Here is a 144179-nt window from a genome sequence, read left to right as displayed (position 1 = left end):
TAGTACTACCTGACCAGCAGACTATTACGAAAAGACAAGCTGCAAAAAATGAAAGAAAATTAAATTATAAGTGAAGGAAGACAGCTACATGGACGTCATTTAGGGATCTGCAGAAATGAAAGCAGCTAACCCTGGGTTGTCCCTTGAAACCCCTGGCATCAGAAGTGTCTAAGGCAAGCGATGATGAGCATATGTTAAAAAATTCCTCTCATGAGCCTTGTTTACTTTCTCCAGTGCAAAGAGAGCTGAGGCACAAGGCTGTCTGTATTACAGAAGAACTGCAAACAGCGGTAGAACCTTCTTGCCATCCTTCAGTGTTCTACTGTGCGAGCTGGCCCCTTGCAGGCCAGTCGTCCACAGAAAGCAAAACTTGTCGGTATGTTGGTTGGGGATGTTAAGGCCTCTTCTTAGTGTTGGTGGGACTCATGAGGCAGTTTGAAGACATTTCAACTTTTACCTGCTAAAACCTACAACTCAAAAATGAATCACAGCGAGTAAAAGAACTGGTGTTGCTCTTGTGGTGATGTTAACTTAATATATAGAAAGGTACACTGTTCCAATAAAACAATTAATAAATGCAGGGACAGAGAGTCTACAGGCACGCGGCACATGGGCAGGTTTCCGGTTTTACCAAGGAGAAATACAATATTACCTCCTTGATTGTGGCTAGCGCAGTCCTAGGATGCCCAATCTCGAATGTGGGATGGGCGACTGATTGACCAACTGACATTGACAACTTGTCTGCGGTTTGTAAGTGACACCCTAGTAATTTTTTTATTTAAATAGGAGAAGTAGTTTTCCGGGTCCTGACGAAGCGTCGCAGGATCATTGATTGACCCATAGAAGACGCGAAACATGTTGACCAAAAATTAGCAGGATTAGGCACACTACCTTTTCTTCCCCATAGAGTTCAGTGGGACATTATTCCCACCATCACTCTGGACTATTTTTAATCTTGGCCTGCGCCTTTTCTCTGATTCATTAAAGTGATGTTTGAGGCACAGAGCTAATTTTATTCTCTCACTCTCTCCTACACACTTACACCCTGTCTATTCACTAAGTCAGTATTCGTTTCAGACCTTTTCTGGCAAATTGCCTCTGGTTTAGCACCACCCCCATTGCCGGGGTGGTCCGCCAGACATTGCAGCACCGGTCTGACGAGGAGACAGCCCAGTGATGATACTTGTCACCCTTTGGGTGCTTGAGGGCTCTCCTGATATCATAGACACTCTCTGTCCCTGCATTTATTAATAGTTTTTTTGGAACAGTGTACCTTTCTATATAACAGGTTACTTTGGGAGACCGTACACTGGACCAGTAATCTCCCTGTCCCTCTATTGTATTGAATGGATGTTAACTTAATGACAGCATTGGGACATACATAAAGTCAATGCATAAAAGGAGAGGAAGCTGGGTTCAGTGCCATCTTAAGGAATTGGGGTTCCAAGGCAAGACTTAGGATTGGGGGCTCTGTATGGAACAAATTATGATTGTTATATTTCATTCCTAATGACTCAAGCCCTTGTAATGCCAAACAATACTGAATTATATATTACACTTTAACGGTGTCACACAAAAACAGTTACATTTTTGTCTTACCCGAGTCTCCAAAAATCCTGACAATGTTACGGGGTAGAGAGACAGAGGCTTAGGTAGAGATAGACAGAAAGGATCAGAGGTTTAAATAGAGAAATAGTTTAGACATTGGTCAAAGAGAAAAAACTCATTTTCTGGTGGGGTCCCTTAAATGGTGGGAGCCCTGTACAGTTGCCCACTTTGCACATGCCTTAAAACGTCTCTGGATGGGTTTTAGATGGTTCAGTCAAGTGATGTAGTGTTCTTTAAGGAGCTGAGGCTTCAACTTCTTCTTAAATTGGAGTGGTTTTAGGGCAGTGCTGATGGAACAGAGATGTTGTTCAAGATCCTGGATGTACAGATGGAAAAGGCCTTCTGTCTTGGTTTTTCTGTTTTACACTTCTTAGTCTGTAGTCTTAAAGTGCCAGGCTCTGGTTGTGCGAGGAACCACCAGAAATAGTGAGTCACTTTGCAAGGTAAGTAGTTATGGTGGTTGTGATGGCTTTCTAAATAATGTAGTTGGTTTTGAAGATGGAAAGGACAGGCAAGGGGAGTAAAGTGCGTTTTATCAGGATGGGGGCGATATGATCATATTTCTCCCGCACCTAGATACGACATGCCTTGGCATGTAGAATGCCCTTAAGGTGTGCCAGAATGGAGTCTGGGAGGCCCTGGGGCAAAGCCTTAGCACCATCTAATTGTGAGAGCATGAGGGATTGAGTAGCAGTTCTGAAGTTGCTTTCTGGTAGAAATAGTTTCCCTTACTTTAGAAGACAGAGCTGGAATTAGGCTTCCTTTGTATAGCATTGTGTTCCTTGAGGGTGAGGTTGGAATGCAGAATAATCAAATTGACTTGGCATCACAGTGACGGTATGTATTCAAGCTGTCATGGTTCATATCATAGGCTCAGGTTTATACTTTTACTTGCTAGTTGTTCTTAGTAAATAACAGGAGACAGTATGGAACCCTGTGGGATTCTGCCAAAAGTAAGGAACTTTATGTGATTTGCAGGCTGGATCTACCCTGCCCCAGTGCTGGCATTATTTTGCTCTATAGCAGTGTGCTGCTGATCCTCTGTGGTATGGCACCTCAACCACCCACTGGATCGTTCTAGACACCAAGGGCCATATTTATACTTTTTGACGCAAAATTGCGCTAACGTCAAAACAATTTGCGCCGTCTAATGCCATTTTGATGCGTCATGCGGGCGTCAAATTTATACTTTGACGTACGGCGGCGCAACCAACAGGTAGGAGTCATTATTTCGTGATGCACACAGCGTCCGTCTGTCGTAAAGGAAACCAACGTAAATGCGACGCACATCACTGTGGGTCGATTTACGACAGCGCAATCGTGAAAACGCCGTTTTTTTTCACGCTATTGCGTTTAATTTTTGCGCAAAAACTGCCCTTTCAGCAGAGGAGAGCCAAAATGGATCCTAGATGCCCCAACAGACCCCAGGAGGATGAGAGCAGACCAGGAACCAGCCAGGAGGATCCATACAGGAACCAGGACATTTTTTAAAAAAAAAGAAAGTGTCGCTTAAGTGCAGAGGAACAGGAAATCCTGGTGAAAGAGGTGACGGAACACCAGCACCAACTTTTCATCTCCTCAAAATTGCCACTCAGTAGGAGAGAGGCCATCTGGAAACAAATTGTGGACAAGATTAACAGTGTGGCTGAAGAACGCCGGACAGTCACCGAGTGTAAGAAACGCTGGCATGACTGCAAACGTAGGACCAAAGAGAAAATGGCCAGGAACAGGAAGGCAGCAATGCAGACTAGAGGGGGGAGTCCAGCACAACAGGAGGCCCTGGACCACATGGAGGAGATGGTCGCAGCCGTCATCCCGGAGGAGATCGTCACAGGGATTCAAGGACTGGACAGCGCAGACTACCACGACACAACGCACATGCAGTGTAAGTCGCATGGGGAATTCAAATGCAATAATGGGGACTGTAAGCAGGGGGGGGAAACCTACTACACAATGCATGTAACTTAGCACATACATGAAGTGGCATGGGGAAAGGGGCACGGCAGGGGGGCATGCCCAGTACTGACCGAAGCTGGGGCACGACAAAATACAGCAACAACAACAGTCCCACGGGGACATCCTGTAATTACAACAAGAGAGCCAAGGGAAAGCAGTGACAGGTGGGAAGGACACTACCTCAAATCCACATCCAGGCACTTGTCTTGCAAAATCTATTCTACATCAACTAGGTCCCTACCTGTAATGCAGTAGCAAATACAACAACTGCAACGTAACTGCCACAACAGTTGACAATAACACCTCTCATCTCTGTGCAGCTATAGTACCAAATGGCAGGAACCCCACCCTGGAACATACATACCTAAATTAGGGGGTGAGGATGACATCTGCAACTACTCCTAGAAATAAGACAAAGGTACCAGTACACTCAAATGCCGAATGTCCATAACAGACACATACATAAGCCTAAGGAAACAGCAATAGGAGCCACACAGCACCAACGACACACACATGCTGCATACGTCAGGGTCCCTCATGTGCCTGGCTAACAAGGCTACATCACTAATGTCATACTGCTCAGACAACAACATTGAGGAGGGGACACAGGCAACTGGTCACTGAAACACATCTGCACAGTCTGACAAACAAATAGGACATTCATACGATAAACAGGCCAATCCAGTAAGACACACATGATACCCCATCATATTCAAACCTCAACAATGTTTACATCCATACCACATCCTAACATTGACATGCATAGGTAATGCCACGTAACATGTACAGATCATGCAATGTGAATAAAAAGTGTATGGGGCAGGGCCTGAGAGGCAAGTGTGCTGGCAGGGCAGTCACAACACCCACAGTCAGTCAAAGTGTATTGTGGCAAGTGAAATGTATACTTTGCGCATTAGCCTCAGGCTGGAGGCCTTTGTGCATCTTACCCTGAATGTACTTATACTCATTTGCTCACATCTAAGAGCCTCAGAGCACTTTGCACTAAATGAATCTCATTGCCCTTCCTATCAGTTAATGTATCAAATAGTCAGTCCTAAGGTGTTGTCAATTAGTCAAATCACACTGTTTTGCCTACTTCTGCACTGGAGTTTTCCAGAACATATTCACTCTGTGCCCCAGTCAAGGATACCGTCTGGTACATTGCTGATAGATGTGGTAGGCCTTAAGGTTTGGCATTCCTGCGTAGGGAAACTTTGTCATCACCATGACATATGTCTTTTAAATTCACTTCCTCGTCCCAAGACACGCATGGGGGAGTTTCCAAACAGAAAATCACAACTAGATGCTGCCTGCCTTGCTGCTGATGCACAACCAGATCCCAGCCCATTCCTCTGATATGAGGGATGATGTCTCCCCTGTGATTCAGACAGGCAAGCTCCAAACTTAACATGCTGTGCTATACATAGAACAATCAGAGGGAGAGTAGAAACTGTTAGGCACCATGATAGCTGTGTACTAATGTATTACTCTCCTGCGGACTATTTCAATTCTAACAGTGTGTATTGTTTGGGTTATTGGGGCTCACACCTAAATTTCTACAACTCAGTTGTACAATGAAACTTCATATTAAACAAATACTGTCTTTGTCATTTGTGTATGGGAACATACCGGAAAAGATAGAATTGTGTAGGATCTGAGTGACCACCACTTCCCTGAGAAGTTCCAAAGTTGTCATGCGCTCGGATGTCTAAACATTCCTTTGATGTGGGAGACCAGAGGCACTGCTAGTCTGTCTGAGCTAAATTGAATATCTGGGTGACAGAGTTATTTACAAGTGGGTCAAACTTAGTCCCCCACACCATTAGCTATCCTGCTGCCTAGAAAGCCAAGAATCACATGTAGGATAATGAGAGCCCACCCAACAAAATGTCCCTCCATAACAATAGTGAAACACCGAGGGAGGAGTAGGACAAAAACACGCCTATTCCTAAATAATTACAAAGCAACACCTAGAGGCGACCTGGCAGACATGTCTGATAGCTCCATATCAGACATGTGACACACAGGTGGGCCATAGGCCTACAACAATGCCCTATGACGGACAGCAGATACCAAGACAAACACAGAGTACAAAGTTAAGGCATCCAAAGGCTTGTATCTTAGTGCAAAATTGTCACAACACAGACACACTAATTGTACCCTGTTTCATTGCAGAGGAACACGGATCTCCTGCCGATCTGCCTGTCCATGAGTTCCCTGATGACATGGATGACGAGACCATCAACCTCCCACAAGAGACCATTGACATGGTCCTTGAAAGCCTCCAAATCCCACCTTCAGTCACAAGGAGGAGCACAGAAGAAGCAGCCACCACAGTAGAACCACCCGCCACCCCAATTGTAAGACCTGCCAGCTCCAACACAGCTGAGGACTCTGACGACACTGGCACCAGCTTCGAAAGAACAGTCGTTGGGGTCCAGCGGGAGCTGGCCAAGGAGGTGCGGGTGGGGATGCAAACTATGGCAGCCAGCCTTGAGGGGGTGCGTTCGTGCATGTTGTCAACTGCTGATCAGGCAGCTGCAATGCAAGCCAGAACATCGCTCTTGGAGGAACTTTTAAAAACACAGAAGGAAATCTGCACAGCTGTCATCCAGTTAACACAACAACTCCAACTGCAAGCCAGTCAACGTGTGCACGAATGCAACATAGAACCCCTCAGGTCCGACCTGGCTGCCTACCATCGGGATGTGGCTGCCATTCTGAAAAACCAGCAGGCCCTCCTTGCTGCAGTACTGCCCTTCATTACTCGACAGGGATCAGCCCCCGGGATGTCTGCCTCCATGTCTTCTAACACTGAGGTGTGTGTTGCCCCTTCACAACCAACAACAACAAGGATACACCAGGCAACACACACATCAGAAGAAGAAGACATGGAACAGATAACATTCACACGCAAGAGTACCCGGAAGCCCTAGTCCCTGCACCATGGCCTACTCTGACCAAGGTCCTACGTTTTGACACATGCCAGTCTCACTACAACTACCCTCAATGACTGTTCGGCAATCCACTGTATGACTTGTCCCCATTGGCAGTGAATGTTTCTCTCCTACTATTTGGCAATTCCTGTTCCTCTGCACTGTCTGTGACATCACCCCAGCATGTCAGGAGCATCATCCACACCCCGTCTGTAGGATCACCATGTAAGAATGCACCAGAACGGACTCAGCTAACATTGTGAATGGACATTTTGCACGACACCACCTAAAAATAAATATCACTTGCACACCTATTGTGTCTCTGTGTTATTTCACACTTCAACTGTGCAGTACATAACTCCAAAGTGGCTGTGTGGCAACCATGTCAATTCTCTATACTACTGTCCTGATTTCATGTATACTGAAACATCTGTGCAGTGGCCAGGATTGCATCATAGCTTTACTATACTGAGGAAAATAACTGATGAAGGGACTAAGCACACACAATCATGCTGTGTTGGACAGAATGATGCACCATCTATAGCTATTCTAGACAACCAATGGTGGCTGAGAAATGTAGGCACCATGCAATACTAAAATTAGAAATTATGCTGTAAAATGAAAGGAATGATAAACAAATTACACAGCATCAATCACCCTTACGGCGTATACTTCCATGAAGGAAAGTCATGCTGAACCAGTACACACATGATGTAGGTCAGCAATGACAGCAACAAGACAAGAGTGTGAACAAATCCTCATCTACAAAGATCTCCCTGAACTTCACACTGCTGTCCGACCTATCTATTTACCTACAATAACAAGTCTGGAAGCACTCTTTGTGAAGTAGGATACATACCAACCCCAAACCTTGATGATCAATGCACACTACCAATGGTGGCTCTCCCACATGGTGGATACTTACCAAGTTAGCACCGGTAGCTGGCATGTTAAACCTCAATAGCCTGGGGATAGCGAGCATAGGACACAAATGTCATACTAAAACTTTCTGCTACACTGATGTCAAGGCCATGAAAAGGTAGCACCTAACGCATCATGTAAAGGGTAAACAAATTTTTTATTTCAAAGTAGTAATAAAAGAGGCAACTAAGGGAAAGGTAACCCTACACTAATCTAACCTGACTACTACTAACCCACAACTGTCCCTAACTAACCTAAGTTAAACTTACTCTACACATGTAACGAAACGATCTAAACATCAACCCCCCACCCACCATTATGAGACAAGACACATGCAGGACAACACTTACTAACCTACACACATACTATACTATCCTAAACAAACATATATTTTTTTGAATATTTTTTTATTTTTTTAATTATTTTTTGTTTTTTAATTTTTTTTAAACAGGAATCACAACATTGCCCCCCACCCACCCACACAAAAATATAAGATAGGACCCCCCCACCCTCTTACCTAACACTAACTAAGCTAATTTCCTATACTTATCCTATAACTAACCCCCCAAACCCAACTAACAGTATGAAATAGGAAAGAGGTGAGAGGGGAGGGGTAAAAGTTCAGGAGGGCAAAATGACTACTGATTTGCCCTCTGTAGTGTGCGCCGGATGGAGCGCACCTTCTTCTTGACCTCATTCATGTCCTCCGTCAGGTTGTCACCCTTTTGAATCAACCTGTCCAATTTTCGGGACAATGCCTGGAAGGCCGCAGGGTCGATAGGAGGGTCAGTGCTGGTTTTGCCTGCCAGTGGAGGTGGATGTTGTTGCTGGAGTTGTGTGGCCACGGGACAGCCCTGCTCCCACCACACGGCTGGGTCCAGGTCTGGAGGAAGATGCTTGGTCCATTGCTGGGTCAACTTGGGCAGACCTGGTGGATGTAGTGGCGGTGGTTTTTGGTGGCACCGTTGGGGGAGCCTGTGGTGTGGCATACCACGCCCCGGAGGCCCGATCCGAATGATATCTGCGGCCCATCCTCCGATACCCACACTGCACCTGCAGGATGTGCCTGTACCTCATCGCACGGCGCTCGAAATGGTCGCGATCTGCGGCACTCAGGTTTGCAGCTGTGAAGAGAAAAGGGAAATATTGAGCTTTAAATTTACAGTGGGTTGAATACCACAATGGGTCATTTGTCCATTACTAGAAATGTATTGGTTGCAGCAATTGTTACAACATAGTTCACGGAAAGGCTCAGAGGAAGTACATGTGAATCATGCATACATAAGGGCATATCACACATAGCATATTCATGTCTCTACATGATGGATGACATCAACCTAAACTACTCATCCAAATCATACCTAAGGCATTAGACATTATGGCACCAGCTCTTACGCATACTGACTTCACTACATATGTCATTCTATGTGATAACAATCACACTCCTCACTCAATGGCATTTGGAATTAGTTGTGTGCTAAGATTGAACCCCTGGCCCAGAATCATATGTCCACACTAGGGGCCAGATGTAGGAATTTTGAAAAATCAACTAGCAATTTGCAAAGCAGAACGGTGTCTCTGACACCGTCTGCGAGTCGCTATGGGGTCCCTAAAACCCACCTCATGAACATCAATGATGTGGGTTCCAAGTTGCCCCACCTTAGCAACTATGGGTAGTCACGGGGATGGAGGCCTGCTGGGAACAGCAGAACTCCATAGACGTGACTGCTTTTAAATAAAGCAAGTTTTTTTTCCCCAAGTGTAGGCCGTTTACCTGAAAGGAAAACGAGCTGCAATTAGTTAAAAATCACAACAATTCAACTTGGAAATTTGCACGGTAATTATTGGTCCCTTAGACCACTGGCTGTTATGCGCAGGATTTTTTTGGTCCACTCACAAAGGTGAAGTTTTACAATGAGGACCCCTTCCAGTCAGCAAGTTGGTTACCATCCACTTCAAGTGGATGATAACAGCTACTCACTTTGCAACCACGTACTCGGTTGCAAATGGGATTGCCTACCACTGTGAGTTGCAAGTAGGTCTGGTAAACCCCTTTATTATTTGCATTTTGAAAAGCATTTTGCTAATATGTACATGACCACCAAATACATTTTGGAATAGGAAACAGACGTTTGCAACTCACAAACAGAAATTTATGCCATTTGCAACGTGTAGACATTTTGCTACATCTGGCCCTAGGTACTAACTCAAGTCACAAAAGGTGTTAAATACGTGTAACATACTGGTTGCTACAGTCCTAGGTACCCTGTTTCACAGTAACATCCCAGTCTTTGTGGGTGGTGTGGGAAGAACAACCAACAATCCCATGTTCAATGCACACCCAGGAGTGTACAGAAAGTTCAACAAGTATGTGCCTTCACACACAACACCTATGAAGGGCTAGCAACACGTTGTAGTCAGCCCAACCTTGTCACATCCCAGGTCCACACATGTCAAAATGATATGACTTAGCCCAACATAACATACTACTAGTGAGGCATGTTTTACAACACACACAGAGGAGGTAGAACACCCATTCTCATGATTCGACAGAACACCTAGGCCATTGCACTCAAGTCAAACACACTTCGAGTTCACCTTGTGGAAGTACATGCCCCCGGAAGATCCGACCTACAGTGTACACAGTCCATCCTCAACTAGGAAGAAGCACTTGTCATCAAAGCCATGTGCATAAGCTATCTGGGAGACTGTCAGTCTGATATGCAGACTCAGTTAATGGCAAGTCCCTGACCAAGTCTAACATTGAGCAGTGTATTCCAAATGAGTCATACCATTCCCAATTGCCGCCCTAATTGAATGACTGTAGGCCCCTCAATCGGAGAGATGACTAGGTATTGCTTTACAGAAACATTATTCCTATTTGATATCACACTAAAACAACCAAGCCAATGAACAGCCAGCACATCAAATCATGAATTCTCTTGAACACACAGTAATCCATCATGCTTCATTACCAAACAATGAAAATAGCACTCAGGCGACACTCACTGTAGGTATCGGGGTCGTCAAAATGGGGCACCTCTCCCACGGTGTACGGGGCTGGTCCACCTGTAAAGCAGAAAGGAAGAATATACTCAGACTGGGTGAACGGACAAATAATTTCTGTTACAATGACACTGTGTGAATATGACATGGTAATGATACACTTTCACACATGCTCATCCTGCATGGATGACTTTGTATTCAACATTATCATTGGATGAGTCTCCTGCTCCAGTGACACACCCTACTACACTCATGCAGTGGCCAGGACAGTCATGTGTCGTCCAAGTTAATCCTCCATTAGTATGCCCCAACAATAATGTTATCCATACATCTCAGCATGTGCATCCCAGAGAGACATTCCAAAACTGGTTCCATGAGGACTACATGACCACTCACAATCAAACAGGCTATGTGGACAGGTTCAACACACAGCAACCAGACACACATGTGACATATGTGTGGACAACATGACTAACTTCATGTGACGTGAAGGCAACACACATGTATAGCATCATCATGTGTTTCCAATTTTCTGTCTAGCTATGGCGTCTACATATGTAGGTATGTTGTTTCTACATGACGTACTCACTGGCCATTATGACCAGTAGAGTACAAATAGAGCAGTTCACGTGTTGCTTTTCTGACACAAATGCAACACTACATTACATGCAGCTACAGGCATCTGGTATGTGTTGCAAAAATGAGCCATCGGACTGGTAGCATAGGTCTTCATACACATTCTGCAACAAATACACATTTGGACACATATGTATACCTTTGTATCGCAGCATTTGCATCATTTTGTGACGCAGAGAGGGGGCTACTTAGCAAAATACAAATAGATGTTGGATTTTACTGCTGTTATTGCGTGTACATGTGTTGCAAAAATGGGGATTTATGTGTATGACCATGGGCCTAGGTTTCCCTAGCATTACACACAGTCAGCTACTTATTTTGCAGATTGGCTAACAATCATCACATGTTCACACACAGATTTCTATTATTCCCATGTAATTGATTTGTACTCACCAACATGGCCACCAATCCGGAGTCCCAGGTGGTCCAGCAGGTCCTGTTCCCTGGTGATCAGATCTGCCCAGCGGTGCTTGAGTTGAAGGACATTTCGCAGACTCCCGTAGACCCGGACCAGGTGATGGCGCACCTTCTCCCACCGGATTTTCCTCGCCTCCGTTTGATACCCCTGTATCACACGGCCCCCAGCCTCCAGCATCAGTGGGAGGAAATGGCTTACTAGGCATATGAACCCCCCCAATTCGTCTTCACCCATCCTGGACAGGCGATGCCTACCTGACATATTCAGAGGTCTAAAAATGGACAAATGAAATATGAAAGTAAAAGTGGGAAATGGGGAAAGGTAGAGGTGTGAAAGAAAAAGGAGAAGGAGAAAAATAGCCCAACTAACCCCCCAAACTATGCTACCCACAACAGACTCCCACAGACAATACAAACTATCACAGGTATAGACAAAACAAGACTAAACAGACTGAGACAATGTTATACAACAATAATAGATTGACACTAAGACAAAATACAAGGCACACAGGACACTAAAGCAGTAAAACACAGGACAACACCTTTCACACAACCACACAGTCTAGATAAATCTGAGACTGCAAAGTGAAAGTGAAAGTTAACTCCCAGTACAGATTTGGTACACAGGATATCCTATTACATCACTTCCTGCATAAAATGGCCGCCGTTTTTATTTTCCCGTTATGCGTCATATTTTCACGCATACACAGTTGTGCGTCATTTTTTTATGACGCATTACAGTGCACATGATGCGGAGTGAAAAAATATGATATGAATATTAATAATTTTTAATGTACATGAGATGACCAACATATTGTCCATGTAGCGTCAATTTTACCACGCATACATCATGGGTGTCAATTTTTTTACACGTACAGTAGTGCACATGATGCGGAGTGAAAAAAATATGATATGAATATTAATAATTTTTAATGTACATGAGATGACCAACATATTGTCCATGTAGCGTCAATTTTACCACGCATACATCATGGGCGTCAATTTTTTTACACGTACAGTAGTGCACATGATGCGGAGTGAAAAAATATGATATGAATATTAATCATTTTTAATGTACATGAGATGACCAACATATTGTCCATGTAGCGTCAATTTTACCACGCATACATCATGGGCGTCAATTTTTTTACACGTACAGTAGTGCACATGATGCGGAGTGAAAAAATATGATATGAATATTAATCATTTTTAATGTACATGAGATGACCAACATATTGTCCATGTAGCGTCAATTTTACCACGCATACATCATGGGCGTCAATTTTTTTACACGTACAGTAGTGCACATGTTGCGGAGTGAAAAAATATGATATGAATATTAATTATTTTTAATGTACATGAGATGACCTACATATTGGCCATGTAGCGTCAATTTTACCACGCATACATCATGGGCGTCAATTTTTTTACACGTACAGTAGTGCACATGATGCAGAGTCAAAAATATTGTGGATGTAAAATATACTTTGAAGGCGAAATATTAAGACACTTTTGGATACATTTGTATTTGACTCTGCATTGTGTGCACTCATGTACGTGAACAAATTATGACGGCCATGCTGTATGCGTAGAATATGGAGCAAGTTTGTCCTTATGTCTTCATGTTTTTACCTTTGGAAAGGTGATTTGTCATGGTCAAACGGTGCGATGTGATACACATTTGTGTTTGGATATGACACATGTCCGTTGTTTTATGTGTAGAAGGCATTCACACTGTAATGTTTGGGATACGTTGACTAATGTATTGACCATATTTGACGACATATTTGGTGTAATTGCTGATGGCTATTTTGAAATGATGGATGGGATACCATTATGTATTCCGTCTCCAAAATGTGTCCACATTTATGATGGTGATGCTTTTATCTGTAGTCCTAACAGGGAGTGGAAGAGTCACTTACAGTTTTTATGGGGCTAACCATGTCCCATTATGATTTTGTGTTTCAGATTTGTGTTGGACTTATGACATGGAGGCCACACATGTGCCTTATGCATGTGTTTAGTTCACAAGTACATGATTCTTGTATGTTTTGGGGGCGGTAGAGGTGGACTTAGGCCCCCAGCACCCTAGGATTTGACCATCCAGAATAGCTACTGTATCCATGGAGTATATTTATTATACCATGGCAAACCTGCAGCAGCAGGCTAATGTAAGGCCATATGGTATGAATGACTGTTGACCATTCATTCATCTCATTAGCCCATTTGACATTTGCAGTAATGATGAATTGGAGCTAACTTGCATACCATTTTCCTATGACTATGTTTGCAAGACTCTCAGCGTTCCCGATGTGATAATGAGAATAATTTTTTGGTTGTCTGTGTCCCTTTCTGCATAAACTGGTTTAGTGTCATGTTACAATCTTCCTGCTAGGTTCAAACTGGGACACAACTGTGATGGTCTACTTTCAAATATTAGGTTGATTGTATGACATATGTGTACATGTGTGTGGGAATGTGGATCCACTATCACCTGTCTGGGTGTATGTTGTCACTGTAACTTCAAGGTCTCCGGCTGAGTTAGTGGCAGCTGATGTTGTACCAATTGTGTATTGCTCATATCACACACTTGAGAGAAGCCATTGATGACATGGTCACGTACACATGGATGGTCCCACCCTGTCTCTGAACACGTGTGATGTGACTTTCAAATGATCTCCAATTTTGGGCTGGATGAGAGACTGTTTCAGTTGTTTGGATCCGGCATCTGTAATTGTCACATTTGTACTCTTGTTGGGCTCTGTGTATGGTAATGTATCATGTCACATCCTACCCTCTGTGCATACATTTGTAATGTTTATTTTTGGTGTGATGAATGTTATAGCATTCTTGCTCAATGAGATGACATTCATCTTCAGCAATTTCAAACTAAAGGTGGTCTGAAATGAATAGGCCAAAGCATGATGTGGTGTTTGTTATCTGTGTTTATTTACAAGTGTGGAATACAAGTGATTATAATAACTTAAGTAAAAAAATTGTTCACAATCTGTTGGCGCCTACGCACTCCTGCTGCCGTGTTAGGTTGTTCCCCCTCCTGTTGCAGGCCAGCATCCTCCTCATCGTCATCCTCAGGCATGTCTGGGTCCGGTTCAAGGAGGGGAATGTTCCTTTTCACACAAATATTGTGTAATATGGCACAAGTGAGTATGATCTTACAGACCATCTCTGGGGAGTATAGTAGGCTACCACCAGTGATGTCAAGGCAGCGGAACCTTGACTTTAGGATCCCAAAGGTCCGCTCCACAATGCTGCGTGTCCTCTTGTGGGCGTCATTGTATGCCCACTCAGCAGCAGTATTTGGGTTCCCATATGGTGTCATTATCCAAGGCTGGATGCCATACCCCTGATCAGCTGAAAGAGAAACACAGAATGGTATCAATTAGATGTAGGAGGCACTGTTGTACGTATCTTTGATGGCAGTAGTTGTGTTGTGTTGTCTGTGACTATTTTGTGTACTAATGTGACAACCTATGGTTGTTGGTGAAAACTTTGGCATTGTTTTTTTTCCTTGGCTGAGCAAGTGTTTGTTGGCTAACTGTTTGTCAGCAGGATGTATTGGTTTCTCAAGTACAGTGTGCCCTCCCTTGCATTGTGACTTGTGACACAGGTGTCCGTGTGTCCTCACTGGGGGTGTGATGATAGTTCCATGCAGAGTTGAAACATGAAAGTGCATTAGAAACGTTCATATGAACATACCCAGGCCATCCCATCCCTTAGAACTTATGCATTGTATTACTGTACAGGTTATTGTGAGCCTTCAAATTTGCAAAGTGACATTTAGGCAACCACAGTCATTAATGTCTTCACACTAAGCTGTAGAGTAAATTCCAATGTGTGTGAGGTTCAATGGTGACTTGTGAAACATGGCTAGTGATGTGAGTACCTCAGTGTGTTCCTGTCTAGGTGTTGCTATTGTGGTGTATGGGTTGTTTATCCTAGAGGGTTTCTGTGCAGTGAGTATATAAGTAGATTTTTGTCCTTACCAACAAGTAGTCCATTGCCATACCGTCCATCCTGGAAGTGTTCGTTAATGGTGCAGTGACGGAAGATGAATGCGTCATGTACACTCCCAGGATATTTAGCCACGATGTTGCTGATCAGTCCTTGGTGATCGACTATGGCCTGCACGTTGATGGAATGTGTGTGCTTCGTGTTGCGGTAGAGGTGTTCACTCGCAGCAGGTGGCACAAGGCGTACGTGTGTGCAGTCGATTGCACCAAGGACGTGCGGGAAGCCACTGATGGCGTAGAACCCCTGTTTGGTTTCCTGCTGCTTCTGCAGTGTGTTAGGGAAGCAGATGTGGCGGGGTGTCAGTCCAATGATGGCATCCAGTACTTTAGGCAGGAATGCGGAGAAAGATGGTTGTGATATTCCACCAACCAGGGCACCAGTTGTCTGAAAGGAGCCACTTGCCAGCATGTGAAGTACGGCAAGCAGCTTTGTTTCTGTTGGGATAGTGCGTGGAGTCACTACAGTGGGGGCCAATTGCTGTTCAATATGTGTCAGCAGCTGCTGAATGGCCTGCCAGTTCAACCGGTACCTCTGGATGATGTCTCGTTCCCTGAGGCCATGCAGGGTTGTTCTTGGGCGGAATATCCTCTCCTGCCTTCTGCGCTGTCTTTGGGGTCCCTGCTGTTGTTGTTGTAGCTGCTGTTGTTGCTGCAGGGCTCTGCGTCTACGTGCACGCTGAAGAAAAAGCACCTCCATGTCTCCCTGTTGCTACTCTGCTGCTCTGCTGCTCTGCTGCTCTGCTACTCTGTTGTTTGTTCTGATTAAGTACAGGTGTGTTTGCACCATTTTAACGCCTGCCCTGACCCAGGCGTTAAAATTTCACGATATTCGTGCTTTGCGTGATTTTTTTGCGCCGCCTGCCGCGCGGGAGTGATTTTTGCCCGGAAGCATAAATACGACGCACCTCTGTGTGCGTCTGTTTTTGGACGGGAACGCCTACCCTGCATGTCATTAACGCAGGGCGTGGTGCCGCTTCCATAAACTGGCGCACATAGCGCCATTTTCATTGTGCGCCGGATCGGGTGTCAGGGTTTAAATATGGGGCAACGTTTGCGCTGAAAGTGCGTCAAAAATTTTGACGCAAATTCGGCGCAAACGGAGTATAAATATGGCCCCAAGTTCTCCATTATTCTAGGGGGTGAATGGCCACTGAGGCTTAAGTTAGGCCAACAGAAAAGGTAGGCCATGGACACAAGATTAATGGCCTTATAAGGGATTTTTAATCATATGTTTTTATATAGTGCTTCCTGCAACATCTCTGTTTTCAAGCATTATTGTTAGACCTGTCAGCATTAGGGTGGTCTCCCCCCAACTGTTTGCCTGCTTTCCTTTCATTTGTGTTTTATCTTTCCATTGATCTTAGTTCTCTGAGCACTTTACCACTGCTGACCAATGCTAAAGTGCATGTGCTTCTCCCCTAAACAGGTAAGATTGGAATGTATGCAACTGGCATACTTAGGCCCTCATTACAACCCTGGAGGTCGGTGTTAAAGCTGCAGTAACACCGGCAACAGGCCGGTGAAAAAAAAATTGAATTACGACCACAGCAGAAACGGCCAACATAGACAGCCACTTTAACACTCCGAACTCCACGGCGGTAGAAACAAACATTGCGGCGGTCACCGCCAACAGACAGGCGGAAGGCAATGTACCGCCCACCCTATCACAAGATGCCAATCCGACACCTTTTCCCGGGCGGAACCAACGCAATCAAAAACACGGAAACAGTACACAGAAGGGGAAATCACTCACCTCTCCACACCCCACGAGGAACCAGGACGCCATGGAGCCAGAACTGCAGATCCTTCCAGCGATCGTCTTCCTGCTCCTGTATCAGGAGCTCCAGAGACGGTGGCGATGACCACGGTAAGTACTGCTCCGACAACACAGGGGAGGGGGGATGGAAAAGAGAGTGACACACACACGCAACACGCAACACCCCCACCCCTACCCTCACCCACAACACCATACACACAAATACATGTAGCAACATTACATATACACCCCCCCACCACCCCTTCAATAACGCAAGGGCAAAAGGAATTGATTTGAACGATTGTAATCAATAAAAATCCAGTAGTCAAAACTATAAATACAGTATATACAATTATGTACACCAACTACACAAGTCCGGATAGTGCAAAAATCATTGTCCGTGGACCACTGGGCCCAAAATGCATGGGCGAGGCCCACACTTGATACTTGACTCCAAACGGAGAGAGCACTGGAGGGGCATCAGATGGAAAATAAACAGGCACCTCAGGGGGAGGAGGGCACCTCAGCCTTATGAACGCACTGCTCCACGAGGGGGCTCCATGCCCAATGATGTATCCTGGGGAGTGCAAATTCACAGTCTCTCAAGTCTTTTCAGTGGGTGGTTTGCCCACTGCATTACCCTGGGGAGTGCAAAGCCACAGTCTCTCAAGTCTCTCCAGTGGGTGTTTTGACCACTGCATTATCCTGGGGAGTGCAAAGCCACAGTCTCTCAAGCCTTTTCAGTGGGTGGTTTGCCCATTGCATTATCCTGGGGAGTGCAAAGCCACAGCCTGTCAAGTCTCTCCAGTGGGTGGTTTACCCACTGCATTATCCTGGGGAGTGCAAAGTCACAGTCTCTCAAGTCTTTTCAGTGGGTGGTTTGCGCGCTGCATTATCCTGGGGAGTGCAAAGCCATAGTCTCTCAAGTCTCTCCAGTGGGTGGGTTGCCCACTGCTGCATCCTGGGGAGTGCAAAGCCACAGTCTCACAAGTGGAAGCATTTCTCCACTGGTACTGCAGGTGGCTTTGTGCCCAGAGTGCTTCATCCTGCCAAGGACTGAGGTAGTGGATGCCCTTCTCCACTGGTCCTGGAGGGGGCTTTGTGCTCAGAGTGCATCCTCCTGCCAAGGACTGAGGTAGCGGATGTCTTTCTCCACTGGTTATGGATGGAACTTTGTGCCCACAGTGCTTCATCCTGCCAAGGACTGAGGTAGTTGATGTATCTCTCACCTGGTTCTGGAGTGGGCTTTGTACCCACAGTACTTCATCAGACGAATGACCACTGGGGATGGCAGCCATGTCTGAGGTGGTGCCACTGGCTCAGGATGTCGCGGGGCCGCTGGCGATGCTTGCGGCGCTGTCAGTTGCGGCGGAGCTGGCTGCGGGCTCTGTGGCGGCAGTGCTGGCTGCGGGCTCTGTGGCGGCGGTGCTGGCTGCGGGCTCTGTGGCGGCGGTACTGGCTGTGGGCTCTGTGGCGGCGTTGCTGGCTGGTGGCTGGCTCAATGACAGTGGTGCTGACGGTGGGCTCTGTGGCGGTGCAGATGGCAGTGCAGGTGGCGGTCTTCTCCGCCATACAGGTTGGCGTCGATGTGGACAGAAGGTGTGACACTGGTCCCTCAGTCGGTGCCACCATGCCCTCCTCTGACCTGCCCTTCAGTTTCTGGCCCTTCCCCACCTTGGATGGTGGCGCTGCTGTTTTGCCACTATCCCCTTTCGGTTTCCATGAGCCCTTGGTGGCAGGTGTTTTCTGCTTCTACCTCTGGGATGTGGGCAACTTTTTAAGTTTTGCAAGGGGCGGAATGTCCTTGCCCTCGCTCTGAGGCACACCTGCAGCCCTGATGGTTGGCGCACTCCAATAGCCTGCAGTTGCTGGCACCACTGTGCCTGGTGATGTGGTGGCTGAGGTGCTGGGTTGGGACATAGAAAGCCTGGCCCTAGGGGACGGGTGGGGGAGGTGTGGGGAAGAGGTCAATATTAACCAGGAAATGTTTTTTAGACACACTGGGACGGCTAGATGGAGGGGGTTGGGGAGTGAAGGAAGAGTTAGTGGTTGGAGGAGGTGTACGTCTGCTGAATTTGGGTGAAGGTGCATGGGCTGGAGGCTGTTGTGAGGTGGATGGCTGTTGGGTGGGTGTGTGCCTGGGTTTCTGTACTTTGGGAGGAGGGCTCACAGACACACTGGTAGAGGACACAGGGGATGTGTGAATGGTAGTGGGGGTGGTGAGTGCACGTGAGCGGTGTGTGGTGATGGGCGTGCTGGTGATGGAGGTAGTGGCTGAAGATGTAGTACATGCAGGTGTGAGTGGAGACGAGACTGGGAGGGAGGAGGGAGACGTGGAGGAGGGGGACACAGTGGAGGCAGTGGATGTTGGTATGTCTGCATTTGTGTGTTGAGGTGTGTGCATGCTGGTCTGATGGTGTGCTTGGGATAGGCTGAGGTACAGGGGATTGGGTCTGGGTGGAGGAAGTTGGAGGGGCAGGCTGGACACAGGGACAATGGCTGCCATCAGTGCTGAGGCCAGAGCCTGAACTGCTCTCTATTGGCCTGCCTGGCCAGAATGAATGCCCTCCAGGTATGCATTTTTTTGTTGCAAATGCCTCTCAACACTCTGGATGGCATTCAGAATGGTAGACTGCCCAACAGTGAGGGATCTCAGGAGGTCAATAGCCTGCTCACTGAGGGCAGCAGGGCTGACTGGAGCAGGGCCTGAGGTGCCTGGGGCGAAGCAGATGCCCACCCTCCTGGGTGAGCGGGCACGGGACACACACTGCGGGGCTGCTGGGAGGGCGGTGCTGGTGGGGGGGTCGTGGCTATACCTGTGGATGCGGGGGGCACAGAGGGGCCCGCTATCGCAAGGGAGCTCCCATCAGAGGAGGAGTCGCTGTCACTGCTGTCACCTCCTGTCCCCACCGTGGAGCTCCCCTCGCCCTCCGTCCCACTGGTGGCTTCTCACTCCGTTGTTTCGCCCTCTAGGGCTAAGTGGGATGCAGGTCCCTCCTGCACCGGTACCAATGCTCCTCCGCCAGATGATGCTATTGCACACAAGAACAGGGAGACCACAAAAAGGGAGGGGGAGAGAGAAGAAAGACATGTTCAGTGCATGCAATACCACTACAGTTGGAGGACACTACAGACACAGCAGACCTCAGCACTACGCCATGCACTAACAGTTCCTAGATTATACACAAGGCCATGGGGTACAAGGCCTATGCCCGATTGCTGCACAAATGGAAGTCACAGGAGCCTGACTAGGTGTAGATGGCTCTTATCACTGGTGGGTTTGAGGTGCCACATAGCCTTCCTCACAAGGGACCTTGCCTACCAACTTTGCCCTGGCCTAGGGGAACCCACTGCCCACCTCCCCCACCCAGACACCTCCTAATGCATGCAGAGTCAGATGAATGTGTCTGTACTCACCCTCTTGTGGCTGCTGTGATGCCCTCAAGTGCCCATCCAACTCCGGATACCCCACCACCAGTATCCGGAACATCAGGGGGGTCATGGTGCGACGGGCACCCCTCCCACGTTGGGAGGTCATCCCCAGCTGGGCCTCCGCCGTCTTCTTGCTCCAGCCGCGAATGTCCTCCCATCTATTAAGGCAGTGGGTGCTCCATCTGTGGTGGACCCCAGGGGTCCGGACTTCGTTGGCGAAGGCACGTCAAATATCCTTCTTCTGGTGGGCGCTGACCTAGAGGAATAGTACAGGGGAAAAGGTAAATTTTTCACTGTCCAAACTGTCATAGACATTGGCCCACGTTCTGACCCTTGCCCTGACACACAGACACTCATCGTCCGCTCATGCAGGGCTCTCAGCCCCCCCCCGAGTATCTTCCATCCACACCACTCCAAACAGCCATTGCCCATGCAGCATGCTCACAGTGTACTCACCTGTTTGTCTGGAGGACCGTAGAGTAGCGTGTACTGGAGGAGGACCCCATCCACTAACTTCTCCAACTCCTCCAAAGTGAAGGCAGGGGCCCTTTCCCCAGACACATGAGCCATCGTCGTTTCCAGACTGAGGTCACAGCAGCACTTGCAGTGTAGTTCCTCTCCTGTTGAAGGTCAGGTATCAAGTGAGTGAACAGAGAGAAAATGGCGGTCACGTCCGCGGTGGTGCGTACCATCACTGCCGGCATACATCGTCATTGGCTCCTCGGATCCATAGGGTCCAATGTTAACCAATGCAGGATTGCGCCGCGGTCTTCGACCGCCTACCGCGATGGTTTAGAACGCCAGCGCAGTTACCTCATATCCCCTTGTCCCACCTTACAGGTCAGGCAGCCGCCATTTCAGGGGGCCACGTGGCAATAATAATAACTGCGTCACACCTATGTAGGCCTTCCATACACATAGCAACAGGCACATTGCGGATTAATAAATGTGTGCTAATGACAATTTGTGATACCTCAGTGTTGGCTGACTCTCTGCTCGCTGTTCTCGTCCATAGGGCACGTCCGCTGGGGCAGGTGATGAGTTGGCGGCATCCTCCGGTGTACAGACCGCTGGTGGACCTGTCGACAATGGAAGAGAGACACGTAATAGTCACCTACAGACTTGATCGTGCAACAACCCATGAACTGTGTGCCCAGTGGAGCCAGACCTGATGTCAGCTATCCGCCATCCCACAGGGATACCCCCTCTAGTGAAGGTCCTGTCAGTACTCCATTTCTTGGCAAGTGGGTCTTTTCAAACAACAGTGGTCATTGCATCAGGGATGTCCCAGCCAATGTTCTCTAACGTGCTGTCCAGAGTGTTGTCTGCCCTGCTGAAACACATGCGCAGCTACATCGTTTTCCTTCAGGTGGAGGATTTGCCTACATTGAAAGGGGACTTCTATGCCCTGGGACATATCCCCAACATCGTTGGTGCCATTGATGGGACACATGTGGCCTTGGTACACCCCTGCAGGAGTGAACAGGTTTACAGAAACAGCAGAGCTACCATTCAATGAATGTGCAGATGGTGTCTTTGGCCGACCAGTACATCTCCCATGTGAATGCCAAGATTCCTGGCTCAGTGCATGACGCTTACATTCTGAGGAATAGCAGCATCCCTTATGTGATGGGGCAACTCCAGAGGCACTGTGTGTGGCTAATAGGTGAGGACAAGGACCCTATACCCTGTGAATAGTTGTCTGGGTCTGGGGTTGTCCCTATGGGTTAGTGTGTGTCTAACAATTGTCCCTCGACATTTGCAGGTGACTCTGGGTACCCCAACCTGTCATGGCTACTGACCCCAGTGAGAAATCCCAGGACAAGGGCAGAGGAACGCTACAATGAGGCACATGGGCGTACTAGAAGGATTATAGAAAGAACCTTCGGCCTCCTGAAGGCCAGGTTCCAATGCCTCCATATGACAGGTGGCTCTCTCTACTACTCACCAAAGAAGGTGTGCCAGATCATCGTTGCCTGCTGTATGCTGCACAACCTAGCTTTGCGACGACAGGTGCCTTTTCTGCAGGAGGATGGTCCAGCTGGAGGTCTTGTGGCAGCTGTGGAGCCTGTGGACAGTGAAGAAGAGGAGGCAGAAGAAGAGGATATCGACAACAGAAACAACGTTATCCAGCAATACTTGCAGTGAGACACAGGTGAGAAGATCAGTGAGACACAGGTGAGAAGATATCACTGCCTCACACATCTCATACTATTGTTTGAACTATCATAAGTCAGTCACTTTCACCCAGTGTATGGACCCTGACTTGTCACTTTGCCTTTCCATTTCACAGATGTGGGTCCCACTGTGTGACCTCTGCTATATTTCCTCATGGACTAGAGCTGTGTTACATCGGTATGTTGACAATAATATTGACATTGCTATATTCCATAGTCATTGTAAATACTCATTTGTGAAAGCACAGACTGACTCCAGATTGTTTTGTGATTGAGTGTGTGTTCATTTTTGTGCAAATAAGTGGAGGGGGTTGTAAAATGGTCAGGGTTGAGTCCATGGCAGAGTCCAGTCTATTTGTTTCACAGGTGCATTGTCCATAGGGACATAGGAAGTGGAGCTAGGGCGGTTGAAGGAGGGACAGGGTGACAAAGTGGGACATAAGGATGACATTCATGGGGTCTAATTTCCTGGCGGGGTCTTGGCAATGTTCTCTGTCTTGTTCCTGGATCTCAGGGACCGTTTGCGGGGTAGCTCTCCATCTGCAGGGGGTGGGGTGCTGGTGTTGTGGTGCCTCCTGTCCACTAGCACCGGCGGAGGTGGTGGGCTGTTCTTCATCCAGGCTCGTGTCAGGGGCCCCATGTTGTGCCACAGTGTCCTTCCTGGTGTTGAAAAGGTCCTGCAGCACCCCAACAATGGTGACCAGGGTGGTGTTGATGGACTTGAGTTCCTCCCTGATCCCCAGATAGTGTTCCTCCTGCAGCCGCTGGGTCTCCTGAAAGTTGGCCATTACCGTTTCCATCGTCTCCTGGGAATGATGTTACTCTCCCATGATGTTGGAGAGGGCCTTGTGGAGAGTGGGTTCCCTGGGCCTGTCCTCCCCCTGTCGCACAGCAGTCCTCCCAGTTCCCCTGTTTTCCTGTGCCTCTGTCCCCTGAACAGTGTGCCCACTGCCTCTGCCCCCAGGTACCTGATTTTCTTGGGGTGGTGGGTTTGCCTGGGTTCCCTGTAGTGGTGGATACACTGCTGCTTGACTTGTTCTGGGGACAGAGGGATGGGCCCGCTGGGTGGGTGCTATGGTGGTGTTTCCTGAGAGGGGAGGCTCTGTGGTGGCTTTTGCTAGTGTCAGGGGAACCGACTGTCCCGAGGTCCGAGATGGGCCGGGCTGGTCATCTTGATCCAGTTGCACAGAGCTGCTGTCATCACTGTGGGCCTCTTCTGTGGGGGGAGTGGACATGTCTGGAACCTCCTGTCCTGTGACATTGGGTAGGGGTCCTGCAGAGGTGTAAAGGCATGACTATTCCATCTGTGTGTGCCATCGTGTGGAATGGGTGAGTGACCCTGTACTCCAGTGCTTGCATTCATGTCTAGGTCCTTGTGTGATATTTGGTTTGGGGTCTGTGTGGGTATCTGTAGTGGACATGCTTTGGTGATGGGTGTCCATGCTTTGGTGTTGCATGCAGGGCTTGGGTTTGGGATGGGTGGTTTGTGATAGTGGGACATATGTAAGGTGTTGGAGTGATGAGGGTGAGGGTGGGGGTATGTGAATGCATGCAGGTAGGGTGGGGGATAAAATAGTTAAGAGTTGACTTACCAGAGTCCATTCCTCCTGCTACTCCTGCAATGCCCTCAGGATGCAGTATTGCCAAGACTTGCTCCTCCCATGTTGTTAGTTGTGGGGGAGGAGGTGGGTGTACTGTAATCTGGTGTCTTGAGACCACGGAACGCACCTTCCCCCGTAGGTCGTTCCACCTCTTCCTTTTGCCATCCCGTGTTTTTTGGATGCTGTCCCACTGCATTGACCCTGTCTACGATTCTGCGCCATAGCTCCATCTTCCTTGCAATGGAGGTGTGCTGCACCTGTGATCCGAATAGCTGTGGCTCTACCCGGAGGATTTCCTCCACCATGACCCTGAGCTCCTCCTCAGAGAACCTGGGGTGTCGTTGTGGTGCCATGTTGTGGTGTGGGTGATGTGTGGGGTGGGGTGTGTTTTGATGGGTGAGGGGATGCGTTTGTGTGTGTTGTCTGAGGTACGTGGATTTTGTGTGAGTGATGATGTTGTGTGTCTGTGGATGCTAGTGTTGTTTCTGGTGGTGTCTCTCTCTGGCCTTCTTTCGTAATTTTGGTAGTAAGGGTTTGTGGGTGATGTGGGTGTGTTTTGTATTGTATTGGGTGTGTGGGAGTGGTGTGTGTATGTGTATCAGGTGTGTGTATTTCGAATTGTCCAATGTGGTTGTGTTTTGTATATGTGTGTGTATTTTGAGCGTGGCGGTGTGTACCACCAATAGAATACTGCGGTTAAAAGACTGCCGCATGGATTCGTGGGTCGTGATAGTGTGGGCGTATTCCTGTTGGTGTGACGGTGGAGGTTTTGTTATCGCCAGTTTATCAGTGACCTTTGGTGTGGCGGACTTGTGTGGGTGTCTGGATTTTGGCGGATTCCGAGCTGTGGGTCGTAATAGCAGTAGCGGAATTTCGCCGCCGCAGCAGTGCGTTGGCGGTCTTCTGCACGGCGGTCAGCGGGATTTACCGCCAGGGTTGTAATGAGGGCCTTAATGTACTTGTAAAGTGGTATACCACATACCCAGGACCTGTAGATTAAATGCTGCTAGTGGGCCTGTAGCACTGATTGTGCCACCCTCTGATGTAGCTCTTTAAACATGTCTCAGGCCAGCCACTGCAGAGCCTGTGTGTGCAGTTTCACTTCCACTTTGACTTTGCATTTAGAAACCTTGCCAAACCTTAAACGCCCCTTTTATCACACATACGGCATCCCTAAAGTAGACCCTAGGTAGCCCATTGAGCACAATACTATGTAAGAAAAAGGCAGGACATGTACTTTTAATATTTACATATCCTGGCAGTGAAAAACATCCAGAATCATTTTCACTACTGTGAGGCCTACTCCTCTTACAGGCCAGCATTGAGATGTCCTTAATATACTTTTAAGCTGTAATTCCCAAACGGAAAGCAGTAGCTGCATCATGTTTCATAATATTGGAATGGTAATGATAAATCCTCTTTACTGGTAAAGTCGGATTTAACATTATTATTTTAGAACTGACATTTCTAGAAAGTAGGCATTTATCTGCTCTTACAACTCTGTGTGCCTGCAGTCTGTTTCCAATCGACTTCTGGGGTGGGAGACAACTACCCTCTGTGCTTTCCCTCTAGACAGCAACAAGCACAGGAAGCTTAGGTGCATCTCAACAATCATCTGCATTCATCTGTATTCTGATGACTCTTCCTGGCCCGAAAGGGTGAAGGGGAGCTGACACTTCCACCTAAATAGGGAGTGCCTCTCCATATACAAAGGGGTGATTACCCCATAATGATAGACTGGAGCCAGGGCTAGGAAGAAAAGACATTTGAGCACTTCAAAGACCCTTTTTTTTAAGTCAACCGCACTTCAAAGGCACATTTGGGTACAAGAAATGGGTCTCTGACCCTACCAAATCAATACACTACTAAACCTGTGAAGAACTCTGCCAGGAGTAAGGATTGCTGTGCTAAAAAGAATGCCATTCTGTTGGACTGCTTTCCAAGAAAGACTGCTCTCTTTGATGAGTTACCCTGTTGCCAGCTGAACTCTACTCTGCTGAGGAAGGACTGTATCCCTTTTTCCTGAATCCAGAGTTACTCCAAGGGCTTGTTGGCTTGCCCCCTGTTCTCCTGCAGTCTCAGGGGCATCACAGACTGCTGCCTACAACCTTCAGCAAGCCCCTGAACTCTATCTGCTGTGAGTCCTGCTCTGCCAAGTGGTACCAAGCCAGTCCTTGGTCCTTGGTCCTTGGCCCTAGAAGTGAGTATCTGTGCCGCAACCCAAGAAAATTCATGCATCATTGACTTTGTGCCCATCGGAACTGGTGCATTTCCTCTTGACATAGATGCTTTGTTGCTGCAGCCCAAATTGTGGGCACCACACTGCCAACTGAGCAATGCATTGACTCCAAATTCTGATGCATCTTTGACCCTGCGCGGCTTGATGCCAACGCATGGCAACTCGGAACCAATGCATTGGCTACATCTCCTCGATCGACAGTGATGTATTTCCTCCCCTGCTCCACGAATCAAGACCTCGATGTCAACTCTTCTTCTATCCACAGTGCTTTTTCAGCTAACCTTGCATGGGTTCTGTAGCTAGCCTGCCCTCCATTGTGGTTGGCCTGAACTTTGGATTTTCTCCAGTCAAGCACGGTCTCAAGTTACATTTTAGCTGAATTTTTGGTTTATTCTTTAAAAAATAATATTTCTACTTCTACTGATTGGACGTTTTGATCTTGTTTTACTCACAAAAATATAATCTATTTTTCTAACCCTGTGTGGAGTACTTTTGTGGTGATTTCTTTGTGTTATTGTGTTTGTGTGTATAGCACAAATACTTTATGCATTGCCACTTTAGACAAACCTGAGTGCTCTGTGACAAGCTACCAGAGGGTGAACACAGGGTATCTCTAAGTGTGTATCTAGCTTATCCTGACTAGATGTGGTGGTTCCTGCTTGTATAGGGTGCCTATTTTGTCAACCAGAAGCACCAGTTCTAACAATGATAAGTAATGCATGTTTCTATTAAATGACTTAATTGTACTCAGTTTACTTACAAGCTCGGAAGGCTAAGTTCGACTTGCTGGTATCTGAATTTGTGACCATTTTGCTTCTACATTTGGCAGTGGCAAAAATCTAATTAACTCAGCTGTCCTGACAGCAGTTCTTTAGTTGTGTCTAAGTCTCAAAAGGAAATAAGGTTCCTGAACATCGCAGACACTGGTCAGATAGGCTGTTGAAAGTGATTTCTTGCAACCATTATAAGTGTGATCCTGTGTACTTATTGAGATGATGTGGTTTAGTAGTTAATACAGATTTAGCTTTCATCATTCCATCAGGGACAATAAGAGCATTAAGCATCTTTAAAAAGTCTTGGTATTAATATTTGTACTTTTATTAAAATATATATTATATTGAATACTTTTAATCTTTGTAAATCCAACTGTGGTCACATTCAAATTAATGCAGAACAGGATTGAACCCTTGACATTAGATTTATGAGCCTGAATTAGAGTTTGGGGGAGGGGGTTAGTCCTTCACAGATTTAACAACATATTAATCAGTATTCTGATCCCATAATAGCCTATGGAGATCATAATTCGGCAAATGGGATATCCGTCACATTTATGAAGGTGTAAACCGACCGCCAAACTCTACATCAGGACCTAAGTTATGAATGTAGAAAATTGTACCCATGGGAGAAGGGCCTTATTGACGAACACTTGAGCATATAATTGTTGTTCTGAGGCATTTTAGATTACATATATTAATTGAACATTGGTAATTATGGAAGTGCCCCTGCCATATCTTGATGACACTCTGGTCAAAATAAGGTAGTGTCTGAAATACAAATTTCTGGGTTTTCACAACTTTTGTTTTTATTTGACCCTGCACTTGATGCTCAGTTCTTAACTTCAGTTTTGCCACTTAATGTAATATTAACAGTTTTGAATCTCATGTGACATCACTTCCTGGGATATTATTGGGTCAAAGATCATATAATGATGATATCACTTACTTTGATGTCATGGGGGTGAAAGAGCAAGTGATGTGACTTCTGCTACCCTTGGCAGTTTGGTGAATCAATAGCCATGGACAGCTTTGTACTTTATGGAAAATGATAGGATGCTACCTCCGTTGGCATATCCAGATTATTTTGGCTGCCTGTAACATTTACAAACATTTTGCTGTAAAAGAAAATATGTATTTTAAAGGATGTTTTCACAATTTTCTTGGAAGAAAACGCCCATCCAAACAAATCCCTTGTAGTGGTAGAGGCTTTCTTGGCACGACATGCCAATGTATTTCGAAAATGTGCTGTAAAAAGCTCACTTAATTCCTTTCATTGTAAGGTCTGAATTTACACATCACCAGTTTAGAATATGCGCATTTAGCACTAAATTAAAAAATATCTCTCCTATTTTTACATTGCACTTTGTGTCCAATTTCACCACCAACTAAACTGTTAGGAAAATTTGTTTGTGGTATGGTGTTCAATCTAACACATTTTTCACGCACAATCAGTCAACAAATATCAGCATATTGAAGTATGCACTGAAGTGTTCTTCACCAGCTCCAAATGCTTTGCTTTTCAGTGAAAGAATTCAATAGACAAATAATCAACACTAGTGCAAAAGAAATGGTTTTAATTTTGAAGTAAGAGAATTGTGTCACATTAATCAGAGATGGTTGTAGGATGAAGGTGTTGTCACATTGCTATTTCCATGCTTTGACATCTCATCAACACTTTTTGCTTCCATAATATTGCCCTTGATTCTGGTCTTGGCAAGGATTAGGTGGACATGGGTTGCAGGGATCCACTAAAAAGACAGACAGTCAAGTCAATGATGAAATAAAATGATGACATCATTTAAAAAGTTAAGTCAACTAGTATCTGCAATCTAAACATTTCTATTTGTTATCGCCTTAAGTATATTATTCAGTTCTGAAGTAAACTTTCTCATTGAACCTTCTTTGCTAAGCAAAAACAGCCAGTTTATGCAAACACAACCATGGTGAAATTTAGCAAATTGTGGGAAGATGCATATACAACCATAGTAAGAAGGAGTAGATTCAATAAGATTTTTTTTATTCAATCTTGCAAAAGAAGGATATCAAGGAAGTGAGGGTGGAGGAAGGCTATTACTTCACTCACTTCCCTTACATTTTCATTGTTGTTTAAATGTACGTATATTTCCCTTTGCATTCTACTCTGTCTTCTGATGTTTGACTTGGAAAGCTTGTGTGAGGGTGTGTCAGGATGAAAGTCAAAGTGGCTGGAGTCGTTTCCATGTCAAAGGAGCAGAAGGTGATGTGATATTACACCCTTGATAGCCTTTGCATCCAATTTGGCTGTCACTCCTGCCTGGTGCATACCATCAGCCTTTGTGAATTCCTTGTTTTTTTTTGCTGGTCCTTCCCTATTAGGCTTGGGGCATGAGATCAATTGATGCAGTGTGTGCCATGCAGTATGTGAATGTGGTGGTAAAAAACTCCGCAGATTGATTTGGGTAGTCACACTATTCCAATTTGGTAAGTTAAAACAATGAGGAAGCAAATAGCCTTCTTGAGCATGATGACATCACAATGGTGCACAATACATTGAAAGGGTAAAATAATACTAGGGGACTCAGCACACTATTGTAAAGGTGTAAGCTGTAACATCAATCAAAATCCTGCTGAGAAGGTGGAAAGAAAATAAAGAAAAGCACCAAAACTAACTCCATTTTGCCAAACTTGCTTACCTATAGGTTAAAAATTAATTCCAAAACAAATTTCATGTCGGGGGGAATGGGAAGCAGAAAGAATAAAGAGATAAGTCCCCTATGGGAGAAGGATATGGGAGATGCCTGACACAATTAAAGTACTCTCAGATTTTCTGTAACTGTTACTAGTTATCCTTTACCTTCATAATATTTATCACATACTCCTTGTTCTAAACATGACAGTGTATTGTTTATATGTGCTTTAATATTGATTGTATGGAAATACTAATAAAGAATTATTATCAAGGGGAGTATGACACCACCATAAATGGCTTTTCTAGAGCAACAAACAGGGCAGGAGGAAATGTTTTCATTTCGTCTTAAGGTAATGTTTAAATATTGTGCTGCTGAACCTTCAAATTACATTGAGGTTCACTTACAAGGTGCATAACTACTGTTGCTTAAAAAGTATTTGGCAACTGTTTTAGAAAAATAAGCAAGGAAACTGACACTCATAATGAAGGCTTTAAGTCTATGACCCAGTGCTCCCCAAATGTTTTTGAAAGACAACACATGTTTGCGACTAACCTAGTTTTATTTGACACAAGGCAAGCAATATTTTAATGTAACTTTAGCATTGTGTGGAATATCAATGTAATTTACAACCAGCAACATTTACCACTGAAATGTCCACTAAATGTACACGCACATCTAGTTTTACAGATAAAACTAAATTGCACAAAATGATAATGTTTGGAAATAGATTTTCAGTGATTATTTATCGTTTGTGCATCACCAGGTAGAGTGTGTTGATTTGTTTTGATCTTATTAAAATCTTTTTCCATCATACTTCAGAATTACATAAATGTGCTTCATTTTTGCTTTCATAAGAATGTGCACAATCAATTTACAGGTATTTACATTTTTTGGTAAGTTACAAAAAAATGACATTCTACTGCTTTTTCTTTCACACTCCTTGTACCCCAGCAAGATCATCATACAATTCACTTTACTTTTCCTTCTTTAACCATAAAGGAAGAGGAGCATTAAACATTAATTTTGTGTTGCAAAATAGGCAGCACTTTGTCAGAAGACATAGCTTGACATTGGCTCACTATCCATGTTGCACCCAGCACTTTGGGAAACACTGCTACGACTCATTACTTACAGGCTTACACGAAGGGGATTCAGTATATTATTTATTACATCTTGCCACTATGAAAGCCAAGAAATTTTAGGGTTTGGAATGTTCACAAAAAGGGCTCTTATGATAAAAGGGTGTACTTTAGAAATCATAGCTTCTAAGGGCCCTGGATGCATTTCAATGTTATCATTAATTGTTTTATCTGAAAGAAAGAACTTTTTTTAATTGATTCATTCAGTGATTAGGGAGTATAAAGATTCTGATATTCCAAGCTTTTTTTAATTTTATTTATCACCTCTTTAGAAATTAAGGGCCTGATTCTAACTTTGGAGGATGGTGTTAAACCGTCCCAAAAGTGGCGGATATACCACCTACCGTATTACGAGTCCATTATATCCTATGGAACTCGTAATACGGTAGGTGGTATATCCGCCACTTTTGGGACGGTTTAACACCATCCTCCAAAGTTAGAATCAGGCCCTAAGTCTAAATGCTGTGAATTGAAGATGTGTAGTATCTTAGTAGATGCAATGCACCTACACATTTTATTTTCTGCCCAAAATAATGTTTTATTTTGCTTACTTATGATTGTAAATCTAATTCTGCTATAGCCTTGTAGTCCAGTGCTGAGGGATAAATGGGTTGTTAAGGGCGCCCAAGCCACAGAAGAGGGTCTATAATGAGGGAGAGTGCCTTTAACAACCTGTATAGCCCGAGGCAGAAGGGCTAACAAGCTATTAGGACAATCCACTCACTGAGGGTATATTGTTTTAAATTAGAAAAGGAGAAGCAAGAAGACAAACATTGAAATGTTGGAGAAGAATGCTTATACCAGCTTTTTTAAACTCGGAGCTACTTCATTAGCTTCAATGGAGCTCTCAACATTCCATTGTTCTAATACACATTTGAAATTTTGGAAACTGGCCCAAAAGGGGGGTGGTGATTATTAGGTGGTGGAACGATAACACCATGGTGGATCCTGCCCTGCCTCATTTTAAGTTCACATGCTGAGGACAACCAGTTCTGCTACTGCTGTTCGCACACAGCTATTCCACCTGCTATTTCTCTTACAGAAATCAGGATGAATTTCTGTGCTAAAACAGGCCCATGAGGAAATGGCCACTGTAATTCTGGGACCAGCATGTTAGTCCCCGGTTTTATGCAAGCTATTCATGCTGGGGTGGAATAACCAGTCAGAATCAGTGTTTCTTTGCATGATCATTTAGGAACCCGGTACCATGTAACTTTTAGGCAGGGCCTTGTTGTTTAATGCTGCTGATGCGAAATAAGAATTCTAACCTTTAAATAAATTATGCCTTTTTCCAGAATTCAGTGCTTCCTAAAATATGTATTCTATGACGGAAGAGCATTTAGAAAATTGCTGTTGGAGTCAACAAAAGAGATCCATGCAGTGGCATGATCCTGCTGGACGACCCATGTCTTGGCATTGTATAAGGCTGCTATGAAAACTGAATTACTGTTTGTTGAGTTTTTCCTTTAAACATTTTCAATTCCACTTTCCTATTAAAATTGATCATCTAGATTTATCCCAAATACATAAAAAAAATGGCTTCCCTTTTTAAACCTACAGGTACATTTGTTTCATTTTGCCTGTTTGCAGCCTGATTTTCTAAGTAGCCAAATTTATGTGTTGAACTTTCACTGATCTAATTATAGTTCTTGAAAAAATGAATATGTTTTTATTCGTGCTAAATAACGTTATATATAAACAAAGCCAGGAGACCACACATTTTAAAATGGTAATAAATGTTCCATTAGGCTAGTTTGAGGGAAGCAAATTTGATGTGCAGTCTAGGCAAGTCTTAATTTGTCAAGTCAAATCAAATGTTCTTTATTTGGCAAATTTTTCCATAAAAGCTGAACGTCATTCAAACACTTGCAATAATCCACAATACGGAACCTAATAAATAAATAGCAATAAAATTACTTGGATAATAATTCAATAAAATAAGATTGGTCATAAAAATTCACAAAATTCATGGGAGATCAAATACAATGGACACTCTTAAAAACATATTCCAATGACAATAACGGTTCCTTATTTTAATAGCTATGTTAAGAAAATTTAGGACAGCATGGCAAAATTCTAAAATCGAAACCCTCTGCAGGAGCTTTAAACCTAAAATGTGGTTTCTTAACCTTAGGCAATGCAATTGGATTAAGAAAGTTTGTGGATAGCTGGGGAGTAATGGGCAAAACGGAATAATGTAACGCATGCTCTGGTTAGTAATATTATTACATCTACATGGAGTTAATGTGGAGTACCATGATTTTTGGGTTGGGAAAGCTACCTTGAAATGCATTTTATTTAGCTTCAACAGGGTTAAAAAGTAACCCTGATATGATTTTTCTATCCAACACAATCTAAAAAGCTAGTTTTAGATACTGACACATAACTCATAACTGTGCCCGGGTCAAGTGCCCCTTCAATTCTAGACTCCCTACATCTCTCCAGGAATGCATTTTTGACAGCTGCTTTACAATTGAGGTTACATGCTTGTGGATTAGTTTTAACTTCAGCTATATCAATGCTTCTGCAAGTATTTTGCACATAGGCGATCCATGGAATACTGTTAACGTCATCTAATGTTTAGCGGTCAGACAAGAACTGACCAGGGTTGCCTCAGGGTTTCCCCAGCACTTGATCAACAATAGGAGTGTGGCTAGCTTTATTTGATCCTCAAGATAGGGAAGTCCCAATTCCTCTTGATTTGTCAACATCAGCACGTGGCGGGAGGTTGGTGTCATCAATTAACAACTATCTAACTTTTTCTTCAAATTAGATTTTTCACATTGTTAATTACTTTAAAACAATTATTTTTGACAGGGGGTATGTTTTATATTAAGCTTCCTGATTTCAGGACTTCTTACACTATCAATGTCGCCTTGTATGAATAAAATAAAGTGCTGGATTATCTGGGTCCTCGAGAGGTAAAACATGTTTCAAAGATCACATCATATGGTCGCGTGGAGGATTGTGTCTTTGAGATTCCTGGTCTTGACCACTGTTGGGCTGTGAAAGACATAGCCTGCCATGAAAATAAAAGGTTGCATGATAAAGGTGACTGCATGCAGCTGTGCCTGCTGCAGGTAATGCTTATGGTAATTTCAAGAAAATCAACAGTAAAGAATGGACCATCAGGCCATAAAATGGGCCCACAAATAGACAAAACCTGGCCCACAGACTGACCTGTCAGACCTGCCCCACAGGCCAGTCTGACCCAGCCCCAGGCACTTCAGAAACAAATCCTGTTCACACTGAATAACTTTCACTTACCTGGAGCACACTTCTGTGTGTTATCCTGGCACTGCGGCGCGGGTGCACATGCTGAAATGAGAGAAACGAGAGCCATAGTGAACACAAGCACTTCTGCTTTTTTCATAAAAATCTATTCTAAGTGGTTTGTAAAAACATAGGAGTCCATTTTAACTTTGATAGTGACACCAATCGATCATTTCGTATTGGGGTAGTCATATTTATTGGTGTTGAATAAAATTGCTGCTCCATTCTGAGTTTTCTGCTTGATAATAGGGATATCCTTCATTATTGGTGCATCCACAGCCTACTTCAACATACTTCAGAAAGAGGAAGAAGACTTTCCTCTTTCTGATCAATGTTCCCAAAGCAAATGTTGCCAGTCTGTTTTCCTGGCAAAATGTGCACAAGGCATTTTCAGTTGTGCAGTAATTTCTCACGTCTTGTAATGCAGATTCTTGTTCAGCAACCTTTTTGCCTCAATGTTACTCTAACTGATTGGGTAAATAACAATGACTGAGAACTGCAAGGAAATATTGCTGGAGCTCCTTATTTTCTGTGGAAACGATGGACTTCTTCTAAGGTTGGTATACAGACTTCATTTTGACAATCTGGAATATCAATGAATCAAAACTGATAGAATATCACACATTTCAACAATAACGTATCTAATGTCTCACTGACACTAGAATAGAGTTGTGAAATATTGTTTTTCTAGATGTTTAACTATATGTTGAAAAGAAAAGGGCATTGATAAAACATACTGGAAAAGCATTTTATAGCTGTTGCATGTTAGAGCACGGTACCCCAGAAAGCAAAGACAGAACATTTGATTTGGGACATTTTTTCAGGCCAAATGTAATTGCAGCAAGGAAAGTATTTACCAATTAAAGAAAGGAAACAATACAATAAACTGTATGGTCATGGAATGCAGGTTTAGTTATACAAATGTTCAAAGGCTATTGGCCCTAATTACACATGATTGAATATACATGTCTAAATTTACTCATACATTTTGTGGTAAATTTACCATTCATTTCTATTCACCATTTCTGAGTGCATGCCTACATGTCTCTACCCCTTGAAAAAAGGTGTGGAGCCAAATTTATTAAAGTAATGATGCTGCTAGCAACTTTTTACATGTAGGGAGAGACCTCTGCCACCTTGGTGAAGGTCTCTCCCACTATGTTGGAGATTTCACTTTGGTAAAGTATATGGAAATGTTAAAGCATTTACTAACCTTTAAAAATATTTTACATTAAACATTAATGTAAATTATGTTGATATTTTTATATTAAATGTAGAGCAAAAAACATAATGTTCAATTAAATATGTATTCAATATACATATTTTTTTTTTAACGATTACAGAAATCTACATAAAATAAAATATTTATAGTTATGAATTATGTATCAAAAGTTAATATAAGTTATGTTTAGATTTAGTGTTACTTAATGTAATTATTTTATTAAAGTTACCTTTATTTGTAACCTTCAAAAAGTTATTTACATATTTTATAATGCAGTATTAATTTTTACTTGTTCATATTTTTAACATTACATTAAAGTTATATATATTATTAAAAAGTAAAAAAAAATGTATATGTGTTAATAATATTTAGTACTACTGCATTTTGTTTGAAGTCCCTTCCTCCATCATTTTTTGGTAGAAGGCCATTGCAGTACCTAAGAATAGCCTATATGTAGTGCTAGACTTAGTCCAAGGCTGGGCTGGTGTATATTTACACTCTCCTGCGGTCTTTTGGGATGTAATCACTTTAGTCGTGTAGTTTGTGACTAACAATGGGCTTACTTTTTCGTGGGTGGGTGTTTGTATTTGCATGCCCCTCCCTACACCCCCTCTTATGCCTTCCTAAGCCCTCCTCACTCCTTCCTAGATCCCTCCCATTTTGTGGTAGCTCCTCCCCATTTCCCCACCACTCTCCTTGCTCACTGCCTCATGTACTACTACGTACTAAACTTACATGTGTGGAACTCTCCCCATATAAAAGGTAGGAAAGGTGGAGGTGGAAATTTACACCCATAAGTTTGTGAATTACATTTTGTGGAAAGGAATTAGTACTACTATGTAAAATTAAGCTTGTGACTCAGGTCCTAAATGTTTAATCAAGGTGCTGGCCCTGGGCTATGTTATACTTATGGCAATAAATGTGTTGCTTCTAGTTCAGTTAATGATAGAGCTCACCAATATAGGGAATCTTCATCACTTATTTGAAACTCACATGGGCAATTAAGATTTACAATATGGATTACAGAAGGTGATCACTTGCAGTTCATAGGGCTTTCTACTAAGAAGATGTACTGTCGTTTCTGAGATGGTCAAAGGATCTAGTAACAAGGGAAAACTTACACATGAGTAAATCTACAAATGTAAGTTTACTCTTACACTTTTGAACAACTTTATTACTTTTGGCTATTTACCATTTACAGGCGTAAAGTTACTCAAAAGAGTAGATTCATGTGTTTCCACCCCTTGAAACAAAGGGTTGAGCCAAATTTAGGTGAATTAAGTTGGTACAGCCAAAAAGGAGCAGTAGTACGTCCAGCCTCCCACTGATGCTGCATCACTTTCCCATTGAAGATAATAGAGGAGGGACTTGAAATAGAACCTCATGAAGTAACCTTATGAAGTAATGTTAAATTTAAAAACAATATTTCACCATTATAAAAATAAATGTTGTTTAGGGATAGATCTGATATTTTAGTAAACATTTATTATTTAAAAAATAAATTACATTTTATCATGAATTTCTATGATTTATTTACATAACGTTTACTTTAGGTGGTCTGTTTTTCGTTTTTGTTTGAAACTTAGTTTTTATTTAATTTATTATAGTTACAACAATGTAATATATATATATTTTTTTAAATAAGTTCATAGTGACTGTTCACATGTATGCGAAGTTCTCCACCAACGGAGAGAGTCAATGCTTATTAAACCTTAAAAAAATAGAAAAATATTTGAATGTAAAATATTAGTGTCAAATAATTTTATATAGTTATTTGAAAGATAAAACATATTTTACAATGTTATGTAACTAAGCCCATAATTAAAATTTGTAGTTCATTTCAACGTCATTATTTTAATATATTAAATTTAATTACAATTATTTTTAGGGTTTAAAATATAAAATAAATTCCTAACTAAAGTATAAACATAATATTTTTTATGTTCTATTAAAATTATTTAATGTAATGCATACAAATAATTAAAGGGACTTGAATGAAATTTATTAAAATAATGTTACATTTTATAATTTAAACAATGTCAGTAAAATGTATTAGATTCAATTAAAAATGTTTTATGTTTAGATTTTGTAAACCTAAGTTAAACTTTTTTATATGGTTAACATTGTTGGAATTGTCTAATTTAATTTAGGATTTATTGTAAGCTTCTACCTCCATTATTTTCTATGGAATGGGTTTGTGGTACCAGCTGCTGGGTCTAAGATTGGTGAACATGGGGTTTAAATAAGGTAATAAGTCGATGGACTGTAAATGAGAATTGAAAATATGTCAGTAATGGGTATGGTGTGCAACAAATGTAGCATATTCATGATACGAACACTTCACTAAGAATAGGAATACGTTGAATAGGGAAAGAATTGAAATACGTGCAATATACATCAAGTGAAAGAGGCTGGGGCCAATACGACAGGTATCATTATGAGACTGAGCAGATGTACTTAACAATATATAAGGATGATGTATGTGTATACGAGTAATGATGTACAACTATATTTTGGACTGGTTATATTTCAGAATAACAAACTGTGTAACATAACTTTTCCGCTTTAATTAGACTGTTTAATTGTAAAGAACAATGTCGTCTTATGGTTGTTACTACCTAATATGCACCAACCCCACATTCGACACATAAATAAATAAATACATGACACCTACAAACACCTTACGTCATGGGGAGTTTAAAAACGTTTGCAACTAATATGTTTAGTTATGGCCCTACATTTGTCCTTCTCCACTTGAAAGGGGCATATGGCAATGGTTGCTTTAAAAGTCTTTTCTGACATGCATTTATAGAATTGTGTGGCCTCACAGACACACTGCACCTTCTACTGCTCCTTGGCATCCATGAAGCGTTGTATGTCAGAATGACGAGAACAAGCAAATCTTGAAACAAAAACTATTTTGGCCTAGCTGTTAGGAGCCTAATCATCCTAAAGGAAGTACATATATATGGAGTTATGTATTGTAATCCTAAGATTACTTTTAAACACTTTATGGTAGTTTGGTATCTGATGTTTTGCTGCAATATGTTAGTGTGATTGTAGTTTGCCCCGGATATGCTGGTAGCACACTCCAGAACCACAGAGCAAACCTATATTTAATCTTGCCAGACTACATAACATATGGTCATCCTTCAGAATACATTTATGTCTGACTAATAAACAAGAGACCTGGCATAAGAACAATTGGATAAATGTAAGCTTTAAAAAAAAATACATGTAAGTTTTTATCTGTATTTGGTTCCGGAGTATGTATGTCAAAGCTGTACAAATGGGATACTATGGTTGTATCTATCAAACAAATCCTATTTTCTAAAGGACAAAAGGCAGAGAGCTATGAATGGCTTCATAGCAAACATTTGGAAAGATCTATTTTCTATATGGTTCAACTACAATAAGACAGAAACCATGAAAGCCCCATAGTACGTTAGTGTTTATGACTTGTATGAGGAGGCCATAGCATTATGCTCATCTTATTTGTGTGATTTTCCTAGATGAGGTGCTATTATTTTCAATTTTAGGTGGTCTTCACTGACATAAGGTGCTCTGATGCATCTATGGGCATTAGAGGGGTTTAGCTGGTTGGCAATGAAACAACGGCATTTGCACTTGATGCAGCAAAATATTATGGAGAAACAGTAAGGGGCTGATTTAAGAAAAGTGGTGCTGCATCCAGTGAAACACCACATGCCTTGCGCCCCTTGGTACCCCCCTACCGCCACCATGTGTGCACCATATATAAAATACGGCGCACCATGGCGAAGAGTAGGGGGCAATAGCGTCATTATTTTTGAAGCTATTGATGTACTCTGCAGGAGCAGTCCCATCATTTTGACGCTACTCCTGCAGAGTACATAGGAGCCCACTGAATTCAATGGCATGCCCCCTTTTAACGCCTGTTTTGAGCAGACATTAAAAGTGCCAAAAAATATGGTGCAAGGAAATCTTTTGATTTCCTTGCAACATTTTTTTTCACCCCCTCTAATGGAGGAGTGCCCCCTTTGTATACATTAAGCCTGGTGCAGGCAATATGTAGCGCTAAGGGTTGCAAAGCGGTGTAGTGCATGCATTGCACCACTTAGCAAATATGGCGTGGCATTTTTTTCTAACACCACATTAGCGTAAAAAAATGACTCTAATGTGTCATCAGGATGGCGCTAGAGGCTCTTAAATCACACCCTAAATTTATTAAGTTCACAGAATTTTCTCCTTTCCCACGTTTAGGTGAACTAGCGATCCACCACGATCTTTTACAGGTGCAGAAGAATGTGAGGAAAAAAACACGGTTTTTACTCATTTTTTTCACTCTTTAAATCGAGGGTTCTAACACAAATTTTGACATGTGGCAGAAATTGCGTGATACTAGGTAAATCGTGTAAACTCCCTTTGGCTAACATTTGTAATAAATTTGTAATATCACATATTTGTGTACTCTAAGCAAGTACATGATCTGTAGGTATATCCCGGCGACAAGTATCTACCGTGCTCTATGGCTCATCGGCTTGACTTGCTCTATGTCAATACACATACATTTATGGGGATGAATGCAACCTTCTTAAACTCAAAAGCACTTCACCAGTGTTTACCTACATCCTGACAGAAATAAATTGGGAAACTAGTTTTGAAGCAGGACCCTAAATAGTGTGCTAAGGGCCTCCTTAAGAGTTACGCAGAGTGGTATTTCACCGATCCACTGTGGAATTACCACCACCTTTCAATATTACACGTTTCACTGGGTGTTGAATTCACCAGGCAGCATTGCCTGTATGTCCACTTACTTTTCTACCCACCATACTCAGGTGGAGAATTTCAATGCTAAAGGGCCCTAAATTCCTGGTAAAACATGGTAAAAAACTGGGAGTTCCTGACCTGTGAGGCCTTCCCCATTCCAGGCCTCAAACATGTAATGGACGGCAATGGGGAGGTAATGCTATATGGTAATGCCTGTCCCACTGATTTCACGTCACTTTCCTGGCTCCTAAGAGCTGTATCTTTTCCCTACAATATGAAGCCCAGGTTGAAGCATTGCTAAGAGCACGCCATCACTTACGGTCCTGACAGGGGTTTGTCTGTTGGCAGGGATCATTGCACTGCGGCTTCTGGTGGTGGTGTCCTCCGCCCTTGGCAGACATGGTTCTCTCGGGTTGTGTGGCACTGCCTGCTTGAAGAAGAAACACCGGATTCTCCGAGCTGTATTTAGTCTGTCCAAGGGTACTGCTTATATACACCGGACAGTGACTATCCAGGTCAAGAGGCCTGCCTCACATTCGTGAGAGCGTCTGTCATTCTGCACTAACTATTAATTATATAGCTGGTGTCGCAATTATGCACCTTACACCTTGCCAACCTAAGGCTCGGGTGGTTCCTGAATAAAAACACTGTATGCAGCCAGGAAATTAGGTCTCGTCGATTCATTATTAGTTCACGCTTACCATTTGCATTATTCCATTCTCAAATAGGTTCCTATGAGCATTTAATATGCACTTCAGCGCTCTTTGGAGTTGTCTGCTTAAATAAAGAATTCACTCCCTCGTGCCCAGTTGATAAGCTAGTCTGGACACAAAGGAACAGAGAGTGTCATCAAAAATAATTTTAAAGTAGGTAAAGGGTGGAGTTGGAAACGTGTGTGTTCGTACCGTGAGGGTGGTGTGTGTAATATGTATAACGATGTAACCCGCGTGACCAGAGTGGTTGGTAGTTGTCAAAAGGACCCTTAATGTATCTGTAAGTTCGAGTGTCCATTCTTTAAAGGTCTGCGTAAACATCACAGCCTGTTTCCAAACTGCTTATATAATTTGTGAACAAGGGAACAGAGGTTTGTGGAATGGAAATATTTTCCCGATCACACAATTTAACCGCGAGTGGCGAGACGGATTAGAATTCCTTCTCAAGAAAAAGATTCCTCTTTATTTCCTGGTCTCGCAAGTCAAGTACTCCGTTGGTCTTGATTAGTGTTCGTTTAGCATTTCTCTCAACTTCACCTACGCTATTTATGTAGAGAACACATGGATGGAGAATTATAGAGGAATACGCAATATCTATGGAAGAACTAAGAGATATGTAAGAGAAATTCATAGACACGAAAGATAAACTCTGAGAGATGTAAAAGTAATGATGTATGACTGTTACTAATTCATACTACTTATTGTTTAACTTTAATTGCATCTCTTATCAATTTTGCTCCAATCTGTAAATATTTTTATAAAACCGCCAATAAAAGCTTTTATTAAAAAAGGAAAATCTTCAGGATGTTGAGCTGAACGAGAAAGCCGTACTTTTCGGGTGTGTGTTGACTGAGAAAGTACTAAAGCATAGTGACTGGCCAGTGTTATATTATGTTAATGGAATTTCAAAAGTAAATGTTCAAAAATAAGGAGCCCATCAGAAGGGGCATAGCTGTTAATAACGCAGAAGGAGAAGTAGTTAGGGGTCAACAGTTTGCAGGCCCTCTCTCCCAAATTATCCCTGACATATGATGCATAACCATGTCATATGATACTTACACATTGGACTCAACAAATAATACAGGTGCTTAGCTTGTGCTGGGGGTTTCAGGTGGATGGCACTAGCACTCCTTTTCGAGGACCAGTACTTTATTCATCATCATACTTTGACTAAGAACAAGAGAGAGAAAGGGAATACAGAAGAATAAAGATAAAGGTTTGGGAACCATGAGAAAGGAAGAAAGACAGGATGAAAACCAACCTGCAAGAGTGAGATAATGAGAATAGAAGTTGTGGGTGGTGGAGGAGACGAAATGAAATCAAAACAATGTAGTGTTGGTATTTGCTAACTGGAATTAATGCAACACTGGCAACAGTTTACTGAAAAAACTTTGAGCACCTTCACTTATTGTTTTACAAATTAAGCACTGAAGGCTTAGAAACAGGCCACACAGACCAGGCATGGACTGGCCATAGGAGGCAAAGGAAATCCAATTGTAGAATGAAGGGCTTCTGATAGGGACTAGAGGTGGGGGAGCCCGAGGTCCTTTTGGAACTTCAACCCCATAACAAGCCAAGATTTCATGTGGCTTCTGCAGTACCCTTGACCCTGAGCTCGGGATGATCGATATATTGAAAGGGAGATATTTTCTCCTAAAAAAATCTGGGATCAGTTGCTGCTTTGTATTTGTTGGGACAGGTTTAGACATTGTCAATGAGTCTACCTCATCCCTCTCCTCAGCGATAATAGCCGGGGCTATGTGCTTTGACTTTTAACCCTCCATTATTCTGTTGTAGGCTTTTTTTATTAAATCTTTGGAGGTTGTTGATCTCTGACTGTGCAAGTGCTGGCTACCTGGTTTTGTTAAGCAAGATTTCATCCTCCACAATTGTTGCCCAGCCTACTCCAGGGAAAGACAGTGAATACCATCCGCTTGGCAACAGTGTTAACCCTTATATTATTTGTGGAGCAGCACTGGACCCCCGAATAGGTGTTTTTTCAGGATGACACCTTGCGTTAGCACTGGCAGACACAAGCTCTTATTGGAAGTATTATTGTGGTGGGGAGGACTGGATGGTGAGCAAGCCACACCGACCCCGACACTGGCTGCTTTTGTGCACTGTGAACCTCGACCCTGCAGTACTGAGCTTATTGCACCGCCACCTCGCCTCACACATAGCTTCTGCTTGCCTGCCTCCCTCTACCCAGGATGAGGCGTTACGGCCAGAGGTGCCTACCAGGTTCAAGTCCCGGTGTTTTTTCAACATCCTATGTGTCTAGGTGTATGATTTAATCTCCCCCTGCCTAACACAAAGAATGTGAAGGGGTAGTGTAAGTAACAATCATGTAAAGTGCTCCATTACCTTCGAGTCTAGTTTCCACTAAGTAAAAACTGCAGAAAAATGCACAAAGAGATCAAAATAAAGCTGTAACATAAGTAAAGAAAAATAGATACCATTTCCTGGCTGATTTTTCAAACTAAAACTGGAAAACCTGGATCGATCACAAATTCCCCGCTTAAATTGTGTGATCTTCGGCAGATATTTTATTTTGCCAAAACTCTTTTTATTTCATTATTGTGTATGAAAGCCCTTTCAGGTATGTGAGTTCACAATGTCAGTTGTTCAGAAAACTATTGTGCTTGATTCAATGGATTGCATTGTTGCTCTATAAAAATCCTGGTAACGGAAGTGTTTACATGACAAATGTCTTGCTTCTTAGTGCACTAATAGTTCACGTTTGAAAACTGTTACTTTTTGTAAGTTCCTCTCAGTACAGTGCTGTAATATGATTTAATAATGGCAGACTGTCACATGCTAAGGAAACACACTTTTTTGAATTTAGGGGCGATTTAATCATATTTTATGTAATGTGTATTGTATTATGTACACAGCAAACATTTTCAAGGCTCGGCTCATGCACGGGCTCTAAGATTTGAACCAGGGTTGTATTTTGTTAGAACTGTCAGCGTTTGGTGTGGTTTCCCTGTCTTTTTTTGTTTCTGGCCTCCTGTTTTTGATCCTGTGCTGAATTTTATTTTTGCTGGCTTTAGGACTCTGGGCACATTACCACTGCTGACCAGTGCTAAAGAACAAGTGTTCTCTGTCTAAATGGTATTAGTATTGGTGGTTAATATGTCCTGATTGGCATATTTGAATTACTAGAATATCCCTAGTACAGTGCACAGTGTTTGCCCAGGGCCTGTAAATTAAATGCTACTAGTGAGCCTGCAGCACTGATTGTGGCACCTACATGAGGAGCAATGTAAGCAGGTCTCAGACCTGCCACTGCAGTGTCTGTGTGTGCAGTTTTAAACTGCCATGCCAACCTGGCAACGGCACCCACTTGCAAGGCCCAAAGCTTTCTTTTTACTACATGTAAGTCACCCCTAAGAAAGGCCCAAGGCAGCCCATGGGCAGGGTGCAGTGTATTTAAAAGGTAGGGCACGTACTAGTGTGTTTTACATGTCCTGATGGTGAAATACTGCTAAATTCGTTTTTCACTATTGCAAGGATTATCTCTCCCATAGGGTAACATGGAGATTGCCTTAAAATCTCTTTTAAGGGCAATTTCCGCTTTGGGAGCAGATGGAGATGTGGAGTTTGGGGTCAAATTTTAAAAATACACCTTTTGTTAAAGTTGTTTTTTAAATTGTAAGTTTGAAAATGCAACTTTAGAAAGTGGGCATTTTCTCGCTTAACCATTCTGTGCCTCTGCCTGCTTGTAGAATCCACATCTGGTCAGACTGACTGTTGGGCCATTTGTGAATTCCCTCTAGACAGTGACACAACGGGAGCAGAGGAGTGTCCTGCATATCCTGATGAGTCTCCTTGGCTAGAGTGGGGAGGTAGAAGATGACACTTGGACCTGAAAGGGCTGTGCCCGTCCTTACACAATGCAGTCTCCAACCCCCTGGTGTGTGTCTGGGGCCAGGCCTGGGCAAGGCAGAATCCTGAAAACAACTTAGACTTTCCTTTGAAGTTTGCCTACTTCAAAGGCAGAAATGAGTATAAGTAGTGGACCCATAACCCAAGACATTTAGATTACTTCTGGATCAAGAGGAACCTCTGCCAAGGACAAGAGTTTGCTGCTTGAGGATGATCTGCCATTATATTTGTTGCTCTGCTGTGCTGGCCTGCTGCTGCTTCTGCTTCTGCTTCTGCCTAAGAGAGAAAGAAATGGACTCTGCTTTCTGAAATCCTGCTTGTGAAGTGTCTCCAAGGCATTTTACTGACCTTGCCACCTGTTAAGAAGTCTCAGGGACAGCAAAGACTTCACCTACCAGCCTCAGTGTTTACTTCCTGTGGACCCTAACTTGCCTGGTGGTGCCTATTCCAGTCTCTGGGCCACTGTGAGTGAAAGCTGGTTGTAAAACAAGAAAAAACAGTTGCACTGACTTCAGATGACACCAGGACCAATGCGGCTGTCTGTCTCTGCAATGCTGCCTGCTCTCGAAGCCGTGGTCACTGCTGGAGTGCGACTACTGTGACTTACTCCGCAGGCCCGGCACTGCCCCAGCCCCGCTGACGCCCCGTGACTTAATGAGTGCCGAGTGCTGTGTCACTGAAATTTGTGACACCCGTCTCCACCGTGGAGCCTCTCCTCCCATCCCTGAACTGTAAAACCCCACAGTATTTCTAAACTCCACCCATTTCTGAATCCAAAAACCCAATTTTTAATCCTAATCTCCAAACATCTCTGACCGCTTAAAACAACTTCTCTCATTCAAGTTCCACCCATCCCTGAACCATAAAAAAACCCACACCACCCTTAAACGCCGTCCATCCATGACACCTAAGACCCCTCACCACAACTAAACTCATCCCTGAACCCTAAAACCCTTTCTATATCTAAACTCCACCCATCCTTGATTCTGTAAAACTCTTCACCACCCTAAACTCCACCCAATCCTACCTTAAAAACTCTTCACAACCCCCAACCTCTACCCAGCTGAATCTTATAAATCCTTGCCAGCCAAAATCTGGACCATCCATTAACCCTAAAAACATTAAACATCCCTACACACCATCCATCCCTGAACCCTAAAGACACCTAACTCCCCTAAACTCCACTCATACGTGGACCCTAAAAATCCCTCACCACCCCTAAACTCCACCCTTTAGGGATACCAAAAAAACACTCTGCACCTCCAAACTTCATCCATCACTGAACCCTAAAAACCCCTGTCTGTGTCTGAACTCCACCCATTCTTGACACCTAAAAACTCCTGGCCACCCCTGAGCATTAGGTATCCCTGAACGCAAAACCCCCTCACTAGTCTTAAATTCAACTCAAGTTCAATGTCATTTTGGATTTTCCTTTAAAGCTATTTTTTCTTTAAAATGATTCCTTTAAGTTTTGATTTTATTGAATGAATGAACCTTTATTGCATGATTAATTAAAATTGTTACAACATATTAAAATAATAAAAGAAAAAATAAATAAATAAATAAAAGTAAATGGCAAGAAATACCCTTCAGATGCCAAAGCTGATGCCTGATCATAGCACCTTCTATCTAAATGCAGTAAAATACTATAAAGCCCAGAAGATTGTCCCACACTGGGGTCACCAAATGTTAGACACAAGCTGTTATACAAGTAAGTACCCGTAGTGCAACCTTCTGCGGGCACCAACTAATTGTTCCCCCGCTGACCCAGACCCGTCTTCAACATTCCCAGAGACCAGCGCAACAAGATACGCACTAGCCAGGGAGCGGCTGTGCATAAAATGCCTCTCTCAGTTCGTCATCCAGGGCCGTTGAGTGACAGAGAGGGGTAGCTTGGGTGGCAGGGGTCATCTCATCAAAGCCGTTTCTTTAAGGGCCCCCCTCCCTCCACAAATACCCATGCTAGTTTGGCTCCTTGCTAAACACAGCTTATAAAATAATTTTCCAAAGTGGGCAAATTTCATGGGGACCACTGTGGTGAAAATAAGACTTAGAGCTTTGTTACATGTTCTCCCCCCATGTTTCAAGAACAGAGGTTTTAACAGGAGGCGCCGTTCAGACGCCAAGCATGGGCAACATCATACAAGATGTTTTGTCGATTCAGTATGGTATTTACACAGCGTGCACTCGTGCACGTGCCCTTGTGCAATTTTCCACTTTCATCAATATTCCCAGGCAGGTAAAGTTAAAAGGCGCATTTGCAGAATGTTCTGGAACACTCTCTCTCCTAGAGGTGCTTTTAGATAGGGCTGGCCTTTAGTGGTTGTTTACGATTCATACAAGCCATCACCTCCATGGATATCCCTGACTATTGAAATATCTTTGGCTCTAGAAGTTTGCACGTCAAGCTCTTTCAGTTTTTTCTTCAATACCGCTTTCGTGATGGCAGGGTCTGTAGAGTAGGAAGGGGCAAGGTTAAACTGTTCCTCAGCCTGTGTCAAATAGATGACCCAACTACTTGTTTTATTTTTGAAAATTACTTTCAAGGACCCCCTGAGGCTGCATGTCTCTGACCTGCTGACACTTTGATAAAACTTTATCATATCCATTTTGCACATTAAAATCTATACATACTATATCTAATTCCAAATGTATCCCTGCATGCCTTGTTGGTCTGGGGATCTTGAGAATCCTTTTGTAGGCTTTCATCTGGGCATTCTTTAGAGTGGCTGTCGATTTGCCCGGAAATGGCAAATGGCCATAGGTAATTGCGGGTAGCAATTTTGCTCTTATCACCCTCCCTAAAGGCTCAAATGTGGGTGCCTTAAGCAGTTGATGGAGTTTTTCTAATGCGTGGGAGATTTTTTATTTACTGCTTTGGATGTCAATGCCCCTGCCTGGTGTCTTGTTCTCCCCGCATTTGATAGCCAGATCCCCAAGTAGTGATATTTATCTTCCAGCTCTATGCTTAGGAGTTCATGTTTCCATCTTCTATGCACATTTCTTGACTGACAGATGAAGCCCGGGACTTTGTTTTTTTCTGCATTTGCCTTTCAACCATTTCTTTCATTGTAGTCATGCAGTATGTCAAGGCCCCTTATGGGCCCAATCTGAGTTTGGGCAAGCAAGACCATATCGTCCAAATATTGTATTATGGGGAGCACCAATTGCCCCAACCTCGGAGGCAACGTATTTCCTCTGAGCAACTCAGCCCCTGTTTTAGGCCTTTGTTGGTAAAAATCGTCCTGGTCACTTGTGTTTTTGTGATTTTTATTCTCACCCAGGTGTCCAAGTATGGGGCCAATACTGAAGCTAGCAATTTTCTTGGAATCCCCAGAACGCAATTTTTTTCCAAAGGATGTGCCGCACCACCCCTTCGAAAGCCGCACAATAGTCAATAAAACATGCAAAAAGCGATGGAGATTTTGGCTTTATTGCTTGTTGTCCAAGATATGAGAGTTCTAGGACATTTGTCTAACGTAGAGGCACTGGGTCTAAAACCTGTTTGATAAGGTGGAATTATGCCATTTGCTGAGATCCATTCTTCTAACTCTTGTAGCAAAACCCTTGCATATGCTTTGCTATCAGCCTATAGTTTTCGGGCAGGTAGAGTCCCCTTTTTTATAGATGGGTTGAAGTACTGATCCCTTCCAAGCCGCCGGAACCACTGAAAAGTATAAGCAATCATTATATAGAGCGGTCAGGGGTCCGCCCCAGTAATCTTGATCATCTCTGAAGATACTCCCTAGTAGGCCATTGGGACCAGGAGCCCCATCCAGCCTCATTTTACCAAGGATCGTTTGCACAGTTTTAATGGTAATGGGACCAATTTTGTCTTCTAGCTCATCCAATTGATTGAAACCAGCGCTGAGAGCTTGATCCCCTACATATTTTGGGTCCACGTAGAGATTTCCCACATGCCTTTCTAAATCTCTGGCAGACATTACATTAGTGCTTGTTCAGAATCATAGAGCAATGTCCTGATGTAATCCCAAAATACTCTACTTTTATTAGACGGAAGCAATGTTACCAGGTGTTTCCAGCGTTCTTCTGTCTCTTTAAACTTCATCATCCATAGTGCTCTTTTACAGTCTTTCCATGCAGACTTCCTTAGTGCATCTGAGGCCAGAGTTTTGAGCCTCTTGTAGCACTTTTGTGCCTGCCGATTTCTATTTTGTTATGCTGTAACCATTCCTTGGGTACTAGCTGCTTATCCACCCTAATCTGTTTACCCCCAGTTTGTCCGGGCTGCACTCTGTTGCAAAGGTAAACTTGAAGTTTTTTGAGCACCAACCCCCATTGATCTATTATGTGACCAGCCCCTGATGGAAATGTATTGGGCCGTTTGCCTGCTTCCATGCCTCTTATTTTATTTTGCAGGCAGCAGACCTTTTAATGCATTTTGTTGAGGGGCCTTCTGTGAGTTGACGGCCACTTGCTTCATACAGGTCATGTCTCGTAGCCCCTAGATCAACTTTTATTGCCACTGGGTTATGATCACTTTCATATCTGTAAGTCACCTTGTGGCTTAAGCACCTGCTCAGGAGTGCTGGACTTAGAAATATATAATCTATTGTAGACATATTTCTAAAAGTAGGAATGCATGTGCCTACTACTAGGTTGCTATGATTCGTTGTTTTTAGATCATATTCATTGAGAAAAGGTTTGAAGGCCAGTGTTACGGGGTCTTGGCATAGACCCCCCATTCTGGCCAAGCTGGCGAATATTAAAATCACCTGCCAACACATACTCATGGCTTGGATGATCATAGACAAACTCCTTCAGTAGGGCCAGTGTACGTTTGGTCATCATCAGTTTCTTTCCTTGGTGAGGATTAATGTATATGTTTATCACTGTTACTGGAGTGCTTTGTTTACATAAGGCTAAGCCATGTATTGTTATTAATAGCACGTTACTTGTAGATTTCTCCCATATTGCTAATTTAATGGCCAGATTTAACTTAACATACGTAGCAAGGCCTCCGATACGTCTTCCAAACAATTTTTTTTTTTAAAGGCAGGCGACTGAAATGTTATGAAGCCTTCAATGGCCAGAGGTTCTGCCGACCATGTTTCTTGGAAACACGTTATATTTGCATCGGTTACAAAGCTCTTAATACCATCCCCGTTATTAGTGAAGCCAGGCCAGCCACATTCCAGCTAATTATTTTAATCGCGTTAAGTTCAGATTTTATGGGAGTGCATTCAGAGCTTAATACACTTCTTCATTTTAGTAGACAGGGCTGCAGGAAGCCAATCCCATCCTTGCCCTCCCATAATATCATGACAATCATTTAGCCCATCAGAGTGAGTCATACCTATGTTCTTAAGCCCATCCTGGTTGGGCTCACCAGTTTCCCTTATCAGATGTATGGTTATTTTTCCCCCTAGGAATAGTGGATTCATGATCGAGGTTCCTCTCTGGGCATTGGGATTTTCCCTCACTAGAGGTGATGCTTGGTTTCCAGCGGAAAAGGCTCAAGGGTGCCGTTCTCTGACTCCCTTACTAATTCTTATTCCCCAATTTTCTAAAAGGCCTTCATATTAAAAAATTCTATCACTATTACTTTGTGCAGACCATGTGGTCAATGTTGACTCGTTCTCACTAATCCATGTGAGAGTGCTAAAATTCACCACTAGTAAATCTTCCGACATTAAGTTTACAAATGCCGATATATGATGTAGTAATCGTAGCATATTCTATCTGTTGAGAATATCCCATGGCCCCAGAGAAGCATACAATGGGGTGAAGATTATGGTAGGCAGATCCGTGATTTTCTGATAGGTTCCGTAATTTATTTGTATTTTCTTAAAATTGTCTTTCCTTTAAATTGGCTTTCATGATTTGATTATCTCCAGTAAGGTTTCTCAGTTTTCGTTTTTCCATTAATTCACATACATCACAGAGACTCAGCTCAGCTATGGCTGGGCTCTCTCTGTAAGTCTGCTAACTTGCCCACCTCTACTAGGGGTGGCGGAATGGAGTGATCATAAGATTTGCAGCCTAGCAAACAGCTCTGATGGAATCCTCAGAGAGACGGTCAGGCATAATACACTCATTTGGTTTAATATGGGTTTGCCATGAACATATTTCCCAGAGCTGCTTTTAACTCCCAGTCCACCACTGATACAGAGTAGTTTCTGGAATATGATATAAGCACATAAAGGCATGATGGTGATGTACTGAACATAGGAATATGATGTAGTATCCATCCAAGTGCTGTTGTAGTCAGTGCTTCATTTGAGCCGGTGGCTGCCGGTGCTTAACACCGGCAATTCATTGTAAACACTGGCACTTATGACAGTCTGCCACATGGTGGCACTATCTAATTTAGAGATGAGTACAACAACGGTTGTTTACTATATAATAAACATTTATATTACAGCATTATATTATACACCTAAAAATAACTAATACCTTCCACCCACACAATTCTGATAACTTTGGGGTCCTGGAATAGTCTAAATTGTCACACTTGTAGAAGTGTAATTGTTAGTAGTTGTGTTGGTACTGTCACTGAAGTGCTGGCAAGGGAACTGGGTGGGGCAAGGCCTAGGAAGGCCTTGGCACTTTTGTTTTTCTACAAATTAAACACTAGTTGCAGTATATGTGTGCACTTGATAAAACTGATACCTTATAAGTTGTGCCTCATTTAGTACAATTATTAAAATCCAAAACAGGTTATGAGGAAAGAATAATAATTTTTGTTTCAGAAAGTTACATTCTTTTGTCCCATTGAAAATTAGTAAACTTTCCTAAAATTAAAAGTAATTTTATTGGAAAGGAGAATATTTTCAGCAAATGACAAGCTGCTTTTTAGAAATATGTCATTTTATGGTATTTGAGGGTTCATTTATTGTATTTTCATAAAACGGTAAGCTGGTGTTCTGGATCAAAATGTGTGCCCGTCAGAAAGCAGATTTAAATTCAAGATATCAGTAACAATACATGCTGGTTTTGGTCCATCTACTTATGATGTTGTGTAATCACTTCCTTGATGTAAATAAACCTAGCATGATGCTATGGTGGTTATTTTGTGTGTTGTCAAAATGTTACACGATTTATCTGTGTTAGAAATGGGTCTTTGTTTGGCAGTCAGGTTACCCCCTGTCCAAACAAGGACCCTCACTCTAGTCAGGGTAAAGGAGAATCACCCTCAGTTAACCCCTGCTCACCCCCTTGGTAGCTTGGCATGAGCAGGCAGGCTTAACTTCAGAGACATGGTGTAAAGTATTTGTACCAACACACCCAGTAACTCAGTAAAAACACCACAAACAGACTCAACACAGGTTTAGAAAAATAGCCATATTTAATTAATCAAAAAAAGACCAAAATGACAAATATCCAACATACACAAGTCAAGTTTTGAATTTTTAAGGATTAAACTCAAAAATAGCACATAGAAACACAAAATGCTTCCATGAGGTGTCAACACGGCAGCAGGACGGAGTCGTTTCCAACAATCTGACACCAATGGCCCCTAGGTAGAGTACCTTTGTGTAGTGTGAAAAACAAGCCAGTGCGCAAAGTCGGGGATCGTGGCGCCGGTGTGAGCGTTGAATCCAAGCACTTTGGGCGGCGTCAGTCACAACGTGGTGCGGTGACTTCCATGGAGACTTCGGCGGTGCTGCAGCGGTGTCGGGCCTGTGAAGGTCGACGCGTTCCAGCGAATACCATGGAGTCGGTTGCAGGTGGCATCACGGGAATCAGCAGCGGCATTGGTCCGGAGTCGTCTGAAGTCGATTTTCTTGGATTTTCACCAGCTTCTTCTTTCAAGGGCCCAGGGACTGGATAGCGCACCACTTGTCAGGGCAGGAGTCTCAGCAGAGAGTCCATGTGCTGGTAGGCAAAGTCTTTGATGGCCCTGAGACTTCAGAACAGGGAGCAAGCTAAGTCCAAGCCCTTGGAGATTCTTCTCAAGCAAGTATACACCACAAAGTCCAGCCTTTGTCCTCTTTCACAGGCAGAACCAGCAACTGCAGTATATCTCCACAAAGCACAATCACAGGCAGGGCAGCACTTCTCCTCAGCTCTTCAGCTCTTCTCCTTGACAGAGGTTCCTCTTGGTTCCAGAAGCGATCTAATTCTCATGGGTTTGGGTGCTCTTCTTATACCCCTTTCTGCCTTTGAAGTAGGCCTACTTCAAAGGAAAGTCTCTCTTGTTTGTGAAATCCTGCTATGCCCAGGCCCCAGACACATACCAAGGGGTTGAAGACTGTATTGTGTGAGGGCAGGCACAGTCCTTTCAGGTGCGAGTGACAAACTCCTCCCAACCCTCCTAGCTCAGATGGCTCATCAGGATATGCAGGCTGCACTCCAGCTCCCTTTGTGTCACTGTCTAGAGAGAGGTGCAAACAGCCCAACTGTCAAACTAACTCAGACAGGGAATCCACAAACAGGCGGAGTCACAGAATGGTTTGAGCAAGAAAATGCCTACTTTCTAAAAGTGGCATTTTCAAACACACAATCTCAAAACCAACTTTACTAAAATATTTATTTTTAAATTGTGAGTTCAGGGACTCCAAACTCCACATGTCCACCTGCTCCCAAAGGGAATTTACACTTTAGTCATATTTAAAGGTAGCCCCATGTTAACCTATGAGAGAGATAGGCCTTGCACAGCGAAAACCAAATTTGGCAGTATTTCACTGTCAGGACACATAAAACACATTAGTATATGTCCTACCTTAAACATACACAGCACCCTGCCCATGGAGATACATAGGGCCTACCTTAGGGGTATCTTACATGTAAGGAAAGGGAAGCTTTAGGCCTTGCAAGTGGGTACACTGGCCAAGTGGACTTGGCAGTTTAAACTGCACGCAGACACTGTAGTGGCAGATCTGAGTCATGTTTACAGGGCTACTAATGTGGGGGGAACAACCAGTGCTGCAGGCTACTAGTAGCATTTGATTTACAGGCCCAGGGCACCTCTAGCGCACTGTACTAGGGACTTACCAGTAAATCAAATATGCCAATCATGGAAAGCCAATTACACATACATTTTACATAGGAGCCCTTGCACTTTAGCACTGGATAGCAGTCGTAAAGTGCCCAGAGTAACAAAAACAGAGAAAACAGAGTCCAGCATACATCAACAACTTGGAAAACAGAGGCAAAAAGTTAGGGGAGACAACAACAAGGATGCCAGGTCTAACAATCTGTATACAATGTTATCATATTATTATCAATATTAATTACATTGTCTGATACTTGATCATATAAGAATGTTGTTAGCTAAGTGATAGATCTCCAGTATCTAAAACCTGAATAATAGCTCTGCTGTCTGAGGCATCTGCCTACCTGAGATTAGAAATGTGATATTCTAAGATATCTGTAACTGCTTTGGGTCAATCATAGTCCTTCAATGAATATTTTCAGTGATACTATATGACTGACCAATTACTTGGAATGGGTAGCATGGGGATGTGAAGAAGGTGCAAGGTAGAAGTCAAGAAGGGTGTTATATTCATTATGAAAAATGAGAGGAGTCCATGTCTACTTGCAGATCATCATTAACTGAATTGCCTATAAACTCTTTTTAACCACAGTATGATGGAAATGTTGCTGCAAAACTAACATTTTGGCATACCTTTTTTTATCATTTCTTGCAGTTGGGAGACTCCCTGCCCCCACCTAGTGAGCTTGGCTGTGCTTTCTTCGTAGATCATAAATAATCAAAAGTTTCCAGTGGTTACTTCAGAACTATTTGTAAAATGCATGGACAAAACGTTGTGTTGTAAAGTGCACCACTTGATTGCAATTCTTTAGAAAATCCTCAAGGTTGGGAAGTGAACCTTTCTGAGGACATGTTTATTTCACATTTCTTTTGACGCACATCACGTCCGGCATTTACCACCCATAATTTGCATTCGATTTAGAATTTTAACAATTTTCTTTAAAAACCAACACGTGTCAGCATGGCAGTATCCATTAGAATGTTTGTAAAACATATTTGTGACATACTGATATAATACAGTTTCTGGTTATCCTCTTTTATCAAATATCAGAATATTGAACAACATACTACAGTGTGGGTTACCCATCCTAAAATTACCCTTCAATTTCCATTGAAAAAAGCCATCAGTCGATAAGCAACATTAGGTCAATAGAGTAGGTTTTATTTTTTAAGAGAACCTACACAATAATCACAAATGTGGTTAACAGCAAGATGTTCGCATGGAAACTCGATCTTATAAGTGGTGTTTGAATGAGCCATGACTTCAGGTTTCCCTCCAGCTTCTTCTGGAATCTCATGTTGTTAATGGAGAGACCCTACTAGGCAACTCTTTAACACTTCTTGCTTCCGATATAGTGTCCTGGCCTTTGCTGGTCTTGGCAGGGATCAGGTATGCATGGCTTGGAGGGATCCACAAAAAAAAAAGATAAGTAGCGAAACTGATTGATAATATTGAAATATGTGCTCAGTTATGGAAAATCTCAACACCTGTAATATTTGTGATCTTCATAAAGCAGCCAGGTTGAGACATGGTACTTATTGTTTGATGTTGAGCATACAATGTTTGAAAAATCCTCTCTAGTGTAGGTATCAGGAGATATATTGTGTTTGAAGCTTAATGTACTTTTGGTTTTGATTGTGGACAAAGCTACCTCTGTATGGACCGAGTGTGACCATTAGGGATGCTTTACTTGTAGGTGAGACCATGTGTCCATATGAAAACATACACTGATGGCTTTTTTGCTACAAAACATTTTTTCAGTCACAGTTTTTTCCTGGAGGCTATCCACCGGAAATGGAAGTTTAAACTGAGCAGGGCTGGCCGTGCTATGCATCTGAGCCTTGATCAGTCATTTATGCTCCTCCCTAGAGGCAGTTTGTGCAGCCCTGTGAGGTGCAGTTGGGTAGACTGTTGCATCTCCAGGAAAATGAGCTCTACCCAATCAGAAGCACATCAGTGCACTAATATTAACAGGGCAGGAATATGTTGTGTGCTTCATTGCTCACAGTTGCGAAGGCATGATCAGAGACTAGCAAAATGCAGCACACCCCTGCAACTTTCTCTTTCTTAGCATGTTATCACCGTAACCCTTAACAGAAATATGGGATGTCACAAAGGTGCCACATTGTTTACGAAAAGTTGTCCTGACCTTTTAGCACTCCATCATGCCTGCTTGGCAAGGGTGCTGCGTACTCTACTGCAAGCAAGTATAACCCCCTCCGAGTCTTATGGGGTAGTAAAATACAGACATAATCAATGTTCAATGGACCTCCTACAGAACATTTATAACTTTGCCCCTTCTGTACAAAACGCCCCCAAATGCCAAAAGCGTGAGCATGCAGAGATGAAGATGTATGAAATGCACATCTTCCACTTTGCCAGTGCTTACCTCCGGCCCTTGGTGGTCCGCTATCATTCTATGTTTTGTGTCATCAGGAAAAGTCGCAAAGCAGTTGTGGATTCTCTTGTGAGTTAGAAGAAGGGATGACTGTCACTTAGACACCCCTCTCCTATTGGTTTCCATGTTGCCTTTACAAAGGCAGCTAGATTGCACCACAGTGCCATGGTGAATGTGAACGTTGTTAGCATATTCGGTCCCATGGTTGGATTAAATTGGGATCCAGAGAGCTGAAAACATGGTCCCACGGTCACACAAGATATCCATGCAGAGAATGTGAATTTAGAAAATTCTCCCCTCAGCACGCCAAAGCAAACCTTCCTCCCAGCCATGAACCTTCCCTTACCTGCAGCGCACTTCTGTGAGTTGTCCTAGCACTGCTGCACGGGTGCACATGCTGAAACGTATACTGGAAGCATAGGACTTCCAGTGTTCTCTGAAAACCAAGTCTGTGATCAAAAGAGTCCTAAACATGCAGTTTCCTATTAAGAGGAAAGGAACCAGTACAGAGTTTAAAGTCAGCACCCCCGCCTTGCTACTGCTGACGAGCCTGGTCCTTAATAAGTAAAATTACAAGGGGACGCTTATAGGCCGATGAACCTTTTGGATCGCATGGAGTATCCTAATCACAGTGTCCAGTGGCATCAATAATCAATGTAATCAATCAATAACCACTAAGAGAATTATTGTTCAATAAATAATTGTAACCCTCATTTCAGCAATAACCACAATTCGATAAGCGTTTAACAATTTTTATTTCCCTATTGATTAGAATTCTAATGCATCTGGTTAACTCAAACTTTAGTCAATCTGCTCAGAATTAGTTTATTTAGAGACCACCAATAACACAATCTAATCAGAACTTTAGAAAGCATATGTTTCAAAGCCTCAGCATGAGCCAACAAAAATGAAGATATTGACATTAATAGCAGAGTTCAGCAATCTGTTCGTCAATCATTTGTCACTGTCAACGTCACCCATAAAGAACCTTACCTAACCCAGATTATCATCAGCATGTGGGACTTCATGCAAAAACAATTTAGAAAACGGGAATTTGGAAAACATCTAGCTAAAAGAAAAACTATAAAAACAGTGCAGTTGGTACCTAGAAGAAAAAACACAAGTTAATCAGTCACATTGCCATAGCTACCTATCCACGGAATAGATCAGGTACACATAGAATCTCGAACCCTGTCTCCTGACATCATCAATTCTCCCTCGCATCTCCCGCACCTCATCTGAAGTTTTATCCCCTTGTCATGACTTTTTATTAGAGTTTTTCAGTCCATCCCCCTAATTCCTAATTGGTCAGTCAATCAGCAGATATGACTCTAACCTATAATATTAATTTTTCAAATCTATGAGTTCTAATATTTCTTCTTTCTCAGTTAATGGATTGGTCCACTGTACTATGTCTTCAGGTATCGAAAATGTTGCATGTTCCTCTTCAGTCAGTGCTCTCATTGTTCAAGTCCTGGGAAAGTACATTTAGCCTACTCTACACATAATTGTATCCAATTGACTTCATCATCTCCTGTTCGTTGGTACATTGCAGAAAATTCTAGCTAAGCACACAGTTCATGGTCGGGTTATAGGCATCAGCAACTTCTACATTGCACGGTTATTAATTCTGCTTCTCTATGAGGCCTTGAAAGACTAGGCCACAGGTTTGGCTAGATTAATTCTACAAACCAATGCAAAACATAGGTTATACATCTCATTCTGTCATATCACTACATTGTTATTATACTCCTCTTATTATTTCACGCAGTTTTAGTCATTTTAATATAAATTCGTATAAGTGTCTGCCATTCTCCGTGGGCACATTTTCAACATGCACATTATTTTTCTTCTACTAATAATTTCTCAATGAGCTTCTGTTAATCAAAACACAGAAACATTTATTTATTATTTCTAATTAGAATATTTGCATCAACACTACTGACACAGTTGCTCAACTGTATGACACAGGCCCTTCCATTTACACATCCGCACATCAAAGTACGTGAAGACGATGAAACTATAACTGACGAGACACCCACATAGATAATAATAGACACAAGCATGTAGGTGAACCCACACACAAACACACATATATATTAGGCACAAGTGAAACTTCCATTAGGCCAGTGTACTCTCACTTAATTTTGCAAATTCCACTTTCTGCTTGCTATTCAAAATTACACCATTATTCCATATTGCATATTTACATCACGTTTTATTGCAGGACAATAGGAGCAACAATAGAGTGAAAAGCCAATCCTAATTGTAGGTTTTGCACTTCACATAATATGTATAATTTTGTGGAATTTCACATAATTACGCAAAAACAAATTACGCAAATGGCAAACTCCTAATATATACTGCTGCATTAATAACAGTGGCAGTTGTGAATGATCGGTAGACAAGGTTACCTCTCACAACTATCAGGAAGGATTTTCTGCTCAAGTCCTGGCCTTTTCTTGAACAACACAAAGGGGGTTATTCTAACTTTGGAGGAGTGTTAATCCGTCCCAAAAGTGACGGTAAAGTGACGGATATACCACCAGCCGTATTACGAGTTCCATAGGATATAATGGACTCGTAATACGGCTGGTGGTAAATCCGTCACTTTTCCGTCACTTTTGGGACGGATTAACACCTCCTCCAAAGTTAGAATAACCCCCAATGTACTTTAGTAATTGTAATACTGACTGTTTATAAAAGGAATGCCCATGACTTGAGCTTCCTATTATTAGGACATAAAGTCATCTGGTTATCATAACTTTTGAGGCAAGTTTTTAAAGCAACATAGACTACAACTTTGTTTTGATAGCTTTTGGACTTTTTTGCTTCTACAGGGTCATCCCCAAACTTTTTGCCTCCTGCTTCCTATTTTTTTTTACCTGTTTCTGTTGGCTTTTGAACTCTGAGCACTTTACCACTGCTAACCGGTGCTAAAGTGCATATGGTCTCTGTGTAAATTGTATGGTTAATTGGTTTATCCATGATTGGCATATTTGATTTACTAGTGAGTCCCTAGTAAAGTGCACTGGAGGTGCCCAGGGCCTGTGAATCGACTGCTACTAATGTGCCTGCAGCACTGGGAGTGCCACCCACTAATGTGTCTGTGTGTGCAGTTTTAACAGTAAATTCAACTTGGCAACTGTACCCACTTGCCAGGCCTAAACCTTCACTTTTCTTATATGTAAGACACCCCTAAGGTAGGCCCTTGATAGCCCCAAGGGCAAGGTGCAGTGCATGGTTAAGGTAGGGCATATAGTAATGTGTTTTATATGTCCTGACAGTGAAATATTGCTAAACTCGTTTTTCACTGTTGCAAGGCCTGTCTTCTCATAGGTTAACATGGGGGCTACCTTTAAATCAGATTAAAGTGTAGATTCCCTTTGGGAGCAGATAGACATGTGGAATGTGGGGTCTCTGACCTCACAATTTAAAAATACATCTTTTAGTAAAGTTGATTTTAACATTGTGTGTTTGAAAATGCCACTTTTAGAAAGTGAGCATTTTCTTGCTTAAACCATTTCTGTGACTCTGCCTTTTTCTGGATTCCCTGTCTGGGTCAACTTGACAGTTGGGCTGGTTGCACCTCTCACTAGACAGTGACACAAGGGGAGATGGGGTGTAGCCTGCATATCCTGATGAGGCATCTGTGCCAGGAGGGAGGGGAGGAGTGGTCACTCACACCTGAAAGGGCTGTGCCTGTCCTCACACAATGCAGTCTCCAACCCCCTGGTATGTGTCTGGGGCCTGGCCTGGGGAAGGCAGGATTTCACAAACAAGAGATACTTCTTTGAAGTAGGCCTACTTCAAAGGGCAAAATGGGAATAAGAAGGGCACCCAAAACCACAGACTTTAGAACACTTCTGGAAAACAAGAGGAACCTCTGCCTGGAGAAGAGCTGAAGAGCTGAGGAAGAACTGCCCTGCCGGTGACTGTGTTTTGTGCAGTTGCTGCTTCTGCCTGTGCTAGAGGACAAAGACTGGACTTTGTGTTGCCTTCCTTCTTGTGAAGAACTCTCCAAGGGCTCGATTTAGAGCTTGTCTCGTGTTGTTTGAAGTCTCAGGAACAGCAAATACTTCTCTCTGCCAGCACCTGGAGCCTGTGCTGAGACTCCCACTCTGCCAAGTGGTGCCCATCCAGTTCCTGGAACCCTGAAAGGAGAAGCTGGCAGCCCAAGCATGAGAAAAGCATGCACCGTCCGCGTGTGGGGAAAAGGTCAACGTGACTCCGATCTGCGCCTGAAAAATTGGAGCGCCGCCGGCTTTGCGGCTCAAAATCGACGCTCACCTGCAACATGACCGGAAAGTTTGACGCCCTCAGCTGGAGAAACAACACGTATCATTGCTGATGGAGGCTGGTGAGATCGCAACCCGCGCTGCGTGGTTTTCGGATCATCATGCGGCTGGATTTCTGACGCAAACACCGCTGGGTGTGTGAAAACAACGCAAGGCCTGCCCGGACCCGAGGGTGCTGACGAGATCGATGCATCGCTCTTCTGCAGAGAGAAGAAACGACGCACACCGACCCAACTAAAGGAGAAACGATGCAAGGTCTCGCTTATGAGTGAAATCGATGCATCGCAAGCCCTTTTTGATGCACACTCACCCTTGCGGGGTTATTTTTGACGCACCCAAGGTACATTTTCACACTAACAGTGTTAGCGTTGTGTTTAAAATCACATGAAGACTCTTTTTGCATTTTTAGTGATAACTTGACTTGGGTATTGTGGATTTTTGTCGTTTTGGTCTTCTTTTGTTTAGAAAAATATTCCCTATTTTTCTAAACCGGTGTTGTGTCATTTTGTAGTGTTTTCATTATGTTACTGTGTGTGTTGGTACAAATACTTTACACCTAGCACTCTGAAGTTAAGCCTACTGCTCCTGCCAAGCAACCAAGGGGGCAGCAGGGGTTAGCTGAGGGTGATTCCCTAACTAGAATGAGGGTCCTTGCTTGGACAGGGGTAACCTGACTGCCAACCAAAGACCCCATTTCTAACAATAGCCCGAGAGCTACTGTAAATTCAAAAACACTTAGATTAGTAAGGAATCTGTTGTATTAAAAGCTTTTGGAAAGGTATTACTAAAACCATTTTGATCACCTACTCACACAAACCAGTAGAGAAGGTCTTAGTAATATTGCTTCAACACTGTGTGTCAACTAAATATGAACAGATTAGGGACATAGGCGGTCATTCTCATGCGGTCACCGCCAAATGACCGCCCCGCGGTCAAAAGACCGCGGCGGCCATTCCAACTTTCCCGCTGGGCCGGCAGGCGCCCTCCAAAAGAGCGCCCGCCGGCCCAGCGGGAAAGCCCCTGCAACAATGAAGCCGACTCCGAATGGAGCCGGCGGAGTTGCAGGGGTGCGACGGGTACAGTGGCACCCGTCGCGATTTTCACTGTCTGCTAAGCAGACAGTGAAAATCTTTGTGGGGCCCTGTTAGGGGGCCCCACGACACCCGTTCCCGCCAGCCGTTCCCGCCAGCCTGGTTCTGGCGGTGAAAACCACCAGAAACAGGCTGGCGGGAAGGGGGTCGGAATCCCCATGTCGGCGCTGCAAGCAGCGCCGCCATGGAGGATTCCCTGGGCCAGGGGAAAACCGGCGGTAAACCGCTGGTTCCCCTTTTCTGACAGCGGCTTTACCGCCGCGGTCAGAATAGCCCAGGAAGCACCACCAGCCTGTTGGCGGTGCTTCTGCTGCCCTCCGCCCTGGCGGTCAGAGACCGCCAGGGTTGGAATGAGGGCCATAATTACTTTGGTATGTTGCAATATTCTGTGTATTGTATTGTAAGTCATGCTGACAACTAACCTGGCTCCTACGGATCTTGTATGAGTGCTTTACGTAAACCAACACTATACATAGAGGCTTTTATGCTACGGGAATGCGAGTAATAACAGGTCTAGCTTAGTACATTGGGCTGTTAGGTGTGAGGGAGGCTAAACAGAAATGTCAATACGTGACAATCATGAAAGGGGGAAGTGAATCCCCATCTGTGAATTGCTAAGAACAGTGTTCCCTAAACTGTGAGTTGTGACCCACTGGTGAGTCAGGAGATGATGTTTAGTGAGTTGCGAAAGTCCAAGCATTAATTGAATAAAATAGCCTTTGATACTGTATTTATCTTGTCAAGTTTGTTGTGCTTCAAAGACAGAGGTCAAATGTAAGGCCATGTCTTCTGGAAAATTGCTGCTTATGTTTTTTAACATGAGTTTGGTGTTTACAAACTCCTCTTACTTTGCAGTCAGAGAGAGAAACATAAAGTGAATTATTTGACAGTCCTGCTGGGGTACAGTGAATGTGAAATGAAAGGCTGTTGGATGTTAGGCGTTTGTAACACACAATTAATAAAACAGCTGAACATATCCAGCAGTTTGGAAAGCAGAAATAAAGCACTTGTTTGTAATTCTGAAGTGTGATGGAATCAAAGACTTTAGTAGGATCAAAACAAATCAAGAGATGTACTTGGCTATGCGCAAACTATATGTATTCCCCGAAGCCAGATTTTCACACACTAATATTTGTGTGCAAACTAGTTCTATCAGTAAAACTGTACGCCAGTGCAAATTTAGTGGCCATTTCAAATGAAAATATGTTGTCTGTAAACTACATTTCACTGCCAAGCAATGCTTTAGTTAGATTACAAAATCGGCCCTTCAGGTCCATTAACATTAGGCAGGTTTAAAAAATGTATCATTCTGAAATTGGTCATCATTCTCAAAAGTTTGGAAAGCAGTAGCTCAGGAAATGGCAATAGTTGATTACATTTCTGTAGTTAGTCCCTCTAATATGGTATCCTAGTCCTCCTAGTCTAGAGACAAATATACATAATCTACCTGTAAAATCCTTCCAGAATGCAGAATTTTAAACCTTGTAATAACAAAAAGTGTTTGAGACAATAGTTGCATTAGGGCCATCCAATGATAAATACTTGTGTCACATTCCATTCCATTATTTATTTGCTCACTGTGCCATTCCAAACGGGTCCCATAGGTAAATTAGTCTTGACCCTGCACTTAATTGGAGAGCCAGGCCTGAATTGTCTACACATGTCCCATCTCAGCAGAAATACCTGGAAAGTCAGAAATCTCTTGGGTATGTAAAGTTGCAAAATTGTTTATTGAGTGGTCAGTGTAATTATCTATTATGGGCTTCTCCTTGAAAGGATTTCCATAGCATACACAGCACCATGAATTGTATTTGTTGTGTTCCACTGGGAGGCAAGGCAGAAGTAAAGTGATTATGTTTTGTCCTGTTAAGATAGAGAGTATTGCCCTTAGTTCTGTATTCTGTGGAGTGGAGTTTCCAAATCTTTGAAGTTTTATTTTGTTTTTTATTTTATTTTCTATGTTTTCTCCCCCAACATCACCATTCCCCAGTGTGCTATGTGTGGTGAAACAAATTGGTGTTACAGTAGTCCACATACAAGAAAGACTATTGGTAGGCCCAGGGTTTGGTCAGCTCATCTTCTCAGTATTAGGGTTTTACTTTAGCTATTGATGATAGCAACACCACCTCAAAATAAGCATTTGCAATGAAATGGGTCTCGCATTTGCTACAGTTAGAGCTATTGGCTTTGTAAATTCCTAACTGGATTTTTGTTGCTACATAAATTGAAAATGAAAAGTAAAACATTAGTTGACCTAAGCAAGCTGATTCAAACACCATGGCCGCCAGGAGCATGAGAGTGAAGTAGAGGCACAATAGAAAATAAAGAACTTTGCTCACAGTCAAACATATTGGCAATTGTTCAGTTATCCATATAACAGGGTCAGTATGCAAGGCGGTCACAAAACATCCCCAAGGAGGGACAAACATAAAGCATTTACCAATGATAACAAAGGATTTTTGAAAGGAAGACCATGAACGAGTGAAAGTGACGGATGTAAGGTGGGAGTGGTTAAAAGCACACAATACTAACAAAAGGTCAAAGCAACTGCGCACTCGACCTAAAAAAACACCAAGCAGAATTGAACAATCCTACCTTGAAATAAAGTTTTCAGTAATTTCCATTTTTTGCCAGTCAATTGATTATGACTCAGATTTGCATAGAGGTTGTGCAATTCAGAGCAGCAAGTAAAGTTGCTGAGCTCTATTCCCTGAATGGCAGAGAGCAAAACACCACCATATCTACTGAGAATGGCTGTGCTGCGATCTCCCTGCACTATTGCACTATTTGTTCAATGCGCCAACATAGACACCCTTCCAATAAAAAAACAATGCTTTAAGGCACTTCCCACATTGTATATGTGGATTGTAATGCAACAAACATGAAAAGAGGTAAAAAGAGGAGAAATAGAAATATGCCTACTCGTTAGGCCTGCTTTGAAGAGGCACTGGATTGTGACACAAATCCCTGTCCACAATTCTTTGTGGCTAGGTATTTGTGTCAAAGCATATGGGGGTTGCATGCTAGCACCCATTCACCGCTGATAGAACACACCCTTGGTGTAATTTACAGCAATACAAGGCAGCACAGGTTACAATTCAACACAAATTATGATTTGAACTGAATTGTAAATCTCTGGGACGGGTTTGCATTAAAAAAGTAACGCAAACCCAGCATAAAGTGTTTGTAAATCTGGGTCAAGGTATGGAGATGTGCTCCAACCGCTATGTTGTTGACTTTAGATCTCTGAGACTTGTACTGTTCTCCTAAATTTAGCAGTTGACAAAAAACTGTGCAGGCCTAACTAAATCATGTAATCCCCCTACTGTAGATATGTGGCAATATAGTTCATTTCTATTTCAAAAATGTGAAATCCACTTCACCTATTCAAACTTGAGTAGTCCTCTAACCCCCTAAATCAACACTGCTTTGTTGCTCCCCAACTGGTCTCTCTAACAATACCTTTATGGAATGAACCCCTTGCAAGTGCTTTTATGAAAAGCATTGTTCCCAAACTAAGACAGAAACATTAAAAGCTGCACATTTTCCTTACAGTGATAAGTCAAAATAGGTGAAGAATGTTTAAGAACACACAATCACTTACGGTCCTGGCAGGGGTTTGTCTGTTGGCAGGGATCATTGCACTGCGTCTTCTGGTGGTGGTGTCCTCCGCCCTTGGCAGACATGGTTCTCTCGGGCCCGGTGTGGCACTGCTAGCTTGAGGAAGAAACACAGGAAAACTGATTGTCTGATCTGTAGCGGGGCAGTCTAAAGGTGCTGATTTTATACTCTGCTTTGTGGCTAATCATAACAAATGGCTTACCTTATTATTTTTGCAGTTTCTATGAATCTGCACATAATAATTATGAGACAGTTGATTTATTTTGCAATTGTGTTTCTTTCACCCTGACATTATACTGGGTCGTACCCAATAAAATCACCCACAAACGTGAAGTTTTGTCACCTATTAAAACACTGACTCAGGTTTCATGGTGACTCTTTCATGTGCCACTTAGGAATGCTTTTAGACTTCCTGAAAGGTAGTCAGAACAGTGAGCATGTGGCAGGTTAGTTATGTCTGGTTAATGGGGCTAGTTCCGAGTTTAAGGCCCAACACGTGTATGGGTTGTGTGTCTGAGTCTTCTATAAAACCAATGTAGTTGGCTGCCATCAACTATCTCCTTCATGTGTCTGTAAGTGTGTATGACTACTTTTTACAGAGCTCTTAAGAGAACAAATAACTGAGTTTTATGTATTCGGATAGCTGTAGCTGGGGTTACCTATTTCATAAAAGTCTTTAAAGCGCCACTGAAAACAGTATATTGGTATAGCAACTGTGAGAAGTCTTAAAGGAGAGATACTAAAAAACGTGACCACAAATGTCTCTATTTAAAATGAATAATAATTTTGCTAGATTGCACTGCCTCTGCACATGTATATACATACTTTATACACTGTATGCTGTATGTCCATAAGGGCATCCGAGCCCTGGCATGGAAAACTAAAAGTCATAAGAAATGAAGTTGTTACACTTCCCACTATGCAGGGCTGTAGCTTTGTCCCTGAGATTCAGGTTAGGGGGCATTGGGAGAGCGTTTTGAATCTCAGATTTCCCAACTAAAAAGTGCTGCGCCCCGCGGTGGAAGGATAAGATGACCAATGTTTGGGTTGGGCTGGATTTGCATTAAATGTGCCTCTATGTTCACAGTCTGGCCGCAATGAGTGAAAATAGTGGGTTGGAATACTACACTGTGTGATTGCCTCTGGTTAGACTATTTGCATGCATTCATCATCACATTTTTGGTGTTTGATTGCCAGTAGTAAGCCTGGAAACCTGAAACTGTCACAGCTTTCCAAGACTACTACTGCAATGTCTGTGCATTTAACAATTAGTAAGTATGCACCAATTCTAAGAGTACTTCTGGGGGTGGAGATGTAACATTCTTCTGGTAAACCATTCTCTAACTATTACCAAAAAATCAACAAGATGAAAGTTCTTAGTGAAATGAGAATGACAAAAAAAATGAACTAGACATAGCAGACCAGTCTCGGGGCCTCATTCATAAGAATCTGACACATCGCCATCGATGCGTATAATTTTTGCTCTTACCACACATCTCCTAACAACGCCAATTGATGAGCTGTATTTACAATACTGAACTCCATGGAGCATGTTTTCACACATGTGTCATCTGTTGGCACTAAACTCAAGCATTGCTGGAGTAGCATAATTAAACGGACGCAACTCTAGCAATGCATGCAATCTCACACAGGAAAAAGCCCTGCGTCATTTTACCCCTGCACTGAGACAGTAGTAAAATGTTGACGTAGTGAAGTCTCAGAATGACACAATGAAATGTTGTGAATTTCACTGCCTAAGTTCTGCGTGGCTTTTCCCTTGGGAACACCAACCCTGAATACATTATACCTGTCACAGGTATAATGTGACGCAGTTCTTTACAAATTAAAAAACTGGACCCAATGAGCCTGTTTGTAAATATGGAGCAGTATAGTGCACTGCTAGCACCACTGCTGCATCCAAACAAATGGCACAAAGGGCTTGTAAACGAGGCCCTAAGTACTTCGAAACTCAACTACCAAACCAAAAATCCATTTGGGGAGTGTCACACCCAAAACAGCACCCCTGTTAAGTTAAGCCCACCTGGGCCTGGAAGTTATCCCTGGGAACTTATGACTACTGTCACATACTATACAAGGGCCTGGAATCTCTGACATAGGATTACTTGTCTTAAATGTATTTTCGCTACACACACTCTTCTTTGTCTCTGCTACAAAAGGCTTTAATGGTACAGTTATCAAATCAGTGCATGTTTCCAGTCTTCACCTTTTAAATATCATTTAACCAGGTGATTGGCTACCCTATGTACAAAGCCTGAGTCACAAAAATAGGTGGGCGTGACCGCAAATTTATGGAGCAAGCAGAACTTGAGCTGAGCAAAGGGTCTGTCATAGTGCTCAGAGTCCAGGCATGAGCTATGCCATGAAAACGTTTGGTATGTATGGTGTGCAACAAACAAAATGTAAAAAGCTTTCTTTTTCATGCAGAAACATTTGATTATAAGTACATCATATTAAATAACTGCACTATATAGACACTTTTATTATCAATGATAGATTGTAAACATGAACTTAGATACGTTAATGGCCCTCTCTGCAACGGCAATGCCATTAGTGAAGTAAGAGGCAAGTCAGTAGTCATGTTAACCCTAAACGTGGCCTATATTCTTATTATAAAAGTATTTTAAATTGATCTCCTAAGTGATAATAAAGAAAAAGGAGGTTCTGTGAAATAAAATATTTACCAAGAATCACACAGTTTGAACATGCAGGGACCCCGGTATTAATTCTCCTGTTTTAGTGCAAAGGTTACAGTTTCAGCTTTTGTTTTTGGATCACAAGAAGAACAAAACAACAGAGACACACCAAACCCGACTCAGCCCCTATAGATCCAACTACCAAGCCAAGAATGCATTTATTTGGGGGTGCCACACCCAAAACACTCCCCCTGCTGATATGGAAGCACATATTCCAATATTTTAGAACAGGTAAGTGGGAGATTTTGAAAAGTAAATTGGGAGAATGCATTTTCCCATTGATTTGTCTTGAAACAGGCAATTTTAGGAGTGAGACAGTTAAAATAAAGCGATTTTGGGCTTTAGAAGTCAGAAGTCTAACACCTGAATTGGGTCTATTAGCATGTCTGTGCAAGTGACATCAAACTCTAACCCAACCTCAACATGCGATGCTCAGTCATATATATAATTACATCCGTATATATTTGCCAGAACAGCACTAATGTCTTTAGTGAAAAATAAGAAAAAATAAAAGGATTTTGCTTAGACTCATTGTACTGTGTTGCCTGCTTCTTCAGCCTGGTTGTGGAATGAGGGTGGTTGCTTCTGCAACAATATTGAGGTTGTAAGGAACATTCAGTGGATATATATATATATATATATATATATAACAATAAGGGCCTCATTACAACCCTGGCTGTCAACGACAACCAGGGTTGAAGTGGCGATCGTACTGCCAACAGGCTGGCGGTACAAATCGCCATATTTTGACTGCGGCGGTACTGCCATGAATGTCCCGGCGGTCAGAATCTGCCAGGGCAGCGCTGCCCTGGGGATTTTGACTCCCCTTACCGCCAGCCTGTCCATGGCGGTAGACATGCCATGGAAGGGCTGGTGGTAAGGGGAGTCGCGGGGCCCCTGGGGGCCCCTGCACTGCCCATGCATTAGGAGCCGGCTGCAATGTTACGAATGACATCTCTGCTGGGCCGGCCCAGCGGGTATGTCCAAATGCGGGCGGATGGTTTCCGGCCGCATTGGCGGCTGACTGACAGTTCAGCCTTGGCGGTCGGGCGAGGCCTAAATGTTGAATTTCTACGAGTTTGTACAAGTAAATTAAAACCCTAACTCTAACGTCTCTGTAACCTTTGTTTTTTTAGTGAATTTCTATGTTTAAAAAAAAATCTATTTCATAACTATAAAGTCCCTGTAAGCTTTGTTTTTTCAGTGAATTTCTGCAGTGTTTTAACACAAAGTAATTTTCATTACTATACATTAATCTTACCACTACTGCACACGGTTGAGACAACCGCTATAGCCACCCAATGGCCCCCCTCCCCAGGGCGATCTCGGCACCCGGGTACCCTTTTCCCTTGGCCCCAGCCTAAATATTTTTTTTTTTTAGGGGACATGGGCCACGCAGCCCCCCTCCCCAGGCTGATCTTGGCCGCGGGGACTCAATGCCCCAGGCCCCGGCCTAATTCTTTTTGTGGGTGGATGAGAACCTTATGGCTCCCACCTCCACAGGGCCAATCTTGGCCCCAGGGAGCCCATCCTCCAGGGCGTGGCCTAATGATTTATTTTTTTGGGGGGAGGGGGAACAAATGGCCCCCCTCCTTAGGAACAATCTTTGCACTGGGGACCCCATCACCGGGGTGTGGCCTAATTATTTTTTTTGGGGAGGAGGCCACATGACCCTTCCCCAAGGGCTGTTCTCGGCTCAGGACCCAATCCTCTGGGGCCTGGCCTAATTATTTTGTTTTGGGGGGGCACATGCTCGCCTCCACAGGGCCTATCTCAGCCCTGGTAACCCCATCTCCCAACACGCTGCTTAATTTTTTATATTTTTTTGGAAGAGAGGGGGTCCTCATGACTCCCCTCTGCAGACCAATCTCAGCCCCTAGGACCCCATCCTGTGGGGCCAAGCCATGATGTTGGGGACCATAGGGGGAACCTAAATGCCCCCACAGTCACCTCCCGAGGGAGTCAGCATCGCTATCATGCACAGCTAATTACTCCACATATTATATCATTGACAAGATTTTGTATGGCATCTTTGATATTATCACTGCAACTTTTGCAATAAAATTATTGATAAGAAAACTGTACAGGGCAAGGGTGCGAGATATAGTTACTTAATAAAAACTATAGCTATAACTGCTGAATTTCTATGGTTTTGTACAAGTAATTTCAGAACCTAACTATAATGTCCCTGTAACCTTTGTTTTTTACACATCCAGATATGTATATATATATGTAGCATTTTACATAATTACATTCAAAGTTCAGCACCAGCTACATGTAAGATTCTGATGCCAATATGAAGAGATACAGCTCCTATACTAGAGAGAATGCTTCCAAAATGTTCCGTCACCTCAGCTCCTTCCTGGAATGTTAGAGGGTGATAGATGAAGAGGGGGCCAAGAAAAAGGGGGGCCTAAAATATATTTTCACATTGCATAAAATGTCTTTTTACATTGCAGTTTCCCGTAGGGTTTTTGACAACTGCTACAGAAACCAATGACAGAACAGTATTGCACCAAATCATGAAAGCATTCTTTCATAGTGAAGATCCAGCTTTATGACAAATTTTATATATATATATATATATATATATATATATATATATATATATATATATATATATATTATATATATATATATATGTGTATATATTTATTCACTTTGAAAAACAAGGAATAAAGAGGAGTTATACATAGTTCTAAAAATAAAAATATAGGTGGTCATTACAACCCTGGCGGACGGTGTTAAAGTGTCGGTAAGACCGCCAACAGGCCGGCGGTAAAAAAATTGCAATTACGACCGTTGCGGATACCGCCAACAAAGACAGCCACTTTAACACTCCGACCGCCACGGCGGTACAAACAAACAGCGCGGCGGTCACCGCCAACAGACAGGCGGGAGACAATGTACCGCCCACACTATTATGAAAGGCCAATCCACCACCTTTTCCGGGGCGGATTCACTGCCGATAAAAACACGGCGGAAACAGGAATTTAGAAGGGAAAACGCTCACCTCTACACACCCCACGAGGAAGGAGGACACCATGGAGCCGGAACTCCAAATTCTACCTGCAATAGTCTTCATGCTCCTCTACCAAGAGCACGAACGCCGGCGGCGAAGACCATGGTGAGTACTGCACCTACGACACAGGGGAGGGGGGAGGCAAAAAACAGAGACACACTCATGCAACACCCCCACGCACACCCTCACCCACTACAATACACACACTAATACAGCATGATACATTACAGTTACACCCCCCCAAACCCCCCGGAAGAATGCAAAGACAAAAGGAAATGAGTGTAACCATTGTAATATATTAAAATCCAGTACTCAAACATATATATACACTATAAACAAATATATACACCAATAATACAAGTCCAGGTATTGCACCATTTATAGTCCGTGGACCACTGGGCCCAAAATGCATGGGCGAGGCCCACACTCGATACCCGATCAAAACAGAGAGAACACTGCAGGGGCATCAGATAGAAGTACAACAGGCACCTCAGGGGGAATGGAAGGGGGGCACCTCAGCCGGATGAATGCACGACGCCAGATCCACGAGGGGGCTCAATGCCCACTGCCATATCCTGGGGAGTGCAAATCCACAGTCTCTCAAGTCTCTACAGTGGGTGGGTTGCCCACTGCCATATCCTGGGGAGTGCAAATCCACAGTCTCTCAAGTCTATACAGTGGGTGGGTTGCCCACTGCTGCATCCTGGGGAGTGCAAAGCCACAGTCTCTGAAGTCTCTACAGTGGGTGGATTGCCTACTGCCATATCCTGGGGAGTGCAAAGCCACAGTCTCACAAGTCTCTATAGTGGGTGGGTTGCCCACTGCCATATCCTGGGGAGTGCAAAGCCACAGTCTCTCAAGCCTCTACAGTGGGTGGGTTGCCCACTGCTGCATCCTGGGGAGTGCAAAGCCACCGTCTCTCAAGTGGATAACAGTGTCCACTGGTTCTGGAGGGGGACTGGTGCCCAGAGTGCTTCATCCTGTGAAGGACAGAGGTAGTGGATGCATGTCTCCACTGGTTCTGGAGGGGGACTGGTGCCCAGAGTGCATCACTCATCCCGTGACGGACCCAGTTGCGTCAGTGCCCCTGCCGCTCATGGGCTAGCAGTGCTTGATTTGGCGGTGCCCTGTTCAGCGGTGCTTGATTTGGCAGTGCCCTGTTCAGCGGTGCTTGAGTTGGCGGTGCCCTGTTCAATGGTGCTTGAGTTGGTGGTGCCCTGTTCAGCGGTGCTTGATTTGGCGGTGCCCTGTTCAGCGGTGCTTGATTTGGCGGTGCCCTGTTCAGCGGTGCTTGAGTTGGCGGTGCCCTGTTCAGCTGTGCTTGATTTGGCGGTGCCCTGTTCAGCGGTGCTTGAGTTGGCGGTGCCCTGTTCAGCGGTGCTTGAGTTGGTGGTGCCCAGTTTAGCGGTGCTTGAGTTGGCGGTGCCCGGCCCAGCAGTGCTTGTACTGGCGGTCCTTCGTGGCGCAGCGGGGCTTGTGCTGGCGGTCCTTCATGGCCCAGCGGGCTTGTGCTGGTGGTCCTTCATGTTCCACCGGGGCTTGTGCTGGTGGTGGCCTCCTGGGCAGCTGGGCTTGTGCTGGCGGTCCTTCATGGCCCAGTGGGGCTTGTGCTGGTGGTGGCCTCCTGGGCAGCTGGGCTTGTGCTGACGGTCTTTCATGGCCCAGCAGGGCTTGTGCTGGTGGTGGCCTCCTGGGCAGCTAGGATGGGGCTGGCGGGGCCCTCCTAGACAGCTGGGCTGTGTAGCTAGAGGGGGTTTGGGAGTGGAGGAAGAGGTGGTGGTTGTAGGAGGTGTACGTTTGGTGACTTTGGGTGCAGGTGCATGGGCTGGAGGCTGTCGTGAGGTGGATGGCTGTTGGGTGGGTGTGTGCCTGCGTTTGTGTATCTTGGGAGGGGCGTCACAGACACACCGGGAGAGGACACAGGGGACGTGTGAATAGTAGTGGGGTGGTGAGTGCACGTAAGCGGGTGTGTTGGTGGGTGTGCTGGTGAGGGACGTAGTGGCTGTACAGGTAGTGCATGCAGGTGTGAGTGTAGACGAGACTGGGAGGGAGGAGGGAGACTATGAGGAGGGGGACACAATGGAGGCAGTGGATGTTGGTGTGTCTGCATGTGTGTGTTGCTTGCGTGAGTGCCTGTGGGACGTATGGTGCTTATGTTTGCCTGAGCTTCCCTTGTGTGGTGCGGTGTGTGCAGGCTGGTCTGATGGTGTGCTTGGGATAGGCAGAGGTACAGGGGATTGGGTCTGGGTGGAGGAAGTTGGAGGGGGGAGGCTAGAGACTGGGACAATGGCTACAATCAGTGCTGAGGCCAGAATTTGAAAAGCTTGGTGAAGGGCCGCCTGACCAGAATGAATGCCCTCCAGGAATGCATTAGTTTGTTGCAACTGCCTTTCTACACCCTGGATGGCATTCAAAATGGTAGACTGCCCAACAGTGAGGGACCTGAGGAGGTCAATGGCCTCCTCGCTGAGGGCAGCAGGGGTGACTGGGGCAGGGCCTAAGGTGCCTGGGGCGAAGGCGATGCCCACCCTCCTGGGTGAGCGGGCACGGGGCAAAGGCTGAGGTTCTGCTGGGAGGGTGGTGCTGGTTGAGGGGGTGGCGGCTGTACCTGTAGATGCGGGGGGCACAGATGTTGCCACCACCACAAAGGAGCTCCCATCAGAGAGCGAGTCCATGTCGCTGGTGTCAGCTCCTGTCCCCGCCGTGGAGCTCCCCTCGCCCTCCGTCCCACTGGTGAATTCAGACTCTGTAGTCTCGCCCTCCAGGGCCATGTGGGATGCAGCTCCCTCGTGCTCCGGTGCCACTGCTCCTCCGGCTGATGATGCTAATGCACAGAAGAACAGGAAGACCAAAAAAAGGGGGGGAGACAGAAGAAAGACATGTTGAGTGCATGGATTACCGCTACCGTTGGCGGACAAGACAGACACTGAGGCCCCCTGCACTACGCCGCGCTCTTGGGCTCCACAGTGCAATTCCTGGGAAATAGCCTACAAGGCTATGGACGACAGCTGCACACATAGATGACACAGGGGCACGAATAGCTGTACTTGGAACTCTACAGAGGTGGGGTGGAGGGCCATAGGGCATGCCTTACAGAGGGGCCTAGCCTATGGAACTCGCCCTGGCCTAGGGAAACCCACAGCCCTCCTCCCCCACCCAGACAACTCCACTGCGCGCGAAGTCAGCTGAATGAGAGTGTACTCACCCCCTTGTGTCTGCTGTGATGCCCTCAAGCACCCATCCAACTCCAGGTAGGCCACCGCCAGGATGACGAACATCAGGGGGGGTCATGGTTCGACGGGCACCCCTCCCACGTTGGGAGGCCATCCCCAGCTGAGCCTCCGCCGTCTTCTTGCTCCAGCGGAATGTCTTTTCCGGCAGTGGGTATTCCGTCTGTGGTAGAACCCCAGGGTCCGGACGTCCTTGGCGATGGCACGCCAAATATCTTTCTTCTGGTGGGCGCTGACCTACATGAAATGTACAGGGGAAGAAGAGAAGTCATTACCAACTGCACCGTCAAAGTGAGTGGCCCCCATCCCTACCCTTGCCATGTGGCACATGCACTCACTGTCCTAAATACATGCAGCACTCTGCCCCCTTCCTTCTTACATCCAGCCCTCTCCACGCAGGCATAGCCCATACAACATGCTCCCTGTGTACTTACCTGTTTGTCTGGAGGACCGTAGAGTAGCGTGTACTGGGGGAGGACCCCATCAACGAGCTTCTCCAACTCCTCCGATGTGAAGGCTGGGGCCCTTTCCCCAGGCGCACGAGCCATTGTCTCTTCCAGACTGAGGTCACAGCAGCACTTGCAGTGTAGGTCCTCTCCTGTCAAAGATCAGGTATCGAGTGATTGAAGTGATAGAAAATGGCGGTCACGTCCGCGGCGGTCACGTCCGCTGCGGTGCGTACCATCACTGCCTGCGTACATCGTCATTGGCTCCTGGGACCCATAGGGTCCAATGTTAAACATTGCAGCATTGCACCGCTGTCTCCGACCGCCTACCGCAACGGTGTACGCCAGCGCAGTTACCTCACATCCCATTGACCCACTTTAGAGGTCAGGCAGCCGCCATTTCAGGGGCCCACATGGCCTCATTTTCAACTGTGTCACAAATACCTAGGCCTAGCCTCAACACACATACAGGCCACCTTTTTTTGTATGATTGGTGTTCTGGGTAAACTGTGGCTACGTACCTCTGAGTTGTTTGACTCTGTGCTCGATGTTGTCCTTCATAGGCACCATCCGCTGGGACATATGAGGAGATGGCGGCATCCTCCGGTGTACCGACCGTTGGTGGACCTGTCGACAATGGAGGAGCGACATTTGATAATCACCTACAGGTTTGACCGTGCCACAATCCAGGAACTGTGTACCCAGTTGGAGCCAGACCTGATGTCAGCAATCCGCCATCCCACAGGAATCCCCCCTAAAGTGCAGGTGCTGTCAGTGCTCCATTTCCTTGCAAGTGGGTCATTTCAAACAACAGTGGCCATGGCCTCAGGGATGTCCCAGCCTATGTTTTCCAATGTGTTGTCCAGAGTGTTGTCTGCCCTTCTGAAACAAATGCGGAGCTACATCGTTTTCCCCCAGGTGGAGGATTTGCCGAAAGTGAAAGGTGATTTCTATGCCCTGGGACATATCCCCAACATCATAGATGCCATTGATGGGACCCATGTAGCTTTGGTCCCCCCCCACAGGAGTGAACAGGTGTACAGAAACCGGAAGAGTTATCATTCTATGAATGTACAGATGGTATGTTTGGCCGACCAGTACATCTCCCATGTGAATGCCATGTTCCCTGGCTCAGTGCCTGACGCCTACATCCTGCGGAATAGCAGCATCCCTTATGTGATGGGTCAACTCCTGAGGCACCGTGTGTGGCTATTAGGTGAGCCCCAGGAAGCAAGACAGTGGGAATGGTTGTCTGGGGTTATCCCTACAGGTTAGTGTGTTTCTAACAGTTGTCCCTCGCCATTTGCAGGTGACTCTGGGTACCCCAACCTGTCATGGCTACTGACCCCAGTGAGGAATCCCAGGACCAGGGCAGAGGAACACTACAATGAGGCCCATGGGCGAACTAGGAGGGTGATTGAGCGGACCTTCGGAATCCTGAAGGCCAGGTTCAGGTGCCTCCACATGACAAGTGGATCCATATTCTACTCAAGAAGCTGTGCCAGATCATCGTGGCCTGCTGTATGCTTCGCAACTTGGCTTTGCGACGACAGGTGTCTTTTCTGCAGGAGGATTGTCCAGATGGCGGTGTTGTGGCAGCTGTGGAGCCTGTGGACAGTGATGAGGATGAAGCAGAGGAAGAAGACATGCAGAACAGGAACTCGGTGATCCAGCAATATTTCCAGTGAAACAAAGGTGAGAATACAGTCCTGCCTACTACATGTACTTTTACACTACTACCTCTATCATGTCTGTCGTTTTCACCCAGTGTATGGTCACTGAGTTGTCACTTTCCCTTACGGTTTCACAGATGTGGGTCCCACTATGTGTCATCTGCTTACATTCCTCATGGACTAGAGCTGTGTGACATAGGTATGTTGACATTACTATTTCAAACACATTTTGTCACTGTAATTGCTAATACACTATTTCGAAATCACAGACAGACTCCAGATCATTTTGTGCTTTAGGTTTGTTTATTTCAAGCAAAATATTGGAGGGGAAAGTTAATTGGTGAGGGGTGATGGCGGAGGATTGTCCATGGCAGAGTCCAGTCTATTGGTCTCACAGGTGCATTGCCCCTATGGGCATAGCAAGTGGAGCTGGGCCAGTTTAGTTATGGACAGGGTGACAAAGTGGGACAGTAGGATGACAATCAGGGTGGTCTCATTTCTTGGCGGGGTCTTGGCATCATTCTCTGTCTTGTTCCTGGATCTCAGGGACCGTTTGCGGGGTGGTTCTCCCTCTGCAGGGGGTGGGGTGCTGGTGTGGTGGTCCTGTGGCGGGGCGTCCTGTCCACTAGCGCCGGCGGAGGTGGTGGGCAGTTCATCGTCCATGCTAGTGTCAGAGGCCCCTTGTTGTGCCACAGTGACCCTCCTGGTGTTGAGTACTTCCTTCAGCACCCCTACGATGGTGCCCAGGATGGAGCTGATGGTTTGAGTTCCTCCCTAAAGCCCAAATACTGTTCCTCCTGCATGCACTGGGTCTCCTGGAACTTGTCCAGTACCGTTGCCATTGTCTCCTGGGAGTGGTGGTATGCTCCCATGATGGAGGAGGGGGCCTCATGGAGAGTGGGTTCCCTTGGCCTGTCCGCCCCCTGTCACACAGCAGCCCTCCCAGTTCCCCTGTGTTCCTTAGCCTCCGTCCCCTGGACCGTGTGCCCACTGCCACTGCCCCCTGGTCCCTGTTGTTGTTGGGGTGGAGGGTTATCCTGGGTTCCCTGTAGTGGTGGACACACAGCTGATTGATGTGTCCTGGGGACGGAGGTATGGGCCTGCTGGGTGGGTGCTGTGCTGGTGTTTCCAGAGTGGGGAAGGTCTGTGGTGGCCTGTGCCTGTGTGAGGGGAACCGACTGTCCAGAGGTCCCCGATGGTCTGGGCTGGTCATCTAGATACAGTTGGACAGAGCTGCTGTCATCACTGTGGGCCTCTTCTGTGGGTGGAGTGGACATGTCTGGACCCTCCTGTCTGGTGACGTTGGGTAGGGGTCATGCAGGGGTGGAAAGGCATGATTATTGCATCTGTGTGTGCCATGGTGTGCAATGGGTGGGTGACCGTGTACCCCAGTGCTGGCATTCATGTGTGGGAGCTTGTGTGATGATGGTTTAGGGGGGTGTATGGCTATGTGCAGTGTGCATGCTTTAGTGATGGGTGTGCATGCTTTGTAGTTGCATGCATGGCTTGGTGTTGGGATGGGTGGTTTGTGATATTGGGACATTTGTGAGGAGTTGGTGTGATGGGGGTGAGGGTGAAGGTGGGGGTATGTGATAGCATGCAGGTAGGGTGGGGGATATATTAGTAAAGCTTTGACTTACCAGAGTCCATTCCTGCACCTACTCCTGCGAGGCCCTCAGGATGCAGAATCGCCAAGACCTGCTCCTCCCATGTTGTTAGTTGTGGGTGAGGAGGTGGGGGTCCGCTGCCAGTCCGCTGAACCGCCAGGTGGTGTCTTGAGACCACGGAACGCACATTACCCCGTAGGTCGTTCCACCTTTTCCTGATGTCCTCCCGATTTCTTGGGTGCTGTCCCACTGCGTTGACCCTGTCCACTATTCTTCACCATAGCTCCATCTTTCTTGCAATTGAGGTGTGCTGCACCTGTGATCTGAATAGCTGTGGCTCTACCCGGACGATTTCCTCCACCATGACCCTAAGCTCCTCCTCCGAGAACCTGGGGTGTCTTTGCCGTCCCATGGGGTGGTGTAGGTGATGTGTGGGTGGAGTGTGGTGATAAGTGTGGTGATATGTAGTGGTGTGTTTTGTGAGGTGCGTGGAAGTTGTGTGGGTGATGGTGTTATGTGCCTGTGGATGCTGTTGTATTTGTGTCTCTCTCTGGCCTTCTTTCTGTATTTTTGGTCATAGGGGTTTGTGGGTGATGTGGATGAGTGTTTTATATTGTAATGGGTGTGTGGGAGTGGTGTGTGTATGTGTCTCAGGTGTGTGTATTTTGAATCGTCCGATGTGGCCGTGTTTTGTAGGAGTGTGTGTATTTTGAGCGCAGCGGTGTGTACCGCCAATGGAATACCGCGGTTGAAAGACCGCCGCGTGGATTCATGTGTTGTGATAGTGTGGGCATATTTCTGTTGGCGTTACGGTGGAGGTTTTGTTTCCCCAGTTTATCACTGACCTTTGGTGTGGCGAACTTGTGTGGGTGTCTGAATTTTGGCGGATTCCGAGATGTGGGTCATAATAGCTGTGGCGGAATTCCGCAGCCGCGGTGGTGTGTTGGCGGTCTTCTGCACGGCGGTAAGTGGCTTTTACCGCCAATGTTGAAATGAGGGCCATAATCTTTCAAAATAAAAAAAACACTGAAATTCACCAGCGGTACATAACTGACATAAGTATAACTTGCACAGCAATAGATTTCCGATACCATATGGGAGGTCATGAGCAGGGCATCATAGCAGTACAAGTTATACTCTACACGTATTACTCTTGCTGACCAGTGATAACATGTTTGTGCTCTCCCCTGTAAACATGATAAAATTGGCATACATTTGATTTGTCCATTTAATGTACTTCCAATTCCTGAGTATATGGCACTTCATGTACCCACAGCCTGTAAATTAAAGTATACTTTTAAAACATGTCTCAGGCCTGCCACAGCATCCTGTAGTGCAGTTTTAAACTGCCTCTTCCATGTGGCAAAATAAACCTTTTGCCAGGCCTAAACCATCCTTTTGAATACTCAGTCAGCCTCAAGTTAGGCCCTAACACCCCATACGGCAGGGTGCATGGTATTCGATAAATGGAAATGTGTACTTAAGCTTTACTTGTCATGGCAATGAAACCCCTCCAAACTCCACTCCCCTCCAAGTCATTTTTCACTGTAGCCAGGCTAGTTTTCCCATAGACTAACGCTAGGTCACCCTATTATATTTAAGCAGTAAATATGCCCATAAACACTATGGGGGTCATTGCAACATTGGCGGTATAAGGCGCTTACCGCCGTGCAGAAGACCGCCAATACACCGCGGCGGCGGCGGTAGACCGTCACAGCTATTATGACACACATCACGGAATCTGCCGAAATTCAGACACCCACACAACACCGCCACACCAAAGGTCAGCGATAAATATGCGGAAACAAATCCTCCACCTCCACGCCAACAGAAACACGCCCATGCCATTATGACCCACGAATCCACGCGGCGGTCTTTCAACCGCGGTATTTCATTGGCGGTACACACCGCCACGCTCAAAATACACACACATCTCCAAAACACCGCCACATTGGACAATTCAAAATACACACACCTGATGCACATACAAACAACACTCCCACACACCCAACACAATATAAAACACACACCCACATCACCCAAAAACCCCTACAACCAGAAATTCTGAGAGAAGGCCAAAGAGAGAGCACAGCTATTGACAACCCCATCACACAGATGCACACAACACCATCACCCACACAACATCCACGCTCAAAACACCACATACCACTACACTCACCACACTCATCACCACATACACCACCCCACACCTCACACACACCACCCCATGTCACGCCAAAGACACCCCCGCTTCTCCGAGGAGGAGCTCAGGGTCATGGTGGAGGAAATCGTACGGGTAGAGCCACAGCTATTTGGCTCACAGGTACAGCACACATCAATAGCCAGGAAGATGGATTTATGGCGCAGAATAGTGGACAGGGTGAACGCCGTGGGACAGCAACCAAGAAATAGGGAGGACATCAGGAAGCGGTGGAACGACCTACGGGGGAAGGTGCGTTCAACGGTATCCAGGCACAACATCGCGGTGCAGCGGACTGGCGGCGGACCCCCACCTCCTCCCCCACAACTAACAACATGGGAGGAGCAAGTCTTGACCACCTTGCATTCTGAGGGCCTCGGAGGAGTCGGTGGAGGATGGGACACTAGTAAGTCAAATCTTAACTATCACATCCCCCACCCTACCTGCATGCTATCACACACCCCCACCCTCACACCCTCCCCTATCACCCCAAATCCTCAGTAATGTACCCATAACACAAACCACCCATCCCAACACCAAGCCCTGCATGAAACAACTGAGCATGGGCACCCCTCACTAAAGCATGCTCACTGCACATACCCAGAACACCCCCCGACCATCATCACACAAGCCCCCTCACAGGAATGCTTGCACTGGGGTACACAAACACCCACCCATTGCACACCATGAAACACACACATGCAATAATCATGTTCTCATACCCCTGCAGGAACCCGAAGGACCGTCACCACACCAGAGGGTCCAGACAACACCACTCCACCCCCAGAAGAGGCCCACAGTGACGACAGCAGCTCTGCCCCACTGGATCTTGATGACCAGCCTGGACCATCGTGGGCCTCTGGACAGTCGGTTCCCCTTGCCCAGCCACAGCCCAACACCGAGCTGCCACCCTCTGGTAACACCAGCACAGCACCCACCCAGCGGGCCCAAACCTCCCTACCCAGGACAGGTCAATCAGCGGTGTGTCCACCACTACAGGGCACCCAGGCTAACCCACCACCCCAACAACAACAGGGACCTGGGGGCAGTGGGAGTGGGCACACGGTCCAGGGGACGGAGGCACAGGAACACCGGGGAACTGGGAGGGCTGCTGTGTGACAGAGGGAGGACAGGCCAAGGAAACCAACTGTACACGAGGCCCTCTCCTCCATCATGGGAGCATACCAACACTCCCAGGAGACGATGGCGACGGTCCTGGACAAGTTGCAGGAGACCCTGCGCCTGCAGGAGGAGCAGTATTTGGAGTTCAGGGAGGAGCTCAGGACCATCGGCCCTTGGCACCATCGTAGGGGTGCTGACGGACATTCAAAAGACCTTGAGGGACACCGTGACGATGAACTGCCCACCACCTCCGACGGCGCTAGTGGACAGGACGCCCCGCCACAGGACCACCACACCAGCACCCCACCACCACGCAAGTGGTCCCTGAGATCCAGGAACAGGACAGAGCAAGATGGCAAGACCCCCGCCAGGAAATAGGACCACCCTGATTGTCCTCCCACTGTCCCACCTTGTTACCCTGTCCATATTCGAACTGCCCCAGCTCCACTTCCTATGCCCAGATGGGCAGTGCACCTGTGAGACTAATAGACTGGACTCTGCCATGGACATTCCTCCACCATCACCCATCACCATTTTACAACCCCCCTTCATTTTTTGAGCACTTAAATAAATACCCTTGAAACACCAAAAAATCTGGAGTCAGTCTATGATTTGGTACTTTGTATTATCAATCACAGTGTCATCATGAGTTACCCATTGTAAGGCTAACATACCTATGTCACACATCACAAAACCTTGAAGGATGCAAGCAGTTGACACGTAGGTTACCACACTTGTGAAACTGAAATGGACGGGTACAACTCAATTAACAAATAGTGAGTGAAATGTAGGTACAGGATAGAGGTAGACGTGTGAAAGTTAATATAATGTTAAACCAGAAAATGTTCTCACCTGTGTGTCACTGGAAATATTGCTGTATGACTGAATCCCTGTTGTTGTTTTCTTCTTCCTCAGCTTTATTCTCATCACTGTCCACAGGCTCCACAGCTGCTACAACACCGTCATCTGGATCATCCTCCTGCAAAAAAGGCACATGGCGTCGCAATGCCAAATTATGGCGCATGGAGCAGGCGACGATGATGTCGCACACCTTCTTCGGTGAGTAGAATAGGGATCCACCTGTCATATGGAGGCACCTGAACCTGGCCTTAAGGAGGCCGAAGGTGCGTTCGATAACCCTCCTAGTCCACCCATGGGCATCATTGTACCGTTCCTCTGCCCTGGTCCTGGGATTCCTCACTGGGGTCAATAGCCAGGAAAGGTTGGGGTAACCAGAGTCCCCCAATAGCCATACACAGTGCCTCTGGAGTTGACCCATCATATAAGGGATGCTGCTATTGCGCAGGATGTAGGCGTCATGCACTGAGCCAGGGAACATAGCATTTACCTGCGAGATGTACTGGTCTGCAAAAAAGACCATCTGGACATTCATAGAATGGTAACTCTTTCTGTTCCTGTACACCTGTTCACTCCTGCGGGGGGGCAGAGCTACATGGGTCCCATCAATGGCACCTATGACGTTGGGAATATGTCCAAGGGCATAGAAGTCACCTTTCACTGTAGGTAAATCCTCCACCTGAGGGAATATGATGTATCTCCTTACGTGTTTCAGCAGGGCAGACAACACTCTGGACAAGACGTTGGAAAACATAGGCTGGGACATCCCTGATGCCATGGCCACTGTTGTCTGAAATGACCCACTTGCAAGGAAATGGAGCACTGACAGCACCTGCACGTCAGGGGGGATTCCAGTCGGATGGCGGATCGGTGACATCAGGTCTGGCTCCAACAGGGTACATAGTTCCTGGATAGTGGCACGGTCAAACCTGTAGGTGACGATGACATGTCTTTCTTCCATTGTCAACAGGTCCACCAGCGGTCGGTACACCGGAGGATTCCGCCATCTTCTCATATGTCCCAGCTGACGGTGCCTACGAAGGACAACAGCGAAGAACCAGTCATTAATCCTCCAGGTATGTACCCACTGTTACACACAAGACTACACCAGACACAAAACCCGTCCTGTATGTGTGTTGAGTGTAGGCCTAGCTATGTGTGACGCAGTAGTAAATGAAGCCATGTGGGCCCCTGAAATGGCGGCTGCCTGACCTCTAACCTGGGACAATGGGATTGTGGGGTAACTGCGCTGGCGTTGCACACCGTCGCGGTAGGCGGTTGTAGACTGAGGCGCAATGCTGCATTGGTTAACATTGGACCCTATGGATCGCAGGAGCCAATGAACAGGTGCGCTGGCAGTGATGATGCGCACCACCGCGGACGTCACCGCCATTTTCTATCTGTTCACTCACTAGATACCTGACCTTCGACAGGAGAGAACCTACACTGCTAGTGCTGCTGTGACCTCGGTCTGGAAGCTACGATGGCTGCTGCGTCTGGGGAAAGGGCCCCTGCCTTAACTGCACAGGAGTTGGAGAAACTTGTGGATGGGGTCATCCCCCAGTACACGCTACTCTACGGTCCTCCAGACCAAAAGGTTAGTACAGAGGGAGCACGTTGTATGGGCTAGGCCTGGGTGGAGAGGGCTGGGTGGAAGAGGGAAGGGGGCAGAGTACATAGAACAGTTATGCATGGGAATGAATGGGCCACATGGCCAGAGTAGGGAGGGGGGCCACTCACATTGACGGTGCAGTTGGTAATGACTGTACCTCTTCCCTTGTGCATGTCATGTAGGTCAGTGCCCACCAGAAGAGGGACATTTGGCGTGCCATCGCCAAGGAGGTCCGGACCCTGGGGGCCCACCAGAGACGGGGCACCCACTGCCGTAAGAGATGGGAGGACATTTGCCGCTGCAGCAAGAAGACGGCGGAGGCTCAGCTGGGGATGGCCTCCCAACGCGGGAGGGGTGCCTGTTGCACCATGACCCCCGTGATGTTCCAGATCCTGGCGGTGGCCTACCCGGAGTTGGATGGGCGCTTGAGGACATCACAGCAGACACAAGGGGGTGAGTACAACCTCATTCTGCGGACTTTGCGTGCAGTGGAGGGGTCTGGGTGGGTGAGGTGGGCTGTGGGTGTCCCTAGGCCAGGGCGAATTCAGTAGGCAAGGCCCCTCCATAATGTAGGCCATGTGGCACTCTATCCCACCTCACCAGAGTGCCAAGTTGAGGTATAGTTGCCCCTGTGGCATCCATGTGCGCAGATGTCCACCATTGCCATGTAGGCCATATCCCAGAATTTGCATAGGGCAGGAGAACTGCGTAATGCAGGGGGCTGCTGCGTCTGTCTTGTCCGCCAACGGTAGCGGAATGCCATGCACGAAAACTCTCTTTCTTCTGTCTCCCACCCTTTTCCTGCTCTCCCTGACCTTTTGTACATCAGCATCATCAGGCGGAGGTACACTGGCACCGGAGCACGAGGGGGCTGCATCCCACATGGCCATGGAGGGCCACACCACAGACTCCGAATGCACCAGTGGGACGGAGGGCGAGGGGAGCTTCACGTCGGCCACAGGATCACCAAACAGCGACACGGACTCGTTCGCCGATGGGAGCTCCCCTGTGGTGGCAACACCATCTGTGCACCCCACTTCTACAGGTACAGCCTCCACCTCCCCTACCAGCACCGCCCTCCCAGCAGCCCCTCAGCGTTCGCCCCGTGCCCGCTCACCCAGGAGGGTGGGCATCACCTTCGCCCCAGGCACCTCAGGCCCTGCCCCAGTCACCCCTGCTGCCCTCAGTGAGGAGGCCATTGACCTCCTCAGGTCACTCACTGTTGGGCAGTCTACCATTGTGAATGCCATCCAGGATGTAGAACGAGAGTTGCAACACGGTAATGCATTCCTGGAGGGCATTCATTCTGGTCAGGCTGTCCTTCAGCGAACCCTGCAATCTCCGGCATCAGCACTGATGGCAGCCATTGTCCCTGTGTCCAGCCTCCCCCCTCCAACTTCCTCCACTCAGACCCAATCTCCTGTACCCCAGCCCATCCCAAGCACACCTACTGACCAGCATGCACACAAGTCAACACACACAAGTAGCTCAAGCAAACAGGCACCACACACACCACAGGCACTCACGCAAGCCTCACCCACATACAGACACAGCAACATCCACTGTCTCCACTGTGTCCCCCTCCTCCTCTTCTCCCTTCTCCCTCCCAGTCTCGTCTACACACACACCTGCATGCACCACATCTACAGGCACTAGGACTCGCACCAGGACACCCAGCACCACAAGCCGCTCACCTGCACTCACCACCTCCACTCCCATTTACACGTCCCCTGTGTCCTCTCCCAGTGTGTCTGTGATGCCCCCTCCCAAAGTACCCAAACGCCGGCAATCACTCACCCAACATCCATCCACCTCACGACAGCCTCCAGTACCTGCACCTGCACCCAAAACACCTAAAGTGACACCTCCTACAACCACCTCCTCTTCCTCCACTCCCAGACCCCCTCCAGCTACCCATCCCAGTGTTCGTCAGAAACTGTCCCTATGTCAAATTGACCTTTTTGCCCCCCCTCCTCCAATTCATCAGTCCCATCGTAGCGCCTCAGCCAAAAAGCTTCCAATACCAGTGGTGCCTGTTCAAGGTTTGTGGAGTGCACCGGCCACCAGGGCAGGCAGTAGGACCCGGAGCCAAGGCACTGGCAGCCCACCCCCTGTAAAGGCTCTAAAATTGGAGAGTGGACGACGGGACCGTGTTAAGACTCCTGGTGGGACAACAAGTGACCTGGATTCGAAGGGGATTGGTGAGTCAGCTGTAACACCAACAAAAGTGGGGAAGGTCCAGAGGAAGTCTGCCCAGCCTGTTGTAAGTGTCACGGCGGACAAGTGCGCCATCATTTCCGGCGGTCCAGACACAACCGCCAGCACCGTCGTCACTTGTCCAGAGACCACCGTCACCGCCGGAGTCACAGCCCAGGAGGGCCCAAGTATCATCACTGGTCCAGAGACCACCGCCAGAGTCACAGCCCAGGAGGGCACAAGTATCGTCACTGGTCCAGAGACCACCGCCAGAGTCACAGCCCAGGAGGGCACAAGTATCGTCACTGGTCCAGAGACCACCGCCAGAGTCACAGCCCAGGAGGGCACAAGTATCGTCACTGGTCCAGAGACCACCGCCAGAGTCACAGCCCAGGAGGGCCCAAGTATTGTCACTGGTCAGGAGACCACCACCACCGCCGGAGTCACAGCCCAGGAGGGCCCAAGTATCGTCACTGATCCAGAGACCACCGCCAGAGTCACAGCCCAGGAGGGCCCAAGTATCGTCACTGGTCCAGAGACCACCGCCAGAGTCACAGCCCAGGAGGGCCCAAGTATCGTCACTGGTCTAGAGACCACCGCCAGAGTCACAGCCCAGGAGGGCCCAAGTATCGTCACTGGTCCAGAGACCACCGCCAGATTCACAGCCCAGGAGGGCACAAGTATCATCACTGGTCCAGAGACCACTGCCGGAGTCACAGCCCAGGAGGGCACAAGTATCGTCACTGGTCCAGAGACCACCGCCAGAGTCACAGCCCTGGAGGGCACAAGTATCGTCACTGGTCAGGAGACCACCGCCGGAGTCACAGCCCAGGAGGGCCCAAGTATCGTCACTGGTCAGGAGACCACCGCCGGAGTCACAGCCCAGGAGGGGCCCGGATGCCACAGCCCCGCTGGGCAATGATGGAACGGCATGCCACCCACCAATGCTCATTGTAGAGAACGTCATGCCACCCACCAATGCCCATTGGAGAGAACGTCATGCCACACACCAATGCCCAGTGTAGAGATCGTCATGCCACACACCAATGTCCGTATCAGAACCGCCATGGCAAAGCACCGCTGAACAGTCCATAGACCGCCATGGCAAAGCACTGCTGAACAGTCCATAGACTGCCATGGCAAAGCACCGCTGAACAGTCCAGAACCGCCAGGGCAAAGCACCGCTGAACAGTCCATAGACCGCCATGGCAAAGCACCGCTGAACAGTCCAGAACCGCCATGGCAAAGCACCGCTGAACATGGCAAACACCGCCATGGCAAAGCACCGCTGAACAGTCCAGAACCGCCATGGCAAAGCACCTCTGAACAGTCCATAGACCGCCATGGCAAAGCACCGCTGAACAGTCCATAGACCGCCATGGCAAAGCACCGCTGAACAGGGCAAAGACCGCCATGGCAAAGCACTGCTGAACAGGGCAAAGACCGCCATGGCAAAGCACCGCTGAACAGTCCAGAACCGCCATGGCAAAGCACCGCTGAACAGTCCATAGACCGCCATGGCAAAGCACCGCTGAACAGTCCAGAACTGCCATGGCAAAGCACCGCTGAACAGGGCAAAGACCGCCATGGCAAAGCACCGCTGAACATGGCATGCACCATGTAGGAATGAAAAGGCCGCCACATCAGGCATCCTTCTCCCATGTGCAGCTGGGACAGTGACAGGACATGAACTTTCACGGGAAACTCATCCAGTCTGGGCACCAGTCCCCCCCAGTACCAGTAGAGAACTGCATCTACTTGAGAGACTGTGGCTTTGCACTCCCCAGGATGGCACAGTGGGCAACCCACCCACTGTAGAGACTTGAGAGACTGTGGCCTTGCACTCCCCAGGATGTCACAGTGGGCAAACCACCCACTGTAGAGACTTGAGAGACTGTGGCTTTGCACTCCCCAGGATGGCACAGTGGGCAACCCACCCACTGTATAGACTTGAGAGACTGTGGCTTTGCACTCCCCAGGATACATCAATGGGCATGGAGCCCCGTCGTGGATCTGGCTTCGCATTCATCTGGCCGAGGTGCCCCCTCCTTCCCTTCCCCCTGAGGTGCCTGTAGTGTTTCTATCTGATGCCCTGGCAGTGTTCTCTCCGATTTTGGTCAGGTATAGTTTGTGGGCCTCGTCCATGCATTTTTGGACTGTTGGTGAACGGACATTGTTGTGTACATATCTGCACTACTTCTCGGATTGTATGTGTAAATAAGAGTGATTTTGAGATATATATATCTGTATATTTTTGTATGACATGTATATTGGCACATTATAATGTTTGACTGAATTTTGCATTGTCTTTTCATTCTTCCGGGGGGATTGTGGGTTGTTACTGTGATTTTTGTGAATGCATTGGTGTGTATGTTGTAATATGCGAGGGTGGGGGTGGGGGAGTTTGGTGGGTGTCCCCCTAACTTTTGCCTCCCCTGTGTCGTAGATGCAGTACTCACCGGTGTCTTTGGCGCCTACGTAGCTGTTGGTCGTAGAGGAGCAGAAAGACAAGGGCAGGTAGGATTTGTAATTCGGCCACCATGGTGTCCTCCTTCCTCGTGGAGTATGTTGAGGTGAGCGTTTTCCCATAGCAAAAGCTGTTTCCGCCGTGTTTTTATCCACGGTGAATCCGCCCCGGAAAAGGTTGCGGATTGGCGGGTTGTAATAGTGTGGGCGGTACATTGTCTCCCGCCTGTCGGTTGGCCGTGACCACCGCGCTGCTTGTCTGTACCGTTGTGGCAGGCAGTGTGTTAAAGTGGCTGTCTTTGTTGGCGGTTACCGCCAGGGTCATAATTCCCTTTTTTTGTCCGCCTCCCTGTTTGCGGTATTTCCGCAGCTTTAACACCGTCCGCCAGGGTTGTAATGACCACCTATGTTTTGGACCAGCTGTAGAAATACTTATTATACTCATTTTCATCATAATTTGAAATTTTCTTTAATGGTAAAATTGGATTTTAAATTACTATGCTGGAAATACCACTTTTAGAAAGTTGGCATTTGTCTGCCTAAACCAAATATGCATAATAATGGCTCTCTTGTGGTGTGATGTGTATTTCTTCAAGACAGGGGATTGGGGAGGGGTGTTTCTCCCATGACCACTATGGCATGGAATGTTGTACAAAGCCCTTCTTGATCTTAAAGGGTAGCCTGAGGCCTGGCTGTACCCACCACATTCCTGACTTCAGTGAGGGGCAGTGCAGGGAACCTGGCTTCCGTATAGCAGTCCCAGTACACCCTCAAATCCTGCATGCCTGATCTCCAGTCGGTAAGACAGATCGTCCCAACCCCCATTAACCTATTCATTAATATGGACCATCTGGGCCACCAGGTAGTAGATATAAGGCCAGAATTCCCATCCTGCCTTCAGATTTAAGACTCTATGCTATATGTACAGAGCATTGCATAATCTGGGTCCTGAGATTATCAGACCTTTAGCCACATTTTATATACCAGGTAGAAAATTGAGATCCTCCTCGGCCAGCCTTGCTGAGGTTCCCAGAGTCCAAAAAGCAAGATGGGGAGAAAGATCCCTGTCTTTTCAAGGAGCAAAACTTTGGAATAGCTTGCCGATAAATATCCGAGCATGCTTACAGGAAACTACTTTCCGCAAAACCTTGAAAACATGGTTATTTAGAGCATGAAGTTTTTGATGTTATGTTTCTTGCGATTAAGTGGGCAGGGTAAAGTGCTATGAGGCCTCAGGGCAGATAAAGCGCTATACAAGCTATAATAACATACCATAACATAACAGATGGAGATTTCCACGAAGAGCTGAACGCCACCATATTACACTCTCCCGCCCATATAAAGGAGGTAAGCTTGGAAGTAAAGGATCGGAACCAGGCCCGAGGCACCAAGTATAGGAAATTTGTCAAGACGTACAAGTATCAGGGAATACAGATCATCTTGAATGGTGCGGTCCAGAGAGTTCACGGGGGCGTCGCCACCGGCCCAGGCCCGCAGACAGGGTCCACACAAGGGGTTGAAAGCATACATTTTTTAACTCCTATTCAGAGCAGGCATTAAAGTCAAGCCGGGCTTTTTAGCATTAGCCCCACCTGCATTGCTGGAGTAGTGTAATTTTTTTGATGCTAGTCCAGCAATGCATCGGTTTAGTGCCACAGGTGCTTCAGAATTTCTGATGCATCTGTGGAAATGTGCACCATGGAGCACTGTATCATAAATACACCACTACCATGCCATCGTTAGGGGTCCAGGGCTGGTGCACGAAAACTGGTGCATCAATTCAGATGCACCAGTTTCTTGCAAATGAGGTCCAAAATCTTTTCTGTGATTTGGAGTTTACTTCAATAGTTTTCGGATGTGTTTAGAACTCATAGAGTTTTCTACATGGCAGCGTCCCAAAGTCCAAAAGGTGCAGCTCTCACCATTGCAAGTGGACGATTTAGGGAGGTAGGCAAGCTCTCATGGCCCAAATGTAAAACCAAAACCCAAAATAATCAATTGTCCTTTTGCTTGCTGTGGGATAAAATGTTTTAATGTGCGGGAGAGAGCTGAAAGATGGTTTCCTACTTCAGTTGGGGTGAGGGCATAGCCATGCTCATACTGGTTGGTAGCCACCACCCCACTGTTTTTTTTAAATTCCCTGGCATCTATTAGGTTTGTTGCCCCCCCCGGATTGGGGGTAACTGCCCCATCTGCCCATTGATTTGGGGTGGGGGTATGGCCACACCCCAACCCTCTTTTAAAAAAAATAAAATCTCCCTTAGTGTCTAGTGGGCTTTCTGCACCCCTTGGGGCAGATGTCCCTTACAAAAATAGGCTGATCTGCCCCCAAGGGGGGCAGAAATGGGCAACAGTAATGTGCCCCCATGGGGAGTGCCTCTTGCCCAAGGGGCTGCCAACCCCCAACAAAACACACACACACACACACCAATCCCTGGTACCTATTTGGTTTCTGCCCCAGGGGGCAGAGCGACCTAATAGAAATAGGCTGATCCTCCCCCAAGGGGGGCAGAAATGACCTAAAATAAATTCCCTCCCCAGGGAAGCGACCCTTGCCTACTGGGACACTCCCCACCTCTAAAAAAGGGTCGCGCCCATTCATTGTTTTTGAAAAATAAAACTCCCCCTGGTGTCTAGTGGCTTCTGCCTCCTCTGGGAGCACATCGGCCTAATTTAAATAAACCGATCTGCCCCAAGAGGGGGCAGGAAAGGCCTAATAATAAAATGCCCCCCCTCTGGGAGTGGCCCTTGCTTAAGGGGCCGCTCCCCTTACATGTAAAACAAAATAAACATGCATAAACAAAAAATCCCTGGTGTCTAGTCAGCATTTCTGCAGCCCGATAGCTTTACGATTGGGCTGCAGAAATGATCAAAGAGACATCGAAGGAAAGCAAAGGCCTTTTCTTTCCTTTGATGCCTCTGCCTGCCCTCACCCCAACGATTGGAAGAGAAATGCAAAGCATTTTTCTTCCGATCACACTGGAAGCTGAGATTCCAGCGCAGTGGGGGAGGCCTCTGATAAGGTCAGCACGTGATCACGACCAGAAGACTTCAGACGTCACAGTGGGTTAGGGGGTGGCGAGGGAGGGGGGTGGGAGGCCATCTGTGGGAGCGCTAGCACTTCCCCTGAGGGTCAGGTCTAGGATGTAACAGCTACATCCTCAGCACCCGAGCGGTTAAAAAACGTTGACTATATGTCGAAGATAACGCAAACTCCCTTGGGTTATGATTGCTTTCTTTCCGATGAGTAATTTCAAAGTTTCTGCATGAACAGAAAATAGAATAACGTAAAAATGTGTAATGGATTATGAAGGTGACATTGCTTACAGTATGGCGGTCATTCTGACCTTGGCGGGTGGCGGAGGCCGCCCGCCAAAGTCCCGCCGTCAGGTTACCGTTCCGCGGTCGAAAGACCGCGGCAGTAATTCTGACTTTCCCGCTGGGCTGGCGGGCGGTCGCCTTCAGACCGCCCGCCAGCCCAGCGGGAAAGAGGCTTCCACGATGAAGCCGGCTCGGAATCGAGCCGGCGGAGTGGAAGCTGTGCGACGGGTGCAGTTGCACCCGTCGCGTATTTCACTGTCTGCGCAGCAGACAGTGAAATACATGTAGGGGCCCTCTTACGGGGGCCCCTGCAATGCCCATGCCAGTGGCATGGGCACTGCAGGGGCCCCCAGGGGCCCCGCGACCCCCCCTACCGCCATCCGGATCCCGGCGGTCGGACCGCCGGGATCTGGATGGCGGTAGGGGGGGTCGGAATCCCCGCGGCGGTGCAGCAAGCTGCGCCGCCGTGGAGGATTCAATGGGGCGGCGGTACACTGGCGGGAGCCCGCCAGTGGTGCCGGTCCGACCGCGGCTTTACCGCCGCGGTCGGAATCCCCATTGGAGCACCGCCGGCCTGTCGGCGGTGCTCCCGCGGTCCTCCGCCCTGGCGGTCTTTGACCGCCAGGGTCAGAATGACCCCCTATATGTCTGTTTTGCTGGTATAGCTTTATCAAACCTATCGTTTAAGGACCTGAACCCCAGATCAAATAAACTGAGCACTCAAGGTTGCTCTGAAGATTAAGCCTCCCGCAATCCAAATGGCAGGTCTTCCCTCCGAGGCTATAAGATCTGCTTGGTCCTTGGAGGAGCTCCCCAGTCTGAGAGATCAATCTGTGAGATCTGTATACGGTTTCAATTTGTAATCTTGCACATTTCATACATATTCACTCTAGTACTACCTGACCACCAGACTACTACGAAAAGATGAGATGAAAAAAATGAATGAAAATTAAACTATAAGTGAAGGAAGAAAGCTGCATGGACGTCATTTAGGGTTCACCAGACATGAAAGCAGCTAACCCTGGGTTGTCCCTTGCTACCCCTGGCATCAGAAGTGTCTAAGAAAAACGATGATGAGCATATGTTAAAAAATGGCTCCCATGAGCCTTGTTTACTTTCTCCAGCGCAAAGAGAACTGAGGCACAGGGATGTCTGTATTACAGAAGAACTGCAAACAGCAGTAGTACCTTCTTGCAATCCTTCAGTGTTCTACTGTGTTATCTGGCCCCTTGCATGCCAGCCATTCACAGAAAGCAAAACATGTTGGTATGTTGGCTGGGGATGTGAAGGCCTCTTCTTAGTGTTGGTGGGACTCATGAGGCAGTTTGAAGACATTTCAACTTTTACCTGCTAAAACTTACAAATCAAAAATGCGTCACAGCGAGTAAAAGAACTGGTGTTGCTCTTGTGGTGATGTTAACTTAATGACAGCATTGGGACATACATAAAGTCAATGCCTAAAAGAAGAGGAAGCTGAGTTCAGTGTCATCTGGCTGGGTTTTAGATGATTCAGTCATGTAATGTAGTGTTCTTTAAGGAGCTGAGGCTTCGACTTCTTCTTAAATTGGAGTGGTTTTAGGGCAGTGCTGATGGACAGAGAGATGTTGTTCAAGATCCTGGATGCTTAGATGTAAAATGCCTTCTGTCTTGTTTTTTCCGTTTTACACTTCTTAGTCAGTAGTCTTAAGGTGCCAGTCTATGGTTGTGCTAGGAACCAACAGAAATAGTGAGACTTTTCTGCAAGGTAAGTAGAAATGGTGGTTGCGATGGCGTTCTAAATAACGTAGATGGTTTTGAAGATGGTAAGGACTGGCAAGGTGGAGTAAACTGAGTTCTATCAGGATGGGGGCGATATGATCATATTTCTCCAGGCCCTAGAAGTGACATGCCTTGGCATGCCCTTGAGGTGTGCCAGGATGGAGTCTGGGAGGCCCTCGGGCAAAGCCTTAGCACCATCCAAGTGTGAGATTATTAGAGATTGAGCAGCAGTTCTGAAGTTGCTTTCTGGTAGAAATAGTTTCCCTTACTTTAGAAGACAGAGATGGTATCAGGCTGCTTTTGTTTGGCCTTGTGTTCCTTGAGGGTGAGGTTGGTATGCGGGGGAATCCAATTGACTTGGCATCACAGTGATAGTTTGTGTTCAAGCTGTCTTGGTTCATGCCATAGGCACAGGTTTGTACTTTTACTTGCTAATTGATCTTAGCAAATAAGAGGTGACATGTGGGATCCTGCCAAAAATAAGGATCTTTATGTGAATTGCAGGCTGAATCTACCCTGCCCTAGTGCTGGCATTATTTTACTCTGTAGCAGTGTGCTGCTGCTCTTCACTATGTATGTGACATGGAACCTCAGGGACCCAATGGATCAGTGTAGGCACCAAGTTCTCCATCAATCTAGGGGGTGAATGGCCAAAAGAAAAGGTAGGCCATGGACGCAAGATTGCAGGTCTTATTGGGCATTTTTAATCATGTGTTTTTATATAGTGATTCCTGCAACATCAAGCATTATTGTTAGACCGGTCAGCATTAGGGTGATCTTCCCCCCAACTGTTTGCCTGCTTTCCTCACATTGTGTTTTATCTTTCCATTGACCTTAGTTCTCTGAGCACTTTACCACTACTGACCAGTGCTAAAGTGCATGTGCTTCTAACCTAAACATGGTAACACTGAAATGTACGCAACTGGCATACTTAATGTACTTGTAAGTCTCTTGTAAAGTGATAAAACACATACCCAGGGCCTGTAGATTAAATGCTACTAGTGGGCCTGTAGCACTGATTGTGCCACCCACTTAAGTAGCTCTTTAAACATGTCTCAGGCCGGCCACTGCAGAGCCTGTGTGTGCAGTTTCGCTTCCACTTTGACTTGACATTTAAAAAACTTGCCAAGCCTTAAACACCCCTTTTATCACATATACGGTACCCCTAAAGTAGACCCTGGGTAGCCCATAGAGCAGGATACTATGTAAGTAAAAGGCAGGACATGTACTTTTAATTTTTGCATGTGCTGGCAGTGAAAACCAAAGCAAAACACAAATGATGGATAGAATGCGGAACCAATCAAACATTCACCCCCAGTCACAGATCTGGTTTAATCCATTGTTCTTTTGCTCACCATGCCACCCCAGTTTAGACCCAGCCATATGCAAATCAGTCTTGACCCTGTTCCTCATGGGAACAGTCCAGCCCGCACTGCCAGGCCAGGATGTTTCTGGACCGGAAACAAGCATCCTGGGATTGGTTTCAGGATTTCACCCTTCATCAGCCAGGCTAGCTTGAATCCAGTGGAATAGTGAGCCCGGGACCCACGTCTGGGCATACACGGTGCACTTATGGCTTATTCCTCCCACAGACCATCATTGAGAATTCCTTAATATACTTTTAAGCTGTAATTACCAAACAGAAAGCAGTAGCTGCATCATGTTTCATACTATTGGAACGGTAATGATAAATCCTCTTAACTGGTAAAATCGGATTGAACATTACTATTTTAGAGCTGACATTTTTTAGAAAGTAGGCATTTATCTGCTGTTACAGCTCGTGGTGTCTGCAGTCTGTTTCCAATAGACATCTGGGGTGGGAGACAGCTACCCACTGTGCTTTCCCTCTAGAGAGCAACAAACTCAGGAAGGTTAGGTGTATCACAACAATCATCTTCATTCATCTGTATTCTGATGACTCTTCCTGGGCAGAAAGGGTGGAGGGGAGCTGACACTTCCACCTAAATAGGGAGTGTCTCTCCCTACACAAAGGGGTGATTAGCCCATACTGAGAATGGAGCCAGGGCTTGGAAGAAAGGACCTCTGTGCACTTCAAAGACCCTTCTTTGAAGTCAACCGCACTTCAAAAGCACATTTGGGTACAAGAAATGGGTCTCTGACCTTACCAAATCAGTACGCTACTGGATCTGTGAAGAACCCTGCCAGGAGTAATGATTGCTGTACTACAAAGAATGCCACTCTTTTGGACTGCTTTCCAAGAAAGACTGTTCTCTGTTTTGATGAGATTCCCTGTTGCCAGCTAAATTCTGACTTGCTGAGGAAGGACTGCATCCCTTTCACCTGAATCCAGAGTTACTCCAAGGGCTTGTTAGCTTGCCCCATGTTCTCCTGCAGTCTCAGGGGCATCAAAGACTACCTGCAACCTACAGCCAGCCCCTGAACTCTGTCTGCTGTGAGTCATGCTCAGCCAAGTGGTGCCAAGCCAGTCCTGTCCTGCGCCCTTGGAAGTGAGTATCTGTGCTGCAAACCAAGAAAATCCATGCATCTTTGACTTTGTGCCCATCGGAATTGGCGCATATCCTCTTGGCTCAGGTGCTTTGCCGCTGCAGCCCAAATCTTGGACACTGCATTGCCAACTGAACAATGCATTGTCCCCAAATTCTGATGCATCTTCAACCATGTGCAGCTTGATGCCAACGCATCGCACCAACCTAGCGGGTTGACGATGATGCATTGCCTCGATGCCTAACACTGCCTGATCTTTGATGGGGCCCCAACGCTTGGCAGGTCGGAACCAATGCATCATCTACACCTCCTCGATCGACAGTGATGTATCTCCTCCCCTGTGCCACGCATCGAGCCCTCGAGGTCAACTCTTCTTCCATCCAAGGTGCTTCTTCACTTAACCCTGCATGGGTTCTGTAGCCAGCCTGCCCTCCATTGTGGTCGGCCTGAACTTTGGATTGTCCCCAGTCAAGCACGAACTCAAGAAACCTTTTAGCAGTATTTTTGGTTTATTCTTAAAAAAAATATATTTCTACTTCTACTGATTGGACTTTTTGATTGTGTTTTACTCATAAAAATATAATCTGTTTTTCTAACCCTGTGTGGAGTACTTTTGTGGTGTTTTCTTTGTGTTATTGAGTGTGTGTGTGTTGCACAAATACTTTATGCATTGTCACTTTAGACAAACCTGACTGCTCTGTGCCAAGCTACCAGAGGGTGAACACAGGTTACCTCTAAGTGGGTATCTAGCTTGCCCTGACTAGATGTGGAGGTTCCTGCTTGTATAGAGTGCCTATTCTGACAACCAGAAACCCCAGTTCTAACAATTATAAAAATGTATGTTTCTATTAAATGACTTAATTGTACTCAGTTTACTTACAAGCTCGGAAAGCTAAGTTCAACTTGCTGTGATCTGAATTTGTGATCATTTTATTTCTACATTTGGCAGTGGCAACAATCTAATTAACTCAGCTGTCTTGACAGCAGTTCTTTAGTTGTGTCTATGTCTCAATTGGAAATAAGGTTCCTGAACATCACAGACAATGGTCAAATAGGCTGTAGAAAGTGATTTACTGCAACCATTATTGGGGTGATTATGGGTACATATTGAGATGATGTGGTTTAGTAGTTAATTAAGTACAGTTTTAGCTTTCAACATTCCATCAGGGACAATAAGAGCCGTAAGCATCTTTAAAAAGTCTTGGTATTAATATTTTTACTTTTATTAAAATATATATATATTGTATTGAATTATTTTAATCTTAGTAAATCCAACTGAGGTCACATTCAAATTAACGCAGAACAGGATTGAACCCTTGACATTAGATTTATGAGCCTGAATTAGAGTTTTGGGGAGGGGGTTACTCCGTTGCATACTTGACGCAATATTAGGCTGTATTATGATCCCATAATAGCCTATGGAGATTATAATGCTGCAAATGGGATATCACATGGGAGGAGAGCCATATTGATGAACACTTGAGCATACAACTGTTGTCCCAAGGCATTTTAGATTACATATGATAATTGCACCTTGGTAATTATGGAAGCGCCCCTACCATATCTTGATGGCACTCTGGTCAAAACAAGGTAGTGACTGAAATACACATTTCTGGGTTTTCACAACTTTTGTTTTTATTTGACCCTGCACTTGATGCTCAGTTCTTAACTTAAGTTTTGCCACTTCATGTTATATTAACAGTTAGAATCTCATGTGACATCACTTCCTGGGATATTATTGGGTCAAAGGTCATATAATGATGATATCACTTACTTTGATGTCATGGGGGTGAAAGAGCATGTGATGTGACTTCTGCTACCCTTGGCAGTTTGGTGAATTGATAGCCATGGACAGCTGTGTACTTTATGGAAAATGATAGGATGCCTCCTCCAATGGCATATCGAGATTATTTTGGCTGCCTGTAACATTTACAAACATTTTGCTGTAAAAGAACATATGTACCTTAAAGGATGTTTTCACAATTTTCTTGGACGAAGACACCCATCCAAACAAATCCCTTTTAGAAGTACAAGCTTTCTTGGCAAGACATGCCAATGTATTTCGAAAATGTGCTGTAAAAAGCTCGCTTAATTCCTTCCATTGTAAGGTCTGAATTTACACATCACTAGTTTAGAATATGCGCATTTAGCACTAAATTAAAATATAAATCTCCTATTTTTACATTGCACTTTGTGTCCAATTTTACCACCAACTAAACTGTTAGGAAAATTTGTTTGAGGTATGGTGGTTCAATCTAACACACTTTTAATCAGTCATCACATTTCAGCGTATTAAAGTATGTACTGAAGTGTTCTTCACCAGCTCCAAATGCTTTGCTTTTCAGTGAAAGAAGGCAACAAATAATCAACACTAGGGCAAAAGAAATGGTTTTAATTTTGAAGTAAGAGACTCTTATGACATTAATCAGAGATAGTTGTAGGATGAAGGTCTTGTCACATTATTATTTCCATGCTTTGGACACCTCTTCAACATTTCTTGCTTCCATAATATTGCCCTCGATTCTGGTCTTGGCAAGGATCAGGCGGACATGGGTTGCAGGGATCCACTAAAAAGACAGACAGTCAAGTCAATGATGAAACTAAAATTATGACATAATTTAAAAAGTTAAGTCAACTAGTATCTGCAATCTAAACATTTCTATTTGTTATAGCCTAAAGTGTATTATTCATATCTGAAGTAAACGTTCTCAGCGAACCTTCTCTGGTAAGCAAAAACAGCCAGTGAATTGAAAAACAACCATGGTGAAATTTAGCAAAATCTGAGATGATGCATATACAGCCATAGTAAAAAGGAGGAGATTCAATAAGCTTTTTGTATTCAATCCTGCAAAAGGAGGATACCAAGGAAGTGAGGGTGAAGGAAGGCCACCCTTACCTTTTCAGTGTTGTTTTAATTTAGGTATATTTCCCTTTACACTCTTCTCTGTCTTCTGATGTTTGACTTGGAAAGCTTGTGTGAGGGTGTGTCAGGATGAAAGAAATACACTGGCTGGAGTTGTTTCCATGTCAAAGGAGCAGAAGATGATGGGATATTACACCCTTGACAGCCTTTGCATCCATTCCGGCTGTCACTCCTGCCTGGTGCATACCATCAGCCTTTGCGAATTCCTTAGTTTTGTTTGCTGGTCCTTCCCTATTAGGCTTAGGGCCTGAGATCAATTGATGGAGTGTGCTCTTTGCAGTATGTGAATGTGGTGGAAAAAAACTCTGCAGATTGGTTTGGGTAGTCGCACTACTCCAATTTGGTAAGTTAAAACAATGAGGAAGCAAATAGCCTTCTTGAGCATGATGGCATCACAATGGTGCACAATAGATTGAAGGGGCAAAAAATACAAGGGGAATCAGCACACTGCTGTAAAGGTATAAGCTGTAACATCACTCAAAATCCAGCTGAGAAGGCGGAAAGAAAATGAATAAAAGCACCAAAACTGACTCCATTTTGCCACCCTTGCTTAACTAGAGGTTAAACATGAAACCTAAAAAAAAATTCATGTCGGGGGTGGGTAGGAAGTAGAAAGAATAAGGAGATAAGTCCTGTACGGGAGGAGGATATGGGATATACCTGACACAATTAAAGTATGAGAAGTAAAATGCAACCTACTCTCAGATTTTCTGTAACTGTAACTATTTATCCTTTACCATCATATTATTCATCACATAATCCTTGTTCTAAACATGACATTGTATTGGTTATGTGTGCTTTAATATTGATTATATGGAAACGCTAATAAATAATTATTATCAAGGGTAGTATGACACCACCATATATGGCTTTTCTAGAGCAACAAACAGGACAGGAGGAAAAGGTTTCATTTCGTCTTAAGGAAATGTTTAAATATTGTGCTGCTGAACCTTTAAATTCCATTGAGGTTCACTTACAAGGTGCATAACTACTATTGCTTAAAAGGTATTTTCCAAACTGTTTTAGAAAAATTAGCAAGGAAACTGACACTCATAATGAAGGCTTTAAGTCTATGACACAGTGCTCCCCAAACGTTTTAGAAAGACAACAACTGTTTGCGACTCACCTAGTTTTAATTGACGTAAGGCAAACAATATTTTAATGTAACTTTAGCATTGTGTGGAAGATCAGTGTAATTTACAACCAGCACATTTACCATTGAAATGGCTCTAAATGTACTCAGACATAGAGTTTTACTGATAAAACTATATTGCACACTAATGATAATGTTTGGAAATTGGTTTTCAGTGAATATCGTTTTTGCATCACCAAGTAGAGTGTGTTGATTTGTTTTGATCTTATTAAAATCTTATTCCATCATACTTCAGAATTACATATAAATGTGCTTCGTTTTTGCTTTCATAAGAATGTACACAATCAGTTTACAGGTACTTACATTTTTTGGTATGTTACAAAAAAATGACATTCTATGTCTTTTTCTTTCACACTCCTTGTACCCCAGCAAGATCATCATACAAGTCACTTTACTTTTCCTTCGTTAACCATAAAGCTAGAGGAGCATTAAACACTAATTTCCGTGTTACAAAATAGACAGCACTTTGTCAGAAGCCATAGCTTGACATTTGATCTCTGCCTTTGAAGATAAATACAGATTTTAAAGACATTTTTATCTAGTTATTGGTTGGACTTTCTCAACTCAAAAATATTGGCTCACTATCTACCAGTGAGTTGCACCCAACACTTTGGGATACACTGCTATGACTCATTACTTAAATATAGGCTCATACGAAGGGGATTCAGTATATCATTTATTACATCTTGCCCCTATGAAAGCAAAGAAATTGTAAGGTTTGGAATGTTAACAAAAAGGTCTTTTATGATAAAAGTGTGCACTTTAGAAGTTATAACAACTTAGGACCCTAGATACATTTCAATTTTATCATTAATTGTTTTATCTGAAAAGAGGAACTTTTTTTCAATTGTTTCATTCAGTGATTAAGGAGTATGAAGATTCTGATATACCAGGCTTTTTGGTATTTATCACCTCTTTAGAAATTATGTCTAGATGCTGTGAATTTAAGATGTGTAGTATCTTAGTGGATGCAATGCATCTACAAATTATATTTTCTGCCCAAATCAATGTTTTATTCTGCTTACTTATGATTGTAAATCTAATTCTGCTATAGCCTTATAGCCCGGTGTTGAGGGCTATATGGGTTGTTAAAGGCCCTGAACCCATGTTATAGGGCCAAGCCACAGGAGAGGGTCTATAATGAAGGAGAGTGACTTTAACAACCTGTATAGCCCGAGGCAGAAGGACTAAAATTCTATTAGGACAATCCACACACTGAGGGTATAATGTTTTAAATTAGAAAGGGAGAAGCAAGAAGACAAACATTGAAATGTTGGAGAAGAAGGCATATACCAGCCATTTTAAGCTCAGAGCTGCTTCCTTAGCTTCAATGGAGCTCTCAACGTTCCATTGTTCTAATACACATTTGAAGTTTTGGAAACTGGCCCAAAAGGCCAATTAAAAATTTGGGGGGGCGATTATTAGGTGGTGGAATGATAGCACCATGGTGGATCCTGTCCTGCCTGATTTTAAGTTCACAAGGTGAGGACAACCAGTTATTCCACTGCTGTTTGCACACAGATATTCCTCCTGCAATTTCTCCTACTGAAATCAGGAGGAAGTTTCTGTGCTAAAACAGGTCCATGAGGAAAAGGCCGCTGTAATTCTGGGACCAGCATGTTAGTCCCCATTTTTATGCAAGCTATTCTTGCTGGGGTGGAATAACCAGTCAGAATCAATGTTTCTGGGCATGATCATTTGGGAACCCGGTACCATGATACTTTTAGGCATGGTCTTGTTGTTTAATACTGCTGATGTGAAATAAAAATTCTAACCTTTAAATAAGTTATGCCTTTTTCCAGAATTCAGTGCTTCCTAAAATATGTATTCTATGACGGAAGAGCATTTAGGACATAGCTGTTCGAGTCAACAAAAGAGACCCATGCAGTGGCATGACCCTGCTGGACGACCCCTGTCCTGACATTCTCTACAGCTGCTATGAAACCTGAATTACTGTTTAATGAGTTTTTCCTTTAAACATTTTCAATTCTACTTTCCTATTAAAATTGATCATTTAGGTTTATTCCAAATACATTAAAAGATGGCTTTTCTTTTTAAACCTACAGGTAAATTTTTCACTCTGCCTGTTTGCAGCCTGAATTCCTAAGTAGCCAAATGTATGTTTTGTATTTTGACTGATCTTATAACAGTTCTTGAAAAAATTAATATGTTTTTATTTGTGATAAATAACTTTTCATATAAAAAAAGCCAGGAGACCACACATTTTAAAATGGTAATTAATGTTCCATTATGCTAGTATGAGGGAAACAAATTTGATGGGCAGTCTAGGCATGTCTTAATTTGTCAAGTCAAATCAAATATTCTTTATTCAGCAAATTTTGCCGTAAAAGCTGCAAGCTGCACTTGCAATAATCCACAATAAGGAACATAATAAATAAATATCAATAAAGTTACTTGGATAAAAATTCAATAAAATAAGATCGGTCAAAAAAATTCACAAAATTCATGAGAGAACAAATACAATGGACACTCTTAAAAACTTATTCCAATGATATGTCTTCATAACGGTTCCTTATTTTCATAGCTATGTTAAGAATATTTAGGACAGCATGGCAAAATTCTAAAGTCGGCAACCTCTGCAGGAGCTTTAAACCTAAAATGTGGTTTCTTACACTTAGGCAATGCCATATTGGACAAAGAAAGTTTGTGGAGAGCCGGGAGCAATGGGCAAAACGGAATAATGTAACGCATGCTCTGGTTAGTAATATTATTACATCTACATGGAGGTAATGTGCATTACCATGATTTTTGGGTTGGGAAAGCTACCTTGAAATGCATTTTATTTAGCCTGAACAGGGTTAAAAAGTAACACTGATATGATTTTTCTATCCAACACAATCTAAAAAAGCTAATTTTAGATACTGAACATAACTAATAACTGTGCCCAGGTCAAGTGCGCCTTCAATTCTAGACTCCCACATCTCTCCAGGAATGCATTTTTGATAGCTTCTTTATAATTGAGGTTACATGCTTGTGGATTGGTGGTAACCTCAGCTATATCAATACTTCTGCAGGTATTTTGCACATAGGCGATCCATGGAATCCTGGTAACGTCATCTAATGTTAAGCAGTCAGACAAGAACTGACCAGGATTGCCTCAGGGTTTCTCCAGCACTTGATCAACAATAGGAGTGTGGCTACTTTATTTGATCCTCAATATAGGGAAGTCCTAATTCCTCTTAATTTGTCAACATCAGCACGTGGCGGGAGGTTGGTGTCATCAAGTAACAACTATCTAACTTTTTCTTAAAATTAGATTTTTCACATTGTCAATTATTTGAGAGCAAATATTTTTGACAATAGGTATGTTTTATATTAAGCTTCCTGTTTTCAGGACTTCTTACACTATCAACGTCGCCCCATATGAATAAAATCAAGGGCTGGATTATCTGGTCCTCGAGAGGTAAAACATGTTTCAAAGATCACATCATATGGTCACATGGAGGATTGTGTTTTTGAAATTCCTGGCCCTGACCACGGTTGGGCTGTGAAAGAAATAGCCTGCCATGAAAATAAAAGGTTGCATGATAAAGATGACTGCATGCGGCTGTGCTTGCTGAAGGTAATGCTTATGGTAATTTCAAGAAAATCAACAGTAAAGAATGGACCATCAGGCCATAAAACGGGCCCACAAATAGACAAAACCTGGCCCACAGACTGACCTGTCAGACCTGCCACACAGCTAGTCTGACCCAGCCCTAGGCACTTCAGAAACAAATCCTGTTCATTCTGAATAACATTCACTTACCTGGAGCACACTTCTGTGTGTTATCCTGGCACTGTGGCACGGGTGCACATGCTGAAATGAGAGAAACGATAGCCATAGTGAACACAAGCACTTCTGTTTTTTTCATAAAAATCTATTCTAAGCGGTTTATAAAAACATAGGAGTCCATTTTAACGTTGCCAGTGACACCAATCGATCATTTGGTATTGGGGTAGTCATATTTAATGGTGTCAGATAAAATTGCAGCTCCATTCTGAGTTTTCTGCTTGATAATAGGGATATCCTGCATTATCGGTGCTTGCACAGAGTACTTCAGCATACTTCAGAAAGAGGAAGAAGACTTTCCTCTTTCTGATCAATGTTCCCAAAGCAAATGTTGTCAGATTGTTTTCCTGCCAAAATGTGCACAATTCATTTTCAATTGTGCAGTAATTTCTCACGTCTTGTGATGCAGATTCTTGTTTAGAAACCTTTTTTTCACTCAATGTTACTCTAACTGATTGGGTAAATAACAATGACTGAGAACTGCGAGGAAATATTGCTGAGCTCTCTTTTTTTCTGTGGAAACGATGTACTTCTTCTGAGGTTGGTATACAGACTTCATTTTGACAATCTGGAATATCAATGAATCAAAACTGATAGAATACCACACATTTCATGAACTATATGTCAAAGAGAAAAGGGCATTGATAAAACATACTGGAAAAGCATTTTTATAGCTGTTGCATGTTAGAGCAGGGTACACCAGAACGCAAAGACAGAACATTTGATTTGGGAAATGTTTACAGGCCAAATGTAATTGCAGCAAGGAAGGTATTTACCAATTAAAGAAAGGGAATAATACAAGAACCTGTATGGTCATGGAATGAAGGTTTAATTATATAAATGTTCAAGGGCTATTGGCCCTTATTACACATGATTGAATATACATGTCTAAATTTACTCATACACTATGTAGTACGTTTACCATTCTTTTCTATTCACCATTTCTGTGTGCATGCCTACATGTCTCTACCCCTTGAAAAAAGGTGTGGAGCCAAATTTATTAAAGTATTGATGCTGCTAGCAACTTTTTACATGTGGGGAGAGACCTCTGCCACCTTGTTGGAGGTCTCTCCCACTATGTTTGAGATCTCACTTTGGTAGAGAATATGGAAATGCAAAAACATTTATTAACCTTTAAAAATATTTTACATTAAATATTAATGTAAATTATTTTGATATATTTATATTAAATGCAGAGCAAAATACTTAATGTTCAATTGAATATGTATTTAATGTACATATATGAATTGTTTTTAGGGATTAAAGAAATCTACATAAAATAAAATATTTTTATTTATTTATTATGTATCAAAAGTTAATATAAGTTATATTTAGATTTAGTGAAGTTAATGGAATTATTTTATTAAAGTTACTTTTATTTGTAACCTTCAAAAAGTTATTAACATATTTTATAATGCAGTATTTATTTTTACTTGTTTATATTGTTAATATTACATTAAAGTAATAAATATTATTAAAAAGTCAAAATAAGTTAATGTGTTAACAATATTTACTACTACATTTTATTTTAAGTCCCTGCCTCCATCATGTTTTTTGTAGGAGGCAATTGCAGTACCTAAGAATAGCCTACGTGTAGTGCTAGACTTACTCCAAGGCTGGGCTGGTGTACATTTACACTATCTTGCTATCTTTTGGGATGTGATCACTTTAGTAGTTTAGTTTGTGACTAACAATGGGCTTGCTTTTTCGTGGGTGGGTGTTTGTATTTGCATGCCCCTCCCTACACCCCCTTTTATGCTTTCCTAAGCCCTCCTCACTCCTTCCTAGATCCCTCCCATTTTGTGGTAGCTCCTCCCCATGTCCCCCCCACTCTCCTTGCTCACTGCCTCGTGTACTATTAAGTACTAAACTTACATGTGTGGAGATCTCCCCAGATTAAAGATAGAAAAGATGGAGGTGGAAATTTACACCCATAAGTTTGTGAATTGCATTTTGTGGAAAGCAATTAGTAAAACTATGTAAAATGAAGCTTGCGACTCAGGTCCTACATGTTTAATCCAGGCTCTGGCCCTGGACTATGTTGTAGTTATGTCAATACATTTCTTGCTTCTAGTTTAGTTAATGATAGAGCTCACCAATATAGGGAATCTTCCTCACTTATTTGAAACTCACATTTGCATTTAAGATTTGCAATATCGATTACAGAAGGTGATCACTTGCAGTTCACAGGGCTTTTTACTAAGAAGATGTCCAGTCACTTCTGAGATGCGTCAAGGGATCTAGTGACAAGTGTAAACTTACACATGAGTAAATCTACAAATGTAAGTTTACTCTTACACTTTTTAACAACTTTATTACTTTTGTCTATTTACCATTTACAGGTGTAAAGTTACTCAAAAGAGTAGATTTATGTGTCTCCACCCCTTGAAACAAAGGGTTGAGCCAAATTTAGGTGTATTAAGTTGCTACAGACAAAAAGGAGCGGTAGTACATCCAGCCTCCCACTGATGCTGCATCACTTTCCCATCGAAGATAATGGAGGAGGGACTGAAAATAGATCCTCATGAAGTAATCTTATGAAGTAATGTTAAATTTAAAAACATTATTTCACCATTATAAAAATAAATATTATTCAGGGATAAATCTGATATTTTAATAAACATTTATTATTTTAAAAATAAATTACATTTTATCATGAATTTCTACAATTTATTTACATAATGTTTACTTTAGGTGGGCTGTTTTTAATTTTTGTTTGAAACATAGTTTTTGTTTAATTTAATATAGTTACAATAATGTAATTTTTTTTTTTTTAATTAAGTTTATAGTAACTGTTCATATGTATGTGAAGTTCTCCACCACCGGAGAGTGTCAATGCTTAGTAAACCTTAAAAAAATAGAAAAGTATTTGAATGTCAAATATTAGTGTTTAAATAATTTTATATAGTTATCCGAAAGATAAAACATATTTTACAATGTTATGCAAATAAGCCCCAAATTTAAATTTGTAGTTCATTTCAACTTCAATATTTTAATATATTGAATTTAATTACAATTATTTTTAGGGTTTAAAATATAATATAAATTAGTACCTAAAGTTAAAACATATATATTTTTTATTTTCTATTAAGGGTATTTAAAGTAATGCATAAAAATAATTAAAAGTTCTTGAATAATTTTTATTCAAATAATGTTACATTTTATAATGTAAACAATGTCAGTAAAATATATTAGATTAAATTAAAAGTGTTTTATGTTTAGATTGTGTAGAACTAAGTTAAACTTTTTTATATGGTTAACATTGTTGGAATTGTCTAATTTAACTTAACATTATTTAATTTGGTTTTTATTGTTAACTTCTAGCCTCCATTATTTGCTATGGAATGGGTTTGCTGTACCAGCAGCTGGGTTTAAGATTGGTGAACATAGGGTTTAAATAAGGTAATAAGTCAATGGAATGTAAATGAGAATTGAAAATATGTCAGTAATGGGTATGTTGTGGAACAAATGTAGCATATTCATATACGAACACTTCACTAAGAATAGGAATGCGTTGAATAGGGAAAGAAATGAAATACGTGCAATATACATCAAGTTAAAGAGGCTGGGGCCAATACGTCAGGTATCATTATGGGACTGAGCAGATGTACTTAACAACATATAAGGTGATGTGTGTGTATAGGATAATGATTGTACAACTATATTTTGGACTGGTTATATTTCAGAATAACAAACTGTGTAACATAACTTTTCAGCTTTGATAAAGCAGTTACTGCAAAGCCCATGATGACTGACGGTACATGACGAAAAATGATTGATGAGATGTTAATTAATTATACACTGAAGGCCTCATTATGAGTTTGGCAGGCAGCGGAGGCCGCTTGCCAAACTCGTTAGGTCGGAAGACCGCCAGTTCGGTCTTTTGTTCGCTGACCCTATTACATTTTCCCACTGGCCCAGTGGGAAACTACCCACAACATTGACGCCGGCTCGTAATTAAGCCAGCAGTAATGTTGGGGTGTGTCCTGTGCGACAGCACCCGTCGTTCTTTTCAGTGCCTGTAATTTAGGCAGTGAAAAGTGTGACTGTGCTGCCCATGGGGGCCCTTGCACTGCCCATGCCAAGCGTATGGGCAGTGCAGGGGTCTCCATGGGGTCCCAGCACCCCGTCTCCAGCAGCCTTTGCATGGCGGTGGAACCGACATACAAAACCTGGCAGACACAGGAGTCGTAATCCCCAGGTCATCGCTGCTTGCAGCTTTGCCCTGGCGGATTAAGATGCCCAGCGAAAAAGTGGCCGTGCTGGCGGTGGGATGTGGCACTTTCGCCATGGTCATAATGTGGCTGTCGGACCGCCAGACTCGTAATGAGGGCCAGAATCTTGGGGATCTGAACTACAGTCACTACGTGATCAAAATACATAGGAAACAGAAGAATGCGAAGGATCAAATAATATTCTATTTATCACTCTGATTTAGAATTTAATAAAACAGGGAAATCCAATATCTGCATACTACACAATAAGATGAAGGAGTGTCCTGCATGTTATAATTGTATGTGTAAAACGATTTTACCCAAATTGTCGTTACTTGGCTATAGTATACTGTTGTGATGTAAGGCTTCAAAACACACTGAAGTCTTTTTAAAGATGTACCTGTGAAATAAGGTGGCATGCTTTTAAAGAGGGTGGAGAGAATGGCGAGCAATATTTGGGCTTCTGTTATACAGGACATCATTCTATGAGATGAGCTATGCAAAATTACTAATTTCTCCAACTAATGGGCCACTCTCTCTTCCCTCACACCCCATTCTTTTAGTAGATCAAACCTCGTTGTGCAAGATTATTACTCTTTTCACTGCACCATTCCCTTTTCATTAGTATACCCTATTCTCACCTGACATAACTTTCTGCTATATAATTGATTCCCTTCACACTAACCCACATCTTCTTCACCTATGACTCAAATTCTTGTGCTGGACCGCATCAAAAAAATATAACTTCTCCTACACGACTTATTTCACTAGACTGCACATCCTACAAGACCACGTGTCCTTCCAGTAAATACATCACTTTCCATGATACCATATAAATTCATAAAAGGCAACACCTCCTTCATCTAGGAGACAACTCTTTTCCCAAGAGAATACTTAGCTGAAAATATACAAACAACTATGTTGCCAGATCTCTCATGCCTAAAAATATTTACACATACACAGACACTCACACCAACAGCCCCGCTGTAACTAAAAGGCGTAGATACTACTGCATGTTTCACCATATATAAAGATTTTCACTCACTAAGTTCACAATTGATGACTCACATATGTAAGAATAAAGGTACACATTCTTTCACACACACTCACACACACACAAACTTGAGGCAACACCATGTTTCAGTCCTGAGGTTTTACTAGTTTACACAATCCATCTTGGCTCTTGTAGTGTTGATATCCATTTTAAAAATATGTGGGACTACACCAAATGACCATATTTGGACAAAAGAAAGCCCAGACTGCACAAGTTTGTTTTCATCTCTTTCATGGGACTGATTTGGATACTAATACATATGCTTAGAACAACTTTTTTTATTGAATTAAGTGATGCTGTTGTGATATTCTTGTTGTTCTTATCACATTCCTGTTTCTTCCAAGTGATATTGCATCAATGCTGTGTGTGCCTTCTGAACAGGACTGGAGTGTAAACATATTGTTCTCCTAAAATAGGTTAAAAGATTTACGAAATTCTGGGGCATATTTACAAGAAATTGGTGCATCATTTTTTGCATCGGCTTGCACCTCCCTAACTACACCATGTGTGTGCCATATTTACAATACGGCGCACCATAGCACACGTTAGGACAATAGTGTCACAAATGTTGTCGCTATTGTGGAGCTTTGCAGGATTAACACCAAAAATGATGGCGCTTATCCTGCAAAGTGTAGGGAGGCTTATTGAACAGAACGGCAGCGTTAAAAAATTACGCTAAAAGTGGCACAGTGAAAGCTTGTAAATTTGATTGCAGCATGTTTACGGGCCTTTCTGTATGGGAATGGCCCCCTTGTGTACATTATGCCTGGTGCAGGCATAATGTGGTGCAAGAGGTTACAAAGTGGCACAATCCTTGCATTGTGCCACTTTGTATATATGGCATGGGAAAATGGCCTACTTAACGCCACATTAGCATAAAAAATGAACACTAGTGTGGCGCAAAACGGCGCAAGAGGCTTGTAAATACGCCCTTTTATTTGGAGAAGATTGGAATTACACTTATACTTTTGACACACAAGCTGGTGTTCATTAGCGTTGCTTTAGTGTCTTAGGAGAAAGCAGCACTTTTGAAGCCCTACGTATACCTACAGTTGGAAGAGGAGGGGGAAATAAAATAGGGTCCATATTATGTAACACACGTGCCCTGTGTGAAGCACCCAGACTAGATATGTCAGACTGTGTAAATGCATGTTTAATGGACTGTTCTAGATGGCCAGTCACAATAAGGAGTTGCACCACACCAATGCATACTTTAGGGCGTGCAGGGTGGAATATGTGTTACGCTGCTCTGGTTGTTTACAGTTTCAGAGCTGTTTCTTTTTAGATGATTTTCTAGAAGTCAATCAAGAAACTGGAGTAACTTTGTTATTTTAGGGCTTTCTAAGTAACCTCCATTACCACTCCCATCCTGATTCTCTGAGTGGGTTGCGACCCCACTAAATATCCGCAAAACACACTGCTGTTTCACCTCTTCGAAATCTTAATTTGGTGAACTTTCTTCGACACATCCCTTTTAACACCTTCACCTTATCCTTTCCGGTAACACCCTCTTTCAACTTTATTATAATTAGACTATTTAATTGTAAAGAACAATGTCCTCTGATGGTTGTTACTACGTAATGTGCACCAACCCCACATTCGACAGAAAAATAAATACATGACACCTACAAACAAATACCTTACATCATGGGGAGTTTAAAAACGTTTGCAACTAATATGTTTAGTTACGGACTTACATTTGTCCTTCTCCGCTTGAAAGGGGCATATGGCAATGGTTGTTAGTGTGATTGTAGTTTGCCCCTGATATGCTGGTAGCTCACTCCAGAACCACAGAGCAAACCTATATTTAATCTTGCCAGACTACATAACATATGGACATCCTTCCGAATACATTTATTTTTGACTAATAAATACGAGACCCTGCATAAGAACAATTGGATAAATGTAAGCTTTAAAGAAAAACACATGTACGATTTTATCTGTATTTGGTTCCAGAGTATGTATGTCAAAGCTATACAAATGGGATACTATGGTTGTAAGGACAAAATGCAGAGAGCGATGAATGGCTTCATAGCAAACATTTGGAAAGATCTTTTTTCTATATGATTCAACTACAACAAGACAGAAACCATGAAAGCTCCATAGTACGTTAGTGTTTATGACTTGTATGAGGAGCATTATGCTCATCTTATTTGTGGGATTTTCCTAGATGAAGTGCTATTACATTCAGTTTTAGATGGTCTTCACTGAAATAAGGTGCTCTGATGCATCTATGGGCATTAGAGGGGTTTAGCTGGTTGGCGATGAAACAATGGCATTTGCACTTGATGCGGCAAAACATTATGGAGAAACAGTAAGGGGCTACGAAAAGTGGTGCTGCATCCAGTGAAACGCCACTTTCCTTGCGCCCCTTGGTGCCCCGCTACCGCCACCATGTGTGCGGCATAATTAAATTACGGCGCACCATGGCGCAGAGTAAGGGGCAATAGCATCATTATTTTTGACGCTATTGATGTACTCTGCAAGAGTAGTCGCAACATTTTGGCTCTAATCCTGCCGAGTACATAGGAGCCCATGGTATTCAATGGCATGCCCCCTTTTAATGCCTGCTCTGGGCAGGCTTTAGGAGCGCCAAAAAATATGGTGCAAGGAAATCATTTCATTTCCTTGCAACATTTTTTTTGCCCCCTCTAATGGAAGAATGCCCCCTTTGCATATTTTATGCCTGGTGCAGGCAATATGTTGCGCAAAGCGTTGCAAAGCGATGTAGTGCATGCATTGCACCACTTTGCAAATATGACACGCCATTTGTGTCTATCTAACGCCACATTAGCGTAAAAAAATGACTCTAATGTGTCATCAGGATGGCGCTAAGGGCTCTTAAAACCCACCCTAAATTATTATGTTCACCGAATTTTCCCCTTTCCCACGTTTAGGTGAACTAGCGATCCACCACGATCTTTTGCAGGTGCAGAAAAATGCGAGGAAAAAAACACGGTTTTGACTCATTTTATTCTTTAAATCAAGGGTTCTACTAGGACCAACTAACTATCCCCAAAGTACTGGATTCTATAAGGGTGCCGCAGAGGTTAGTTTAATCCCCCATATAGCCAAACTTATCAATAAACATATAGGATGCAATAGTATCATCGCCAATGGAATTACGGCAGCGAATGGTGTTGATGTCATCGATAGCTCCCTTGCCCCATCGAATAGCCATTCATCCAAGAGGCGTTATACTCCTACCAATTTTTTAGGTAAGATGGACTGTCTTCCCTCTAATACCAAAAGGCTGCCTGCTAACCCCCTGACAAACGATCCAGTTTACATTATTCCCCCCCAAGGAGTATACAGCATCACAGACATGTCATTGAAAGGCACAGGGTCTAGGCACGGAGGCAACACTTTTTTAAATTAATGTTCCGAAGTTGCCACCTAGGTCTGTCGAGGACCAAGAGTCCCGGACTAACAAGGTTATCCATTGGCTACGCTATCGACAGGAATGACTCTCAGTTATTCATTCGGACATCCTAAAAACTGAAAGATGGAGTCCCCTTGGGTCAAACTTTGATGTAATCTCAATTGCGTTTCTAGATAAAACCATGGCAGGCCAACTCATTGACTTTGTTGCACACGTGTGCCAGCACAAGGGGCAAATAAGAGGAGGCAATATGCTAGTCTCCAAATTAGTTGATCCAAAGCAGGCTCCTGAGTCTGGTCTTATTGCCGATATCAACAGAAGGGATCCCAGGAAACAAGGTGAATTCATGCACTATGGTTCTGTATGACTGTCTCCTACCCAGAAAGCTCCTATTGGGGACAATATAGAGGAATCTCAAAAAAATAGTTCTGACAAGATTACTATCAATGAGACGACTAAACAGGATTCTTCTCACACAACCTATGGTATTGAAACTGACACTATTGGCTTGTCCATAATGACCTGGAACTTAGCTGGCCTTGCGAGGAAATTGGATGATACAGACTGGGTCACTTATATAAAGTCCCAAGATGTGTGTCTCTTCCAAGAAACCTGGGTCGAGGGTCAAACCAGCATAGATGGGTTCCTTTCCTTCAATATCCCTGCGCAGCCATCCGAGAAAGTATCAGGTCGAGCTAAAGGGGGACTTTTAATTCTTTTGAACACAAAACTTCAGTGTGATTATAAGGTTTTAAAATTTGATTGTCCTGATCTGATGGGTTTACAAATTTCCTTCCAACAGAATTTTAATGTAATTCTTATTAATGTATACGCCCGATCTGTCTCACGCGGATCAGAATCACGCATTTTAACTTTACTTTCTGACTTTTTAGATACCATACAAACTAATTCTTACTTAATTATTGCTGGGGATGTAAATTGCACTTTCGAACCCTCTGTGCTTTTTAGCGATCTAACTGCGGAGGAGGATGAACTATGGGGGATTGCACAATTGAATGGTGACATCTCCTGCCCACGTTCTCGAGTTGCAGTCCAGCTAGCCTCACTATGTTTAAAGTTTGGCCTCAGGGCTTGTAATGGCCGTACTCCCTCTGATCTAATCCTTGCACCTACATTCCAACGAGGCTCTCAGACTAGTGTTATTGATTACTTCCTAGTAGATGTGCGACTTTGGCCATTATTGAGAGATATGAGGGTAGACTCCAGGTGTGAGAGCGACCACTATCCCCTGTTACTCACCCTCTCTGGGAATATCTTTGGTAGAACCCTGAATACGCAACTTACAATGGTCCCTCCCGCTATTTTTAATAATGCCTATACGAAGATAGGGTGGCCAAAAGTGTTGTTGAATCCCTACTTGTTACGCGAGATTTACCAAATGTTTTCTGATAACTTGTCAGCCTACGAAGATCTTGATCCTAAGGCTATTCCACTTCTTGATATACATGAAAACTTGATTGTTAAACTCCAAAGTATTTTTTACAAAAAGGTTATGGCAAGCCCACGATGCGGGGTCTCGACTAACAGTAGATGGTTCAACGATTCGTGTATGAAAGCCAAGTCTGGCCTATAAAAGGCTAGAAAGGGTGGGACCCCGGGGGCAATTCAACAAGCTAGATGCGTGTACAAGAAGACTATTTCACAATCAAAGAAATCCTAGGAAGACTCTAATTGGCAGGAATTGTTGGATGCCTCAAAAACAAACAATAACACGCTCTTTTGGGAATTGTTAACTAAACGCGAGAGAGGGGGTAGGTCAAATCTTAGAAACCACATTGAACCCGAAAGTTGGGTGGAGCACTTTTCTCTTCTTTATGAGGAAATTACCATTTTTGGGGCTCCTGATAATGACAATGTGGGGTTAGATCCCCCCACTTTGCCAAATGCCAACCTTGATATTTTTCCCCCTGACGGGAGCCTACACGATCGAGAGGGTCATATTTGTTTTTCCTTAGAAGAAACCGCTGAAGCTATCATCTCCATGAAACCTGGCAAAGCCCCAGGATCAGATAAAATCCCAGGCTATCTTTATAGATCCGAGCCATCCATATGGACCTGGTATATCAATTTGTTGTCGAATAAAATCACAGAAGGAGGACAAATTCCCGGGACATGGAAGGGTGCCGAAATTATCCCCATCTATAAAAAGGGTAACGCAAATCTCCCAACCAATTATAGACCGATTAGCCTAATCGATAACCTGCAAAAAATCTTCGCCAAACAGCTTTTAGGTAGACTATCGAGTTGGGTTATGGAACAGCAGATTCTTTCTCCGCTACAGGCGGGGTTCCGGCCAAGGATAAGTACGGTAGACCAGGCCTTTAGGCTGACAGTGTTACATTGGAAATATGTAGTCCTGGCAAAGCAAACCTTATATGGAGCATTTGTTGATTTGCGTTCTGCCTTTGATTTGGTCCCAAGGGAGAAATTGTGGGAAGTGCTATACAAAATAGGGATACCAGCTAATATAATCCACCTATTGAAACGCATGCATGAGGGCACATGTGCGCAAGTGAGGTGGGGCAACCAAGGCGAGTTGACTAATAAATTCCCCATTAAAAGGGGTGTTCGACAGGGTTGTGTCCTAGCACCACTCCTGTTCACCCTATTTATTAATGAGGTGGTGCAAGAACTAAGGGCATGTCAGAACGATGCACCCACATTAGTCGACCAGAAAATCCCCATTCTTCTCTTTGAAGATGACTCCCTACTCATCTCAAAAACCCCTATGGGCTTACAAATCCTTGTGGACAAATTTAATCTCTTTTGTCGGAATTCTGGTTTAGAGTTGAACCTGAAGAAAACCAAATTGATGGTGCTTCGCTCTGGCCCACGAAAGAAATGCACTACAAGGCTAGACGGCGTCATTTTGGATCAGGTTAGATCCATTGATTACCTGGGTGTGAGGCTTACTGATTCACCCCAATGGGAGGAACAGGTCAGCAAGAGTGCGGGGCTCTTGCAACATCGGTCAGCATCCATACTGCGCCTTTACAGGAGTACGATGGCCAAAGCTGTATCCCCAGCAATAAAGATCTATGTGGCCAAGGCGCAAGGTGCTGCTGCCTACGGTGCAGAGATTTGGGGCTTCTCCGATAGTAGTAGAATAACTAAAATCGAGAATAGTTTTGCATGGGCCCTATGTGCATGCCCCATTAGCACCCCATTAACCCCCTTGTTTCTAGACTTAGGGTTTAAACGAATGGCTGACCTAATCATTTTACGACCTTTGCTGTACTGGGTGAGGCTATGGATAGTCCCAGAATTAGTCGTATATAAGTCCTCACTTCTAAAATTGTTAAAATGTTCTAATTCTACTTCCATCCCATGGATCAAATACGTATCTAGCTCGTTTTGCACATAAGGATTGAGAGACTTATGGGAGAACACCCACCAACTTGAAAAGTCCCACGTAAAAGCATTGAAGCGCGCTTACTGGTCCCATATACGGAACAACTATATTTCTCATAAACTTAACGGTCGCTTAACTAATCTCTTTATTGATTTTAAATGGTACCCAGAGTTTGAGCTATACCTAGATTTAATTCCTGACCTACTAGGCAAAGGACTGTACGCCAGATTCCGTTTTGGAACATTACCATTGATGACCCTGACGAGCAGATGGGGATCCAATACCACTTCTGATATTTGCCCTGTGTGCGGTAATTCCCCTGAAAGAGTAGAACATTTTATGTTTTTGTGCCCTGCTTACTTAGTCCCAAGGTCCAAATGGATCTGCAAAATCTGTCGGGAACTGAAGATAAAAAAATGTGACCTAGCCTTGAGGATTTTAAAAAGTCACAACTCCAATATGTTAATATACGCAGTAAGCAAGTTTTTAGCAGCGGCTTGGCGTATACGCAACCTTTACACAAACAATGACCTTAATTGATTTTAAGTTGGAAAATCAGGGATTTTATTTTACTTATTCTATTTTAAACTTGGTTGATGGTAGTTTTGTACTGTTTTATTATTTATTATGATGATTGCTTATCTTTGTATTGTATTGCTTTGATGGTCTGCTGGCCGAATAAAGCTATTGTGAAACTAAAAAGGGTTCTAACAAAAATTTTGACACATGGAAGAAATTGCGTGACACTAGATAAATCATGTAATCTCCCTTTGGTTGACATTTAAATATATCTGTAATATCACCTATTTTGTGTAGTCTAAGAAAACCTGCTATACTAATATATGAAATCCCACTTGAAGTACATGATCTGTAGTTATATCCCGGCGACAAGTAACTACCGCGCTCTATGGCTCATCGGCTTGACTTGCTCTATGTCAATACACATACATTTATGGGGATGAATGCAACCTTCTTAAACTCAAAAGCAGCTCACCAGTGTTTATCTACATCCTGACAGAAATAAATTGGGAAACTAGTTTTGAAGCATGACCCTTAATAGTGTGCTAAGGGCTTCCTTAAGAGTTACGCAGAGTGGTATTTCAGCGATCTATTGTGGAATTACCACCACTTTTCAATATTACACGTTTTACTGGGTGGTGAATTCACCAGGCAGCATTGCCTGTATGTCCACTTTTCTACCTACCATACTCAGGTGGAACATTTCAACACTAAAGGGCCCTGAATTTCTGGAAAAACGTGGTAAAAAACTGGTAGTTCCTGACCTGTGAGGCATTCCCCATTCCAGGCCCCAAACATGTAATGGCCGGCAATGGGGAGGTAATGCTACATGGTAATGCCTGTCCCACTCTTATCACGTCGCTTCACTGGCTCCTAAGTGCTGTATCTTTTCCCTACAACATGAAGCCCAGGTTGAAGCATTGCTAAGAGCACGCCATCACTTACGGTCCTGACAGGGGTTTGTCTGTTGGCAGGGATCATTGCACTGCGTCTTCTGGTGGTGGTGTCCTCCGCCCTTGGCAGACATGGTTCTCTCGGGTAGTGTGGCACTGCCTGCTTGAGGAAGAAACACCGGATTCTCCGAGCTGTATTTAGTCTGTCCAAGGGTACTGCTTATATACACCGGACAGTGACTATCCAGGTCAAGAGGCCTGCCTCACATTCGTGAGAGCGTCTGTCATTCCGCACTAACTAATAATTATATAGCTGGTGTCGCAATTATGCACCTTACACCTTGCCAACCTAAGGCTCGGGTGGTTCCTAAATAAAAACACTGAAGGCAGCCAGGAAATTAGGTCTCGTCGATTCATTATTAGTTCACACTTATCATTTGCATTATTCCATTCTCAAATAGGTTCCTATGAGCATTTAATATGCACTTCAGCGCTCTTTGGAGTTGTCTGCTTAAATAAAGAATTCACTTCCTCGTGCCCAGTTGATAAGCTAGTCTGGACACAAAGGAACAGAGAGTGTCATCAAAAATAATTTTAAAGTAGGTAAAGGGTGGAGTTGGAAACGTGTGTGTTCGTACCGTGAGGTTGGTGTGTGTAATATGTATAACGATGTAACCCGCGTGACCAGAGTGGTTGGTAGTTGTCAGAAGGACCCTTAATGTATCTGTAAGTTCGAGTGTCCATTCTTTAAAGGTCTGCGTAAACATCACAGCCTGTTTCCAAAATGCTTATATAATTTGTGAACAAGGGAACAGAGGTTTGTGGAATGGAAATATTTTCCCGATCACCCAATTTAACCGCAAGTGGCGAGACGGATTAGAATTCCTTCCCAAGAAAAATATTCCTCTTTATTTCCTGGTCTCGCAAGTCTAGTACTCCGTTGGTCTTGATTAGTGTTCGTTTAGCATTTTTCTCACATTCACCTACGCTATTTATGTAGAGAACACATGGATGGAGAATTATAGAGGAATACGCAATATCTATGGAAGAACTAAGAGATATGCAAGAGAAGGATTCATAGACACTAAAGATAAACTCTGAGAGATGTAAAAGTAATGATGTATGACTATTACTGATTCATACTACTTATTGTTTAATTTTAATTGCATCTCTTATCAATTTTGCTCCAATCTGTAAATATTTTTATAAAACCCCCAATAAAAGCTTTTATTAAAAAAGGAAAAGGTTCAGGATGTTGAGCTGAACGAGAAAGCCGTACTTTTCGTGTGTGTGTTGACTGAGAAAGTACTAAAGTGACTGGCCAGTGTTATATTATGTTAATGGAATTTCTCAAGTACATGTTTAAAAACAAGGAGCACAACAGAAGGGGCACAGCTATCAATAATGCAGAAGGAGAAGTAGCTAGGGGTCAACAGTTTGCAGGCCCTCTCTCCCAAATTATCCCTGACATGTGATGCATAACCATATCATATGATACTTACACATTGGACTCAACAAATAATACAAGTGCTTAGCTTGTGCTGGGGGTTTCAGGTGGATGGCACTAGGACTCCTTTTCGAGGACCAGTACTTTATTCATCATCATACTTTGACTACGAACAAGAGAGAGAGAAAGGGAAGACAGAAGAAGAAAGCTAAAGGTTGGGGAACCATGAAAAAGGAAGAAAGACGGGATCAAAAATAGCCTGCAAGAGTGAGATAAGGAGAATAGAAGTGGTGGGTGGTGGTGGAGACGAAATGAAATTAAAACAATGTAGTGATGGTATTTGCTAACTGGAATTATTGCAACACTGGCAACAGTTTACTGAAAAAACTTTGAGCACCTTCACTTATTGTTTTACAAATTAAGCACTGAAGGCTTAGAAACAGGCCACACAGACCAGGCATGGACTGGCCATAGGAGGCAAAGGAAATCCAATCGTAGACTCAAGGGCTGCTGATAGGGATTAGAGGTGGGGGAGCCCGAGGTCCTGTTGGAACTTCAAGCCCATAACAAGCCAAGCTTTCATGTGGCTTCTGCAGTACCCTTGCCTCTGAGCTCTGGATGATCAATATTTTGAAAGGGAGATATTTTCTCCTAAAAAAATCTGGGATCAGTTGCTGCTTTGTATTTTTGGGGACAGGTTTAGACATTGTCAATGAGTCTACCTCATCCCTCTCCTCAGCGATAATAGCCGGGCTATGTGCCTTGACTTTTAACCCTCCATTGATTCTGTTGTAGGCTTTTTTAATTGAATCTTTGGAGGTTGTTGATCTCTGACTGTGCAAGTGCTGGCTGCCGGGTTTTGCTGAGCAAGTTTTCATCCTCCACAATTGTTGCCCAACCTGTTCCAGGGAAAGACAGTGAATACCATCCGCTTGGCATCAGTGTTAACCCTTATATTATTTGTGGAGCAGCACTGGACCCCCGATGAGGTGTTTTTTCTTTATGATACCTTACGTTAGCACTGGCAGCACAAGCTCTTATTGGAAGTATTATTGTGGTGGGGAGGACTGGATGGTGAGCAAGCCAAACCGACCCGACACTGGCTGCTTTTGTGCACTGTGAACCTCGACCCTGCAGTACTGAGCCTATTGCACCGCCACCTCGCCTCACACGTAGCTTCTGCTTGCCTGCCTCCCTCTACCCAGGATGAGGCGTTACAGCCAGAGGTGCCTACCAGGTTCAAGTCTCGGTGTTGTTTCAACATTCTATGTGTCTAGGTGTATGATTTAATCTCCCCCTGCATAACACAAAGAATGTGAAGGTGTAGTGTAAGTAACAATCATGTAAAGTGCTCCATTACCTTCGAGTCTAGTTTCCACTAAGTAAAAACTTCAGAAAAATGCACAAAGAGATCAAAATAAAGCTGTAACATAAGTAAAGAAAAATAGATACCATTTCCTGGCTGATTTTTCAAACTAAAACTGGAAAACCTGGATCGATCACAAATTCCCCGCTTAAATTGTGTGATCTTCGGCAAATATTTTATTTCACCAAAACTCTTTTTATTTCATTATTGTGTATGAAAGCCCTTTCAGGTATGTGAGTTCACAATGTCAGTTGTTCAGAAAACTATTGTGCTTGATTCAATGGATTGCATTGTTGCTCTATAAAAATCCTGGTAACGTGAAGTGTTTACATGACAAATGTCTTGCTTCTTAGTGCACTAATAGTTCATGTTTGAAAACTGTTACTTTTTGTAAGTTCCTCTCAGTACAGTGCTGTAATATGATTTATTAATGGCAGACTGTCACATGTTAAGGAAACACACTTTTTTGAATTTAGGGGCGATTTAATCATATTTTATGTAATGTGTATTGTATGATGTACATTTTCAGGGCTCGGCTCATGCACGGGCTCTAAGATTTGAACCAGGGTTGTATTTTGTTAGAACTGTCAGCGTTTGGTGTGGTTTCCCTGTCTTTTTTGTTTCTGGCCTCCTGTTTTTGATCCTGTGCTGAATTTAGTTTTTTCTGGCTTTAGGACTCTGGGCACTTTACCACTGCTGACCAGTGATAAAGAACAAGTGTTCTCTGTCTAAATGGTGTTAGTATTGGTGTTTAATATGTCCTGATTGGCATATTTTAATTACTAGAATGTCCCTAGTACAGTGCACAGTGTTTGCCCAGGGCCTGTAAATTAAATGCTACTAGTGAGCCTGCAGCAGTGATTGTGGCACCCACATGAGGAGCAATGTAAGCAGGTCTCAGACCTGCCACTGCAGTGTCTTTGTGTGCAGTTTTAAACTGCCATGCCAACCTGGCATGGCCTAAACCTTTCCTTTTACTGCATTTAAGTCACCCCTAAGGAAGGCCCAAGGCAGCCCCATGGGCAGGGTGCAGTGTATTTAAAAGGGAAGGGCACGTACTAGTGTGTTTTACATGTCCTGATGGTGAAATACTGCTAAATTCGTTTTTTCACTATTGCAAGGATTATCTCTCCCATAGGGTAACATGGAGATTGCCTTAAAATCTCTTTAAGGGTAATTTCCCCTTTGAGAGCCGATAGAGATCTGGAGTTTGGGGTCTCTGAGTTCAAATTTTAAAAATACACCTTTTGTTAAAGTTGTTTTTTAAATTGTAAGTTTGAAAATGCAACTTTAGAAAGTGGGCATTTTCTTGCTTAACCATTCTGTGCCTCTGCCTGCTTGTAGAATCCACATCTGGGTCAGACTGACAGTTGAGCCATTTGTGAATTCCCTCTAGACAGTGACACAAAGGGAGCTGAGGAGTGTCCTGCATATCCTGATTGTTAGACCTGACAGCCTTAGGGTGGTCACCCCTAAATTTTTGCCTGCCTCCCTCCACTTTTTGGACACTGTTTTTGCTGGCTTTTAGACTCTGCGCACTTTACCAATGCTAACCAGTGCTAAAGTGCATATGCTCTCTCCCTTAAAACATGGTAACCTTGAATCATACCTGATTGGACTATTAATTTACTTATAAGTCCCTAGTAATGTGCACTCTATGTGCATATGGCCGGTAGATTAAATGCTACTAGTGGGCCTGCAGCACTGGTTGTGCCACCCACTTAAGATGCCCCTTTCCCTTGTCTCAGGCCTGCCATTGCAAGGCCTGTGTGTGCAGTTTCACTGTCACCTCGACTTGGCATTTAAAAGTACTTGCCAAGCCTAAACCTCCCCTTTCTCCACATATAAGTCACCTCTAATGTGTGCCCTAGGTAACCCCTAGAGCAGGGTGCTGTGTGGGTGAAAGGCAGGACATGTACCTGTGTAGTTTACGTCTTGGTAGTGTAAAACTCCTAAATTCGTTTTTGCACTACTGAGATGCCTGCTCCCTTCATAGGCTAACATTGGGGCTGCCCTCATACAGTATTGAAGTGGTAGCTGCTGATCTGAAAGGAGTAGGCAGATCATATTTAGTATGGCCAGAATGGTAATATGAAATCCTGCTGACTGGTGAAGTTGGATTTAATATTACTATTCTAGAAATGCCACTTTTAGAAAGTGAGCATTTCTTTGCACTTAAATCTTTCTGTGCCTTACAATCCACGTCTGGCTGGGCTTAGTTGACAGCTCCTTGTGCATTCACTCAGCCACACCCCAAACACAGGGTACTCAGCCTCACTTGCATACATCTGCATTTTGAATGGGTCTTCCTGGGCTGGGAGGGTGGAGGGCCTGCTCTCACACAAAGGACTGCCACACCCCCTACTGGGACCCTGGCAGACAGGATTGAACTAAAAGGGGACCTGGTGCACTTCTTAGCCACTCTTTGAAGTCTCCCCCACTTAAAAGGCACATTTGGGTATAAAACAGGGCCTCTGCCCTACCTCATCAGACACTTGCTGGAGAAGAAACCTGAACCAGAAACTACATCCTGCCAAGAAGAACTGCCTGGCTGCTCAAATGACTCACCTGTCTGCTTTCTACAAAGGACTGCTGCCTTGCTGTTGGCCTGCTGCCTTGCTGAACTCTTGTCTGGCTGTGAAAGTGCTCTCCAAGGGCTTGGATAGAGCTTGCCTCCTGTTCCCTGAAGTCTCAGGACCAAAAATACTTCTCTTTTTCACTTGGACGCTCCGTGCGGCGAAAATTTTGAGGCACAGCTTGTTCCGCGGCGAGAAAAACGCCGCACACCGACGCTGATCGACGCGACGCCTTAGGGACGACCGGAACTTCGACGCACGGCTTTGCAAGGACAACGCCGCCCGACCTCTAGAGGAGAAATCGACGCAACGCCTGCCGTGAGATCGTAATTTCGACGCGCAGCCCCGCAGAACAACGCGCAGCCGGAAAACAAGCAGGAAAATCCACGCACAGACCCGGGACATCTGGTAATCCCCGCGATCCACAGAAAGAGACTGTCCGCACGCCGGAAAACGACGCACGACTTCCCTGCGTGAAAAATAATGAAGCAAGTCCGTGTGTGTTGTGGAGAAATCGACGCACACACCCTTTTTCCACGTATCTCTTCTTCTGTGGCCCTCTGAGGAGATTTTCCACTCCAAACCAGGTACTTTGTGCTTGAAAGAGACTTTGTTTGCTTTTTAAAGACTTAAGACATTTTATATCACTTTCCAGTGATATCTCTACAAATTCACATTGCAACTTTATTTCGTTTTGACCTACAATTATCCTGATAAATATTATATATTTTTCTAAACACTGTGTGGTGTATTTTTGTGGTGCTATATGGTGGTATTGTATGATTTATTGCACAAATACTTTACACATTGCCTTCTAAGTTAAGCCTGACTGCTTGTGCCAAGCTACCAGAGGGTGGGCACAGGATAATCTTGGATTGTGTGTGACTTACCCTGACTAGAGTGAGGGCTTTTGCTTGGACAGGGGGTAACCTGACTGCCAACCAAAAACCCCATTTCTAACACTGATGAGTCTCCTTGGCTAGAGTGGGGAGTGAGGAGATGACCCCTGGACCTGAAAGGGCTGTGCCTGTCCTTACACAATGCAGTCTCCAACCCCCTGGTGTGTGTTTGGGGCCAGGCCTGGGCAAGGCAGAATCCTGAAAACAACTTAGACTTTCCTTTGAAGTTTGCCTACTTCAAAGGCAGAAATAAGTATAAGTAGTGGACCCATAACCCAAGACATTTAGATTACTTCTGGATCAAGAGGAACCTCTGCCAAAGAGAAGAGTTTGATGCTTGAGGAGGATCTGCCACTATGTTTGTTGCTTTGCTGTGCTGACCTGCTGCTGCTGCTGCTTCTGCCTAAGAGGGAAAGAAATGGAATCTGCTTTCTGAAATCCTGCTTGTGAAGTGTCTCCAAGGGGTTTTACTGACATTGCCACCTGTTAATAAGTCTCAGGGACAGCAAAGTCTTCACCTACCAGCCTCAGTGTTTACTTGCTGTGGACCCTGACTCGCCTGGTTGTGCCTATTCCAATCTCTGGGCCACTGTGAGTGAAAGCTGGTTGTAAAACAAGAAAAAACAGTTGCACTGACTTCAGATGATGCCAGGACCGATGCAGCTGCCTGTCTCTGCAATGCTGCCTGCTCGCGAAGCCGTGGTCACTGCTGGAGTTCGACTACTTACTCCGCAGGCCCGGCGCTGCCCCAGCCCAGCTGACGCCCCGTGACTTAATGAGTCCCGAGTGCTGTGTCACTGAAAATTGTGACCCCCATCTCCACCGTGGAGCCTCTCCTCCCATCCCTGAACTGCAAAACCCCACAATATTTCTAAACTCCACCCATTTCTGAATCCAAAAACCCAGTTTTTACTCCTAATCTCCAAACATCTCTGACCGCTTAAAACAACTTCTCTCATTCAAGTTCCACCCATCCCTGAACCATAAAAAAAAACACACACCCTCAAACACCGTCCATCCATGACACCTAAGACCCCTCACAACAACTAAACTCATCCCTGAATCCTAAAACCCTTTCTATATCTAAACTCCACCCATCCTTGATTCTTTAAAACTCTTCCGCCACCCTAAACTCCACCCAATCCTACCGTAAAAACTCTTCACAACCCCCAACCTCTACCCAGCTGAATCTTATAAATCCTTGCCAGCCAAAATCTGGACCATCCATTAACCCTAAAAACTTTAAACATCCCTACACTCCATCCATCCCTGAACCCTAAAAACACCTAACTCCCCTAAACTCCACTCATACGTGAACCCTAAAAATCCCTCACCACCCCTAAACTCCGCCCTTTAGGGATACCTAAAAAAACCTTCCCACCTCCAAACTTCATCCATCACTGAACCCTAAAAACCCCCGTCTGTGTCTGAACTCCACCCATTCTTGACACCTAAAAACTCCTGGCCACCCCTGAGCATTAGGCATCCATGAACGCAAAACCCCCTCACTAGTCTTAAACTCAACTCAAGTTCAATGTCATTTTGGATTTTCCTTTAAAGCTATTTTTACTTTAAAATGATTCCTTTAAGTTTTGATTTTATTGAATGAATGAACCTTTATTGCATGATTAATTAAAATTGTTACAACATATTAAAATAATAAAAGAAAAAAAAAAGTAAATGGCAAGAAATACCCTTCAGATGCCAAAGCTGATGCCTGATCATAGCACCTTCTATCTAAATACAGTAAAATACTATAAAGCCCAGAAGATTGTCCCACACTGGGGTCCCCAAATGTTAGACACAAGCTGTAATACAAGTAAGTACCCATAGTGCAACCTTCTGTGGGCACCAACTAATTGTTACCCTGCTGACCCAGACCCGTATTCAACATTCCCCGAGACCAGCGCAACAAGATACGCACTAGCCAGGGAGCGGCTGTGCATAAAATGCCTCTCTCAGCTCGTCATCCAGGGCCGTTGAGTGACAGAGAAGGGTAGCTTGGGTGGCAGGGGCCATCTCGTCAAAGCCGTTTCTTTAAGGGCCCCCCTCCCTCCACAAATACCCATGCTAGTTTGGCTCCTTGCCTGGTGTAAGGCTAAACACAGCTTATAAAAGAATTTTCCAAAGTGGGCAAGTTTCATGGGGACCACTGTGGTGAAAATAAGACTTAGAGCTTTGTTACATGTTCTCCCCCCATGTTTAAAGAACAGAGGTTTTAACAGGAGGCGCCGTTCAGACGCCAAGCATGGGCAACAGCATACAAGATGTTTTATCGATTCAGTATGGTATTTACACAGCGTGCACTCATGCGCGTGCCCTTGTGCAATTTTCCACTTTCATCAATATTCCCAGGCAGGTAAAGTTAAAAGGCGCATTTGCAGAATGTTCTGGAACACTCTCTCTCCTAGAGGTGCTTTTAGATAGGGCTGGCCTTTAGTGGTTGTTTACGATTCATACAAGCCATCACCTCCATGGATATCCCTGACTATTGAAATATCTTTGGCTCTAGAAGTTTGCACGTCAAGCTCTTTCAGTGTTTTCTTCAATACCGCTTTCGTGATGGCAGGGTCTGTAGAGTAGGAAGGGGCAAGGTTGAACTGTTCCTCAGCCTGTGTCAAATAGATGACCCAACTACTTGTTTTATTTTTGAAAATTACTTTCAAGGACCCCCTGAGGCTGCATGTCTCTGCCCTGCTGACACTTTGATAAAACTTTATCATATCCATTTTGCACATTAAAATCTATACGTACTATATCTAATTCCAAACGTATCCCTGCATGCCTTGTTGGTCTGGGGATCTTGAGAATCCTTTTGTAGGCTTTCATCTGGGCATTCTTTAGAGCGGCTGTCAATTTGCCTGGAAATGGCAAATGGCCGTAGATAATTGCGGACCGTAGATAAAAGGCTCAAATGTGGGTGCCTTAAGCCGTTGATGAAGTTTTGCTAATGCGTGGGAGATTTTTTATTTACTGCTTTGGATGTCAATGCCCCTGCCTGGTGTCTTGTTCTCCCCGCATTTGATAGCCAGACCCCCAAGTAGTGATATTTATCTTCCAGATCTATGCTTAGGAGTCCATGTTTCCATCTTCTATGCACATTTCTTGCCTGATGGCTGAAGAACGGGACTTTGTTTTTTTCTGCATTTGCTTTTAAACCATTTCTTTCATTGTAGTCATGCAGTATGTCAAGGCCCCTTATGAGCCCAATCTGAGTTTGGGCAAGCAAGACCATATCGTCCACATGTTGTATTATGGGGAGCACCAATTGCCCCAACCTCGGAGGCAACGTATTTCCTCTGAGCAACTCAGCACCTGTTTTAGGCCTTTGTTGGTAAAAAATGTCCTGGTCACTCGTGTTTTTGTGATTTTTATTCTCACTCAGGTGTCCAAGTATAGAGCCAGTACTGAAGCTAGCAATTTTCTTGGAATCCCCAGAACGCGAATTTCTTCCAAACGATGTGCCACACCACCCCTTCGAAAGCCGCACTATAGTCAATAAAACATGCAAAAAGCGATGGAGATTTTCGCTTTAGTGCTTGTTGTCCAAGATATGAGAGTTCTAGGGCATTGTCTAACGTAGAGGCACTGGGTCTAAAACCTGTTTGATAAGGTGGAATTATGCCATTTGCTGAGATCCATTCTTCTAACTCTTGTAGCAAAACCATTGTATATGCTTTGCCATCTACGTCTGACAAGACTATCAGCCTATAGTTTTCGGGAAGGTAGTGTCCCCTTTTTTATAGATGGGTTGAAGTTTTGATCCCTTCCAAGCCGCTGGAACCACTGAAAAGTAAGCAATCATTATATAGAGCGGTCAGGGGTGCGCCCCACTAATCTTGATCATCTCTGAAGATACTCCCTGGTAGGCCATTGGGACCAGGAGCCCCATCCATCCTCATTTTACCAAGGATCCTTTGCACAGTTTTAATGGTAATGGGACCAATTTTGTCTTCTAGCTCATCCAATTCATTGAAACCAGCACTGAGAGCTTGATCCCCTACATGTTTTGGGTCCACGTAGAGATTTCCCACATACCTTTCTAAATCTCTGGCAGAGATTACATTAGTGCTTGTTCAGAATCATAGAGCAATGTCCTGATGTAATCCCAAAATACTCTACTTTTATTAGACAGAAGCAATGTTACCAGGTGTTTACAGCGTTCTTCTGTCTCTTTAACCCTCATCATCTATAGTGCTCTGTTACAGTCTTTCCATGCAGACTTCCTTAGTGCATCTGAGGCCAGAGTTTTGAGCCTCTTGTAGGACTTTTCTGCTTGCCGATATCTATTTTTTTATGCTGTAACCATTCCTTGGGTACTAGCTGCTTATCCACCCTAATCTGTTTACCCCCAGTTTGTCCGGGCTGCACTCTGTTGCAAAGGTAAACTTGACGTTTTTTGAGCACCAACCCCCATTGATCTATTATGTGACCAGCCCCCTGATGGAAATGTATTGGGCCGTTTGCCTGCTTCCATGCCTCCTATTTTATTTTGCAGGCAGCAAACCTTTTAATGCATTTTGTTGAGGGGCCTTCTGTGAGTTGACGGCCACTTGCTTTATACAGGTCATGTCTCGTAGCCCCTAGATCAACTTTTATTGCCACTGGGATAGGATCACTTTCACATCTGTAAGTCACCTTCTGGCTTAGGCACCTGCTCAGGAGTGCTGGACTTAAAAATATATAATCTATTGTAGACATATTTCTAAAAGTAGGAATGCATGTGCCTACTACTAGGTTGCTATGATCCGTTGTTTTTAGATCATATTCATTGAGAAAAGATTCTAAGGCCAGTCTTACGGGGTCTTGGCAGAGACCCCCCATTCTGGCCAAGCTGGTGAATATTAAAATCACCTGCCAACACATACTCATGGCTTGGATGATCATAAACAAACTCCTTCAGTAGGGCCAGTATAAATTTGATCATCATCAGTTTCTTTCCTTGGTGAGGATTAATGCATATGTTTATCACAGTTACTGGAGTCCTTTGTTTACATAAGGCTAAGCCATGTATTGTTAGCAATAGCATGTTACTTGTAGATTTCTCCCATATTGCTAATTTAATGGCCAGATTTAACTTAACATACGCAGCAAGGCCTCCGATAAATCTATATAAATAGTAGACAGGGCTGCAGGAAGCCAATCCCATCCTTGCCCTCCCATAATATCATGACAATCATTTAGCCCATCAGAGTGAGTCATACTTACATTCTTAAGCCCATCCTGGTTGGGCTCACCAGTTTCCCTTATCAGATGTATGGTTATTTTTCCCCCTAGGAATAGTGGATTCATGATCGAAGGTCCTCTCAGGGCATTGGGATTTTCCCTCACTAGAGGTGATGCTTGGTTTCCAGCGGATGAGGTTCAAGGGTGGCGTTCTCTGACTCCCTTACTAATTCTTATTCCCCAATTTTCTAAAAGATCTTCATTTTCAAAAATTCTATCACTATTACTTTGTTCAGACCATGTGGTCAATGTGGACTCGTTCTCACTAATCCATGTGAGAGTGCTAAACTTCACCACTAGTAAATCTTCCGACATTAAGTTTGCAAATGCCGATATATGATGTAGTAATCGTAGCATATTCTATCTGTTGAGAATATCCCATGGCCCCGGAGAAGCATATTATGGGGTGAAGATTAATTATCGGAAGATCCTACATTTTCTGATAGGTTCCGTAATTTATTTGTATTTTCTTAAAATTCTCTTTCCTTTAAATTGGCTTTCATGATTTGATTATCTCCAGTAAGGTTTCTCAGTTTTCATTTTTCCATTAATTCACATACATCACAGAGACTTAGCTCAGCTATGGCTGGGCTCTCTCTGTAAGTCTGCTAACTTGCCCACCTCTACTAGGGGTGGCGGAATGGAGTGATCATAAGATTTGCAGCCTAGCAAACAGCTCTGATGGAATCCTCAGAGAGACGGTCAGGCATAATACAATCATTTGGTTTAATATGGGTTTGCCATGAACATATTTCACAGAGCTGCTTTTAACTCCCAATCCACCACTGATATAGAGTAGTTTCTGGAATATGATATAAGCACATAAAGGCATGATGGTGATGTACTGAACATAGGAATATGCTATAGGCCCTCATTCTGACCTTGGCGGGCGGCGGAGGCCGCCCGCCAAAGTCCCGCCGTCAGGTTACCGTTCCGCGGTCGAAAGATCGCGGCGGTAATTCTGCATTTCCCGCTGGGCTGGCGGGCGGTCGCCTTCAGGCCGCCCGCCAGCCCAGCGGGAAAGAGGCTTCCAGGATGAAGCCGGCTCGGAATCGAGCCGGCGCAGTGGAAGCTGTGCGACGGGTGCAGTTGCACCCGTCGCGTATTTCACTGTCTGCGCAGCAGACAGTGAAATACATTTAGGGGCCCTCTTACGGGGGCCCCTGCAATGCCCATGCCAGTGGCATGGGCACTGCAGGGGCCCCCAGGGGCCCCGCGACCCCCCCTACCGCCATCCGGATCCCGGCGGTCGGACCGCCGGGATCTGGATGGCGGTAGGGGGGGTCGGAATCCCCTCGGCGGCGCAGCAAGCTGCGCCGCCTTGGAGGATTCAATGGGGCGGCGGTACACTGGCGGGAGACCGCCAGTGTTGCCGGTCCGACCGCGGCTTTACCGCCGCGGTCGGAATCCCCATTGGAGCACCGCCGGCCTGTCGGCGGTGCTCCCGCGGTCCTCCGCCCTGGCGGTCTTTGACCGCCAGGGTCAGAATGACCGCCATAGTATCCATCCAAGTGCTGTTGTAGTCAGTGCTTCATTTGAACCGGTGGCTGCCGGTGCTTAACACAGGCAATTAATTGTAAACACTGGCACTTATGACAGTCTGCCACATGGTGGCACTATCTAATTTAGAGATGAGTACAACAACGGTTGTTTATTATATAATAAACATTTATATTACAGCATTATATTATACACCTGAAAATAACTAATACCTTCCACCCACGCAATTCTGATAACTTTGGGGTCCTGGAATAGCCTAAATTGTCACACTTGTAGAAGTGTAATTGTTAGTAGTTGTGTTGGTACTGTCACTGAAGTGCTGGCAAGGGTAATGGGTGGGGCAAGGCCTAGGAAGGCCCTGGCACTTTTGTTTTTCTACAAATTAAACACTAGTTGCAGTAGATGTGTGCACTTGATAAAACTGATACCTTATAAGTTGTGCCTCATTGAGTACAATTATTAAAATCCAAAACAGGTTATGAGGAAAGAATAATAATTTTTGTTTCAGAAAGTTACATTCTTTTGTCCCATTGAAAATTAGTTAACTTTCCTAAAATTAAAAGTTCTTTTATTGGAAAGGAGAATATTTTCAGCAAATGACAAGCTGCTTTTTAGAAATATGGTATTTTATGGTATTTGAGGGTTCATTTATTGTATTTTCATAAAACGGTAAGCTGGTGTTCTGGATCAAAATGTGTGCCCGTCAGAAAGCAGATTTAAATTCAAGATATCAGTAACAATACATGCTGGTTTTGGTCCATCTACTTATGATGTTGTGTAATCACTTCCTTGATGTAAATAGACCTAGCGTGATGCTATGGTGGTTATTTTGTGTGTTGTCAAAGCGTTACACGATCTATCTGTTTTAGACATGGGTCTTTGTTTGGCAGTCAGGTTACCCCTTGGCAGTCAGGTTACCCCCTGTCCAAATGAAGACCCTCACTCTAGTCAGGGTAAAGGAGAATCACCCTCAGTTAACCCCTGCTCACCCCCTTGGTAGCTTGGCATGAGCAGGCAGGCTTAACTTCAGAGACATGGTGTAAAGTATTTGTAAAGTCTCAACACAGGTTTAGAAAAATAGCCAATATTTAATTAATCAAAACAAGACCAAAACAACAAAAATCCAACATACACAAGTCAAGTTTTGAATTTTTAAGGATTAAACTCAAAAATAGCACATAGAAACACAAAATGCTTCGATGAGGTGTCAACACGGCATCAGGACGGAGTCGTTCCCAACAATCTGACACCAATGGCCCCTAGATAGAGTACCTTTGTGTAGTGTCAAAAACAAGCCAGTGCGCGAAGTCGGGGATCGTGGCGCAAGTGTGAGCGTTGAATCCGAGCACTTTTGGCGGCGTCAGTCACGACTTCCATAGTGACTTGTGAAGGTCGACGCGCTCCAGCGAATACCATGGAGTCGGTTGCAGGTGGCGTCACGGGAATCGGCAGCGGCATTGGTCCGGAGTCGTCTGAAGTCGATTGTCTTGGATTTTCACCAGCTTCTTCTTTCAAGGGGCCCAGGGGCTGGATAGCGCACCACTTGTCAGGGCAGGAGTCTCAGCAGAGAGTCCAGGTGCTGGTAGGCAAAGTCTTTGATGGCCCTGAGACTTCAGAAAAGGGAGCAAGCTAAGTCCAAGCCCTTGGAGATTCTTCTCAAGCAAGAATACACCACAAAGTCCAGCCTTTGTCCTCTTTCACAGGCAGAACCAGCAACTGCAGTATATCTCCACAAAGCACAATCACAGGCAGGGCAGCACTTCTCCTCAGCTCTTCAGCTCTTCTCCCTGACAGAGGTTCCTCTTGGTTCCAGAAGTGATCTAATTCTCAGGGGTTTGGGTGCTCTTCTTATACCCCTTTCTGCCTTTGAAGTAGGCCTACTTCAAAGGAAAGTCTCTCTTGTTTGTGAAATCCTGCTTTGCCAAGGCCCCAGACACATACCAGGGGGTTGGAGACTGCATTGTGTGAGGGCAGGCACAGTCCTTTCAGGTGTGAGTGACCACTCCTCCCCTCCCTCCTAGCTCAGATGGCTCATCATGATATGCAGGCTGCACCCCAGCTCCCTTTGTGTCACTGTCTAGAGAGAGGTGCAAACAGCCCAACTGTTAAACTAACTCAGACAGGGAATCCACAAACAGGCGGAGTCACAGAATGGTTTGAGCAAGAAAATGCCTACTTTCTAAAAGTGGCATTTTCAAACACACAATCTCAAAACCAACTTTACTAAAATATTTATTTTTAAATTGTGAGTTCAGGGACTCCAAACTCCACATGTCCCCCTGCTCCCAAAGGGAATCTACACTTTGATCATATTTAAAGGTAGCCCCATGTTAACCTATGAGAGTGTTAGGCCTTGCACAGCGAAACCCGAATTTGGCAGTATTTCACTGTCAGGACATACAAAACACATTAGTATATGTCCTACCTTAAACATACACTGCACCCTGCCCATGGAGCTACCTAGGGTCTACCTTAGGGGTATCTTACATGTAAAGAAAGGGAAGCTTTAGGCCTTGCAAGTGGGTACACTTGCCAAGTGGATTTGGCAGTTTAAAACTGCACACAGACATTGTAGTGTCAGATCTGAGTCATGTTTACAGGGCTACTAATGTGGGGGGAACAACCAGTGCTGCAGGCCCACTAGTAGCATTTGATTTACAGGCCCAGGGCACCTCTAGTGCACTGTACTAGGGACTTACCAGTAAATCAAATATGCCAATCATGGAAAGCCAAGTACACATACATTTTACAGAGAAGCCCTTGCACTTTAGCACTGGAAAGCAGTGGTAAGGTGCCCAGAGTAACAAAAACAGAAAAAACAGAGTCCAGCATACATCAACAACCTGTGAAACAGAGGCAAAAGGTTAGGGAAGACAACGCCAAGGATGCTAAGTCTAAGAATATATAATATAGTACATAATTTTATTATCACTATTAATGACACTGTCTGATACTTGATCATATAAGAATGTCATTAGCTAAGTGATAGATCTCCAGTATCTAAAACCTGAATGGTAGCTCTGCTGTCTGAGGCATCTGCCTACCTGACATTAGAAATGTGATATTCTAAGATACCTGTACCTGCTTTGTCCAATCATACTCCTTCAATTAATTTATTCAGTTATACTATATGACCAACCAATTACTTGGAATGGGTAGCATGAGGATATGAAGGAGGTGCAAGGTAGAAGTGAAGAAGGGTGTTATATTCATTATGAAAAATGAGAGAAGTCCATGTCTACTTGCAAATCAGCATTAACTAAATTGCCTATAAAATCTTTTTAACCACGTTATGATGGAAATGTTGCTGCAAAACTAACATTTTGGCATACGTTTTTGCAGTTGGGAGACTCCCTGCCCCCACCTGCCAGCACCCAGTGAGCTTGGCTGTGCTTTCTTGGTAGATCATAAATATTCTAACGTTTCCAGTGGTTATTTCAGAACTATTTGTAAAATGCATGGACAAAACGTTGTGTTGTAAAGTGCACCACTTGATTGCAATTCTTTAGAAAATCCTCAAGGTTGGAAAGTGAACCTTTATGAGGACATGTTCATTTCACATTTCGTTTGACGCACATCAGGTCCAGCATTTACCACCCATAATTTGCATTTGATTTAGAATTGTAACAATTTTCTTTAAAAACCAACACGTGTCAGCATGGCAGCACCCATTAGAATGTTGGTAAAACATATTTGTGACATACTGATATAATACAGTTTCTGGTTATCCTCTTTTCTCAAATGTCAGAATATTGAACAACATACTACAGTGTGGGTCACCCATCCTAAAATTACCCTTCAATTTCCATTGAAAAAAGCCATCAGTCGACAAGCAACATTAGGTCAATAGAGTTGTTTTTATTTTTTAAGAGAACCAACACAATAATCAAAAATGCGGTTAACAGCAAGATGTTTGCATGGAAACTCGATCTTATAAGTGGTGTTTGAATGAGCCATAACTTCAGGTTTCCCTCCAGCATATTCTGGCATCTCATGTTGGTAATGGAGAGACCATACTAGGCAACTCTTTAATACTTCTTGCCTCCGATATAGTGTCCTGGCCTTTGCTGGTCTTGGCAGGGATCAGGTATGCATGGGTTGGAGGGATCCACTAAAAAAAAGATAAGTAGCGAAACTGATTGATAAAATTGAAATATGTGCACAGTTATGGAAAATCTCAACACCTGTAATATTTGTGATCTTCATAAACCAGCCAGGATGAGACATGGTACTCATTGTTTGATGTTGAGCATACAATGTTTGAAAAATCCTCTCTATTGTAGGTATCAGGAGATATATTGCGTTTGAAGCTTAATGTTCTTTTGGTTTTGATCGTGGACAAAGCTACCTCTGTATGGACCGAGTGTGACCATTAGGGATGCTTTACTTGTAGGTGAGACCATGTGTCCATATGAAAGCATACACTGATGGCTTTTTTGCTACAAAACATTTTTTCAGTCACAATTATTTCCTGGAGGCTATCCACCTGAAATGGAAGGTTAAACTGAGCAGGGCTGGCCGTGCTATGCATCTGAGCCTTGATCAGTCATTTATGCTCCTCCCTAGAGGCAGTTTGTGCAGCCCTGTGAGGTGCAGTTGGGTAGAATGTTGCATCTCCAGGCAAATGAGCTCTACCCAATCAGAAGCACATCAGTGCACTAATATTAACAGGCCAGGAATATGTTGTGTTCTTCATTGCTCACAGTTGCGAAGGCATGAACAGAGACTAGCAAAATGCAGCACACCCCTGCAACTTTCTCTTTCTTAGCATGTTATCACCGTAACCCTTAACAGAAATATGGGATGTCACAAAGGTGCCACATTGCTAAACGAAAAGTTGTCCTGACCTTTTAACACTCCATCATGCTTGCTGGGCAAGGGTGCTGCGTACTCTACTGCAAGCAAGTATAACCCCCTCCGAGTCTTTTGGGGTAGTAAAATACAGACATAATCAATGTTCAATGGACCTCCTACAGCAACATTGATAACTTCGCCCCTTCTGCACAAAACCGCCCCCAAATGCCAGAAGCGTGAGCATGCAGAGATGAAGATGTATGAAATGCACATCTTCCACTTTGTCAGTGCTTACCTCCGGCCTTTGGTGGTCCGCTATCATTCTATGTTTTGTGACATCAGGAAAACTTGCAAAGCAGTTGTGCATTCTCTCGTGAGTTAGAAGAAGGGATGACTGTCACTTGGACACCCCTCTCCTATTGGTTTCCATGTTGCCTTTACAAAGGCAGCTAGATTGCACCACAGTGCCATGGTGAATGTGAACGTTGTTAGCATATTCGGTCCCATGGTTGGATTAAATTGGGATCCAGAGAGCTGAAAACATGGTCCCACGGTCACACAAGATATCCATGCAGAGAATGTGAATTTAGAAAATCCTCCCTTCAGCACGCCAAAGCAAACCTTCCTCCCAGCCATGAACCTTCCCTTACCTGCAGCGCACTTCTGTGAGTTGTCCTAGCACTGCTGCACGGGTGCACATGCTGAAACGTAAACTGGAAGCATAGGACTTCCAGTGTTCTCTGAAAACCAAGTCTGTGATCAAAAGAGTCCTAAACACGCAGTTTCCTATTAAGAGGAAAGGAACCAGTACAGAGTTTAAAGTCACCACCCCAACCTTGCTACTGCTGACGAGCTTGGTCCTTAATAAGTAAAATTACAAGGGGACGCTTATAGGCCGATGAACCTTTTGGATCGCATGGAGTATCATAATCACATAGGGGGTCATTACAACCTTGGCGGATGGTGTTAAAGCGGCGGTAAGACCGCCATCAGGCTGGCGGTCTTTTTTTCAGTATTATGACCATGGCGGTTACCGCCATGGCCATCCGCCGCTTTCCCGTTCCGCCCGCCATGGCGGATACGACCGCCGGGCTGGAGACCTGGGTCTCCAGCCCGGCGGCCGTGACAATACCGCCGCCGGTATTGTGACCCGGCTTACCACCGTGGATTTCCAGCGGTAGGAACCGCCATGAAATCCATGGCGGTAAGCACTATCAGTGCCAGGGAATTCCTTCCCTGGCATTGATATGGGTCTCCCCCACCCCTCACCCCCACCCTGACTCCCTCCTCTACACCCCCCACCACACCTGCCACCCCCCAAAGGTGGCAGGTCCCCCCTCCCCACACGACCCCCAACATACCATTACTGACACACACCCGACACACATGCAGGCACCACCAACACACATGCATGCACACACACCAACATACATGCCAACATCCACACACACACTCAGACACGTACACTCACATTCACGCACACATCCATACAGCACACATTTCCGAAACACGCATCACCCCCGCAAGCATACAACCACTCACACACCTCCCCTACATACACAAACGCACACCCCCATGCACCCACACAACACACAACACCCCCCTCCCCTAACGGACAATCGACTTACCTGTTCCGTCGATCCTCCAGGAGGGGATGGGAGCCATGGGGGCAGCTCCGCCAACACCACACCGCCAACAGAACACCGCCGCACAGAATCACATGACTTGATTAGCTTGGCGGTGTTCTGTTGGCGTGGAGGTGGAGCAACCTCCACTTCCCCGCCCACAAGTATGGCTGTTGGCGGCTCTCCGTTGGAAAAACGACAGAGGGCAGCCAACGGTCATAATACGCCGCACGGCAAACCGCCACTACTGGCGGTCTTCCGCACGGCGGTCCCTCAGCGGTCTTCTCAAAAGACCGCCGAGGTTGTAATGACCACCATAGTGTCCAGTGGCATCAATAATCAATGTAATCAATCAATAACCACTAAGAGAATTATTAGTCAATACATAATTTTAACCTTCATTTCATCAATAACCAAAATTTTTCTTTCCCTATTGATTACAATTCTAATGCATCTGGTTAACTCAAACTTTATTCAATCAGCTCAGAATTAGTTTATTTAGTGACCACCAATAACACAATCTAATCAGAACTTTAGAAAGCATATGTTCCAAAGCCTCAGCATGAGCCAACAAAAATGAAGATATCGACATTAATAGCAGAGTTCAGCAATCTGTTCGTTAATCATTTGTCACTGTCAACGTCACCCATAAAGAACCTTACCTAACCCAGATTAGCATCAGCATGTGGGACTTCATGCAAAAACAATTTAGAAAACGTGAATTTGGAAAACATCTAGCTAAAAGAAAAATTATAAAAACAGTGCAGTTGGTACCTAGAAGAAAAAGCACAAGTTAATCGGTCACATTGCCATAGCTACCTATCCACGGAATAGATCAGGTACACATAGAATCTCGAACCCTGTCTCCTGACGTCATCAATTCTCCCTCGCATCTCCTGTACCTCATCTGAAGTTTTATCCCCTTGTCATGACTTTTTATTAGAGTTTTTCAGTTCATCCCTCTAATTCCTAATTGGTCAGTCAATCAGCAGATATGACTCTAACCTATAATATTAATTTTTCAAATCTATGAGTTCTAATATTTCTTCTTTCTCAGTTAATGCATTGGTCCACTGTACTATGTCTTTGGGTATCGAAAATGTTGCATATTCCTCTTCAGTCAGTGCTCTCATTGTTCAAGTCCTGGGAAAGTACATTTAGCCTACTCTACACATAATTGTATCCAATTGACTTCATCATCTCCTGTTCGTTGGTACATTGCAGAAAATTCTAGCTAAGCACACAGTTCACGGTCGGGTTATAGGCATCAGCAACTTCTACATTGCACGGTTATTAATTCTGTTTCTCTATGAGGCCTTGAAAGACTAGGCCACAGGTTTGGCTAGGTTAATTCTACAAATCAATGGAAAAACATAGGTTATACATCTCATTCTGTCATATCACTATATTGTTATTACACTCCTCTTATTATTTCACGCAGTTTTAGTCATTTTAATATAAATTCGTATAAGTGTCTGCCATTTTCCGAGGGCACATTTTCAACGTGCACATTATTTTTCTTCTACTAATAATTTCTCAATGAGCTTCTGTTAATCAAAACACAGAAACATTCATTTACTATTTCTAATTAGAATATTTGCATCAACACTACTGACACAGTTGCTCAACTGTATGTCACAGGCCCTTCCATTTACACATCCCCACATCAAAGTACGTGAAGACGATGAAACTATAACTGACGAGACACCCACATAGATAATAATAGACACAAGCATGTAGGTGAACCCACACACAAACACACATATATATTAGGCACAAGTGAAACTTCCATTAGGCCAGTGTACTCTCACTTAATTTTGCAAATTCCACTTTCTGCTTGCTATTCAAAATTACACCATTATTCCATATTGCATATTTGCATCACGTTTTATTGCAGGACAACAGGATCAACAATAGAGTGAAAAGCTAATCCTAATTGTAGGTTTTGCAATTCACATAATATGTATAATTTTGTGGAATTTCACATAATTACGCAAAAACTAATTACGCAAATGGCAAACTCCTAATATATACTGCTGCATTAATAACAGTGGCAGTTGTGAATGATCGGTAGACAAGGTTACCTCTCACTATCTATCAGGAAGGATTTTCTGCTCAAGTCCTGGCCTTTTCTTGAACAACACAATGTACTTCCGTAATTGTAATACTGACTGTTTATAAAAGGAATGCCCTTGACTTGAGCATCCTATTATTAGGACATAAAGTCATCTGGTTATCATAACTTTTGAGGCAAGTTTTTAAAGCAACATAGACTACAACTTTGTTTTGATAGCTTTTGGACTTTTTTGCTTCTACAGGGTAATCCCCAATCTTTTTGCCTCCTGCTTCCTATTTCTTTTTACCTGTTTCTGTTGGCTTTTGAACTCTGAACACTTTACCACTGCTAACCGGTGATAAAGTGCAGATGGTCTTATGTTGGAAAATGGGTTATTGGTAGGGCAGGTAGGTACCTACACCTAGCAACAAGCCACTAACCTCCACATAGGTACAGTTAGGTCTCAGTAAATTAATCCCAGCTCAACCCTTGGTAGCTTGGCAACGAGCGTCAAGGCTTAACTTAGGAGACAAAGTGTAAAGCATTAAAATATCACAAAACAGTAATTAAATAAAACACAGGAAACAGTTTAAAAATCCAAAACCAATTTATAAAAATAGTTTATATTGTTATCTTTAAAATGACACAAAAACGATTAAAATCGGTTCAGGGGAACCGGAGATATGAATTTTTAAAGAATTATTACTTTTCTAGCGCTTAGAAACAAAAAGCGCCAATCGGGTCATCTGGTTGCACCTCGACCGGGGCAAAGTCAAACTTTCAGGCCGACCGCGATGGAGCCCTGCTCGGCTACAGGTCGCGGGAGGCCTCGGTTAAAAAGTTACCTTCTGACTTAGTCTTTATTTTGAAGTTTTTCTTCACCGGGACGAACCTGCCAGTTGAATCCGACCTCCTGGAGCCCTTGTCCGGATACGCGATGTGGGTTTCCTCAGTGGAGACTTTTACCTTCGGACTTAGTCGTTTTTTCGAGATGAAAATCCTTCGACCGGGGTAAACCTGGATCTTGATCCGACGTCCATGGAGCCCTTCTCGGATACGATGGCTGGGAGGTCCCGGTCAACTTTTTACGTTCGGACTTAGTCTCTTTTATGGATGTTTTTCTTTACCGGGACGAACCACGAAGTCAGGCCGGGTCGCGGTTGAGGCAAGCCGGCTAGAATTTCCGCGGCGGGTCGGTCCCTCTCTGGAGCTTTTTTCCAAAAATTCTCAAATCTTTTCCAAACTTCTGGGGCTTCACCCAGATGTTCTTTTAAGGTTCTTTTGGGGTCCACAACTCACCCCAAGGGTCCAGAAGTTCTGTGATGGTCCTTGGGGGGTGCGGACTTCAACTCCCAGAATGCACCTGGCGCAAACTTCTTTTTGGCCACTGGACAGTGGTCAGCTGGTCGCTTTCTTCAGGAGTTGGTGCAGGGGACTCTGGTTTAGCAATTTTTCACCTGTAGCAAACAGGGAGTCCCTCCTTGAACCAGTTGAAGCCAGGCAAAGTCCTTCTTGTGGTGAAGCCCAAGTGTGCAGCTGGTGCAGTCCTTCTGAGTGCAGGGTCCAGGTGCAGGCCAGGGGTCCAGCAGGGCAGTCCTTCTTCTTCTTTAGTTCCTTTCTTGTTGAATTCTGGAGGGGATCTGAGGTGTGGGTGCAGGTCTGCCAGTTTTATCCTTGCTCCTGGGTGAAAAGCAGGGGGGCCCTGGTTATCCAATCAGGGACAGGGTCGTCCCCCTGTGATGACCACTTCCTGGGAAGTGTGGCAAAAATCCATCCCAGAAGGCAACAGTCTCTAAAAATCCAACATGGATGAATCTGATTTTTGGAGGTTACATCTGGCTGAGCCCACCCACTGGTGTGGCTAAAAATCATAAACACACCCCTCTCCTGCCCTCTCCTAATCTAATCAAGGGGGCACCTAATTGTCTGGGGTTGCAGGATGTGGGGGTGTTGCTGGGTGCTGCAAATGTCCTTCTCTGCCTTTGAAGACCAGTTTGGCAGCCCTCCTCCTTCCTGCCTCACCATCTGCTGAGGGGAGATTCTCTCCCCCAAGCACATTCCTTTGTGTGAAGCCTGGCCACTTCACACCTCATCAAGGCAGCCTGGCAGAAGCTGCTGCAGGCTGGCCAATCAGAGCACAGCAGCAAAAACAATGCAGAGCTGAAATTGGCAACATTTTAGGTAAAGTCTAAACTTTTTACCTGAACTAGTTATATTAAATCCAACAACTGGAAGTTGTAGGATTTATTACAACAATTAATTTGATACCAAATTCTTGGTATGCAACATTTAAGGAGACTTTAAAATTTAAAATAAAGTCTGCCCATTCTAGCCTATGAAGGCCATTTACTTCAATGAGGGAAAAACGAATTTGGCTGTTTTTACCTCACCAGGGCTTATAAATTTATTTTTATAAAGTCCCTGCTTATAGTTACATGGCACCCAGCCCTAGGGGCACATAGGGCACACCTTAGGGGTGACTTATATGTAAAAATAAGGTAGTTTAAGACTTTGGAAGTACCTTTAATTCCAAAGTCGAATTTGCATATAACTTTAATTTAAAAGCAGACAGCAAAGCAGGCCTGCCTTTAAAATGACACTGGGCACCTCAGCAGTGCACCTAGGTGTGCACCACCTATGCTGTGGTCCCTAAACCTACATGCCCTACCATATACTAGGGACTTATAGGTAGGTTAACTTAGCCAATTACAATTAGCCTAATTTGCATATTGATTTTACACAGAGCTCAGGCCCTGGGACTGGTTAGCAGTACCCAGGGCACCATCAAAGTCAGGAAAACACCAGCAAAAAGAGGAAAATGGGGGCAAAAAGTTATGGAGCCTCTGCAATCAGCCCTGTTTTCTCACAGTCTCTGTGTAAATTGTATGGTTAATTGGTTTATCCATGATTGGCATATTTGATTTACTAGTGAGTCCCTAGTAAAGTGAACTAGGGGTGCCCAGTGCCTGTGAATCGACTGCTACTAATGTGCCTGCAGCACTGGGAGTGCCAGCTACATAGGGGGTTATTCTAACTTTGGAGGAGTGTTAATCCGTCCCAAAAGTGACGGTAAAGTGACGGATATACCACCAGCCGTATTACGAGTTCCATAGGATATAATGGACTCGTAATACGGCTGGTGGTAAATCCGTCACTTTTCCGTCACTTTTGGGATGGATTAACACCTCCTCCAAAGTTAGAATAACCCCCTTAGTGTCTGTGTGTGCAGTTTTAACGGTAAATTCAGCTTGGCAAGTGTACCCACTTGCCAGGCCTAAACCTTCACTTTTCTGACATGTAAGACACCCATAAGGTAGGCCCTTGATAGCCCCAAGGGCAGGGTGCAGTGTATGGTTAAGGTAGGATATATAGTAATGTGTTTTATATGTCCTGACAGTGAAATATTGCTAAATTCGTTTTTCACTGTTGCAAGGCCTGTCTCTCTCATAGGTTAACATGGGGGCTACCTTTAAATCAGATTAAAGTGTAGATTCCCTTTGGGAGCGGATAGACATATGGAGTTTGGGGTCTCTGACCTCACAATTTAAAAATACATCTTTTAGTAAAGTTGATTTTAACATTGTGTGTTTGAAAATGCCACTTTTAGAAAGTGAGCATTTTCTTGCTTAAACCATTTCTGTGACTCTGCCTGTTTCTGGATTCCCTGTCTGGGTCAGCTTGACAGTTGGGCTGGTTGCACCTCTCACTAGACAGTGACACAAGGGGAGCTGGGGTGTAACCTGCATATCCTGATGAGGCATCTGTGCTAGGAGGGAGGGGAGGAGTGGTCACTCACACCTGAAAGGGCTGTGCATGTCCTCACACAATGCAGTCTCCAACCCCTTGGTGTGTGTCTGGGGCCTGGCCTGGGGAAGGCAGGATTTCACAAACAAGAGATACTTCTTTGAAGTAGGCCTACTTCAAAGGGCAAATGGGTATAAGAAGGGCACCCAAAACCACAGACTTTAGAACACTGGAAACAAAGAGGAACCTCTGCCTGGAGAAGAGCTGAGGAAGAACTGCCCTGCCTGTGACTGTGTTTTGTGGAGCCCTCCTGCAGTTGCTGCTTCTGCCTGTGCTAGAGGACAAAGACTGGACTTTGTGTTGCCTTCCTTCTTGTGAAGAACTCTCCAAGGGCTTGATTTAGAGCTTGTCTCCTGTTGTTTGAAGTCTCAGGGACAGCAAATACTTCTCTCTGCCAGCACCTGGAGCCTCTGCTGAGACTCCCACTCTGCCAAGTGGTGCCCATCCAGTTCCTGGGACCCTGAAAGGAGAAGCTGGCAGCCCAAGCATGAGAAATGCATGCACCGTCCGCCGTGCAGGGAAAAGATCAACGTGACTTCGATCTGCGCCTGAAAAATCGGCACGCCGCCGGCTTTGCGGCTCAAAATCGACGCTCACCTGCAACATGACCGGAAGTTTGACGCCCGCAGCTGGAGAAACAACACGTATCATCGCTGATGGAGGCTGGTGAGATCGCAACCAGCGCTGCGTGGTTTTCGGATCATCATGCGGCTGGATTTCTGACGCAAACACTGCTGGGTGTGTGAAAACGACGCAAGGCCTGTCCGGACCCGAGGGTGCTGACGAGATTGACGCATTGCTCTTCTGCAGAGAGAAGAAACGACGCACACCGACCCAACTAAAGGAGAAACGATGCAAGGTCTCGCTTGTGAGTGAAATCGATGCATTGCAAGCCCTTTTTGATGCACACTCACCTGTGCGGGGTTATTTTTGACGCACCCAAGGTACATTTTCACACTAACAGTGTTATGTTGTGTTTAAAATCACATGAAGACTCTTTTTGCATTTTTAGTGATAACTTGACTTGGGTACTGTGGATTTTTGTTGTTTTGGTCTTCTTTTGTTTAGAAAAATATTCTCTATTTTTCTAAACCGGTTATGTGTCATTTTGTAGTGTTTTCATTAAGTTACTGTGTGTGTAGGTACAAATACTTTACACCTAGCACTCTGAAGTTAAGCCTACTGCTCGTGCCAAGCAACCAAGGGGGTAGCAGGGGTTAGCTGAGGGTGATTCCCTAACTAGAATGAGGGTCCTTGCTTGGACAGGGGTAACCTGACTGCCAACCAAAGACCCCATTTATAACAATAGCCCGAGAGCTAATGTAAATTCAAAAACACTTAGATTAGTAAGGAAGGTATTACTAAAACCATTTAGGCT

The 144179-nt window shown here is 44.3% G+C and overlaps 1 long non-coding RNA gene across 1 annotated transcript; it reads right to left on the bottom strand.

Moving 5' to 3' along the window:
- Positions 1-98576: 98576 nt before the first annotated feature.
- LOC138300819 (uncharacterized) lies at positions 98577-117716 on the bottom strand. The gene is made up of 3 exons (XR_011205016.1): positions 117561-117716; positions 104050-104100; positions 98577-98771 (listed from the first exon to the last, which is right to left on the bottom strand). It is a non-coding gene; the product is annotated as an uncharacterized lncRNA (long non-coding RNA).
- Positions 117717-144179: the final 26463 nt, after the last annotated feature.

The sequence above is a fragment of the Pleurodeles waltl genome, chromosome 6, assembly GCF_031143425.1.
Source record: "Pleurodeles waltl isolate 20211129_DDA chromosome 6, aPleWal1.hap1.20221129, whole genome shotgun sequence".
NCBI classification, from domain to species: domain Eukaryota; kingdom Metazoa; phylum Chordata; class Amphibia; order Caudata; family Salamandridae; genus Pleurodeles; species Pleurodeles waltl.
Note: the sequence above shows the minus strand (reverse complement) of the source record. Positions and strands in the feature narration are given on the sequence as shown.